This window comes from Pan paniscus, chromosome 21, assembly GCF_029289425.2.
Source record: "Pan paniscus chromosome 21, NHGRI_mPanPan1-v2.0_pri, whole genome shotgun sequence".
Taxonomy (NCBI): Eukaryota; Metazoa; Chordata; class Mammalia; order Primates; family Hominidae; genus Pan; species Pan paniscus.
Genome location: NC_073270.2, coordinates 38,383,674 through 38,504,824, shown reverse-complemented (window position 1 = coordinate 38,504,824; position 121,151 = coordinate 38,383,674). Strand labels below are relative to the sequence as shown.

Below are 121,151 nucleotides of genomic sequence, written 5' to 3'. Positions count from 1 at the left end.
AAGAGTTTGAGCAAGGCCAGGTGCGGTGGCTCATGCCTGTAATCCCAGCACTTTGGGAGGCCGAGGTGGGCGGATCACGAGGTCAAGAGTCTGAGACTAGCCTGACCAACGTGGTGAAACCCCGTCTCTACTAAAAATGCAAAAATTAGTTGGGCGTGGTGGCACGCGCCTGTAGTCCGTCTCTAATAAAAATAGAAAAATAGAAAAATTAGTCAGGCACGGTGGCAGTCACCTGTAATCCCAGCTAATTGGGAGGCTGAGGCAGGAGAATCGCTTGAATCCAGGAGGCAGAGGTTGCAGTGAGTCGAGATCAGAAAAATGGTATTAATATATAGAGAAGATGACAAAGGAAATGTGACAATATGTTAATATCTGGGGAATTTGGGTTATGAGTATTTAGGAATTCTTTCTACTATTCTTGCAAGTTTTCTGTAAGTCCAAAATTACCAATTTTTAGTAATTTTTTTAGAGACAGAGTCTTGCTCTGTCACCCAGGCTGGAGTCAATGGCAGGAATACAGCTCACTGCAGCCTCAAACTCATAAGCTCAAGTAATCCTCCCACCTCAGCCTCCCAAGTAGCCAGGACTACAGGCGTGTGCCACCACACTTGGCCTGCGTATTTTTTAATTAAAAGTTGTGGGTTTTTTTTTTTGTTTTTTTTTTGAGATGGAGTCTCGCTGTGTCACCCAGGCTGGAGTGCAGTGGCATGATCTCGGCTCACTGCAAGCTCCGCCTCCCAGGTTCATGCCATTCTCCTGCCTCAGCCTCCCCAGTAGCTGGGACTACAGGCGCCCGCCACCACACCCGGCTAATTTTTTGTATTTTTAGTAGAGACGGGGTTTCACCGTGTTAGCCAGGATGGTCTCGATCTCCTGACCTCGTGATCCGCCCGCCTTGGCCTCCCAAAGTGCTGGGATTACAGGTGTGAGCCACCGTGCCTGGCATAATTTAAAGTTTTAAAAAATCAATAAAGTTACGTGGCCGGGCGCGGTGGATCAGTGGCCAGGCGCGGTGGCTCACGCCTGTAATCCCAGTACTTTGGGAGGCCAAGGCGGGCAGATCACGAGGTTAGGAGATCGAGACCATCCTGGCTAACACGGTGAAACCCCGTCTCCACTAAAAAATAAAAAAAAATTAGCCGGGCGTGGTGGCGGGCGCCTATAGTTCCAGCTACTCAGGAGGCTGAGGCAGGAGAATGGCATGAACCCAGGAGGCAGAGCTTGCAGTGAGCCGACATCACGCCACTGCACTCCAGCCTGGGCGACAAGCGATACTCCGTCTCAAAAAAAAAAAAAAAATCAATAAAGATACACAAAAAGGAAAGAAAGAAAGGGGGGAAGTAGGCAGGATAAAAGGAAGGGAAGGAAGCTAGGAAGGAGGGCAAAATGCTACAAAGGGCAGCAGGTAATTTCAAGCTCCAGCAAAACAACAAACAAACAAGAACAAAGATGCAGGTGAGACCAAGGAGAAAAAGTAGACTGGCTTCCCAGAGCAGATTCCAATGCACAACTCCTTTTGCTGCTAGCTGGGTGACCTTGGGTATGTGATGAGACCTCCTTGGAGTCAGTTCTCTTACTTATAATCATGGTAATCAGGCCTCACAGGGTTGCCAGAATTCTCTAACAGTAATAAAAAAGCATTTTTGGGTCATTTGTCACTGTCATTTACTCAGCATTCAGTCCCCATCCCATGTGCCTCACATATACTGAATTGTTTGATCCGCGCATCAGCTCTGTGATGTTGATATTATCCCTATTTTATAGTTGGGTAAACAAGGCCCAAGCACGCCCAAGGTCACAAATTAGCAGGGAAGTGGAGACAGGATGGGAACCCTCGCAAGGAGCATTGGGATCTCTACAGGATGTGGGGGGTGGTGAGGGGCACAAGTTCCACACCCGATGCCACTGTTGCTACAGTTGACACCAGTCAGCCTAGCTGCTGACAACATCTGGGGAAATATTACCCTGCCTTTTAAAAAGTATTACTATTATTGTATGAGGCAGGGTCTCACTGTTGCCCAGGCTGGAATGCAGTGGCGCAATCTCGGCTCACTGCAACCTCCACCTCCTGAGGTCAAGTGGTCCTCTCACTTCAGCCTCCCGAGTAGCTGGACTACAGGGGCGTGCCACCATACCTGGCTAATTTTAAAATTTTTTTGTAGAGGGGGGTGTGAAACCCTCTCCGTGCTGCCCAGGCTGGTCTCAAATCCTGAAGTGATCTGCCTACTTCAGCCTCCCAAAGTGCTGGGATTGCAAGGTGTGTGCCAGCGTGCCTGGCCTATGGCTATTATTATTGATAAACATTGCGTGTTACTATCACTACGTGCATCCAGTCTTCATTGTCATTAGCACTGCATTGATTAATGGGTCTCATTTTTACAATAATGCCATCTCATATATGTGAAGTTTATTGCCTGCCAGGTGTCAGGCAAAGCACTTTACCTAGATCTGGCCTTTGAACTTCAGTAACCCTATGAAGTAGGTAGGATTTATTATTTCCACTTTATCACTTTTTTTGTTGTTGTTGAGACAGAGTCTCACTCTGTCGCCCAAGCTGGAGTGCAGTGGTGCGATCTCAGCTCACAGCGACAACCTCCATTTCCCGGGTTCAAGCCATTCTCCCACCTCAGCCACACCCAGTAGCTGGGATGACAGGTGCATGCCACCACGCCCAGCTAATTTTTGTCTTTTTTGGTAGAGATGGGGTTTCACCATGTTGACCGGGCTGGTATCTCCACCTTTTAGGTGAGAGATGAAAAACCCCAAGAGGTTAAGTCATCTGCTTGCTCCAAGTGACACAGAAACATGCCAGACCCCAGATACAAATCCAAGCAAACCCAAAGACTGCTTCAGCAAAGGCCCACATAGGATTCAAACTCCAACCTCTTTCCCCAGATCAGAACACTCACTGCATTCTCCCCCTGCCTCAGAACCTGGGATCACTCAGATACCGGCCTAACCTCATCTTGAGAAAACACAAGAATTACCCCCATACTCCCTCTGAGTCCCCCACCTCCAACAAGCAGGCCAGGACGCCAAGGACCCCTCATCTGGAGGGCTCGCCCATCTGTCTTAGGGTTTCGAGGCCAGGACTGTTTAGCTGGCTTCATCCTGTCCTGGTATTTGGTGCAGCATTGTACACAAGATGGCTTAATTGGGTGGCCCAGGTCCCTGGGGTCTCAATACCCGGGGAGGCAGGGGAGGTTGTGTGGGGCTAGCTTGCTAATTGCCAGTTATCTCACCATGGCAACCTGCACGTGGGCTGTTCTAGTCCTGAAGCACCTTTCTAATAACATGTTCATCCTTCCACTCTGGAAGCTTCTTCCCTCCCCAAACCCTGGGCCAGGCCCTTTAGAAATCTGACCTTATTTAAGAGATGGCCATGATTATAGCCCAACTCACACATGGCCTGGGAGGCTCAGAGGTGCTCGGTCTGACTGGTGTTCAGTGAGTGAACCCCAAGTACACCACCCTATTCCCTCTCTAAATGCGCTAGCTAACCAGCATTAACCTTTTTCCCTGACCAAAGGCTGGAGATGAGTGTGGCCCGATGGGCTCTGGCCTTGGGACTCCTGCCTGGGGAACCCCATGTAAAGTAAAATGGGATTACTGGTGTTGCAATATTAGGCTTAGAAGGGCAACCGACATCGTGAGTGCTCATTGAAGGCCAGGATTTTAGTTGGGGGCATGCTGAGAATCACACTCCAAAGGGTAGAGGACACGGGCTCGGCTGGGACCACAGGGCCACTCCCAATTAGCCCCCTCACGGAAGGTGGTTGACCTGCAACACATCAACTTGGGAGCTGTGGAATAAGGTATAGAATCCCACCGAAGCGCGACGAACTGTGAGAATCATCATTAGGATCTTTTGCTAGAGGTGATTATCACCTTGATCAGTTCCCCAAGATCTGTATGTCTGGAAACAGGTGTCCCACACACGGAGCTTTTAAATGAATTCAGACACTCAAGCCATATTTGGGAACCATGAGTTAGATACCCATTCACTAGTCCGGTGTGTTCCCTGGATAGTGGCATCAAATTCCTAGGGTCAGGCTGGGTGTGGTGGTGCATGCCTGTGGTACCAGCTACTTGGAGGCTGACAGAGGAGGATCACTTGAGTCCGGGAAGTCCAGGCTGCAATGAGCAGTAATTGTGCCACCGTGTGACTGAAAATTCCTAGGGTCCACTTGGAGTCAGAAACTCTGGAGGTTGGGCCAGCAACCACAGCCCTGACAAGCCCTCCAAGGGAAGCAGATGTGCTGGATTCTTTTTTTTTTTTTTTTTTCTGGAGACGGAGTCTCGCTCTGTCGCCCAGGCTGGAGTGCAGTGGCACGGTCTAGGTTCACTGCAAGCTCCGCCTCCTGGGTTCACGACATTCTTCTGCCTCAGCCTCCTGAGAGTAGCTGGGACTACCACGCCTGGCTAATTTGTATTTTTAGTAGAGACAGGGTTTCCAGGGTTAGCCAGAATGGTCTCGATCTCCTGACCTTGTGATCTGCCCGCCTTGGCCTCCCAAAGTGCTGAGATTACAGGCATGAGCCACCGTGCCCAGCCTGGATTCTTGGTTTTTTTTTTGTACGTACGGGGTTTTGCCATGTTGGCAAGGCTGGTCTCGAACTCCTGGGCTGAAAAGATCCGCCCACCCTGGCTAGGATTACAGGCGTGAGCCAATGGTGCAGAACCAGTGTATTACACTGTAAGTAAGCTCCAGTCAGCTTGGGGTCACATTGCGTTTGAATACATGAATGAATGAATCACCTACTTCCAAACTCCCACCCTGACATGTTAGCCAGGCCCTCCCCCATGTCCCATCCATCTGACCTGCAGAAGAAAAGGGACATCAGACAGTTATAGACAAATACTGATTTTAATTAAACATAAGGTAAACTCTAGGCATCCGTCATCTTTCAGCCTAAAAATTAGCAAAAACTGTTGAAACAAGGCACAGTTTTTTCCCCATATTTGTTACGTCGTGGCTCCAGTTACAAACAAATTTTAATGAAAACGTTAAACATAAAAATAGAAGTTTGAGATTTTAAAAAAAGTGTATAAAAAGCCCCACAAAACTTGTCAACGTTGTTCCTTATTCTACAAAATAGCACCAGTAAGAAGAGTAAAAGGTGTTAAAAACCATTATGACAGCATTTCTGAAATGCAGCTTGTCTGAACTCCCGTTCTCCCTAAAAACGACTTCTCATGGAATAAAAAAGGATTTAAAAATCTCCAAAGGGAGCACCGAGCTTTGCAGTTTTCCCTGTCATCTCTCAGATGTGGGGAAGGTATGAGAAATGTATGTCTGTCCCTGACTGCTGTCACTGCCTCTGAGTTTAGTAAAAAGATGAGAAATGAGGGTAGCAGACTTCTCATCTGGGGACCTGTGCCTGTGGAGGGTAGGTCTCTTGGAGAGGGAATGGGTTTGAGGGGGTGTCTTATCTAAGCTCCTTGCTTCACACTCCTCTCCTAGGGAAGAGGGAGATACGGAGGAGCCATACTTGTCTACAAAATATATGGCAGCTTATATTATAGAACTCAGCACACCCCTTCCTGAGCTCCCCAGAGGGTTCTATTGCAGTCACTGGGAGGGATTTAGCTAAGAGTGGCCCCTGCCCTTGGGTTTGTGGGGGAAAAAATAGCCCTGAATGTGATGATGACGTCATCCCTGCTGAAATCATCATCATTGTGGAAAATACTCTAATAGGTCCCGTGCAGACTCCAGCCCTTGTATTTAGGCAAGGGGAATGTGCCGGGTGAAAGACATATACAACATTTTCTCTTCTGCTTGCCCTGGGAAAAAACGATCCCGGGCCCTTAAAAATGTCCTGTAGCTACATGCCTACAACTGCACACATCTGTAAACACAGAGCAGTAGCCAGTTTTCAAAAATTAAACTCTTGCAATAACTGTCTTGGATGATTTTTCAGCATTAACCTGAGTATTGGAGAGCTGTCGGCACTGTGGTTTTGGTATCTTAGCCATTGTTTCTCTGAGTGGTAGACCCAGGAAGGGAAAAAAAAAAAGCCACGTTGCTACCTACTTCAAGTTTTAAAGTTTTAGGAGAAGAAAAAATGAGCACCGTGTTAGGCTGCTCCAAGCAGCCAGGTCTGAATTGTGCACAAGGAGGCGGCACCTCAGGCTACCCCTGCAAGAGTCAGGTGGCTCTGCCCCCACTGAGCAAGAGGGAACTGAGGTACACGGTATGACCCACACAGCTGAGGAAGAGCAGGGCCTGGGGATGCCTTCAGGAATCACACCTCCTGGGTCCTGGCTCTGCCACACACCCCAGTGGGCTTGGGGCCTGGCTGGAACTATTCACAGGCAAAGTAGTCCTTCAGAGGGGCGAAGAGGTGTCGGATGACAGGCACGCTCCAGGACCTTCCCAGCAGCTTCTGGCGGGCACCCCGGCCCATGTTGGACACGTCTGTGTAGTGCACAGGAAAGCCAAAGATCCTGGGGGTACCGGAGTGAAAAGACAGCGAGTCAGAAATGCCTCCAGGATGCTGACAGCCTCAACCAGCCAGGTCCCACTCTTTCTGCCCTCGCCATCCCTCAGTCCCATCAGTAAGGTCCCCAAGGACCTAAATTCAGAGCCCTTAATTCAGAACACTTGCTTACAAATTGCTCACAAATGAAAGTCCCCTGTTTTGTGCAGGCCTAGCACCATACTCTTGGCATAGAGTTGGTGCTCAGAGGACCTTCCTAGAATAAATGCATGCATACTAAATCAGCCAGCCAGCAATGTATCCATCTTCAAAACACTATGATGGGAGAAATTAAGCAATTTCCTTAATAAGGAACAAGGTCACTCAAAAACAGCCTAGATTTTCAGTCATCACAGGCTCAGGCAACCAGAGTTTTCCTTCCCTCTTCAAACCCAGCTGCCGGATGAAGGACCATGCTAGATGACTTCAGGCAGATGGCATCAAATATACCAAAAGCTTCCTCTATAGGATTCTACCAGGCCTGGAAAGAGGCTACAGAGGCTGAGCCTCAGTGTTATTCAGGTATACAATCCAATACTAAAAGTCATCCCAACAGGCCAATGGCTGCGTGGGTTATTCAGAAACATGCCAAAGATGTGATACCTCAGGCCTGTGTCTTGCTTGGTCTTAGCGTCTACACAATGTCAGCCATCTGCACCAACCATTTTAGGTTTAGGTCCATACAGAATACTCTGCAGCATAAATACTAATCAGAAGTTACTTTTATACTCAGAAAACTGTTGGTAAGTCAAAGAAGAAATTAAATGAGTTGTAGAAGTGAAATATCTGGAATGAAAATACTCTATATCAAAGCCTTCAGAATACAGAATACATGTAAAGAGGAATGTTCAAAGCCATAATCACTATAGCAAATAATGATTTTTAAAAAATAGTATAAGCAAAATGAACAAACAATAGAGGAGTGAAAGAAAACAGAACAGAACTGAAATCCAAGAGATGGTTATTTGCATCAAAACAGACAATCTTAGCCCAAAGAAAGGGAAGGAGAGGATAAACTGTGGCTAAGAAGGAATCATTTATAGAATGAGCAAACTGAAGTCTTCAAGAATGGCATGTCTGTGGGGTTTTCTTTCACTGGCTTCTCACACATCATAGTGTCCCAGCATGTTGGGACAGGCAGATGTCACGGCAGTGCAGCCAACAGACAGATGGTGTGGCCTAATGACCTCATGTCTCAGATTCCTCACCACCACCACACCCCCTCCGCCATTTTTGTCAGGAAATAAGGGCGAACTATGAAAAGGTATTATTACTCCTCGCCCCAGTAACACCAAAGGGCAGTGAGGCCATCAAGAATGAAGGTAAGCACCTGCCCATGTCTGCCCATTTGTGTTTTGATCTGCACAGTTTCCCTCTCCAAGTGCAGCCTTGCTCACCTTTCGAGCTCAGTGCACCACAAAACATCTTCTTTGCCATTCATGACAACAGGGAAAAGTTGGTTTTTCCCCTGTTTGATCGAGTTCGACTTGGTGGTTATTGTCTGTACTTTCTTTAACTGGAGAACAAAATGACATCATGGAGTGAGCACAGAATGAAGGGACCTGGGTGGAGTCAAGGCTCAAAAGTACCTGGGAAAGATGGAGGGGAAAGTGCAGGCGCGGCAGAAGAGTGGCAGGGCTGGGAGAGAAAAGTACCTGGGAAAGATGGAAGGGAGAGGGCAGGCGCGGGAGAGGAATGGCAGGGCAGGGAGCAAAAAGCAGAGTTGGAGGGACAAGAACATTTTGTGCTTCCCACAAATGCCAAGACGTTAACAGGAAGGACCAGCCTCAGAGAAAATGAGATAAACAAAAAAGTGACCATGAATGAGATCACGTGGGGGGCCAAGAAGACACCAGAGTTCCTGATCAAGCAAGATTAAGTAAAAAAGTAAAAACCACCCAGATACAGAGAATGCTCAACTGGAATTTAGAAAATGGATCTTAGCTTGATGCAAACATTGAGATTTAGGTTTATGGAGGTCTTCGTATTCTATGACTTGACAGCAAATTAATTTTTTGGCAAAAGGATTAATGATTCCTTTCTCCCTGAGAGGGCCAGCTGAAACTCTTTGTCTTTATGTATCCAGTACTAAAATTAGAAAGACTAGTTGCCTTTTCTCGTCGTGATTACTTATCACGAATGTCTCCTAATCTCTGTATTTGAGGATGGGACAGAACAATTATGTGGGAGAGAGAAGCCCACCACCAGGAAGTCACGTCGGGGGAGGAGTAGGAACCAATCAAACACCAAGGTCATCTCCCAAGTCCCCACTTGGAGGTCACCAAGTGCATTTTTCCAGAGGGCCACAGCTCGTCTTACCTTGGCTATCCTATTGTATTCCAAGCAGTCCTGCAGCTCGAGTTTATCATTCTTTGATGCTATCACGGGCCTGGGAACAGCCAAAACCCATTACTTCTTACTAGCTAGAGAGGGTCCTCTGCTAGGCACAAGGTGGGAGTGAGGGTCTATGTTGCAGAGATGTGCCCTGGCAGTGAACTTGGCTACAAATAAATGATGAAAATGATCCTGGCATGAGCACAAGCCTGTGTGCCAAAGCCAAGGATGGGCTAGAGGGGACAGCCCAGCATCCAGGAGGTAATGCTCCCCTGCCTGGACTTCAAAGTCAGGTTCCCATTGAGCAGGAACACTGCACGGGGTAGGGCAGGAGAAACCTCAGGTCCCAGCTCCACACTGCTCACTGACTGAGCTTGAGCGAGTCACACTACCCCTTTGGGCTTCCTGTCTATTTTAAAGTGAGGAGCTTGGAATAGATTTTTGTGGGTCTACCTGATACAATTATCACATCACACCCACAGTTTGGTGGCTCACTGCTGGGGATACAGCCTCAGGAGGCTTTAAAAGTGAATGGCAACCGCCTGCAGTGGTTCCTACCCTTAATCCCAGCAATTTGGGAGTTCAAAGCAGGAGGATCGCTTAAGCCTAGGAGTTGGAGGCTACAGTGAGTTATGATTACAATACTGCACTCCAGCCTGGGAGCCAGACGCTGTCTCTTAAGGTTCCAAAAAAAAAAAAAAAAAAAAAAGACTAAGCATGCTTTTAACTTTCACCCTTGAAAATTATTTTGCAAATGCAGAGAGAGGCAAACAGATGACTAAGAAGGGCAAGAGCTAGAACTGAAAGTAGTTGAGCAGCTCCAGAACAGAAACCGGTGCAAGAGGACTGGACACAGGGACGGCCATAGTAACCTGTGTTAGGAATGTCAAGGCCAAACAACTCAGACATGAGAACGGGAACCGTGCCTACAAGAGGGGCTGAGGAAATCACAACACATATTTCCCCTAGACTGATAGATTTCCTTGACCTCACCTGCCAGGCTTCAAATGCTACCTCTATCCCCATTCCTACCTCCGACATGGACCCAGGGGAGCTGAGGGCCCAGAAGAAAAGAACACTGCACAGCCCCGCCTTGTGCTGACTATAAGATTAAGCTCTAAACAAGCCAGATGACTTGGGTCTGTCCCCTACATGATGCCTGACACACCCATCCTATAAGCCTGCAGAGCTTAGTCACAGCATCAGATCTGCATCAGGTCTCACTGCTCTTTCCACCTCATAGCCTACACATCCAATGCATTAGCAAATGTCCTACCCTCCAGATATGTTGAATCTGATCCGTCCTTGCTAAGTCACAGGATTGCTGTGCTGCAAACCCCAGGGGCCACCACTCACACTGTGTTCTCTATGGATGGCACCTCCTGGGGCATAACATCATAATCAGTCATCTCTCCTTCTTTGAGCAGTCTAGTCCCTTCACTTGTCTCCCCATTCCCGCCTCCATCCTGTTATTGTCTATAATCCACCCAGAAACTACCATGAACCAAAGCACAATTCATCTCATCTGTAACTTCCCATGCCAAAGTGATTTCAGCGGTACCACATTAAGGCCCAAGTTACTTGGTCCTTCTCTCCCAGCTACCCCACCTAGGGTGCTCTGAGCTGGTCTGGGGATGTTTCCCATCATCCCAGACCCTCTTCCCACCTGGAGTACTCTAATAACTGCATGGGTCCATCCCTTCACTTAGGACCTTCGCTAGAATGAGAAGCCTTCCCCATCAACCCTTCCAATGTCCATCCACCAGCAATAAACCCCAAATCATTGTCTTCTCTCCCTCCCCCTTCGGCATGTCACTATCGACATGATGTGTTTAACCACAAAAATGGCAACAGCTTAACAGTGCCTGGCCTACTGGGAGTTCAAATGTTGAAAGCATTAACCCATTTAATTCCAGACACAGACATGGCACCCTAAGACTGGCTGCTTAGCCAAGTACATGGGCAAGGTGGCCAACAAAAATCCTCCAAGCTACCCCAGGACCCTCACCTCTGTCCACACTTCACTAAGTGGCAGAAGGTTATTATGTTTCCATGCCTCCTTCTACAGGAGAATGTTTTAAGCTCAACTCATTTGCAAGTCTGGGATGTCACATTACCATAACATTTTACATCTTAATTAGCAAGTTCTTCTCCTTGAAACCACATATAGAAGAAATAATTAATCCTCAGCAAAGCTGCTTTGTGGCTTTCAGAGTGTCTGAAGAAGACTGTTTTTAGTATACGATAACAAAATATGAAATGCTCCTGGTGATGAGAATCTGAGGGACATAGTCTTTGGGCTATTGTTTGTCATAGCAGCTCTGCCACCTGGTTGGTCACCATGAGCCTGGCCAAGATCACTTCATCTCCAGGGCAGGAGGAAAGGCACCGGTAACAACAATCTACTTCCATTTCCAGACGGCTGTCACTACATCAACGGGGAGGAGAGGTGAAGGGCAGGAGCATCAACAAGCTCAAGTCTTGAGAGATCCCTGGCAGGAAGGAGGTACACAGTCTGGCCACAGCTCATGAGACTTGTATTTTTCTTTATTTTTTTGTAGAGACGGGGTCTCACTTTGTTGCCCAGGCTAGTCTAGAACTCCTGGGCTCAAGCGATCCTCCAGCCTCGGCCTCCCAAAGTGCTGGGATTACAGGCGTGAGCCACCGCACCCAGCCACGTGGGACTTTTAGGATCCGGTCCATCGGCAGCTTACAACAGGTAAGAGTGGGACTCCTACAGAGATTCCCAGGTACTTGCTGAACATCTTAACAGAGATCAACCCGGACGACCACAGGTGGTCTGAAATCCAGGTATAACTATTTCTCAGCAGAGCCAGGTCTTTCTAGGAAGGCTTGAATGTCAGAGCTTGTTATCACATATTTAACTTGGCTGTTACCTGACCCACTAAGAGCCCTTTGTTACCTGTTCATCCCGGGTAGGTTGCCCCAGAAGTATCGGGCCCTGTGAGCAGCAGAAACTTTGATGGCATCAATCATCACTGGATTACACTGTGGGGAGAAAGAAGGTTGCTGTTAGGAGCCTATTATTAGAGTTTCAGTGTCAACCAGACCTTTGCAGGTGACAGGGCTATTCCCTGACTATGGATGAGGCACAGATCCTCCAAAACAGGAAAGACCTACTGCCATCAGGAGGCTGGCTAGAGGACATGGTAAATGCCCTCATACTATGCTAATGGTAGCTAAAGAGATAAGGTCAAACCTGCAGATTCTGAGACGGTATCCCCTGGGATACACCAAATTATTACAAAATATGATACACCGTGGGCTCAAGTGATCCTCCAACCTCAGCCTCCCAAAATGCTAGGACTGCAGACATGAGCCACTGTGCCTGGTCTAAAGCAGTTTTCATATCAAAAATGAGAAAACTCTCTAGAGTAAAAAAGTGAGTCAAATCTCATGAGTCCTTAACAGCAGATGATGGTTTGTTTCATCATTTCTGACTTCAAAGAGTTGGGCTGAGATTAGAGATCAATTATTTTCCCTGTACTGGCAGGGGATGGTGGCTCACATCTCTATCTCCAATCCCAACACGTTGGGAGGTGGGCGGATCACTTGAGCCCAGGAGTTCAAGACTAGGGTGTGCAACATACCAAGACGCTGTCTCTACCAAAAATACAAAAATTGGCTGGGCACGGTGGTGTGCCCCTGTAGTCCCAGCCACTTGGAAGGCTGAGGTAGGAGGATTGCCTGAGCCCAGCTGTTTGAGGCTCCAGTGAGCTGTAATAATGCCACTGTACTTCAGCCTGGGTGACAGAGCAAGACCCTGTCTCAAAAAAAATATTTTCCATGTACTAAGAGAACCCACTGAACCCCTCACTATTGGATCTAGCCAGACCAAGAACAGGAAAGTCATTCCCAATGTTGGCAACACCCACCAATCATCACTGCCAGCAGCGCTTTCCCTGCCCTGGCTGTCTGTGACAATCAGGTCCCCAGATTCCCTCACCTCCAGGAACCGTGAGATGTCCCTCTTGTCGCCAACCTTCATGGCTACAACATTCTCAAACATCCAGAAGAATGGCCGGTCATCACCCTCCTTGGGGCGTGAGTAATTCAGCAGGTGGTAAAATTCGAAGAAGAGCCGGCCTGTACCCTCTGTGCTCAGAAAAGATGACAGTGCAGGGTTCATTTGAAACCTCCAGCCCAACCCACCTTATTCCCTGAGACCAACAGGTTCCCAATGGCCTCCTGACAGTTCAGGGCGATGCCTACCAGTCTATGTCCACCTGAATGACAGCAGGGACACAGGCAGCAGCAGGGCACTATTTACTAGGGTATTTCCCTTGTGGGCTGAGGATTTACTATGGAGCGTAGGCAGCACCAACAGGCCCCTGATGCTGCCAGTAACTTGGCCAGAAGCAAGTGGCTCCTTCTCAGGCTGCTGCACCTGGGCCAGTGGTCAGGTGACATAGGCTCTCCAGGGACTGCCAGAGAGAAGGATGCTCACCATACAGGCCTTTCCTGGCTGGATTCACATTTGAGAGATCGTTGCATGGGCTTCCGCCAATTACCAAGTCAAATGGGCCCCATTCTTCAATCTGAGAGAGAGAGACAGAGTCAGGATGAGGGTGTGGACAGAGGGAAAGAGAGCTGGACCCACTTCTAGAATCTTGTGTGGGGCTGGACGAGGTGGCTCACACCTGTAATCCCAGGAAGGCTGACGGCGGGGGTGGATTACCTGAGGTCAGGAGTTCGAGACCAGCTTGGCCAACATGGAGAAACCCCAACTCTACTAGAAATATAAAAATTAGCCCAGCATGGTGGCAGGTGCCTGTAATCCCAGCACTTTGGGAGGCTGAGGCAGGAGAATCGCTTAAACCCGGGAGGCAGAGGTTACAGTGAGCTGAGATCATGCCACTGCACTCCAGAGGGAGACTGTCTCCAGAAAAAAATAGAATCTTGCCTGGTCACCAACTCCACTTCTGACCCTAACCTAATGCTTAAGATTCCCACAGGATTTCAATCCTTTTTTCTGGGGTCTCAGGGATGGGGCCTACATGTGGGTTTCAGGGTGTGGAGGACTGGGGAGACAGGAAGAGACGAGGCCCGCAAGGTACAGACTGCCCTCACATTTTTCTTTGTGATGTTCCTCACGTCGTTCACGTATTTGATATTCCCCTCGTGCTTCACGGTTCCAACAGCAATGGACTCCTCACACACTTCAGAGGCGACGTACTTTCCTACCTTTATGCCCAACTCTTTGAGGACTAGGTAGCCTGTGGGGGCCAGAGAGACACAGAAGCATAAATGATGCTGAGCACACAGCAGCTCATTTCCTCCACTCCCTGCTATGGTAAAATGAACAATTCCTCATGACTGTATCACATGCGTTCAATCCAGCAAAGGCTGTACACGCACCACACATATTGGCTGTGTAAACTCCATATAGGAGGAAAAGAAGGGAACCAAAACCAGAGGTAGCAGTAGTTGTTAACTAGTTTATCTCCAATTATACTTATGCATGTGGAATGAAAATCAAGTTCAAGATAACTGCACATAAAAAATAAAGTGTAACAGCTAAGATGTATGTCCTTTTAAAATGACCAAGACTGCCCAGGCACGGTGGTTCATGTCTCTAATCCCAGCGGTTTGGGATGCCAAGGTGGGCAGATCACTTGAGGTCAGGAATTCGAGACCAACCTGACCAACATGGAGAAACCCCGTCTCTACGAAAAATATAAAAATTAGCTGGGCGTGGTGGTGAGCACCTGTAATCCCAGCTACTTGGGAGGCTGAGGAGAGAATCACTTGAACCTCGGAGATGGGGGCTGCAGTGAGCACAGATCACGCCATTGCACTCTAACCTGGGTGAAAAAGGGAGACTCCATCTCGAAAAAATAAATAAATAAAACTCAATGACCAAGACTGCAAGGTGGTTGAGAAGGTGGAGAGAAACAAGGAGACAGGGTTTTTTTCAGAGCTGGTAATCCCCAGGGACCTTTCTTGCCACTGATGTCAGACACCTTAACCATGCCTTCTGACTCCCTGGCTACCCTGTTGTGACACGATAGCAGTGTCTCCAGGTGTTCCCCGAACTCACCTGTCGCGATGCCATCAAACAATGACAGGACTCGAATGGGCCGCCTTCGGGCTGCGGGAATGGCAGGGTACAGCTTGGGGGCTTCCTGCCAGGTAAGGAAGGAGGTCATGGTGGTGAAGGCACAGGGCAAAGACTCAAGCTCTGAGGGAGGGGCAGGCTGACCCTGCTCAGAGGGCTTCAAACCTTGCCGTAGCCACTGCAAAAAGCCCACTGAAGGCTTGATGGGGATTGGGGAGACAAGTGTGTACCACACGAGCCTGCATTTGGCAAGGAATGGTCAATTTATCCTTGGACATGAGCCAGATATGTATGCACAGAGGCGCACATGAAAAGGTATCACCCCAGACAGGAATGACCTAGGGCTTCCCTCTAAGAACTAGAAAATTCATTTCTACTGTTTCCTTCCCTCTCAGCTCTGCTAACTCAGAAGGCTACATACAACCATTTCTTCATCAGGCCCCTGAAAATCCATACGCTGAGAAGCCGGCAAGGAGGGAGTGAACCCTGGCACGGCTGAAAACCGTGCAGAGGAGCTGGCAATTCGCCAGGTCTCTCAGCCGCTGAGGCTCCAAGAGGTACAACGTGTCTTTACTTCTATTACTCTTTCTGAGAATTCCAGAGCCTTCCAACACCCTGTGCCCCTGGGATCTGTGGTGGTAGAGGCGGGAGCCTGTGGCTTACGTATTCAAGCCCCGTGTCACTGGTGAAGAAGGCCTGCAGGCGCACGTTCCAGTCCTTCCGGCGCCGCAGGACGCCATGACAGCGCTGCGGGAGACACATGTAGCAGCTCCAGGGCTCCTGAAGCTTGGCCTCGGCCGCTGTGCCTGTGCCCACCAGCACCTCCAGGCACTCCACACAGAAGCACCTGGACCCAGTGGCAGGGAGAAGGGATGCCTTTGTCAGAGCTGGTCTCCTGTGCCACCCCCTTACCACTTCCACAGGGAAATGCCAACCCCCTCCTGAAAGCTTACCTAGGATCGGCTGCTTAACAGCATAGCCTGCGGGGCCCTGTGCAGTACGGGCTTCCCTGACGTCTTCCTTGGATACCCCAACCCCCTTAATCCCACAGGCTCTCTGATCAGAAATGCTCTCCCAACAACCTACTTCATTCCATGGACGCTGTGGATTACAGGCCAACTGGCAAACCAGGGAATTAGCCTTCCCTGACACCCTACTCATCCCCTTCCCTCATGCTCTTGGCCTATTAAGAGCACCTCTAGCTGGGTGTGGTGGCTCACACCTACAACTCTGGGGCTTTGGGAGGCTGAGGTAGGAGAATGGCTTGACCCCAGGGATTTGAGACCAGCCGAGGCAGCATTTATTACACTTTTTATTTATTACAAAAAAATAGGCCAGGCACGGTGGATCATGACTGTAATCCCAGAACTTTGGGAGTGCTGGGATTTGAGAGGCTGGGGCAGGTGGATCACCTGAGGTCAGGAGTTCGAGACAAGCCTGGTCAACATGGTGAAACCCTGTCTGTACTAAAAACACAAAAATTATCTGGGCGTGGTGCTCCGCACTTATAATTCCAGCTACTTGGGAGGCTGAGGCACGAGAATTGCTTGTACCCTGGAGGCAGAGGTTGCAGTGAGCCAAGATTGTGCCACTGCATTCCAGCCTGGGTGACATAGCAAGACTCCACCTCAAAAAAAGAAAGAATAACTAGCTGGGTATGGTGGCATGTGCCTATAATCAAGCTGTTCAGGAGGCTGAGGTGGGAGGATTGCTTGAGCACAGGAATTGGAGGCTGCAGTGACCTATGATCATGTCACTGTACACCCTGGGCAACACAGCGAGACCCGGTCTCAAAAAAAAGAGCCGTTCCCTATACATGAGTTCTACTCCAATTATGCTACAACCACAACCACCACAAAATATAAACCCTGTGTGCTGCTTCCAGGGCAAATTAGCTCCCTATTCCCATACCTAGGATTCCATTCAACAGACAGCTGTCTGCAGACCGCAGGAACCTAGGAGCCTTGGGGGCCCACCCACATCCACCCCACAGGGCCCAGTGCTCACCGGCAGCAGCTCGTGTTGCTGCAAAGCAGCAGCTCTCGGCCCTCGCAGCACACAGTGCAGTAAGACTGATAGCCATCGTCATCATACATGTAAAACAGCTCAAGGAAGCGATCCTGGCAGCCAGAGAGAAACACCAGTGAAATCGGAGACCAGAGAAGGGCAGGCCCTGCCGGCTTGCTGGTGGAGGCCCTAGGATACAGCTGCAGAACACACTGCTGGTGGCTTGGTGTCCTTTAAAAGGACAACTGGCTGTGACCTGCGTGCCACTGGCCTCTGTGACAGCTGTCCCCCATCCTGCCCCAGAGGCAGAGTGCAAGGCAGCTGGGATGAGTGGGCTTCACTGAGTCTCCACACAGGTGCTGTTGGGAAGGAGAGGGGAGTTAGAGGAGGCAAGGGGAGGAAGGTCCAGGGCAGTAGTAGGAGGACTTACCCGGCATGTCTGACAGAGCCCCCCCTCAAAGAGAGGGTGGAAGGACACAGGGTTTTTCCTGCCACAAGACAAACAGCCATCTGTAAGAAAAACAGGGTTGTGGTTTTTGGCAGTTGAGGCCCTGACACCAGCTGCTGAAGCCTGGGGTCTCTCAGTTCCTAAGATTTCCCTCCAGGCCAGCAGCTTGCCAAGGACTCTTTGTACCTCAGGCCATGCCTCACAGCTTCTACCACTCAACAGTGCTTCCAGGTGGCATCCCTACTTCACAGATGGGGAACATCAAGATGGGCAAGGGGCTGCCCCAGTAGGATGATGTCAGGCAGAACGCTGAGCAGGGGGACCTCCCTGGTGTGACAATCCTTGAGAAGCTTTAAATACTGGGACACTAAGGATTTTGTGGTGACTCCAATTGGCTTGTTGTCTCATGATAGGACTTGCCCATGCCCACACCCTGTAAACAGCAAATGGCTGTAATTTCAGAATCCAGGTCCTTTAACCAGTAGGCAACCCTGCCTTCCCTTCATATCACCAGGTCAGCACGGAGTTGCATCCCTGGCTGGGTAGATAGGACCTTTATAAAACCCACAAACAAGCATCCCTACCTAGCTAGATGGGGGAGTGAGTCTTGGGGAATAGGATTTCTAAACCGAAGCTCTTCCCCGGGTTCTCTGGGTCAGGGATGTGGTGTTTTCCTATTCAACATTGAGTAACTAGGGGTTAAGGAAGCAAGGGAGACTTCATCCTCACACATTCTGTATTCCATGAGGTATATTCTGACCAGAGTATCCAATCCAGTGGAAATCCCCAGCCAGGGCAAGCAGACTATTTAGCCTGACAGTAGGCAAGTGACTAAAAGCTTGTTAGTTGCAGTTCTTCTTTGGGAAGGTTCATGATACCAGTAATCTTGGTTTTAGGTTATGGCTCTCCCGGCCAAAATGGCCCAGCTTCCCTTGTTCCTCACCATACCCTTCCTGTACCTTTCTCTTAAGGGGCACAATTGGCAACTCATTCCATAAACTAGCAACTAAGATGCAGGGTCCAGAAATAGGCCTTGGCCTGAGGTTAAGGAACAGAGCTCTGGGTTAAACCCTGACAGGGTGGATGAGCCAGGACAAGGCAGGCCTAGAGCCCTAGCCAGGGTGTGAAGGGGACGACTGGGAGGGAGAGAACGTTACCTTCCAGGCTGCTCTTGTTGTTGGCAACATCTGAAGCCATTTGTTCTATTGAGAAAAGAAGAAGGCATGAGATGAGGTCAGGGAGCCGGGTACAGATCAATTCCTGATCTGCAGCATCCTCCTCCCATCTGCCCCATGATCCCAGGTCCCCAACAATCACCTCGGCTCTGATCTTCATCCCCTCGGTCTTTGCCGTTGTTATAGCAATTTGTCTTGAGGCGCTTGGGTGCGGGGCAGTAGTCAGAGGTGGCTGAGTCGTCAGCTGTGCGTCTTCGAGTCTTGTTCTCTGTGAAAGGTAATTAGACTGCAGCCGTGGCTTGGTAGGAGGGTCCAGAGAGAATGCGGGCCCAGGACAAGACCATGCTATGCCTGGGTACCAGCTGCAATTGGGGCATGACAGGGGGTCCACACTGAATGTATATGGCCCCTTGATGGGCAACTCACAACAGGAGCTCATTCAAAACCCCTTGCACCCAGGATCCTTAACACATGTTTACAAGGTTTTAAATGGCTACAACTAGGATGTAAAAATGACTCAGCTCAGAGAGCAAAGCTCAATTCAAAGCTAAAAGCCTGGCATACCCATGTCTGTGATATCTGACATGCTGGGCAGTAGGCATAGGGGGTGGCTACTGAGAACTTGAAACTGTTGAGGAAATGAATTCTGCATTTAATGTTAATTAAAACACTGACAAGTAAGTCAACTAACTGGCTCATTAAGACTAGCCTAGACATATGAGTCTGCTTTCTCAAATGCACGTTTTATGAATTTAGTTAATTTGTGTTTAACCATCTACATCTGTATTTAGTTAAGAATCTGTATATAGTTAATACAGATCAAGTATTTTCATTGCAAATTTAGCATCAAAATTGAGATCTGTAAAATATGTAATATGTAAAATATATAAAATAAGTGAAATTTTGAAACCAGCACTATAAATGTAGACTATCTCAGTTTTTATAATAGCTGGATATTAAAATGCTAACATCTTGGAAATTTAGCGCTAAAAAAAAATCATGATTTGTATTAATTTCACCTGTTCCTTTCTTGTTGCCCAGGCTGGAGGGCAATGGCGTGGATCTTGGCTCACTGCAACCTCCGCCTCCTGGATTCAAGAAATTCTCCTGCCTCAGCCTGTTACAGGCATGCAGCACCACACCTGGCTAATTTTTGTATTTTAGTAGAGACGGGGTTTCATCATGCTGGCCAGGCTGGTGAACTCCCGACCACAAGGGATCTGCCTGCCTCAGCCTCCCAAAGTGCTGGGATTACAGGCATGAGCCACTGCACCTGGCCTCGTTTTTTTCTTTCTTTTTTGTTTCTGTTTTGGTTTTTTTTTTTTTTTTTTTTTTTGAGACAGGTTCTCAGTGTGTCACCCAGGCTGGAGTGCAGTGGCATGATCTTAGCAAACTGCAGCCTGACTTCCTGGGCTCAAGTGATCCTCCCACCTCAGCCTCCACAGGCACACACCACCTCACCCAGCTGATTTTGTATTTCTGGTAGAAACAGGGTTACATCCTGTTGCCCAGGCTGGTCTTGGAACTCCTGAGCTCAAGCAATCTGCCCACCTCAGCGTCCCAAAATGCTGGGATTATAAGCGTGAGCCACTGAGCCCAGCACTTTTTAATTTTACATAATATGGCTCCCATTCTATAAATGGGATTTTGTAAAACCCATTTGTATTTCTATTCCATCTACACAGAAAATCTTAATGGACACGGTTAAATTTGACTCTGACCCTAGGAAAGAAAATTGTACAGCCATTAAAAATCATAAGGACCCTTTAGTGACAAAATGACATCAGACAGTGCTTACAGTATTAATAAAGGGGAAAGCAGGAATCCAACTAGTGTTCAGAAAAATCTGGAAGGATGTGCAACCCAACGTTAACCTGGAGGGTATTTGTGAGGGTGGGATGTGAGGGGAGAGTGGGGAGGGAGTTCAGATTGACTTTTCAAGAAATTTGATTCTTTTCCAGTGACCATTTTATATGCAAAGAAATCAGAAGAAAGTGCATAGAAAACAGGGCACAGTCAAAAGACAGGAAGGAAATACCGTATTTCCTTGATTCTAATTTCCTACTGCCTGCACGACGCACCTTCGACTTATTAACCACTTTTGAGGGGAAAACAAAACAAAACAGAAAAAACATTACATTAAATGTATGGACTGTTTTCTTTTTTGAGACAAGGTCTTGCTCTGTCACCCAGGCTTAAATGCAGTGGTGCGATCTCAGCGCACTGCAACCTCTGCCTCCTGGGCTCAAGCCAATTCTCCCACCTCAGCCTCCCGGGTAGCTGGGACCACAGGCACCATGCCAAGCACACCAGGCTAATTTTTCTATTTTTCACCATGTTGTCCAGGTGATCGCCTCAAGTGATCCACTCGCCTCAGCCTCCCAGAGTGCTGCAATTACAGGCATGAGCCACTATGCCTGGCCTTTAAATGTATGGATTGTAAGACAAGTCCTGGATTTCTAGAAACCAGAGTTATCTTATAATGGGAGAAATATGGTACTGGTCAAAATGTTAGCAGGTGGCATATTCTTCTTTAACACTTTCCAATTTTCTCAAATGAGCATAGCTTAACTATTTTTTCCTTTAATAAAAAAGGTGCTAGTCAACACTGCATCCTGACTTCAAGACAGATGTCAGATTCAATACAAATTATATGCACATGACCATCAGCAAGAAAGTGGCCGGGGAAGCCAGATAGGGCTGGCACAGCCTTCGTATGCCTGCTCCTATTTTTCCAACATTCAGAGTTGAGACCAGCTGCTAGAAAGCTGGGTGGGGTGTGGGGCAGCAGGGGTGGCTGACTCTCCCAAGAAGTGGTCCCACCAGCAGAGGCAGCGGGTGCTGCCATGGGGACTCATTCCCACCTGGTTGCGTGTTGTTGGGTTTGAGGCCCTCGATCCCAGTGGGCTTGAAGCCCCCGTGGGCCCACTCCAACATGGGCTTCAGCTGGTCCTCCAATGAGTCTCCAGGGCTGCTGGGGAAGGTCTTGCCAGCTCGCACCCTAGCTTTCTGCAAAGGCAGAGTCTGTGATGAATGGGGGGGTGGGGAGGAGGTGCTCGCCAGGCCACACCCAGGGATTCCCCCAGCCAGGGCCTACATTCCCCTTCACACTGGGCCCTTTCATAGCCAGACAGCTGTCCTGGGCTGTGGTATGTGTCAGAGGAAGGAGGGGCCTGTGCAGGGAGAGGCCTCGGACGGGGGGTTGTGGTTAAATCTTTTCATGCAGGCACCAAATAGGATCTCTTCCCCCTAGGGAATGTCAGTGGTCACCTCCCACTCAAAAGGCAGACATATCAGAATTAACTCTACCACCAAGATATAGAAGCCCCAGCCAGCACTATCTCACCTCCTCTGTATCTTATATAAGAAGGCACTAGATTTCTTGTTTTATCTCCCTAAAGATGGGGACATTAACTTGTGTCCTACATGAAGGACCAAGAGGATTTCAGTGTCTAATGAAGCCTTTAGCAATGAGAAGAGGTTGGCTCTTAAATGCTGAACAAAGGTGGGGGGAAAAAAATCAAGGTGAAGGGAGAAACAGGGTATAATGGTTCATAGGGGATAAGACGGCCCACAGATAGAAGACAGCTGGCCTCCACTGCTGTCTTGCTGTGAACTCCAACCCTCATAAGAAGGCTCTGAGGTCTCTGGAAAAGCACATTCACTGATACGAATATTGCACCCCTAACTGCCCATGCTCTTTCCTTCTGATTCAGTTAGTGGTCCCAATAAGTGGCAGCTGGGATGTCTCAAATCCCTTTGTTGGGAGGCCCAATCCGGTGGCCATCATGTTATGTTGTCATTTACCTCCTCCCTGGCCACCCTGTCCCCTCCAAACCACCCTTGGCAACACTGAGCAAGGTTTCTGTGGGTCTCTTGCTTCATCCCTGCTCTCAGGGCTTAGCCCTCATTCCCTCATCCCATGTTACCTCCAGAGCATGGTACATGGCTTTTCGATAGGAGACGAGCTTATTGAAGGTGGCCAAATTAAAGTGCTGGCTGAACAGCCCCAGTGCCACCAGTTTGTCTGCAGAGACCTAAAAGAGAAAGACATCATCAACATCCACCTACAGGTGTGTCCCAGGTGCCATGTCTATCACAATGTTGTCCATCAGATGCAGAAGATTTTCACACACTTTAACCAAGAGACCATTCCTGGGGATAAAGTCCACAGACATCTATTTGAAAGGAAGGAAAGAAAAAAGCAGAAAAATAGAAATGGCAGAGTCTCAACACACAGATATCCAGAACCTTGTTAGTTACGACACTTCCACTGTGGAAAAGGAGGATACTCTGAATGAAGGCAATTAGGCGAACCCTGTGTTTGTATACATTTTCCAAGCAGGTGTCCCTGGTGTGGACCCCTGAGGCTCAGTCCTAATATTCTCTGTGGCTGCTCCAGCATTGAGGGTTTGCACATATTCCTTCTTTCCTAAGCATGATAATTGTTTACTCTTTACCCTTTTATTAAAATGAGTTCACCTAATGAATGTGTTTAGAAAACAGTGCTCGACACAGCACCTTTCACTTGTTGTGATTATTTAACTTTAGTTCTTGTGATTTAATCCATATTCCACAAGTCTCCTGATGTACCAAGTCCCCGGACCAAGCATGAACTGACTGAGTTGCCAGTGAGAGAGAAAATGGCCGTTCAGGGATGCTAATCAGAACTGAAAGGCCAGACGTAGTGGCTGAGGCCTATATTCCCAGCACTTTGGGAGTGGGAGTTGAGAGGATCGCTTGAGCCCAGGAGTTCGACTAGCCTGGACAACACAGCAAGACCCCATCTCTACAAAAACTTTTAAGAGCCAAACACAGTGGTGTGCACCTGCAGTCTCAGCTGCTCTGTTAAGGCAGAAGGATTGCTTGAGCCCAGGTGATTGAGGCTGCAGTGAGCCAAGACAGTGCCACTGCACTCCAGCCTGGGTGACAGTGAGGACCTCATCTCTTAAAAAAAAAAAAGGAACTGAAAGACACAGGGAATGTTCTAGTCTCCATAAAGAGTGCTCACACTCATGCAAACCTCCATTTTATCACGGAATGCCTGATTTCCTATATGGGGGTGTGACCACCACTGGGGAGAAAATACTGTGGCTCTGGTAGGGGGGAAAAAACCGCTCCAACACAAGTGCTGGTTCCAGCGCCCAATGGCTCCAATACAACCCAAACAGCGTACACATGCTGAGCAGGCACTTGCCCAGGCCAGACCCAGGTCCCATATTGTCATCTCATCCCCTAATGCTGACAGCCCCACACTGCATTGTATTAGCCTCAGACTCTGTCTTGCAAAGTGCATTTTATGTCTCAATGGGGCAAAGCAATTGCAAACAATCCATCTTCCTTCACTTGACAGGAAGTTACTGCTGTCCCATCCCTGGAAGCAGCCGCCTCACTGCCAGCATGGGCCCAGGACTTGTCCTCCCTCTGCTGGTCACAGCAGGCAACTGCATGCAGGGGCTCTCCTACAAAGGAGACTCCACACCCAATATATTATTGTAGCCCTTGGGAAACTTCAATTAGCTCATGGCAAATGGCCCCATGGTAGCTCAATTCCTGGGAAAAACAGAATCTCTGCTTGAGCTGAATCCCAGGAATGTACAGCCCTTCCTTCAATCCTGCCTGGCTTGCTTCTGCTGCAACTTGCCCAATGACCTTAGGCACCTAACTTAGCCTCTCTCAGGGCTCTGAGGGTAGGACTAACATTTACTTCTAAGAGACCATCACAGGATAGGTCTGTCTGATTAAAATCTTTGTTGAGGCCAGGCGTGGTGGCTCCCGCCTGTAATCCCAGCACTGGGAGGCCGAGGCGGGTGGATCATCTGAGGTCAGGAGTTGGAGACCAGCCTGGCCAACATGGTGAAACCCAGTCTGTACTAAAAATGCAAATATTAGCAGGGTGTGGTGGCAGGTGCCTGTAACCCCAGCCACTCAGGAGGCTGAGGCAGGAGAATTGTTTGAACCTGGGAGGCGGAGGTTGCAGTGAGCCAAGATCGCACCACTGCACTCCAGTCTGGGCAACAGAGTGAGACTCCATTCTCACTGCCCCCAAAAAAATCTTTGTTGAAAGAGTGTAAGAATCAAAACAGCCTAGTTATGCCCAACACGGCTCTTCCCCAGCTAAATGTCATTACCAAGAAAGATTTTAAAAGGCTAGAATCAATCATCAAGAGACTCTGAAATACCCAATTCTACTAAAAACCCTTTTCACAACTGATACCAGGTGACCCTAAACCCAACTCCATGCCTTTCTCTCCCCAGGGCTAAATGACAAGAGGCCACGGCCATGCTTCCGGTCTCTTCCAGGCTTCTCCACTGAACACTTTTGGGTACCTGCTCACGTGGCCACTCCTGGCCCCTCAGAGTCCACACTGATGATTCTGCCCCCAAAAGATAAATCTAAGAAATAACATAAAATCCAACTGCCCATGGATCCAGAACTTTCTAGCACTTTTGTCCCCTGTGTGAGTGCAATCTGCTGTAGCTGGTTAACACAGGAAGTTTTGTCCTTCCTCCCAGACAGTGTGAAGGCATAGGCTCACACATCTGCAGAATACAATCCCAGGCCTTTGTCTTCAAAGGAAGGCAGGCAGGCACAGCCTCAGGCCTGCAGAACCCCTTGCCCTTCCCCGGACTCACCTCGGAGAACTTGCCATCGCCAAACCACTGGACCCACCGCATGCCAGACATAGCCTGTCGCTTGGAGGTGGCCTTCCAAGACACCACCATGGCGGGCCACCAGGAGAAGCCCTTGATCTTTCCCCACACGAGGTCCCCTATTCCAAACTCCTTCCCATCCTGGAAGAAAACCCACATGAAGAAATCCCAGTGAGGAGAGGCCATCCTGGGCCAAGTCCTGTCCACTCCACTGTCCCTGAGGGCAACAAAAAGCTTGCCACAAAATGCAAGATGTAGCCAGACACCGTGGTTCATGCCTGTAATTCTCAGTACTTTGGGAGACCGAGGCGGGGGGATCGCTTGAGGCCAGGAGTTGGATACCAGCCCGGGCAACATAGCAAGACTCCATTTCCACAAAAGAATTTATAAAGTAGCTGGGCTTGGTGGTGCACGCCTGTAGTCCTAGCTACTCAGGAGGCTGAGATAGGAGGATCGCTTGAGGCCAGGAGTTTGAGACTAGCCTGGGCACCATAGTGAGATCCCTTCTATACAAAGTAAAATGTAATAATGGACGTAGAAAAAAGGGATCCTAACAACACATAAATACATACATGTGTAAGGAGTCTTCGTGCAACAATGCTTGAATAAAAGCATAAACAACCTGAATCAGTTAATTAAGCTATGACCCAGACCACTGGATTTATTATCCAGACATGAACCTCAGGCAACTCTAGCTCTTAATAGAAGAAAAAAAGCAAGTCTACAAAGGTATAATACGTACAATATATACAGTATGTACACTCTGATGAACAGAATCACAATATGTATTGTCAGGCCTCTGAGCCCAAGCCAAGCCATCGCATCCCCTGTGACTTGCACGCATCCCCTGTGACTTGCACGTTTAAGCCCAGATGGCCTGAAGTAACTGAAGAATCACAAAAGAAGTGAATATGCCCTGCCCCGCCTTACCGGATGACATTCCACCATAAAAGAAGTATAAATGGCCGGTCCTTGCCTTAAGTGATGACATTACCTTGTGAAATCCCTTTTCCTGGCTCCTCGTGGCTCAAAAAGCTCCCCCACGGAGCACCTTGAGACCCCCACTCCTGCCCGCCAGAGAACAAACCCCCTTTGACTATAATTTTCCTTTACCTACCCAAATCTTAGAAAATGGCCCCACCCCTATCTCCCTTCGCTGACTCTCTTTTGGACTCAGCCCACCTGCACTCAGGTGAAATAAACAGCTTTATTGCTCACACAAAGCCTGTTTGGTGGTCTCTTCACACGGGCGTACAGGAAATGTATAATGTACGCAGTTGCAGTCCTTACATAAATGTCATGTTGAGAAAAATCACAGTATTCACGTGGTAAATACTGGCATTTGACTTATGTCTGGGAGAGGATTAAGGTAAAGAAAGGTCCGTGGTGCATATGGAAGATACTTAGAATTCAAACATGTCAATTATTACAATTACGAAACTTCTAACAACCGTTGTCGCTCTGTTACCAACAGTAGCAGGTAACTGGTTTTTCCCCGTGTTCAGGGTCCTCAGTCACCCTGGGCAGGAGCCCCTCTCGGCCATACCTGATACTCTGAACTGTCTCCATCTCCACTGTCTGCCTCCACCTGCGGGGACTCCATGCCCCCCTGCTGGCTGTCCTGGGCTAGGCGGGCGTAGGGGGTACTGCTGCTCTGGGGCGTCCCATGTGTGTCCTCTGTGTCGTCTGTGAGGTCGATGGTAAGGTAAGAGCTGGGAGGGGACGGCCATGGCGTTCCCGCCGATGCTGTTGCCCGCCGTCTCAGGGACTGTGGACAGAAGGACACATAGTTTGGGCCAGAGCAAAGGATGTCGGTGACCAGAGACCAACGGCACCCCCATATGGCTCCTAGGCAAAAAGAAAGAGGAAGGACTGAAGTTAAAGAGAACAGAGACCGCTGAAGAAACTTTTCCAGGAATACGTATCCCTTAAGAGGTGGGAGAAAGTCATTGTAACTGTCCCAGAGACAGAAAGATGACAAAGGCACAAATGATGGGTAATGACGAGGGACTCTCAGAGAGTGAAATGTTGCCATACCCGCTAGGGTTGCCTCAAGACAGGTGAAGAAGACATGAGGGAGAAGACAGTTCTGGAAGTCAGTGTTTTCTACCTTGTTTCCAAGTTAGAGCAAGAACCAAGTCAACAGGGAAAGCTTCCATTCCCAACAGAGTGTCATCTGAGATCAGACCAGGAGAGAAGCCAACAGGCTTACGGGAAGCTTACCCAGGAGAGAAAAGAAAAAGCAAGAACCTGAAAAGCAGTGTGAAAAAAAGGACACAGATTATCCACCAGCCACAACCAGTAGTGCAGTGAGTGAGGCATATCTCCCAGTTAGAGACTGCGGGCAGGGGTCTGGGCATCTGGGGAACCAACCCTGGTAGCCGGGAACTCCACGGGGGACTCGTCCACATGGTTGCGGCCCTGCCGGCCTCGGGTGGAACGTGGGGAAGGCCTGTGCCTCTCCCGGCTGGAGACACTGTTGTTATTTCGAGTTCGGACCTGGAAGCAAGAGAGGACACTCACTGGGCCTTAGGTGACTGGAGGCCTGGGGTCTGGCGGGGCCAGAAGGATTAGGCCTTCAGGTGGCCAAGGAGACCTGGTAGCCAGCTTCAGGACAACTGGAAGTGAACAGGTGATGAGGTGGGACTCTGGACTGAGTCCAGCCAGAATTCCCCAGTTCTTGGAATAGAGGTGGTAGGGTGGCCAGCTAGGATGCCCGACAATTCCCAGCAGGTCCTGCTCTGCCTGTCACAGCAGACAGACATGGCCAGCTGAAATGGCACCTGCCAATTGGGATTGAAAAATAAAAATCTGGCCAAGCGCAGTGGCTCGCTCATGCCTGTAATCCCAGCACTTTGGGAGGCCAAGGCGGGCAGATCACTTGCAATCAGAAATTCAGGATCATCCTGGATAAAATGGTGAAACCCCATCTCTACTAAAAATGCAAAAATTAGCCAGGCATGGTGGTGGGTGCCTGTAGTCACAGCTACTCAGGAGGCTGAGGCAGGAGAATCACTTGGACCAGGGAGGCAGAGGTTGCAGTGTGCTGAGATCACGTCACTGCACTCCAGCCTGGGCAACACAGTGAGACTGCATCTCAAAAAAAAAAAGAAAAAAAAAAAACAAAGAAAGAAAGAAAGAAAAATTCGTGTTCACTCTAAAACAAACTTTTATGTCAAAGAAGCATAAGGCCAATTACTGGGTTCAGGAAGGCACCAGATCATCAAGATGGAATAGAATTCCTTAGGCTCTACGTTCATTGTCAAAAATGGCATGAATTTGGTTGTTGCAGAACCTGTGTCCAAATTATGCATAGAAGAGTTGATGTTTAACCTCAGTTAAGTTGCTGGAATCTTCTCTCATCTCCACAAAGGGGATGATACAGACCATATCCTGGGAAGGGAAGACTGTAACCCACACCTGGGAGAGTAACTGTCAGTCTGGTCTCTAAAGGGCTGGGTGACCATAAGCAATAACTGCCTTCCCATTGCCATACCTCAAAACTCTGAGGCACAAAATCCACCTACAGAAATGGTGGACTCCCTAGGTCATTAGCAGCTGAGCCATCCACCCTGCAAACTCTATCACCCTTAGGCACCTCCAAGAGTGTTACAAGAAAGAACTTAAAAACCACCTGAAAGAAATGGCACATACAGAAAACCTTCCAGCCGGGCGCAGTGGCTCACACCTGAAATCCCAGCACTTTAGGAGGCCAAGGTGGGTGGATCACCTGAGGTCAAGAGTTCGAGACCAGCCTGGCCAACATGGTAAAACTTCATCTCTACTAAAAATACAAAAACTGGCCGGGTGTGGTGGTAGGTGCGTGTAGTCCCAGCTACTTGGGAGGCTGAGGCAGGAGAATCACTTGGACCAAGGAGGCAGAGGTTGTTGCAGTGAGCTAAGATCACGCCATTGCACGCCAGCCTGGGCAACACAGTGAGACTCCGTCTCAGAAAAAACAAAAAAGAAAAAAGAAAACCCTCCAACAATAGTCCAAGAGCCTTGCTTATATTTTCTAGTTTCAAAACATTTTTTCATCACTTTCTCTCTTAAAAGCTCCCCTAAGGAGCTATGCTATGTATGTAGCATGCTATGTATGCTATGTAGAGTGGTGGCCACAAGTGCTTTGGCTCGAGGTGTGGCTACTTACAGCTGGGCTTTCTGAACGAGTCCTGGTTTCCCGGAAGAGCTTTGGCATCACTGGGGTGTCAGAGCCATCCCCATCTTCCCCGTCGCCATCGCCTGTCAAGTCCTTTATAAGGAAACATGATGAACATGATGAAGACCCCAGGGTATCAGCAAGTCAAAGAAACAAGGCACCTGCAATATGAAAGACTGATCGCCTGTGCCTGGCAGGGAGACCGGGTCACTCATCACAACACACTGCATATGGGTGCAGACACAGACCAACCACGACAGATGCCCCGGAAGCAATGGCATGAAACCTGCACCATGTCATCAGGGCTTCCTCGTGCAGGCCTCACACCTCACACCAAAACCCAGCATGAGCCAAACACAAAAGCTGAAGCAGCGAGCAGCTAGGTCTGGCTGGAGTGTTAAGCACTTGCCTTCACTCACCAACTGTGTGGCTTTGAGTCCATTTCCCTCATTTTAAAATTGGAATAACAGTACTTCCCTCATAGCACAACAGGGTTACATCAAGAATCAAATAATATGCAGGGTGTGGTGGCTCATACCTGTAATCCCAACACTTTGGGAGTCTGGGGCAGACTGAGGTCACCTGAGGTCACCAGACCAGCCTGGCCAAGATGGTGAAACCCCATCTCTACTAAGAATACAAAAATTAGGCCAGCCGTCTAATCCCAACACTTTGGGAGGCCGACGCGGGTGGATCACCTGAGGTCAGGAGTTCAAGACCAGCCTGGCCAATATGGCGAAACCCTGTCTCTACTAAAAATACAAAAATTAGCAGGGCATGGTGGCATGTGCCTGTAATTCCAGCTACTCATACTCAGGAGGCTGAGGCAGGAGTACCGCTTAAACCTGGGAGGTGGAGGTTACAGCGAGCCGAGATCGCGCCACCGCACTCTAGCTTGGGGAACAAGAGTAAGACTCCATCTCAAAAAAAAAAAAAAAAATACAAATACAAATACAAAAGTTAGCTGGGCATGGTGGTGCATGCCTGTAAGCCCAGCTACTTGGGAGGCTGAGGCAGGAAAATTACTTGAACCTGGGAGGCGGAGGTTGCAGTGAGCCGAGATCGTGCCATTGCACTCCAGCCTGGGCGACAGACTGGAGACTCTGTCTCAAAACAAAACAAACAAACAAAAAGAAACGTGTGGGCAAGAGATTTCATTACTGTTTCTGGTAACTAGCTACCAGAAACAAAACAGCAGTGCTGAGCCTCTGATCCTGCAGCTGCCCTAATTCCTCCCAGGGCTTAGGTTCCCCACCTTCTGAGTCCCCTAAGTAGGTTGGCCGCCACCAAGAGAATGGAAGCTGAGGGTGAGTTTTCATTGCCCAGGACTTTTATGACTGATACTGGCTCTGAGCAAAACCAACCCAATTGACAAACTCTACTAAGAATAATTAGGAAACAGACAGTGTCAGTAAAGGAAGGAACACAAAACAAGATGGGAAAGATCCAACCTTGGAAAAGTAAATGAAGTAGAAAGCTTGATAATGTAGCAAGTCTTAGAAGATATAATTGTTTGAAATTCATTAAAATAAGCTTAGACAAGTTTCTTCCAGCTTGTAAAAAAAATTCCTTGAGCCCACATAATCCTAACATCAAAACCATAGATATATTTAAAGAAATAAAATGGGCCAGGTATGGTGGCTCACACTTGTAATCCCAGCACTTTGGGAGGCCAGGACAGGTGGCTCACTTGAGGCCAGGAGTTCGAGACCAGCCTGGCCAACATGGTGAAACCCCATCTCTACTAAAAATACAAAAAAATTGGCTGGGTATGGTGGTCCATTGCCTGTAGTCCCAGCTACTCGGGAGCCTGAGGCAGGGGAATCGCTTGGGCCTGGGAGGCAGTAAGTTGCAGTGAGCAGAGATCATGCCATTGCACTCCAGCCTGGGCAACAGACTTCGTCTCAAAAATAAATGAATAAAAAAAAATACCCATTTCATTCATGAATACATGAATAAAATCAACTTCAAAATGCACCATAACCAAGTTGGACTCATTCCAGGAATGAAAAGACAGTTTGCTATACAGTAGTCTCCCCTTATCCAGGGGGGATACATGCAAGACCCCCCATGGCTGCCTGACACCTTGGAAGATGGAACCCTATATGTGCTGTTTTTGTCTATATCTACATACCTATGATAAAGTTTAATTTATAAATTAGGCACAGATTAAGAACTAATAATAAAATAGAGCAATTACAATATACTGTTAATAAAAGCCATATGAATGTGGTTTCTCTCTCAAAATATCTTCTTGTACTCTATTCAGGGTTAATCTGTCCTTCCATGGTTTATGACCTAGTGTCTTCCTCCTTTGCACTTTTATGAATGTAGGTTCTATTAGACATCATCTTCTGGAGGAGTCTGGTTTCACTGCAGTCTTAGTTTTGGATTGTTTCCTTTCTCAATCAACTTCAACTCTTCTGAAAATGTAGCAGCAGGTTTTTCATTGGCAAATGCAGCCTCTCCAGTCATTTTTATAGTTTTCAGTAGAAACCTATTCTTGAATCTATGTAACCATCCCTTACTTGAAGTAAATGGTTTGGTGTCAGGGGATCCCTTGCTATAGGCTCAATGCTCCCTGGCGCAAAGCACTGCTGTCAATCAGAACATATTTCTGTTCATGTCTTCCACCTACAAATTTAATGCCTTTCCCATCTTAACTACACACTTATCACACAACATGGCCATAACTTTTGCAGTTTGAGGTGCAACAGTAAAACTAGCATGCATTTATTTTCCCTTCTTCATGATTTCACGGCTGGAAGATTTGTTCTTACCACAGATCTAACAACTTCAGCATATGATTTCTTCTTTCCTTTTTGAGAACTTTCACTTTTTCACTTAAAGGAAACACTTCATGGCTTCTCTTTGGCATAACTGAATTGCCAGCGTCATCACTCCTGCACTTTGGAGCCGTTATTCAGTAAAACAAGCACTACTTGAACACAACCACTGTGATACTGCAACTGATCTGATCACGGAGACGGCTACAAGTGACTAACAGGCAGGTAGCACCTAAGCATAGAGATGTTGGACAAAGACAGGACTGATCCTAGGCAGGACGGAGCAGGACAGTGCAAGATTCCATCATGCTACCAGAATGGCACTCAAATTTAAAATGTATAAATTGTTTATTTCTGGGATTTACCATTTAATATTTTCCATTTAATACTTTCAGACGGCAGTTGACTGCAAGCAACTGAAATCGTGGAAAGCAAAATGACAGATAAGAGGGGACTACCATATTAGAGATTTAGCAATGTAACTGATCGTCCAGATTGAAAAAATAATGCCAAATATATGCAGAAAGCATCTAGCTCGGCAACCCTCCATACATTTGCAGATGCCAGTTTTTATGGGCCTCAGGTAGCCCACGTGATGAAAGCCAAAGACAAAGTCCCTGAGCCCTGAAAAAGGGAGAGCAGAGACCATACCTGCGTGTAGCTTAGCAGACTGGACACCTCCCTCTTGGAGAGTCGCGAGCTCGATCTTCGGCCTGTAGAGGAAACAGCCAGGAGTCTGTTTTGTGGGGGCAGGCACCAGCCTGGGGAACAGCCTTGCTAATAGGGGCTTTTCTCCGTGGCGTGGCCTGGGATCTCCCCTATGCTATTGTCAGCCACAGGGATTTGCTCTCAGTCCCTCAGTATCGCTCATCTTCTCCACTGATTTTATTCCTAAGACAACAGAGCCCTGGGCCAGGCACGTGACAGGACCCAAAACAACACTGAAGTTACCAAGGGGAGCCCTCCGATTCCTTCCAGCAGGGTGCTGCCCATCCAGGGACCACTAACTACATTTCCAGGAACAATTCACTGCCTGCTGTGTCAGCCGCTTCTCAAGTGCTCCCATGTAGAGTGTGGCTATTGTGGGGAACAATGCAGAAATAGAACCCTTTCACGCTCGCAGGAAGTTCCATGGGATGGCACAGCTGAGAGGACAATGCAGGGCTTTCCAACCCAGCTGGGGCGGGATCCCAAGTGAGCTGGCTGGAGCTGCTCAGGGCAGGGTGGAAAGGAAGCACACTCCAGACCTCCCCCTCCCAACCCCAGCCCAGCTCTGAGTGGGGAGAGGGTCCCACTGCAGAAGGGCTCTCCGAGGGCCCATGCTGAGACCACCCCTGTCATGACTGGCAGAGGACAGGGAACCATCACCCTTGTGTCACGCTCAGAGTCCCAGCTGAGATGAGAGTCCCAAAGGGGAGGCCAAGGGCTGCAGGCAGGCGTGAAGGGCTCGACCCTGCATCCCTCCTTGCTAGAGCTCTCTTCCCTCCCGGGGAATTGTGGTGGAGGTTGTCAGAGACTCTCCCCAAAGCCTCCAGTTGTCTGCAGTGACCGCTCACTGTGTCAGCGCCTGACACCACCCCAGTCCCCACTGCCCAGCCACCTCTGATCTCCGGGGTGCGGATAGCCTCCAGGATTGGGGGCGAGTCGGAGGACTGGTCGCTGCAGGCCCCGTTGACGAGGATCGAGTCTTCCCTCCCGCCGGCGTCCTCCTCTCCATTGAGATGCCTGGTGTCTCCCTTCATGCTTTCCTGTGGGAGAAGCCAGAATGGGTGGGGTGAAAGGGAAGCAGGGACACGAGAGGGACAGTGTTCCCCCGCCATGGGCTCTGTGTTCTCAGGCCAAGGCCCCAGGATGCATTCTTGGGGTGATGCTCTTGCCCAAGTACCCCACCCAGGCTGCCCCCCATAGCCTCCCCCTCACCAAGCTTGGAGGCTCAGGACTTGGTTCCATGTGGACAGGCTGTCCCGAAGGCTCAGACGCCAGCACCCAGGACAGAGTGGGGAGGCCAGGGCTGGGGTCTCAGGCTCAGACTGCTCTGTGCAATTAGCCGGCCCCTTCAAACAATGCCATTTAGGACCTGCCTGTCCCGGCCCGTCTGCCGCCAGCCTCTGTCCCCTCTGGCCCTGGCCCCCTCTCCCTGCTCAGCCTCTGCAGGGGCTCAGGAAGCCAGTGCATTATTTTCCCTCCTGACCCCTTTGTTTGCTCTCTCCCTTCCCCTCAATCTCCAGGTCCTCTTCCCACCCACCCCCTCCTCCCCCACAGAACCGCTTCTCTCCTCTCCATGGCAGCACAAGCCCCGCCTCACCCCATCCTCCAGGGCCCATTGGTCTGCTGGCCTGTCGCTCACTCCCCTCCTCCCTCACCAGCTGGGGCTCAGAGTCCCAAGTTCCCAAGGAGGGAAGGATGGAGGCACAGGCAGAAAGCCTGGGGGCAGTTACCAGGAGGGGGACTCCCCAGATCCACTGTAGCCTCACCCTCACCTCTGGGACTTGGCCTCCCCACTGCTGCCCCTCCTGGTCAGGTAAATCAGCTAACACACAGGGCCAGGGCCATACTGATGGGTTGGCAGGCTATAACCTCTGGGCTGGCCCATTGCCTGCAACATTATGGGCACACAGATTTTGTTGGATGCAACAACCTGTATCTCCCCCTAGGGAGACTGGGGAGCTCACCTTCTAGAAAAAGAAAACTGACATCCAGACTAGGTTATTCTCCAAGGTCATATAGCCCATCTAAGAGGTAGGGCCAGGATTAGATAGAGAACGAGTAAAAAACTTCAGGGCATAAATCCCAGCTGAAACCGAGTTTTCCAAGTCACTTGCCTTTGCTTTTTGTTCCACCTTTGGTTGGCAAAAATATTATAAAAGCCTAGGCATAATGAGACCTCCAGGCCCCCATCCCTGAGCCACAAACAGCTCCAGGTCACTCACACCACACCCTTGTGTCCTGGAACCGTGCCTGGGAAAAGCTTCCCCAATAAGCTGCTGCCATATGCACCGGGCCTCCCTGCCTCTGGGCTCCATCGTGGAGACATACCAGCCCCTGCCAGACAACCCGTGCTAGCCTCGCAGTTTATCTTCTATCTGTCCATCCATCCATCCATCCATCCATCCATCTATCTTAGAGACAGGGTCTCACTTGGTCACCCAGGCTGGAGGGCAGTGGCGTGATCACGGCTCCCTGTAGGCTTCAACTCCCAGGGCTTCAGTGATCCTCCAGCTGGGCCCACAGGTGTGTGCCACCAGGTGTGGCTAATTTTTTGTAGAGACAGAGTCTGGCTATGTTGCCCAGGCTGGCCTCAAACTCCTGGCCTCAAGGGATCCTCCCACCTCAGCATCTCAAACCAGGGTACCTTCTAGAAGCCACACCTTGTATTGCGGGCTCCAAGCTGCACTGGCGCCACTGGCATAGCCCACCAGGGGGCGCCGTGAGCTCAGTCTGATGAGCCCAGTGGCGCCCCCAGGCAGAGGTGCAATCTGTGGTGAGAGCTCCCAATTCCAGACCCTGCACCTGCCCATGGCATGGGGCAACTGGACCTCTGCTGCTACTCCCTGTGTGGCCCAGGAGCCACGCAGGCTACAGTACCATCAACTCAGAGCTGGTTGGAAGAACTGTTGGAAGTGGGAGCTGACTGGAGAAATCCCCACCACTAAGCTAGATGTCCTGAAGCAGGATTTTCATTTTTTTTTTTTTTTTTGAGACGGAGTCTCCCTCTGTCGCCAGGCTGCAGTGCAGTGGTGCGACCTCCGCCAGGCTGGAATGCAATGGCACGATCTCAGCTCACCGCAACCTCTGCCTCCCAGGTTCAAGCGATTCTCCTGCCTCAGCCTCCTGAGTAGCTGGGATTACAGGCATGCGCCACCACGCCCAGCTGATTTTTGTATTTTTAGTAGAGACGGGTTTCACCATGTTGGCCAGGATGGTCTCGATCTCTTGTCCTCGTGATCTGCCCACCTCAGCCTACCAAAGTGCTGGGATTACAGGCATGAGCCACCGCACCCGGCCTGAAGCAGGATTTTCACAAGACATTTTAACACACACAAGTCATGCCTAGGTGATTAATATGCATGTTAAAGCAGCATTGTTCACATTATAAACATGTGCGCTGATACATAGTACATAGGCTTTCTGTGCTTCACATGATCCAGGGTGTGTATCAGCACCTGTTAAGGAATTTCCCCTACCAAGGACAAGGGACATGCCTGAATCAGACCAATCAGCTGCTTCTCAGCCCTTTTTTCCCAAGCCCTGACCCGGAAGAACAGGCTGGCTGACCTATGGCCAGTTCCTATGAGACAAAGCGGCCAGAATCCCAGGAAAGCTGCTGGAGTGTCGGTTCAGAATAATCATTAATTTCAAGCGTTTCACCTCAGGCCAAATCAGTGAACTAAGTAACCTAGTGGGCCTGGCATAGAGTGGGAGGTGGGGCTACCTGGTGCACCTGGTGTCTCCAGGAGGGTCCACCTCCCCAAAGTGCTCTGGGGGGAGGACACACAGGGTTTGTTTGTGGCCAGGAGCTGGTAGCAGACCAGAGGCCTGGACTGAACGATGTGACCTCCTTCGCCTTCATCCAGGGCCTGGGGTTCTAATGTGTGCTGGGTTTCGCAGGCAACATTGAACCCCATTCCTCAGACAGCCCCTAACTGGGTCAACAAGAAGCCAGACAGGAGTCTCACCTCCTAGACAGACCCAGGCTGACAATGATTAACCACCCTGGGCCTTCCCCCAGGGCCTCAGCAGTGCCAACTGGCCACCAGCCTACCCAACGTGTGGGCAGCACACCTTCCAAAACCCATATCTCAACATTCAGGAAAAGCCTCAAGCCCCTAGAACAAGACCTGTGGGTACTGGAGAGACAGTCCAGGAAGAAAACCCGCAATAAATGGTACTAGCTACCTGGGTGTCCCCCAGGAGCAAGCTGAGCACTTATATATGCTTTCTTCTCGTTGCATAATTCAATGTGATTTCATTTAAAATTCCTTCTGTTTTTATCACGACCCTACGTTTGTAGTGAAATTAACTACCCTCATTGCCTTATAGCCACAGCTGTGTAGACAGTGCACACCAACTTCAGAACCTGCACCTATGACTAAAGATGCCCAGCTCAGTTCCTCCCCCACCCCGCCTCAGTCTACACGCAGGCCAAGACAATCTAGCCTCGAGGCATGTGCTGCTGTGTTCTCTCAGCCTGGAAGCCCTCCCCAACTCCCTACACCTCCTGCTTCCTTTCTCAGACCTCAAAACCCACAGCTCAAAATCCAGGAATAAAAGCTTCTCTCCTAGGCCTTTCTTCCCACGTATATAAATATATAAAAATCCCCCAATAAGGTCATCTTTTTTTCAGTGCTTACTATGTGTCAGGCACTGTTTTGGCTTTACTTATCTTAACTCATTTAACCTTTAAATGTGGTAAGTACTGTTATTCCTGTTTTGCAGATGGAGAAACCGAGACAGAGACTGACATACTACCTCCTTGATCAATATATAGGGAAAGTAAATAACATACAAATTTAACTACATGTTCTTAGAATCAGGACAAGAGAAATTAAATTAGCATCAGGTGTGTACCGGTGGCTACAACTCTCCCCCACCTCTTTTCTATGTATCTCACTGACTTCATGATTCAAGGCTGGCATTTCCAGATAACATGGCCCCCATCACAAGCCAACTGCTTTATCTAATATGACCTATCCAGAGCGGCAGACATCCTGGATTTAGAACTGCATCATCCCACACTGCCACTGTAACATCAAGTAGCTAACAGTTCCCAGGGCCCTACTTACTGTAGGCTGAACACTGTCTACCACCATGGATTTTTTTTTTTTCTTTTTTTAAGATCAAGTCTCTGTCACCTGGGCTGGAGTGCAGTGGCGCGATCTCGGCTCACTGCAACCTCCACCTCCCGGGTTCAAGCGATTCTCCTGCCTCAGCCTCCCGAGTAGCTGGGATTACAGGCTTGCACCACCATGCCTGGCTGATTTTTGTATTTTTAGAAGAGACGTGGTTTCACCATGTTGGCCAGGCTGGTCTCAAACTCCTAACCTCAGGTGATCTACTCGCCTTGGCCTGGGATTACAGGTGTAAGCCACTGCACCCAGCCTGTCTGCCACCTCTTTTAACCCCCACCCCATCCTGGGGCAGGTCTTATTATCCCCCTGCCTTCAACAGACTCAGATGAGTTAAGTCGCCCAGAGAAGTGGCAGTGCCAAATCTCATGCCCAGGCAATCCAGGGCACGTGCCTGGAATTGCCATAACTGAGACAAGACAGACAAGAATTACAGAAGTTATGAACAATGAATGCATCACCCATCCCAGGGATGAAGGGAGCTTCGTGGCTGGGACATGATATACCAGCTGAGCATTTCCCTTCACAGGAGGTGGCTGCCTAACCTTGTGATGAGAGGTGAACTCTGACCCTTTCCCAGAGGCTGGGGTCCAGTGTGTGATTCAGGGTGGGCAGCAGTGCTGGGTGGGCCCACCCACAAGCTTCTCCCCGAGGGGCCTTCCTCATTAGTGCAGCAGGGTGCCTGTGCCCCAACTGAACCAGGTCAGATGTACTCAAATGCAATGTGGCAGACAGAGGGGTAAGTGGCACCCCCAATTAGACTCAGAGGAGGCTCAGGGACTCGCCCCAACCCAGCAGTAATGCTGAGAACTGATGTCACTCATTTCCTCCAGGCTGATACCAGCAGCAGAGCTGTTTCAGAGCACTTCGTAAATGTTAATTGCATTAATTAAACCTCACAATGCAGGAAGGGGGGTCACTTTGGTATCTGCCCCAACCCCTGGGGTGCAGTAAAAAATTAAAAACTAAAATCCTACATTCAGTGGGGAGTATTGATTTAAAGAAAAAATAAATAAAAATTCCACCTCCACAGCCTATGTTAGAGAAATCTAGGGCCAGGTGCAGTGGCTCAAGCCTGTAATCCCAGCACTTCAGGAGGCTGAGGCAGGTGGACCACCCGAGGTCAGGAGTTCAAGACCAGCCTGGCCAACATGGTGAAACCCCATCTCTACTAAAAATAAAAAAATTAGGCCAGGCGCGGTGGCTCAGGCTTGTAATCCCAGCACTTTGGGAGGCCGAAGCGGGTTGATCACTTCAGGCCAGGAGTTCGAGACCAGCCTGACCAACATGGTGTAACCGGTCTCTACTAAAAATACAAAAAAAAAATTAGTCGGTCGTGGTGGTAGGCGCATGTAATCCCAGCTACTCAGGAGGCTGGGCAGGATAATCACTTGAACCCGGGAGGTGGGGGTTACAGTGAGGTTGAGATCGTGCCACTGTACTCCAGCCTGGGCGACAAGGGGGAGACTCCATCTCAAAATAGAAAAGAAAAAAGACAAGACAAGGCAAGACAAGACCCGGGAGACTCCAAAAAGACGGGAGGATGGGAAGGAGCAAGGGTTGAAAAATCACCTATCAGGTACAACGTTCACTCTTTCGGTAATGGATACACCAGAAGCCCAATCCCCACCAGTAAGTAATAAACCCATGCAACAAACAAGCACATGTACTCCTTGAATCTAAAAAAAAAAAAAAAAAAAAAAGGCCAGGCGCGGTGGCTCAGGTCTGTAATCCCAGCACTTTGGGAGGCCAATGTGGGCAGATCACGAGGTCAGGAGCTCGAGACCATCCTGGCTAACATGATGAAACCCGGTCTCTACTAAAAACACAAAAAATTAGCCGGGCATGGTGGTGAGCACCTGTAGTCCCAGCTACTCCGGAGGCTGAGGCAGGAGAATGGTGTGAACCTGGGAGGCAGAGCTTGCAGTGAGCGGAGATTGCGCCACTGCACTCCAGCCTGGGTGACAGAGCGAGACTCCGTCTCAAAAAAAAAAAAAGGAAAAAATATACACCATAAAACAATGCAGTAAGTAAGCCCAGGGAGGGACACCACACCTAGGTGAAGTAGAGCGCGGGAAGGATCCAGGCAGCAGGGACAGCACATCCAAAGGAAAGGGGGCCAGACTCAGGCTGTCCACACTGGCGGCAGCAGCAGAACACGTGACAGAACACAAGGTCCCAGTACTGTGCTTTTGCTCTGTCTGATAAGGAACTTACCCTAAATTCCAGAAAACATCAGATTTACAGGAAAGCAGTAAAAAAAAAAAAAAAAAAAAAAACCGCTGCCGGGCGCAGTGGCTCATGCCTGTAATCCCACAACTTTAGAAGGCCAAGGCTTGAGCTTGGGCTCAGGAGTTCAACGCCAGCCTGGGCAACACAGCAAGACCTCTTCTCTATTAAAATATTTCTTAAAATTAGCTGAATGTGTTGGCCTGCCCCTGTAGTCCTAGCTACTCGCCTGTAGTCCCACCTCCTCGGAGGCTGATGGGGAATGATCACCTAAGCCTCGGAGGTTGAGGCTGCAGTAAGCTATCGTCATGCCACTGCACTCTAGGCCCAGTGACAGCACAAGACCCTGTTATAAAAAAAAAAAAAGCCCAATATTTCTCTCAAACCCGTTTTATAATCTGTGAAATAAAGTAACTCACCCAATTCACTGGGAAGTTGGTACCAAGGACCCCTACATAGATGACACAGTCATGATACCTGAAGTCACTTATTCTCATGTGCCATCTGGCTACCCACCACAGCACCATGCCACAAGGCCAATCAAGAAGTATCCACCCCATCACCCTCCACAATTCAGAATGTGTTTGGGGAATTGCTCAGTGCCTCTAGGTCATGAGTACATGTACCACTGTCATCGTACAGTAGAAGCTGGGCCCTTGGCATAGTAAGCAGAATTATCAGAAGAGTGTGTCCATACAAAAAATAAACTGGGCGTGGTGGCACACACCTATAGTCCCAGCTACTCGGGAGGCTGAGGCAGGAGAATCGCTTGAACCCGGGAGGCGGACGTTGCAGTGAGCCACTGCACTCCAGCCTGGGCAACAGTACAGGCTCAGGCTCCCTCTCAAAAAAAAAAAAAAGCCAGGCACAGTGGCTCACGTCTGTGATCTCAGCACTTTGGGAGGCCGAGGAGGGCAGATTACATGAGGTCGGGAGTTCAAGACCAGCCTGACCAACATGGAGAAACCCCCCCTCTACTAAAAATACAAAATTAGCCGGGGTGGTGGCACATGCCTGTAATCCCAGCTACTCGGGATCGTGCCATTGCACTCTAGCCTGGGCAACAAGAGCGAAACTCCATCTCAAAAAAAAAAAAAAAAAAAAAATGTGTGTCCAAACAGGGAAAAACCAGACAAGTGGCTATCTGCAGACTGTGCATGACACCAAAATATACTCAGATGTTTGTCAGCGCACTGGAATAAAATCATGTCATTACCTTTTAGATAAGTAACAGGAAAAAAAAAAACTAGGACCATAAAGATCTGAAAAGATATGACAGTAACTTTAGAGTCTAAACTTTTTGCCCTTTATACAGAATTCACAAACACCCAGCCCCTTCCCCTATATCCACTTTGAGAACCCCTTGAAGGGTGTGGCAGCCCCAAGGAGTGGTCAATGGTAACTCAGAGAATGAGGGGCAGCATTGGAGCAGAATCCTAGGGACTGCTATGCCCAATTCCTGTGGCCACCTACCCCTTGGCAAAATCAGAGCCAACGGCCCTGTCCCCTCCCAAGGGGGCAAAGGAGGTCAATATTCTGGAAAGAGACCCCCTCAACCTTGGCCCCTCCCTCACAGAAGGCTGCACCTGTGGCTTCAACTAAGAACGCCTTAAATCTCAAGTCTACCTATCTACACAGTATTTAGTCATCTTAACCCTAAATACCTACACAGCAGGGATACTGGTTCAGTCTTTGGGATAGTAATCTTCACTGTGTCATCTAAAATGCCTAATGTCTATATCCTGTTACACAGGATTCTACTGCTCAGAAACCACCCAGTTCAAAGCTCTTGCCAAGGCCTCTGTGCAAGGGGGTTGCTGCAGTCCCATTTGTCATAGCAAACACTGCAATCAAATCACGGTCAAGAGGACTGGTTGACTAAATTACCTGCTTCCACAATAGGGGGCAAAGAGTGCAGTACTTATTGTTAGACAAAGTTATGTAAAGTGAAAACAAGAAACCTGCATAATACAACATCAATTATTGATGTTTAAGCCATTTCTCTGCAGCATTTCTTCTCTAACTATAAGAATTCATACTCAGAAGGAAGGTTTGGGGGGTAACTACCTTAAGCCCATGTAACTTTTACAATCAGAAAACATAACTCGCCTGTCTAAGAAACATTTATTTGAATTAGGCCACTCAGGTTTAATCAACATAATTATTTGATTATTTGTATATGGTATGAGGTAGGGACCTAATATTTTTCCCCGTAAGTAAAGCCAGACACCTATGAACACATCCCAACTGTATCTCTTATTTGAACTTCCCATATATATGTAATATGTTTTGAGGCTCAGTTTTGTTTGGTATTTATCCTTTACCACTCCTTTTTTTTTTTTGAGATGGGGTCTTGCTCTGTTGCCCAGGCTGGAGTGCAATGGCATGATCTCGGGTCACTGTAACCCCTCCACCTCCTGGGTTCAAGCAATTCTCCTGCCTCAGCTTCCTTGGGATTACAGGCGTGTGCCACCACGCCTGGCTAATTTTTGTATTTTTAGTAGAGATAGGGTTTCAGTATGCTGGCCAGGCTGGTCTCGAACTCCTGACCTCAGGCGATCCGCCCACCTCGGCCTCCCAAAGTGCTGGGATTACAGGCGTGAGCCACTGCACCCAGCCATTGCCACTACTTTTAATCACTACAACTGCTAGAGCAAGCCTGCAAGCCTTATTGAAAAGTTCATTTTCTCCCTTTAGTCTGTGGTCTCTCATTTCCTGTTCTCTTCTGCTCTCTAGATTTCATTAAGGGAGCTTAGTTCTTCTACCAACAGATAAAGTCACAGCATTTTTAGTTGTTTCAACATGGATAGACTTTCAAATAAATTATTTCTATCGTAACCAGAAAATATGTCCTTGCACACTATGTATTGAAAAGGTAAAAATCACAACACAAAGAAAAGCTAGAAATGTTATATTCACAGCAAAAAAAAAAAAAAAAAAAAAGATGCCAGGGACAGTGGCTCATGCCTGTAACCCCAGCAATGTGGGAGGCCTAGGCAGGAGGATTGCTTGAGCCCAGGAGTTCAAGATCAGCCTGGACAACAAAGTGAGACCCCAACACTACAAAAAAAAAAATTTAGGCCGGGCACGGTGGCTCATGCCTGTAATCCCAGCACTTTGGGGGGCTGAGGCAGGCGGATCACCTGAGGTCAGGGGTTCAAGACCAGCCTGACCAACACGGAGAAACCCCGTTTCCACTAAAAATACAAAATTAGCCGGGCATGGTGGCACATGCCTGTAATCCCAGCTACTCAGGAGGCTGAGACAAGAGAATCACTTGAACCCGGGAGGCGGAGGTTATGGTGAACCAAGATCATGCCATTGCACTCCAGCCTGGGCAAAGAGCGAAACTCTGTCTCAAAAGAAAAAAAAAAAAAAAAAAATGTAAGGCGGAGCATGGTGGCTCAAGCCTATAATTCCAGCACTTTGGGAGGCCAAGGTGGGCGGCTCACCTGAGGTCGGGAGTTCGAGACCAGCCTGATCAACATGGAGAAACCCCATCTCTACTAAAACAACAACAACAACAACAACAAACAAACAAACAAAAATTAGCTGGGGGTGGTGGCACATGCCTGTAATCCCAGCTACTTGGGAGGCTGAGGCAGGAGAATCGCTTGAAACTGGGAGGCAGAGGTTGCAGTGAGCTGAGATCACACCATTGCATTCCAGCCTAAGCAACAAGAGTGAAAAACTCTGTCTCAGAAAAAAAAAAAAAAAAATTACAAAAACTAGCCTGATGAGGTGGCGGGCACCTGTAATTCCAGCTACTCAGGAGGCTGATGCAGAAGAATCGTTTGAACCCAGGAGGTGGAGGTTGCAGTGAACTGAGATCATGCCATTGCACTCTAGCCTGAGTGACAGAGCAAGACCCTGTCTCAAAAATAATTTTTTTTTTTAAATTAACTGAGCATAGTGGTGCACAAGTGCCTGTAGTTGAAGCTACTGGGCAGTGGGGGCTGCAGTGGGAGGACCGCTGGAGCACTGGAGTTGAGGCTACAGTGAGCTGTGATTGTAGTACTGAACTCCAGAGACCTGCCTTAAAAAAATGTTTAAAAAGTAAGAAATAACTGCTAGTACGTGTCATAAAACAAATAAATCTCAAATATCTCACAATAAGTAAAAGAACCCAGACTCAAAGGGCTATATAATGTATGGTTCCTGCTTGAATTCAGGAGGCGGAAGTTGCAATGTGCCAAACCGTGCCACTGCACTCCAGCCTGGGCAACAGAGTGAGATGCTGTCTCAAAAATAATAATAATGTATGATTCCATTTATATGACATTCTGGAAAAAGCAGTACTGCAGGGACAGAAAACAAATCTCGAGAAGGAAAACAGAAATGTCAAAATTAAGGCCTGCAGATAAGGGAACTGCATATATACAAATGGCTTTAAAAGAAGCCCATGATCTCACATAAAAACCACCTTTCAAAAACTGTCCACAATTACCTAGTGGGGGCTCAGATCTGCCTGTCTCAACGGTCAAGAAGCAGGCCTGCAAAACAGTCAGCTGCACCCACAGAGAGCACCAAAGCATCTTAACCCAGTGCATCTTGTGTGTCCTGCCAGTTCTGTGGATTCAGCCATGTGCCGGCAGAGGTTTTGGAAAGAAATTTGCAACAGTGGGCCCGGCATGGTGGCTCACGCCTGTAATCCCAGTACTTTGGGAGGCCGAGGCAGGCAGATCACGAGGTCAGGAGATCAAGACCATCCTGGCGAACATGGTGAAACCCCATCTCTACTAAAAATACAAAAAATTAGCCGGGCAAGGTGGCAGGCGCCTGTAGTCCCAGCTACTCGGGAGGCTGAGGCAGGAGAATGGCGTGAACCCGGGAGGCAGAGCTTGCAGTGAGCCGAGATCTCGCCACTGCACTCCAGCCTGGGCGACAGAGCGAGACTCCGTCTCAAAAAATAAAAAAATTTGCAACAGTGTTTTAATGCAGTTCTACTCCTTGCTAGTTTTGTGGTTGTAGTAACAATCATATTTAGTACTGAGCAATTCCCCTAATTCAGCATCCTGCTTACAGCTCAGCATGTAACATCCTAGGGCAACATGAGGACACAGGTGAGGTTTGCAAATTCACCCAAGGACTTGGGAAAGCCAGTGCCTAAGCTTAAGGCTCTTCCTCCAGTGCCATTGTTGGGGTAGGGCATCCTTACCCATGGTGCCAAACAACTCCCAGAGTCAGAGAAAATGGCTTGCCTGGAATATAATGAAAACTTAAGTCTTCATCACAACCATCTTTTCACAGAAGAGCGGGGGCCTGTAGCTGGCTCAGTGGGACCCTAGTTAGTGCCTCCCCATTCCCATCTCCAGAGCCTCCTGTATCCATTCAGATGAGCTCTACTAGGCTTCAGGAACCATGATAGTAATTAGGAATCAAAGGCAGGCAAGGGACCAGGCATGGTGGCTCACACCTGTAATCCCAGCACTTTGGGATTACACTTGAGCCTAGGAATTTGAGACCAGCCTGGGCAACACAGCGAGAGCCTATCTCTATAAAAAATTTTAAAATTAGCCAGGCACAGAGGCTCATGCCTGTAATCCCAGCACTTTGGGAGGCCGAGGCGGGTGGATCACCTGAGGTGGGGAATTCGAGACCAGCCTGACCAACATGGAGAAACACCATCTCTACTAAAAATACAAAATTAGCCGGGAATGGTGGTGCATGCCTGTAATCCCAGCTACTCGGGAGGCTGAGTCAGGAGAATTGCTTGAACCTGGGAAGCGGGGGTTGTGGTGAGCCGAGATCCCGCCATTGCACTCCAGCCTGGGCGACAAGAGCGAAACTCCATCTCCCCCACAAAAAAAGAAAATTAAAATTAGCCAAGCCTGGTGGCTCTCACCTGTAGTCCTAGCTACTCAGGAGGTGACTGAGGTGAGAGACTTGACCCAGGAGTTCAAGGCTGCAGTAAGCTGTGATCGCACCACTGCACTCCAGCCTAAGCAACAGAGTGAGCCATGTTGCCATGCTGCCAGGGCCCATCACTGTTCTGGCTGCAGCGAATGCCCTACAAAGGTATCAGCACTTCTGCAGGAGCTGGGGCCCAGTGGCAGCCTGGGTTCCAGCCCCAGCTCTGGCCCCAGAACACACACATACAACAGGACATAAATGCTGCTGGAATCCAGAAAAGCCTACTAAGAGAGAGGCCTTCTTCCAAAGGAAGAGTTAGACCCTTGACTCCCAAGTCCCCTCCCTCAGCCTGCTGCTCTGGAGACAACCACTCTTCTTCAGACATGCAGGCTGAGGCTCTGGACAAGAACACGAGACAGCTGGGTGCACAGGCTCACACCTGTAGTCCCAGCACTTTCGGAGACTGAGGCAGGATTGCTTGAGCCGAGGAGTTTGAGACCAGCTGGGGCAACATAGTGAGACTTTAATGTTTCTACAAACAATTTTAAAAATTAGATGGGCGTGGTGGCACGTGACTAAGGTCCCAGCTACTTTGGAGACTGAAGTGGGAGGATACTGGAATGAGCCCAGGAGTTCAAGGCTGCAGTGAGCTATCATCGCACCACTGCACTCCAGCCTGGGTGACAATGCGAGACTTGTCTCAAAAGAAATAATTAAAAAAAAAACACACACACAAGAGCTTACAGACTGGGACAAGTGGAGGAACAGATACCAGACTGAGACCTCGCCAGTCTCCTGGCCCTGCAGCCAGACCTACAGGGCAAGGTACTGGAAAATTGAGTATCCCTTAATATTGGCGGGAACACAAGGGAACACTAAACCCTACAATATTCTCAGGCAGATAAATGATGTTGTACCCATAAAACAAGACAAGGACGCCATTAAAAATTGAATTTGGGCCAGGCACGGTGGCTCACGCCTGTAATCCCAGCACTTTGGGAGGGAGGCTGAGGTGGGCAGATCGCCTGAGGTTGGGAGTTCGAGACCAGCCTGACCAACATGGAGAAACCCCATCTCTACTAAAAAAAATACAGAATTAGCTGGGCATGCACCACCACGCCCGTAGTCCCAGGTACTCAGGAGGCTGACGCAGGAGAATCACTTGAACTCGGGAAGCAGAGGTTGCAGTGAGCCGAGATCACGCCATTGCACTCCAACCTGGGCGACAAGAGCGAAACTCCGTCTCAAAAAATAAAAATAATTTTTAAAAAAAATTGAATTTGGGTGTGTTGGCTCATGTCTATAATCCCAGCACTTTGAGAGGATGAGGAGGATAGATTGCTTGAGCCCAGGAGACTAGCTTGGGCAATGAGGTGAAACCCCATCTTTACAAAACAAAAATTGGCCAGGCATGGTGGTGCATGCCTGTAGTCTCAGCTACTCGGGAAGTTGAGGCATGAGAATTGCTTGAACCCGGGAGGCAGAGGTTGCAGTGAGCAACCACCACTGCGCTCCAACCTGGGCAACAGAGCGAGACTGTCTCAAAATATAAATAAATAAGTAAATAAAAAATAAACTACAGCAGAGGTCATACCTATACTATTTTGTTTGAATGAATGAAAAAATCTGAGTGAAAAGTGACCTAGAGGCCATGTGTGGTAGCTCACACCTGTAATCCCAAGCCTTTGGAAGGCTGAGGCAGAAGGATCGTTGGACCCAAGCTTTCAAGGTTAGCCTTGGCAACACAGCAAGACCTTGTCCTTATAAAAAAAAAAATTTAAGCATATCTATATCTACGTAGATATATACACATAGAGACAGGGTCTCGCTCTGTCGCCCAAGCTGGAGAACAGTGGCAGGATCTCAGCTCACTGCAACCTCCACCTCCTAGGTTCAAGCAATTCTCGTGCCTCAGCCTCCCAGTAGCACGGATTACAGGCATGCGCAAACACGCCTGGCTACTTTTTGTATTTTTTGTAGAGTCACGGTTTTATCACGTTGGCCAGGCTGGCCTTGAACTCCTGGCCTTAAGTGATCCTCCAGCCTCAGTCTCCCATGTGCTGGGATTATGGGTGTGAGGCAGTACCCATATAAAAGCATGGCCAGGCACAGTGGCTCACGCCTGTAATCCCAGCACTTTGGGAGGCCGAGGCGGGTGGATCAGGAGGTCAGGAGATCGAGACCATCCTGGCGAACACGGTGAAACCTCGTCTCTACTAAAAATACAAAAAAAATTAGCCAGGCATGGTGGCCAGCGCCTGTAGTCCCAGCTACTTGGGAGGCTGAGGCAGGAGAATGGCATGAACCCGAGGGGCGGAGCTTGCAGTAAGCAGAGATCGTGCCACTGCACTCCAGCCTGGGAGACAGAGCGAGACTCCGTCTCAAAAAAAATAAAATAAAATAAAATAAAAATAAATAAATAAATAAATAAAAAGCAGCCGGGTGTAACAGCCACGCCTACAATCCCAACACTTTGGGAAGCCGAGGCGGGTGAATCACTTGAGGTCAGGAGTTTGAGACCGGCCTTGCCAACATGATGAAACCCCGTCTCAACTAAAAATACAAAAATTAGCCAGGCGTGGTGGTGTGCGCATGTAATCCCAGCTACTCGGAAGGTTGAGGCAGGAGAATTGCTTGAACCCGGGAGGCAGAGGTTGCAGTGAGCTGAGATCACACCACTGCACTCCAGCCTGGGTGACAAAGCAAAACTGTCTCAAAAAAAAAAAAAAAAAGAAAAAGAAAAAAAGAGAAAGAAAATGCTCCCCACCAAGACGTAATAGTACCTGTATCTTCCAGAGCCTCAGTTCTATCACCTGTAAAAGGGTCCCAGTGAGAACATGAGCCCCCCAACAAAGGGGAGACATGTCTGCTCAGTCTCTTTTTACAAGAGTGGCCTGCACATGAAATGAATTCCATACTTCACCAGCCCTGGTCCTCCGTGAAACTGGAAATCATCCTGAAAATTCATGATTTAAAAGAAAAAACTCCACTCAATTAGTAGTATGTGCCTGGGCTAAGGACTGGTGTGTGGGGAAGAGCGCACAACCTCATACCTCTGAAAAGTTTCACATTTAGCTGAAACTGGAAAAGGCGTCTGAGCCTGGAGGTGAGGCAGCCGGCATAAGAGCTGGTCTAGGAAAAGGAATCCCAAGGTAAGTTTTCCTTGAAGAACTTGCCCAAGCCCCCACTGGCAGCAGGTCCATGGGGCTGCAATAATGAGGGGCGACAGGCGCCTCTGGATCACAGGCCCCACGTGGCTGGAGGAAGGGAAGGAAGCAGCCTCTCAACCCCACCTCCCTTGCTCCTCCCTTAGACCCCTGCAGCTCCCAGCTACCGTCTTCCCCTCCCCCCATCCTTTGCAAGGGGTGGGGGTTATGTCTACGACTTTAAGAGCAGGATGCCACTGGACCCAGTCCTTGTCCCTTTGTCTCAGCACTCTCCATCCCAATGGGAAAAGGTAAGGGATCTCACTTAGTTCTGCAATTACACCTTTGCAGTAGGCCCCCATGCGTGGCCGGGAGGGCTTTAAAAACGGCCCCAACCCTTATAAAACAAAACCAAGACTCCGTTCGAAAGGGAACAAAGGCGGTTCTTCCTGCCAACTCCCTAATCGTGGACAATGATTGAGAAAAGCTTTCAGAGCTGCCTTCGTGAAGGCAGGAAAAGGAGAGGCTGGCAGGGGTGCCTCCCTCCATCCCCAAATCTCAGGAATGGCCACCCTAAAATGAGGGGCTATTCGTTATTAAGTACAGACATCAACACTCACCATGTGCTGACCCTACACAGGCACTATCCCACTGCCTCTTTACCCAGGCCCAATGTGGTAGAGGCTATTATGCCTAAACATCTGAGGAAGATCAAGGGCTGAAGAGGTTAATTCACGCATAAGACTGGTTTCATCCTTACACAACCCTATTAGTAGGACTATTGCTAATTCACAGATGTAATAATTAAGGCACGGAGAGCAATGAACTTGGCGAGACAGGGTTTAAACACATGATGAACTAAGAACTATGCTTCCTTAAGGAAGGAAGCTTGCTTAGCCCGTGTGCTAGCTAGTGATTCCAACAATGGCAAACATGTATTGAGTGCTTACTGTATACCAACCCTATAAACTAAGTACCATCATCTCAACTCTGGAAAAATCAAGTCCGCACCTGGCGTTTCCAAGGTGGGTGAACAAGAAGCCCCAGCGGCCTGGTAAAGGAGATAACAGCTGTTTCCCAAAAACTGCCACCCGTCTGCCACAACCCACCGCATCCAGAACTCAGGAGGCAACTCAAAGTTCATACTCTGCCCTTAATTCCCTTTAATTCAAACACTTCCCAACTTCGGGGGAGGGTGGAAACACGGAGGCCCAGCGAGCCTCTCCTAGACCAGGGGAGGAAAAGGGAGCAGGGAAGCTGGAGGCGCGGGCAAGACCTGGGCTCGGAACTCCATCCACAGGTGAGATCCTCCAGCGGGAAGCCTGGGCCCAAGGGCAGCGCAGTCTTACAAGTTGTTAGGTCTTTCTCCGCTTCCACTTTCTCCCCGATAAAGTGGAGCTCAATACACCCTCCCCATGCAACCACGAGCCGGGAAGCTTATCTTCCAGGAGCTGGTGCTAGAGGTTTTGTGGCCTTAGTGTGCGAGTCTGGGAAGTGGGGCCAGCCGCACACGGGAGTTAGGCTAAGAATGGAAAGTAAGACCCCAGGGTAGGCGGCGTGGCCGGGACAGGGAGGCGCCGCCCCTCCGCCCGGCTCCTCCCGGGCCAGGTGTGCACAGGCAGAGGGCAGCCCCGCTGCTCCCCGCGCTTGATGGCTCAGCTCGAGAGCACCCCGGGAGGTCGCCCTCTGCCTCACGCCCTCCACGCGCGCACGCCCCAGCCCGCGCGAGTCTAAGCCCACACTCACGAGCTCTTTCCTAAAGCTGGGATTGGGGGAAGGGACAGCGCCTCGCCTGAAGACCCCACATCCCAGTTGCAAGGGGCGGACGCCCACCTGCATGGCAGAAACCCCTCCTCACCTCCTCCGCCCCTTAACTTTTCCCAAGGCAGAGGCCAGGTAATTACACCCCCTGCCCATGAGCAAAGCCCCTGTTCATGCTCTCGACGGGCACCTCCTCCTCCTCGAGTCTGGACCCCGGGAAGCCAGCGCGTCCCCCTCCCTGAGAGCAAGCTTCTCTCCTCTTCGGGCTCCTGGAGGCAGCAGACGCGTCCCTTCCTCTAGTATCTCCGGTCCCCGTCAGACGTATGTCCCCCGCGTCCCACCCGCTGTCCCCGTTCCACCCCAAGCAGGGTCCGTGGACGTTTCCTCACCCCCCAAACCCAGCCGGGTCTCCAGCCCGGCGGGAGCCCCTCCTCGGGAGGTCCCTGGAGAGGGTCTCTCCCCGGCAGCTTCGGGAGCCCCCGCCGTCCCCTCCCCTAGCAGCCCTCGAAGCAGCTGGCGGCCGAGCCTCCCCGGGGCCCCGGGGCGCTCACCTGCCGCAGGGCTGGCTCGGGCGCGGCTGGGCGGCGGAGCCGCGGGTCGGGGCTGGCTGGCGGGAGGCCGGCTGGCGGCCGTGCAGGGCGCTGGGCTCGCGAATCTCCGGCGCCGATCGCCGAGCTAGGTTTACTTGGGCCACTTAACCCCAGCGCTGCCGGCCGGGCAGCGTTGCCGCCCGCTCGCCCGACCGCCAGGGAGCCGGTCCCGTCCGTCGGGGGGCGCTCGGAGCGTCCACGCGGGCTGCGGCCGCGGAGCCGGGAGCAGCTGCTGCGAGGAAGCGGCGCGAGCCGGACGGGGCAGCGGGAGTGGGTGGGGAGGGGGCGGTGCCGACTCCCCTTGTAGCCCCGGCCCGGCTCTTGCCCCGCCCCCGCCCGGGGGCGCCCCCGCCGCAGCCACTCAGATCCCCGCCCGGGCGCGGGGGGAACGGGGGGGCGGGGACGAGGGAAATTTGAAATCGCTCGGAGCCTCCCCTCCGCCCCTCTCCGCGGGCTCCGCCCCGTGGCCCCCTGCCCTCCCAACCCCGGGCCAGTGAAATCACCCTGGGGGATCAGAAGCCCTAAGCGGGAGGGGTGGGGTCAGACGTCCAAAACCAGACTCCTTCTGGGGCCCTTTTTCCCGGGCTCCTTTCAACCCGAACGGAGACACACACAGGCCTGGAGGCGGGGGCTCAGAGAGGGCAGGGCCCCCACTGTAGTCACACAGCACCAGAGTCTCCGCTTTAACCCCCACCTCCAGCCGCAGTGCCACCGGGGCGCCGCGGTGCCCCTGCCTGTCATCCTGCTTTGGACCCTCTGCCTCGCCCTTCCTCCCTTCCTTCCACCCAGCCCGGCCTTTGTCAGCCATCTTGAAGGGAGGGGAGGGCAGGGGAGGGGAAAGAAGACCAGCGGGTCTGTGGCTACCTGGATTCCAGACCCTGCAGGCATGGACTGACTGAGGGAGAAGCCGCCCTCAGCAGGTCTCCCCACCTCTGCCCTGGGATGACCATTGAACCACTGGAAAACAGCACTTCCTAAAATTTATCTGACCTGGGACTTACATATTTGCTTGTTTACCTGCTTGTGGTCTGTCTCCACGCAGTAAACTAAGGACAGGATCTCAGTAGATGCTCAATAAATATGTGTTGAATGAATGAATGATTTATGTCGTCCGTAAGCCCCTATAGGAGCCTCCCCTTTCAAGGTATATACTACCTTAACCCCTCTCTGCCTTCACTCCGACTTCTCTGCTGCTCCTCAATACACCAAGCGTTTCCTTGTGATGGTGACTTTGACCTCACTGTTCCCTACACCTGGACATTTCTTGCCCAGATCTTTGCAGGACCAGATTCTTACCCCTCGGTTTTCTCCCAAAAGGTCACTTTCTGAAGAGGCTTTTCCCGATGACTCCACCTGAAGTCTCCCCTGTCCATCACTCCTATCCTATTTCATTCTGTTCCTAGCACTTACCGCGATCTGAAATTGTTTTGCATATCTGTTTTCCTGTTTACATCCCCCTACACACACACACACACACACACACACACACACACACACACACACACACACACACTATGGGAGCAGAAACCACATCTGTGTGCGTCTCCAAGTGCTTATAGTGGATGGGGGATGCATCAAAAAGGAGCTCAATACAAGTTTGTTGAATGAATGGGCATGGGTTTCCTGCCTTATGGGCTCCAGCTCCCTGAGTTACTCCACAGCTTTCTCCCTGTATCTCTTACCAGGTGAGTAAATGAGTGAAGGGTTAATTCTTTGGATGCTGCAAAAGTGTCTATACTTACTGGATCTTATTCTACCTAAGAGCTTGGGGAGAGGCTAGGGAGATACCAGAGAGAAATGGGCTCAGCTCAGCGCCCTGCCTGGCGCCCAGCAGGGCCTCTTGTGAATGAACAGCAGGACTCCTGGCTTTCTGGCACAAACATACAAATTGGTGTCCAGTCCATTGGTGGAGGAAGAAGGGGGTCTCTCTGGAGAGGGCCTGTAGTTGTCTCCACCATCTGGGGCACATCTTTTGTTTTGTTTTGTTTTGTTTTGAGACAGAGTCTCGATCTGTCACCCAGGCTGAGTGCAATGGTGCGATCTCGGCTCACTGCAACCTCTGCCTCCTGGTTTCAGTCTCCTGCCTCAGCCTCCCAAGTAGCTCGGATTACAAGCGCCTGCCACCATGCCCGGCTAATTTTTTGTATTTTTAGTAGAGACGGGGTTTCGCCATGTTGGCCAGGCTGGTCTGGAACTCCTGACCTCAGGTGATCTACCCACCTCAGCCTCCCAAAGTGCTGGGATTACAAGCATGAGCCACCATGCCCAGCCTGGGGCATATTGTTGTTGGAAAGAAAACAGCATATATAAACAGGACTGAAGCTGGGCGTGGTGGCCCACGCCTGTAATCCCAGCACTTTGGGAGGCTGAGGCAGGCAAATCACAAGGTCGGGAGTTCGAGACCAGCCTGGCCAACATGGTGAAACCCCGTCTCTACTAAAAATACAAAAAATTAGCCGGGCGTAGTGGCGGGTGCCTGTAATCTCAGCTACTCGAGAGGCTGAGGCAGGAGAATAGCTTGAACCTGGGATGTGGAGGTTGCAGTGAGCCGAGATCACTCCACTGCACTCCAGCCTGGGCAACAGAGGGAGACTCCATCTCATAAAAATAAAAATAAAAATAAAATAAATAAACAGGTCTATGGGGAGGGCTCCTGGGCCTCTGTGTCTGAACCCTAAGCTAGGAACCCACAGCTAAACCCTGTGTCCTGAATTCTGGCAGAGGATGCCTGTGCCACCAGTGGGAACTCGGGGGAGGCCCAGTTCAGATGCCAAAGGGCTGGATTTTCTGGGACAACCTAAACCCAGGAAGAAAAAGCAGAAGGTTGGGTGAGCAGGTTGTCTCAGTTCCATCACTTGGGAAGGAGCAGGAATGTTGGGAGAATGGGTAGAAAAATGGCCTGATATCTCCCCAGGGCATAGAACTTCTTTTTTTTTTTTTGAAACAGAGTCTCATTCTGTTGCCCAGGCTGGTGTGCAATGGCTCAATTTTGGCTCACTGCAAGCTCCGCCTCCCAGGTTCACACCATTCTCCTGCCTCAGCCTCCCGATTAGGTGGGACCTCAGGCGCCCACCACCACGCCTGGCTAATTTTTTTGTATTTTTAGTAGAGACAGGGTTTCACCGTGTTAGCCAGGATGGTCTCGATCTCCTGACCTCGTGATCCGCCCGCCTCGGCCTCCCAAAGTGCTGGGATTACAGGCATGAGCCACCACGCCCGGCCCCCACAGAACTTCTTTACAGTTCTTCTTTTGAGACAGAGTCTTGCTCTGCCACCCAGGCTGGAGTGCAGTGGTGTGATCTCAGCTCACTGCAACTTCCACCTCCCAAGTTCAAGCAATTCTCCTGCCTCATCCTCGTGAGTAGCTGGGATTACAGGCATGTGCCACCATGCCTGGCTAAATTTTGTTTGTTTGTTTGTTTGTTTTTGACTAGAGACAGGTTTTCACCACATTGGCCAGGCTGGTCTGGAACTCCTGACCTCATGATCCACCCGCCTTGGCCTCCCAAAGTGATGGGATTACAGGCCACTGCCGTCCAGCCTTTCTTTACAATTTTAAAAGTGCATTGATCAAATTCATCATCTCACCTAAGCCTCACTGCCACCCATGAGGATGTGAGGCAAGGAGAACTGGGGGCCCCATTTCAGATGAGACTGAGGCCCAGAGAAGGAAGGGATTACACAGAGTGAGTCAGCTGTGTAATCAAACCTTGACTGAGCACCTACTGTGTGGTCACCTTGCAGTGTTTACTTAAAATTGTATTTTAGGCTGGGTGTGGTGGCTCACACCTGTAATCCCAGCACTCTGGGAGGCCAATGTGGGCAGATCACGAGGTCAGGAGATTGAGACCATCCTGGCTAACACGGTGAAACACCGTCTCTACTAAAAAATACAAAAAATTAGCCGGGCATAGTGGCGGGTGCCTGTAGTCCCAGCTACTCAGGAAGCTGAGGCAGGAGAATGGCGTGAACCCAGGAGGCAGAGCTTGCAGTGAGCCGATATCGTGCCACTGCACTCCAGCACTCCAGCCTGGGCGACAGAGCGAGACTCCGTCTCAAAAAAAAAAAAAATTGTGTTTTAACAGATCACAATCATTATAATCATGAAGGTGAGGAATATTCATTAAGGGGATACAAATTCTGTGATTACAGACCATTTGTTTCATCACCCAAAGCAACAACACATAGATAAGAGAGTGTCCTTGCTCTTAGGAGATGAACACCAAATTATTTAGAAGAGGCAGCCGGGCATTGTGGCTCACGCCTGTAATTCCAGAACTTTGAGAGGCCAAGGCAGGAGGACCCTTTGAGTTAAGTTCAAAGGCAGCCTGGGCAACAAAGTGTTGCCTGTCTTTACTAAAGATCAAAAAAATTAGCCAGGCATGGTAGCCTGTGCCTGTAGTCCCAGCTACTCAGGAGGCTAAGGTGGGAGGATCCCTTGAGCCTGGGAGATAGAGGCTACAAGTGAACCATGATCCTGCCACTGCACTCCAGCCTGGGCGACAGAGCAAGGCCCTGTGTCAAAGAAAAAAAATAAAAAAAGACACAGTATCACCAATTTACTCTTAAATAATTCAGAAAAATAATATGCATATGTATGGGTCAGGGAGGTTGTTAAAGCAAAGAGGACAAAATATGAACCAAATAGAGAATGTGGTTTAAAAGACATCCAGGAGGTCCTTGAACTAGACTTACAACTCTTCTATAAATTAGATATTATATTAAATAAAAATTTATTCTTCAAAAAATTAAGGGCCAGGCACGGTGACTCCTGCCTGGAATCCTAGCACTTTGAGAGGCCAACGTAGGAGTATCGCTTGAGCCCAAGCGTTTGAGACCAGACTGGGCAACACAGTGTGACCCCCATCTCTAAAATAAAATAACATTATAAAGAAAAGCCACATGTACATATATAGATCCTAGACACTCTTATGCTAATAAATCAACACACTGATGGGCTGACACACGTTATAGTTAACTTACACTTCTGTTAAATTATACCATGACCTTTCAGTTCTTAGAGCAGCTACAGGTTTTTAATAACAAATGTAAAGTGCTTAGCACAGTGCCTGCTGCATACTAGACACTTAATATATGACAGAAATTTTTGTGAGCATGTGTTATTACCTCTTTATGCCACAATTTCTTCATCTTTATTTTTATTTTATTTTATTATTTTTTTGAGACAGAGTCTCACTCTGTTGCCCAGGCTGGAGTTCAGTGGCACGACCTTGACTCACTGCAAACTCTGCCTCCCAGGTTCAAGTGATTCTTCTTCCTCAGCCTCCCGCGTAGCTGGAATTACAGGCGCGGGCCACCACACTGGGCTAATTTTCGTCTTTTTAGTGGAGACAGGGTTTCACCATGTTGGCCAGGCTGGTCTCAAACTCCTGACCCTAAGTGATCCTCCCACCTCAGACTACCAAAGCGCATCTTTAAAATAGAGATCATTTTTCCTACTTCCTAGGGGTTTCCTGAGAATTATGAGTTAATACATGTAAGGCATTTTGAACAGTGCCTACCACATGGAAAATACCATAAAAATGCTTGTTAAATTATATATATACATTTTTTCTGTTTTGAGACAGAGTCTCACTCCGTCACCAGAGCTGGAGTGCAGTGGTGCGATCTCGGCTCACTGCAACCTCCGCCTCCCCGTTTCAAGAGATTCCCCTGCCTCAGCCTCCCGAGTAGCTGGGATTACAGGTGGGTGCCACTACGCCGAGCTAATTTTTTTTTTTGTACTTTAGTAGAGACGGGGTTTCACCATGTTGGCCAGGATAGTCTCGATCTCCTGACCTCATGATCCGCCCGCCTCGGCTTCCCAAAGTGCTGGGATTACAGGTGTGAGCCACTGCGCCTGGCCTACGTATTATTATTAATGAGTATATGCTGCACTGCTTTCCTGGCTGCCTCAGCTCTTGGCAGGTGCAGGGATAAATGTTCTCCTTCCATCCTCAGTGTCTGCCAAATAGTCCTGTCTGTCCCTTGGTCTCCCAGCCTCTCAGGCAAGCCCAGTCCACCTCTAGTATCTAGTATCTAGTGCCTCTCCTTACAGTCAAGGAAAATGAGGTTCAGAAAAGTGAAGTGGTTTGCCTGGGGGCTACAGCTGGCAGAGCTGGGACTAGATCCTCCACTCGACCCCCATCTCCCCGTGACCCCCACTCTGTGTGTGCTATGCTAAGGAGTTCGAGCCTCAAGCATCTCCCTTGTCTAACTGGAGTAATAATAATAATAATAGCCATGCCTACTTCCCAGAATGACTGTGGGGATTCGCAGAGCCCATGTATGTGAAAGAACCCCATTGTAAGGTATTCAGTCCTAATGGTAGTGCCATTAGAGGCCACGTTCATTTGCAAAGTGGGTTCCTCACCTTTCACTTTCAACAGGAACACCCAGACTCCTATTCTCCTTTTTTTTAACCCCAAAACGGGTCATTGAAATATTTTCCTTAAATGTACCTAGCTAGACAAGTACACAGAGCCTGGCCAGGTCATATTCATTATTTATTATTGTTATTATTATTATTATTATTATTGAGACAGTCTTGCTCTGTCACCCAGGCTGGAGTGCAGTGGTGCGATCTCAGCTCATTGCAACCTCCGCCTCCCAGGTTCAAGCGATTCTCCTGCCTCAGCCTCCCAAGTAGCTGGGACTACAGGCACCCGCCACCATTCCTGGCTAATTTTTGTATTTTTTAATAGAGACGAGATTTCACCATGTTGGCCCGGCTGGATCCATGCGCTTCGGCCTCCCAAAGTGCTGGGATTAGAGGCGTGAGCCACCGCACCCAGCCATTCATTAGTTATTATTAAATAAGCAATTTCATAATAGCTGCTGAGAGCCTACCATGTGCTCAGGCACTTGAGCTAAACATTTTATGTGTATTACACTTTGACTCTCACAACACCCTTGTGAAGTAGGAAGGAGTCTAATCTCCATTTCACACGTGGGAAAAACAAGGCCCAAACGGGATTGGGATGGAGGGAGGTCATCCATCTCTCTCTATCCCCTGCAGAACCAGCACGGAATTTCCTTCCCTGTTTCTGTCATTGGTGGAGGAGGGGTGTGCATATTTCTTTAATTTTTTTTGAGACAGAGTTTCGCTCTGGTTGCCCAGACTGGAGTGCAATGGCACGATCTCAGCTCACCTCAACCTCTGCCTCCCGGATTCAAGTGATTCTCCTGCCTCAGCCTCCCCAGTAGCTGGGATTACAGGCATGAGCCACCAAGCATGGCTAACTTTGTATTTTTAGCAGAGACAACATTTCTCTATGTTGGTCAGGCTGGTCTCAAACTCCCAACCTCAGGTGATCCACCCACCTTTGCCTCCCAAAGTGTTGGGATTATAGGCGTGAGCCACCACGCCTGGCCAGGGTGTGCATATTTATTGAATTATTGAATTCACTGAACTCTGTGCCAGGCACTGTGGTAAGGAATAAAGCTGAGAAGAAAAATGCAAAGTCCTTTTACTGCCCTCCTGGAACTTACAACTGAGTAGAGGAAACAGACATTCATCAAATTTATCTCACTAATAGTTGTAAGATTACAATTTTCCTTTTTTTTTTTTTTTTTTTTTTTTGGAGACAGAGTCTTGTTCTATCCCCTAGGCTGGAGTGCAGTGGCTTGATCTTGGCTCACCGCAACCTCTGCCTCCCGGGTTCAAGTGATTCTCCTGCCTCAGCCTCCCAAGTAGCTGGGATTACAGGCATGTGCCACCACTCCTGGCTAATTTTGTATTTTTGGTAGAGATGGGGTTTCTCCATGTTGATCAGGCTGGTCTCAAACTCCTGACCTTGTGATCCACCCGCCTTGGCCTCCCAAAGTGCTGGGATTACAGGTGTGAGCCACCACACCTGGCCGGCCTACAATTGTATTAAATGCTATGACGAGTACAGGGTATTATAAAATGAAAATTAATTAGGTCATAGTGCCTGAGAAAACTTTCCTGAAGAAGTAAGTCACGTTTTGGGAGGCTGAGGCAGCAGATCACTTGAGGTCAGGAGTTCAAGACAAGACTGGCCAACATGGTGAAACCCCATCTCTACACAAATACAAAAATTAGCTGGGCATGATGGTGGGTGCCTGTAATCCCAGCTACTTGGGAGGCTGAGGTGTGAGAATTGCTTGAACTCGGGAAGCGGAGGTTGCAGTGAGCCAAGATCATGCCACTGCACTCCAGCCTGGGTGACAGCGAGACTCCATCTCAAAAAAAAAAAAAAAAAATCAGCAGGACGTGGTGGCATGCTCCTGTAATCTCAGCTACTCGGGAGGCTGAAGCAGGAGAATCACTTGAACCTGGGAGGCAGAGTTTGCAGTGAGTCAAGATCCTGCCACTGCACTCCAGCCTGGGTGACACAGCGAGACAGTCTCAAAAAAAAAAAAAAAAAAAGGAAAGAAGCAATGCTCATGCAGGGATCTGAGGGGATGCAATGATTAAGTAAGCAGCAGGCTAAGGGGTGAGGGAAACGTGTTCTGGGATTTGGGAACAGCACTTGCTAAGCTCCTGAGGCACAAGGAGCATGGCTTGGGCAAGGAACAGAGGGGAGGCCCACATGGCTAGAGCACACAGCTGAAGAGGAAGGCAGACTCAGGTGAAGAAGACAGGAATCAGAGCATCCACGCTTTCAGCAATTGGAGCCTTTGCAGGGTTTTCAGTGACATGATCAGGTCAGAGTGAAATATTCTGCACCATGCCTAGCACAGTGGTAGTTAATAGAAGACAGGATGCCAGGCATGGTGACTCAGGCCTGTAATCCTAGAAATTTTGGAAGCCGAGGCAGGAATATCATTTGAGCCCAGGGGTTCAAGACCAGCCTGAGCAACATAGTGAGACCCCATCAGAAAAAAAAAGAAAAGAAAACAGGAAAGCCCTCCCTTCATTCTGCAACAGTCTCTATGTCTGTGGATAATGTTTTATCCCGTTTCTCCAGACAAGACATCAAATGAATGAATGCTTGTTATTTATCATAATAGTAGCAGTTATTATTATTGGATGCCGTACAGTGGCTCTCGTGAGAAGAGGCTTAACTGCAAATCAAAATCTGTGATTTGTCTTTGTGGCTTTTGACTTGGGGTCCAGAGCTGAATCCACTGATTTCTTTCTCCATCCTGGCCCTTGAAAGAGATGCCATGCCTCACTCTGTTGGACAGCACCTGTTTTTGCCCCTTGGAGAATACCCCATGGCCCCCTCCAAATTTGATGTTGTTCATGAAATGAAGTAACATTGACTTTATTTTGTTGTTGTTGTTTGTGTTGTTTTATTTATTTATTTTTTTGAGATGAAGTCTCACTCTGTAGCCCAAGCTGGAGTGCAGTGGCGCGATCTCAGCTCACTGCAACTTCTGCCTTCTGGATTCAAGCGATTCTCCTGCCTCAGCCTCCTGAGTAGCTGGGATTACAGGCGCCCACCACCACACCTGGCTAATTTTTGTATTTTTAGTAGAGACGGGGTTTCACCATGTTCACCAGGCTGGTCTTGAACTCCTGACCTCAGGTGATCTGCCTGCCTCGGCCTCCCAAAGTGCTGGGATTTTAGGCATGAGCCACCGCGCCTGGTCACATTGACTTTAATTCATTCACACTTTGAGCTTTCTGAGAGCAGGGACCACATCTACCCCCACATTAGGTAATCAGTAAATGTTCGTTTCCCTGAAGCCCTGACTCATCATTATCTCATCCCTCACCCTCAGACAAAACAGAAAGTTTCCCTGGACCTGGGTTCCTTCATTTTTGGAAGCTCAGGCTTGACTTCTGAGGAGGATAAGATGGTTAAGGGGAAAAGTTCAGCAGTCTAGGTTCTGTTCTCATTCTCCTATTAACCCACTGTGTGACCTCAGACAGGTGTCTTCCCTTCTCTGGGCGTCTGCTTCCTTCACTGTCAAATGGGGCAGATAGTGTAGCATGGAATGAAGCCCAAAACCTTAGTGTCATTCTTGATTCATCTCTCTGCTTCTTGGATTCTACTTCCTGGATTTGTTCTGGGTCCAGACTCAGCCTGCTCTACCGTTTTGAGATAAACATAGAGGGGATGGATTCTTCTTGTCCAAACCTGTTCTTATCTCCTCTGGTCAGGGCCCTCAGCCTCCAATCTTCACGAAGTCCATATACACAGCATGCTGATAACCCTGGCTGCAGGCCAGGAAATGATTACCAAGTTATGCTGACCTGCAGAGTAGAGGGAGAAGGTAGGGGTGACATGCCCAAGACCCCAGGGCTTCCCCCTCAATTGCTCCTTTCCTAAGGCCTCACAGAGGCTAACTGCTCCGTCTGCTTACCTTCCCTCCACCAGACAGGTTTACCCCCATTACCCCTGTTGACAGCCCCCCACTCTCCTTCCTAGCATTTTTCTCCTTTGCAATGTCTTTCCATGACTCTTCATATAAGGTGTGCCTCCCTTATTAGATTTTGAGCAGTGTAGAGGCAGAGCAGTCATCTGTCTTATTCACTGCTGTGTTCCTGACACCGAACACAGGACCTGGAACATAGTAGGTGCTCAATAAATACCTACTACTGGAATGAATGAAGCGACTCCTCCATCTTTCAGATGATAAAAATAGTCCAGAAAAGAAAGTTCTAGAGGTCAGTCCCCCAAGATTACACCCCGGATTGTGTTCACAGCACCCAGCAGTGATATGCATTGCTGGCCTAAAGCAGGGCAGGCCAGGCATTCACTTTATAATGGTTCTGCAGAGAAAAACAAAGCGGACAATAGAGATCCAGGCCTCATTTTCTCAGGCAAAGTGATTCCTACCATGAATTTGAAATGAGGGGTGAGATTCCCAAAAGGTAGAGACATTGTCACCCACACCCTCAAAGTAGGAACTGCCAAAGGGCTCTTTAAAAAGCAAATTTCTAGAGGGACAGCTTAAACATCCATTGGAGCTTAGGCCAGAGGATCTTAAAAAGGCTAAAACTTTACCCCAGAAATCCTGCCATTTGAAGGAAGATTTTTGAACAGGTAAACAAATTCATCACCATGTCCTAGATAAAAATTGGAGAATTGGAACTGTCCTGTAAGTCCAACAAGAGAAATTTATCTACATTAATTTACCTGTGTAAGGATGAAAAACTAGAGGTGAAATTGACTTATCTCCCTCTGGCTTCCAGCATGCTCAGAGCCAATTTAGAAATTAATCAGTGATCTCTACATTACCACATGTGTTGGCTCATTTTTTTCCCTGAACCATTTTATACACTTTTACCTTGAGTACTTTGAGCATGCATTTCTTAAGAACAAAGACATTTTCCCATAACCAAATTACATTTATCAAGTTCAGGAAATTGAACATTGATACAATATTATTATCTAATCTACAGTGGGTGTTCAGACTTCAATTGTCACAATAATGTATTTTTTTAATTGTGGTTTTAAAAAAGCACATAAAATTTACCATTTTAACTATCTATTCTTATTTATTTGAGGACAAGGTCTCACTATGTTGCCCAGGCCTAGAACTCATAGACGCAAGGGATCCTCCTACTTCAGCCTATCAGATAGCTGGGACTACAGGCAAGAGCCACCATCTTAACTATTTCTAAGTGCAGAGTTCAGTAGTGTTAAGTACATTTATTTTGTGCCAATGTCTTTTATAGCAATTGTTTACCTCCATCCAGAATTACACATTGCATTGTTATCTTGTCTTTTTTATTTATTTTAATCTAGAGCAATTCTCCAGCCTTCCTTTGTCAATGACTTTCATGACATAGATGTCAGGAGTCTAGGTCAACTGTATTTTTACATTTTTGTTACGTGCTTTTTTTTTTTTTCTTTTTTTTTGAGACAGAATTTCGCTCTTGTTGTCCAGGCTGGAGTGCAATGGCGTGATCTCGGCTCACTGCAACCTCCACCTCCCGGGTGCAAGCGATTCTCCTGCCTCAGCCTCTGGAGTAGGTGGGATTACAGACATGTGCCACCACGACTGGGTAATTTTTGTACTTATAGTAGAGACGGGTTTTCGCCATGTTGGCTAGGCTGGTCTCGAACTCCTGACCTCAGGTGATCTGCCGGCCTCGGCCTCCCAAAGTACTGGGATTACAGGCATGTGCCACTATGCCCGGCCCAGTTTTTTTTTTTTTAACCTGAAAATGTTCATAGTATTTTCTTCTAGTTTTTGTTAGAGGATCTAGCACTTGTCCCTTCTGTTAAAATGCCCTTGGGCAACATGGGAGATCCTTGCTGCCATGGAAATATTCTGCATCTTGACTGTATCAATGTCAATATCCTGGTGATGACACTGTAGGATCTGTGCATCGAGGGAAACCGGGTAAAGGCCACAAGGAATGTCTCTGTATCATTTCTTAAAACTGTATGTGAGTCTACAATGATCTCAAAATTAAAAGTTTAATTTAAAAAAAATGCCCTTTGGCATTTCAGAGTGTGAAGGGTTAGACCTTTCTCCTAGGGAAAACCTGGCCCCTTGGTGAAACTCCCAGCAGGAATCCTCCCTGCCTGAGAAACTACTTCTTAATGAACTCCTTTCACTTGCAGGGGCGGGGGAGGGGAGAGGGAGTGAGGACTTTCGTTGCCCTCCACAGGGACATTTTAAAGTGAATAAAGGGAGTAGGGTCCCTCATTAAGGCTGAAATGGGGGCAGGAGGTTCTCTAGAAGAGAGTCCTGGCTCCGGCCTGCATTTCCTGCTGCAAAGTTATCACATTAACAGTAATCACTGCTCCTTCCTTCCTCTAAGAGTGGATTGTGAAGGAGAACATTGGAAAGACTTTTCTATCTATTGCCTTTGTTAGTTACTTTTTTATCTATTGCCTTTGTTAGTTACAAAGTTCTTAATGAGAAAGAAAAGTCAGAGAGATCTAAATAGGCAACCACAAGGATTAGTTATGAGCATTTAATTTTTGCTCCGTAGAATATTATGCAGCATTTTTGGACGATGTTTAGGTAGCATTTTATCATTGAAGCCAAAAATGAGATTTGGAGGCTCCTTTTAGAGGACTTGGATGTCTCCTCTTTGGGATGTAGGGGATGTGGGTTGGAAGGTGGGCAGGGCCTGGACCCGGAGCCTCATCAGGGAACTGCACCAGGTGCCTGTTCAGGCAGAAATGCTAATTTCTGGGTGTTTTCAGAGAGATGGTTCATGGGTAATGGTTTAGTTTCTGCTTACCTTGAAAATTCATCCGTCCTTGTGATATTAAAAAAATATATTGATACATAATATTTGTACATAGTTATGGGGTATATGTGATATTTTGTTGCTTTCATAGAATGTGTAATAATCAAGTCAGGGAATTTAGGGTATCCTTCACCTGAAGTATTTATCATTTCTTTTCTTCTTTTTTTTTTTTTTAATTGAAATGGAGTCTCACTCTGTCACCCAAGCTGGAGTGCAGTGGCCCAATCTCAGCTCACTGCAACCTCTGCCTCCCGGGTTCAAGCAATTCTCCTGCCTCAGCCTCCTGAGTAGCTGGGATTACAGGTGCCTACCAGCAAGCCTGGCTAATTTTTGTATTTTTAGTAAGGACAGCGTTTCACCATGTTGATCAGGCTGGTCTCGAACTCCTGACCTTGTGATCTGCCTGCCTCAGCCTCCCAAAGTGCTGGGATTGCAGGCATGAGCCTCCTTGGCTGGCCTTTTTTTTTTTTTGAGATAGAGTTTTGCTCTTATTGCCCAGGCTGGAGTGCAATGGCACAATCTTGGCTCACTGCAACCTCCTTCTCTTGGGTTCAAGCTATTCTCCTGCCTCAACCTCCCAAGTAGCTGGGATTACAGGCACCTGCCACCATGCCCAGCTAATTTTTGTATTTTTAGTAGAGATGGAGGTTCACCATGTTGGCCAGGCTGGTCTTGAACTCCTGACCTCAAGTGATCCACTTGCCTCGGCCTCCCAAAGTGCTAGGATTACAGATGTGAGCCACCGCCCCCGGCCCTTGTTCATTCATTCTCTCTCTCTCTCTTTGTTTTTTTTTTTTTTTTTGAGATGGAGTTTCACTCTTGTTGCCAAGGCTGGAGTGCAATGGCGTGATCTCGGCTCACCACAACCTCTGCTTCCTGGGTTCAAGCAACTCTTCTGCCTCAGCCTCCTGAGTAACTGGGATTACAGGCATGCACCACCAGGCCCGGCTAATTTTTTGTATTTTTAGTAGAGACAGTGTTTTTCCATATTGGTCAGGCTGGTCTAGAACTCCTGACCTCAGGTGATCTGCCCGCCTTGGCCTCCCAAAGTGCTGGGATTACAGGTGTGAGCCACCGCGCCCAGCCTATTCATTCTTTATAACTACTTTTTGTGGTATCCATTAGACATCCTCATCTCTACCCCATCCCCATGACATTTAGAGCCCAGAAGGACTGAACATAATATTCCTTGCCTTCCTAGAAATTTTTCCTAAAGAAATAACCAGATGTGGAAAAGGATTGTGTACAGGAATGTTTATTGCCATATTCTTTTTATAAGATTGAAAAATTGAAATAATAATAATACCAAGCAGTTACTGAGCTCTTACCATGGTCCAGTTGCTGTGCTAAATGCTTTATAAGCATTGTCTTGTTTCATCTTTTCAAGAAGGTTATATTATCATTGCCATTTTATAAATAAAAACAGAAATAGAAGCACTGAAAGGTTAGTAATTTGCCTGAGACAAAATAATTAGTAAGTGGAGGAGACAGATGTATAAACGACAGCAATAACACATTGTGGTAAACATTAAAATAGAAATAATGGTTCATTCCTGGGTTTCAGCACACACAAAAAAGAAAAAGTAATATGAGCGACAATCAGTAGACAATGCAAAGTATTATTATCATTATACACGGTGTGTATTCGAATGCTTAAAATAAAGTCCTGCACAAAGTGAGCACTTAAAATGGTTGTGATTATTTGCACTTCAAACTTTAATGTGCCCACAGATCACTTGGGAATCTTGTTAAAATTCAGATCCTGAATCAGCAGGTCTAGTAGACCTGAGATTCGGTATTTATTTTATTTATTCATTTGTTTTTGAGACAAAGTCTCACTCTGTCACCCAAGCTTGTGTGCAGTGGAGTGATCTAAGCTCACTGCAACCTCCACCTCCCAAATTCAAGCGATTCTCCTGCCTCAACCTGCGGAATAGCTGGGATTGCAGGCATGTGCCACCACACCTGGCTAATTTTTGTATTTTTAGTAGAGACAGGATTTCTCCACGTTGGCCAGGCTGGTCTCGAACTCCCGACCTCAGGTGATCTGCCTGCTTCAGCCTCCCAAAGGGCTGGAATGAGATTCAGCATTTCTTTTTCTTTCTTTCTTTTCTTTTTTTCTTTTTTTTTTTTTTTTTGTGAGATATAGTCTCACTCTGTCACCAGGCTAGAGTGCAGTGGCCCGATCTCGGCCCACTGCAACTTCTGCCTCCCAGGTTCAAGCTCTTCTCCTGCCTCAGCCTCCCTAGTAGCTGGGACTACAGGCGCTTGCCACCACGCCCGGCCAATTTTTGTATTTTTAGTAGAGACGGGGTTTCACCATGTTGGCCAGGATGGTCTCAATCTCTTGACCTTGTGATCCGCCCGCCTCGAGCCTCCCAAAGTGCTGGGATTACAGGCGAGAGCCACCGCACCCAGCCTGAGATTCAGCATTTCTAACAAGCTTCCAGGTAACGCCTGCACTGCTGGTCCAAGGAACCACACGTGGAGTATGAGGGATTATTAAATAACTTGGTGAAATGCGAGAGTCCTGTGTATGTAAAACGAAAACAAATCACACAACCCCAGTGACCTGCGATGTGGAAAAAGACTGAAAAAAGGCCGGGCGCGGTGGCTCACGCCCGTAATCCCAGCACTTTGGGAGGCCGAGGCGGGTGGATCACGAGGTCAGGAGATGGAGACCATCCTGGCTAACACGGTGAAACCCCGTCTCTACTAAAAATACAAAAAATTAGCCAGGCGTGATGGCGGGCACCTGTAGTCCCAGCTACTCGGGAGGCTGAGGCAGGAGAATGGCGTGAACCCGGGAGGCGGAGCTTGCAGTGAGCCGAGATAGCACCACTGCACTCCAGCCTGGGCGAGAGAGAGAGACTCCGTCTCAAAAAAAAAAAAAAAAAAAAAAGACTGGAAAAGAAGAGTCACCATATTCCTATAGTATTGGGTGTCAGTTTCAAGTGAATTCCTTTCCTTTTCTGTATTTTCTGTCACATGAGCTAATTCCGTTCCACAAATACAGTATTTATCAAGTGACTCAGCACCAGTCACTGTGGAAGCAGAAATGAAAAGAAATCCAGTGGTTTTCTCCAGGATGTTAAAAACAAAACAAAACTTAAAACGGGTTCATTTTATTTTTTATACCTAAACAGTTGATTTAACACTTAAAGATATGAAGAAATGTAATGCCCTGATGGGGATCTTCTTTTTTTTTTCTCCCCCAACTATTTATTTATTTATTTTTGAACAGAGTCTTGCTCTGTCGCTCAGGCTGGAGAGCAGTGGTGGGATTTCGGCTCACTGCAATCTCTGCCTACTGGGTTCAAGCGATTTTCCTGCCTCAGCCTCTAGAGTAGCCGGGATTACAGGCATGAACCACCATGCCCGGCTAATTTTTGTATTTTTAGTAGAACCAGGGTTTCACTATGTTGGCTAGGCTGGTCTTGAACTCTGGACCTCAGGTGATCCACCGGCCTCGGCCTCCCAGAGTGCTAGGATTACAGGCATGCGTCACTGCGCCCAGCCCAGATCTTCTTTTTTAACAAGGTTAAAAATATTTAAAAATAAAAATTCCGGGCCAGGTGCAGTGGCTCACGCCTGTAATGCCAGCACTTTGGGAGGCTGACGCAGGTGGATCACTTGAGGTCAGGAGTTTGAGACCAGCCTGGCCAATGCGGTGAAAACCCATCTCTAGTAAGAAGACAAAAGTTGGGCCGGGTGCGGTGGCTCGTGCCTGTAATCCCAGCACTTTGGGAGGCCGAGGCAGGCGGATCACCTGAGGTGGGGAGTTCAAGACCAGCCTGACCAACATGGAGAAACCCGTCTCTACTAAAAATACAAAATTAGCCGGGGTGGTGGCACATGCCTGTAATCCCAGCTACTTGGGAGGCTGAGACAGGAGAATCACTTGAACCCGGGAGGCGGAGGTTGCAGTGAGCCGAGATCTCGCCATTGCACTCCAGCCTGGACAAAAAAAGCAAAACTCCGTTTCCAAAAAAAAAAAAAAAAAGACAAAAGTTAGCTGGGTTTGGTGGTGGCCACCTGTATTCCCAGCTATTCGGGAGGCTGAGGCTGGAGAATCAACAGAACCCGGGAAGCAGAAATTGCAGTGAGCCGAGATTGTGCCACTGCACTCCAGCCTGGGTGACAGAGCCAGAATCTGTCTCAAAAAAAAAAAAAAAAAAAAAAAAATTCTTGCACGGTGAGTGAGTTCCTGTCTGTTTGTAACCCGAAGGTTTATTCTCTTCCAGGTACTCCAAACTCGGACTGTGTCCTGTACACATTCTCAAAGCACCTCCTACTTTTTGGCATCCCTTAATACTTTCACACACACTTGCGTCTGCCCCCTGGGTCAATTCTGACTTCTCAGAGGCCAGGCACTGCATCTGGTTCATCTGGTTGTGTCACTGTGGAATCCCCACCCCCTATCATGTCATGGTATCTGCCTCACAGCAGACCTTTTTTTTTTGGAGATGTGGTCTTGCTGTGTCGCCCAGGCTGGAGTGCAGTGGCGCCATCTGGGTTCACTGCAGTCTCGATCTCAAGATCTCAAGTGATCCTCTTGCCTCAGCCTCCGAGTAGCTGGGACCACAGGCATGTGCCACTCAATATTTGTTGAATGAATGTATGAATGATATAATGACTGAAGGGGATGGGCTTGGCCTTTGGGTAGAAGATTTTTTGTTTTTTCTTTGAGACGGAGTTTCGCTCTTGTTGCCCAGGCTGGAGTGCAATGGCGCGATCTCGGCTTACCGCAACCTACGCCTGCCGGGTTCAAGGAATTCTCCTGCCTCAGCCTCCCGAGTAGCTGAGATTACAGGCATGCACCACTACGCCCGGCTAATTTTGTATTTTTAGTAGAGACGGAGTTTCTCCATGTTGAGGCTTGTCTCAAACTCCTGACCTCAAGTGATCCGCCCGCCTCAGCCTCCCAAAGTGCTGGGATTACAGGAGTGAGCCACCGCGCCGGGCCAGGTAGAAGACATTTTGTTTATACTTTTACAGAAGGGATTTTCAGGAAAGGGTAGAAGAGAGGAGGAGGGCTGGTGAGGAAGGCCAGCCAAACCCCCCACATTTCCCTGCTCCAGGTTTCTCGGCATTACCTCCTTACCCTCAAGGCTGGACTTAGGGGCTAGGTGAAGCCCTTAGGCTTGGCGTTCAGTTCCTAGATTCTGGGTAGCATGTCTCTATTTTCTCATGTTTCCAGTGGGGATTAGGGTAATATTTACCTGGGAACTGTGAGGAGCCCCTGGGAAGAGAGGGCATGGGGGTTAGAGTGTTTGAGGGGCTGCAGTGATGATCACGGTCTCAGTAACCTCCCCTCACCCACCTCACCACCACCCTCCCTGCCCCGCACAGTCAAAGCCCTCGCACTATTTTGAGGAAACTTTGGTAAGTCAGTTTCTTTCACTCCAGAAGGTCTCAAAGTGTAGTCCCTGGGTGCTTATTGGAAATGCAAATTCTCAGGCTCCACCCTGGCCCTTCGAATCAGATCCTCTGGGGGCGGGGCCCGGCAATACCAGGTGATGCTGGGGTGATGCTGATGCCCTTCCAAGGTTGAGACCTAGTGCTCTACTCTGATGTCAGGTCTCCGAGAGACACTCTGGCCTGCTTTGTTCCCTTCCCTGTCCCCAGTGTCTGGCATCGAGTAGGCGTGCCATAAATATCTCTGGAGTGCATAGTAACAGTGATGATGATAATAGCAGCTAGCCATTGATTGAAGACCTCTTGTGTGCCGGTCTCTGCGTTAAACATTTCTGGAGGCTTAACTCATTTAAGGAGCTACCCCAGCCATCATTTTCTCAGATGGTGAAACTGAGGTTCAGAGAGGCCAAGCGCCGTACCCAAAGGTCACTCAGCGGGAGAGCTGGCAGGAAACCTCGCGTCTGCCGGTGCCGGCGCCGCCCCCGCCCCTCCCCGGAGCCCGGCGGCCGCGCGTGTCCGCGGCCCTGCGAGGGCTACCCGGCTCCGGACAGCCCAGGGCGGCCGGGGGAGGAGCGCGCTGCGACGGCTGTGGCGAAAGTGCGGTTGTGGATGCGCGGAGAGGCCGGCAGCGGTGGCAGCGGCAGCGGAGGAGGAAGCTGAGCAGGGCGGCGGCGGCGGTGGAACCTGCGGGGCTGGGGCGCGCGCCATGGGCCGCCTGCACTGCACTGAGGACCCGGTGCCGGAGGCCGTGGGCGGCGACATGCAGCAGCTGAACCAGCTGGGCGCGCAGGTGGGCCCGGCGGCGGGGCGTGGGGCGTGGGGCGTGGGGCGCGGGGCCCAGGGCCCAGGTGATTCCAGGAGCCGGGCCTGGGGGAGGGGGGACGTCCGGGGGTGCGCGGAAGTTGGGACAGACTAGACAGAGCGGCGTCTGGTGGGCGTTTGGGGTGTGTGAGGTGGGTTCGGGGCGAGGCTAAGGTGAGCTGGGGTCTGAGGAGAGTGTGGGGAGCCAAGGGATCTCCGGAGGCCTAAGGGCCACCTGAGGGGTCCGAAAGGCTTTGTGGGGTCTCAGAGATGGGACTACGGGACCTCTGCGGGGTCCTGGGGCCGAGGAGAGCTTTTGGGGTCCTAGAAGAGGGACGGAGGGGAGTCTAGATGAGGCTGAAGGAGTTTGGGGAACTGAAGGAACAGACTAAGGGCGTGGGGAGTTTTGGGGAGCAGTGGGGTCCAAAGGGAGATAGATGTTTGGCAGGGAGGCCGAGGAAGCCTGAGGGGAGGGCCCGAGAATCTGAGGGGGCCCGGGGAAGCTCGGCCTGGGCTGCCGTCTTACATCTCAGTGTGACATGAGTGTCAGTAATAGCCAGGCCCCACTGGGGCTCTGTGGGCCTGAGGGGCTCGATCTGGGACAAGGCTGATGACACCTTCCACCTCCACCCAGTTAAGGAGAGTCACTGGGATTCACATGGAAAGAAACCTTATACACTGTGTACAGTGGGGGTCTTCATCCTTGATGGTAGGGGAGCTAGCAAAGCCTTTTTCTCCCCCTTCAGGCTGCAGGTGCCAACCAAGGCAGTCTTGGAGGCATCCTGCTTCTGTGCTGGTTGGGATGCCTTTTCATACCACCAAGGCTGCTGAAATAGGTGAGAATGACACTTCTCACCCCCACTGGGAAGATACATCTATTTCCCCCGCTAGGTCGTCACTTCCCAGGAGGTAGCGCCCCTCTTCTTTCATCTCCATACCCCCCACAACTTCCCACACAGTAGTGCTGCTTGCGAGATAAAAACCAAACTTAGAACTTGTAACGACAGGAAGGTTCTAAGCTTGAGCTATGCAATAGAAAAATTTGCAAGCCACATTTCTAACTTTGCATTTTGTAGTAGCCACATTTAAAAATTAAATAGAAATGGAAATTAATTTTTTTTTTTTTTTGAGACGTAGTCTCATTCTGTCACCCAGGCTGGAGTGCAGTGGCGCGATCTCGGGTCACTGCAACCTCCGCCTCCCAGGTTCAACCAGTTCTCTGTCTCAGTCTCCCGAGTAACTGGGACTACAGGCACACGCCACCATGCCCAGCTAATTTTTGTATTTTTAGTAGAGATGGGGTTTGACCATGTTGGCCAGGCTGGTCTTGAACACCTGACCTCAGGTGATCTGCCCACCTCAGCCTCCCAGAGTGTTGGGATTACAGGCGTGAGCCACTGTGCCCAGCCCTGAGTTCATCTTATGCAAGCATCCTAGAGTTTATTTACACAAACCTACTGCACCCTAGGATATATGGTATAGCACATTGCTCCTAGGCTACAAACCTATACAGCATGTGACTGTACTGAATACCATAGGCAACTGGACTATAATGGTAAATATTTGTGTGTTTAGACAAATCTAAATAGAAAAGGTACAGTACAAATACAGTATAAAAGATAAAAAATAGGCCGGGCACGGTGGCTCACACCTACCCTAGGACTTTGGGAGGCCAAGGTGGGCGGATCACAAGGTCAGGAGATCGAGACCATCCTGGCCAACATGATGAAACCCTGTCTCTACTAAAAATACAAAAATTAGCTGGGTGTAGTGGCAGGCACTTGTAGTCCCGGCTACTCTGGAGGCTAAGGCAGGAGAATCGCCTGAACCTGAGAGGTGGAGGTTGCAGTAAGCTGCGATTGCACCACTGCATTCCAGCCTGGGCAATAGAGTGAGACTTCATCTCAAAAAAAAAAAACAACTTTCTAGTTGGGTACGGTGGCACAGCTACCACAGTAGTCCCAGCTACTTGGGAGGCTGAGACAGGAGGATCACTTGAGCTCAGGATTTCAAGGCTGTAGTGCATGGTGATTCCACCTGTGAATAGCCATTGCACTCCAGCCTGGGCAGCATAGTGAGACCCCCATCCCAAAAAAAAAAATTTTTTTTTTCTGTTTTTGATAAGTTGACCTTAGCCTACTGTCAGTTTTTTTTGTTTGTTTGTTTGTTTGTTTTAGACGGAGTCTTCCTCTGTCACCCAGGCTGTAGTGCAGTGGCGTGATCTTGGCTCACTGCAAACTTCACCTCCTGGGCTCAAGTGATTCTTTTGCCTCAGGCTCCCAAGTAGCTGGGACTACAGGCGTGCACCACCATGCCTGGCTAATTTTTGTATTTTTAGTAGAGACAGGGTTTCACCATGTTGGCCAGGCTGGTCACGAACTCCTGACCTCAAGTGATCTGCCTGCCTCAACCTCCCAAAGTGCTGGGATTACAGGCGTAAGCCATGCACCCTGCCAACTGTAACTTTTTACTTCATGAATGCTTACCTTTTTTTTTTTTTTTTTTTTTTGAGGCAGGGTCTCGCTCTGTCACCCATTGCTCACTGTAGCCTTGATCTCCTGGGTTCAAGCAATCCTTCCACCTCAGCCTCCCAAATAGCTGGGACTATAGGCACGCGCCACCATACCTGGCTAATTTTTGTATTTTTTGTAAAGACAGAGTTTTGCCATGTTGCCCAGGCTGGTTTTGTTAAACTTTTTGGCACTTTTGTAGTAACACATAGCTTAAAACACAAACATGGCTGGGCGCGGATTTCTGTGACAATCACTAGGTAACAGGGATCTTTTACCTCCATTATAATGTTATGGGACCATCATTTTATATATGGTCCATCATTGATCAAAATGCCATGCATGCTTAAATCCACAATATCAAAATATTTTTCAATATCTTACCCATATACAAATATCAATGACATTTTACTTTTTGGTACAAAGTTTTCTAAATCTGGTGTTTTACACTTATGGCACATCTTAAAGTAGTTTAGCCCTTTTCTTTTTTTTTTTGAGACAGTGTCTGGCCCTGTTGCCCAGGCTGGAGTGCAGTGGCGTGATCTCGGCTCACTGCAAGCTCCGCCTCCCGGGTTCACGCCATTTTCCTGCCTCAGCCTCCCAAGTAGCTGGGACTACAGGTGCCTGCGACCATGCCCGGCTGATTTTTTGTATTTTTAATAGAGATGGGGTTTCACCGTGTTAGCCAGGATGGTCTCGATCTCCTGACTTCATGATCTGCCCACCTCGGCCTCCCAAAGTTTTGGGATTACAGGTGTGAGCCACCGCATCCGGCCAGCCCTTTTCTTTTTAAAGACAGTCTCGCTTTGTTGCCCAGGCTAGAGTGCAGGGATGTGATCTCGGCTCACTGAAACCTCCGCCTACAGGGTTCAAGTGAGTCTCATGCTGCAGCCACTCAAGTAGCTGAGATTACAGGTGTTCACCACCATGCCCGTCTAATTTTTTCTTGTATTTTTAGTAGAGATGGGATTTTGCCATGTTGGTCAGGGTAGTCTCGAACTCCTGACCTCAAGTGATCCACCCACCTTGGCCCCCCAAAGTGCTGGGATTACAGGAGTGAGCCACCACCCCTGGTCAGATTAGCCCTTTTCAAGCGCTTACGTGGCAAGTGGCCACTGGACAATAGGGATCTAAGTGCTTTTATGTATGTTTTTTTTTGTTTTGTTTTGTTTTTTTTTGATACAGAGCCTTGCTCTGTCACCGAGGCTGGAGTACAGTGGTGCAATCTCGGCTCACTGCAAGCTCCACCTCCCGGGTTCACGCCATTCTCCTGCCTCAGCCTTCCAAGTAGCTGGGACTACAGGCACCCGCCACTACTCCCTGCTAATTTTTTGTATTTTTAGTAGAGATGGGGTTTCACCGCTTCAGTGAGGATGGTCTTTATCTCCTGACCTCGTGATCCGCCCGCCTCAGCCTCCCAAAGTGCTGGGATTACAGGCGTGAGACACCACGCCCAGCTTATGTATGTTAACTAATTGAGTCCTTGCAATCACTTTTATAGGTAGTTGCTGTTATTATTTTAAATTGAGACAGGGTCTCCCTATGTTGTCTAGGCTTGTCTTGAACTCATGGTCTCTGGTGATCCATCTTGGCCTCCCAAGGTGATGGAATTACAGGCATGAGCCACTGCACCCAGCCTCTTATTATTATTCACATTTTACAGACGAAGAAACTGAATCACAGAGCAGTGAAATGAACATAGTTATTATACGATATTAACATATTGAGCATGCACCATGTGGCCAGGCACCATTTTAAATGTATGCATAACAACTCTAAAAGGAAGGCACTATTATTATTCCCATTTTACAGTTAAGAAAGATGGCTCAGAGAAATAAATTGACCTGTTTAAAGTCATGTAGACAGGAGTTCAAGACTAGCCTAAGCAACGTAGCAAGACTCCATCTCTACAATAAGATAAAAAATTAGCCAGGCATGGTGGCACACACCTGTAGTCCCAGCTACTCCAGAGGCTTAGGTGGGAGGATCACTTGAGTCAGAAATTGGAGGCTGCGGCTAGCTATGATTATGCCACTGCACTCCAGCCCAGAGAACAGACCAGACCCTGTTTCAAATAAATAAGTAAATAAAATCATGCAGAAAGCCAGGCAAGGTGGCCCATGCCTGTAATCAAGCACTTTGGGAGGTAGAGGTAGGGGGATCACTTGAGGCCAGGAGTTCAAGACTAGCCTGAGCAACATAGCAAGACCCCATCTCTAGGAAAACATTTTTTTTCCTTTGAGATAGTCTCAATATTGCCCAGGCTGTAGTGCAATGGCATGATCTTGGCTTACTGCAACCTCCGCCTCCCAGGTTCAAGTGATTCTCCTGCCTCAGCCTCCCAAGTAGCTGGGACTACAGGCGTGCACCACCATGCCCGGCTCATGTTTGTATTCTTAATAGAGATGAGGTTTCACCATGTTGGCTAAGCTGGTCTCCAACTCCTGACCTTGTAACCCGCCCACCTCGGCCTCCCAAAGTGTTGGGATTACAGGCGTGAGCCACCGTACCTGGCCAACAGTTTTAAAAATTAGCTGAGAGTGGTGGTATGTGCCTGTAGTTCTAGCTACTTAAGTGGCTGAGGCAGGAGAATCCCTTAAGCCCAGAAGTTTGAGGCTGCAGTGAGCTATGACCATGGCATTGCACTCCAGCCTGGGTCAGAAAATGTGACCCTGTCTCAAGAAAATAAATAAATAATGTCAGGCAGCCAGGAAGTGATGGAGCCAGGAATTTAGGATCACGTGTTTGGCTTCAAAGCCTATGGTGGTAGCTTAGCTTTTACTTGTTAATGTATCAGTGTTCTCTGGAAGATATCCATTTGGAGAATAAAAAAAGATTCTGCTACTAACAAAGTTTTTTTCTTTTTTTTTTTTTTTTTAAGATACTGGATTGTATGATCTGTAAAATTACCTCCAGCTTGGTATTCGTAGAAAATACAAACCACTTCCTTTGAGATCAGCACTTGACTCATTTTCTTTTTTTTTTTTTTAAGACAGGATCTCACTCTGTTGCCAAGGCTGGAGAGCAGTGTTACAATAATGGCTCACTGCAGTCTTGAACTCCTGGGCTCAAGGAGTCCTCCTGCCTCAGCCTCTTGAGTAGCTGGAACCACAGGCATGTGCCACCACACCAGGCTAATTTTTTATTTTTTAATTTTTTTTTAGCAACACGGTCACTGTTTGTTGCCTAGGTTGGTCTGGGCCTCCTGGCCTTAAGGGATCCTCCCACCTCAGCCTCCCAAAGTGCTGGGATTATAGGTGTGAGCCACTACACCCAGAGTTGACTCATTTTCTTTTCTTTCTTTCGTTTTTTTAAATTTGAGACAGGGTCTCATTCTATCACCCAGGCTGGAGTGCAGCCTCGACCTCCTAGGCTCAAGTGATCCTCCTACCTCAGCCTTTCTAGTAGCTGGGACTATAGGCATGTACCACCGTGCCTGGCTTATCTTTTTTTTTTTTTTTGAGACGGAGTCTTGCTCTGTTGCCCAGGCTGGAGTGCAATGGCACGATCTCGGCTCACTGCAACCTCTGTCTCCCAGGTTCAAGCAATTCTCCTGCCTCAGCCTCCCGAGTAGCTGAGATTACAGGTGCCCTCCCTCACACCCAGCTAAACTTTATATATATGTATATGTATATATTTCTTTTTTTTTGAGATGGAGTCTCGCTCTGTCACCCAGGCTGGAATGCAGTGGCGCGATCTCGGCTCACTGCAAGCTCTGCCTCCTGGGTTCACACCATTCTCCTGCCTCAGCCTCCAGAGTGGCTGGGACTACAGGTGCCCGCCACTACGCCTGGCTAATTTTTTGTATTTTTAGTAGAGACGGGGTTTCACCATGTTGGTCAGGCTGCTCTCAAACTCCTGACCTTAGGTGATCCACCTGCCTCAGCCTCCTAAAGTGCTGGGATTATAGGCATGAGCCATGGTGCCCAGCTCTGGCTAATTTTTGTATTTTTTGAAGAAATGGGGTTGTGCCATGTTGCCCAGGCTGGTCTAGAACTTCGGGCTCAAGTGATATACCCACTGTGGCTTCCCAAATTGCTGGGATTACAGGTGTGAGCCATCACCCCCAGGAACTGACTCATTTTCTAACCTTGAAACATACTGTAAACCTTTACCTTTATTGTTTTTTTTTGTTGTTGTTGTTTGTTTGTTTGTTTGAGTCAGAGTCTCGCTGTATCACCCAGGCTGGAGTGCAGTGGTGTGATCTCAGCTCACTGCAACCTCTGCCTCCTGGGTTCAAGCGATTCTCCTGCCTCAGGCTCCTGAGTAGCTGGGATTACAGGCATGTGCCACCATGCCTGGCTAATTTTTTGTATTTTTAGTAGAGACGGGGTTTCACCATGTTAGCCAGGATGGTCTCAATCGCCTGACCTTGTGATCTGCCCGCCTCAGCCTCCCAAAGTGCTGGGATTACAGGTGTGAGCCACCAGGCCCAGCTACCTTTATTGTTAATACAGAAACCTTAAACCTTTCTCCTAATAAGCAACTTACCTGAGTCGTTTGGCCCATTTCTCTGTCTTTTGTTGGATAATCAGACTTCTCCAAGTACCCACTCTGTTAGCTGAATTTATTTTGAATTCTAAGGTGTAGGCCTCAAGGAGTAAACGAATCATTGTGTGAACCTTGTCTTTAACATTTATTGCTCATTCGGTGGGTGTTTACCTGAATGCCTACATAAACCAAATAGCCACTAAACCTGGTAGGACTTAGGAAGATTTGATGGTCAAGGCCTTTTGTCCTGGGTAAGTTGTGATCTTCTACAGCAGGTCATAAAATGAAGAAGCAGATAGTACCAAATTGCACATAGATGTGCCCTTTGATGCCCGTGGCCAGTCCTAGGCAATGTGGAGTCTGAGAATAGGCAGGATTTTAAGTTAATCATTTTAGAATGAGAGTAAACTCAGAAAAATATAAAGGATAATACAAGCAAGTGGCCCACAGTCCTCTTACCAAGCTGGAAATGAAAGTAATAGACAGGAAATTCAAACAGTATACAAAGATATCAAAGTGAAATAAGCTAGGTATGGTACAGCATGTCTGTAATCCCAGAGCAACCCAGGAGGCTGAGGCAGGAGCCTAGGAGTTGGAAGCTGCAGTGAGCTATGATGATCACCCCACTGTACTCCAGCCTGAAAGAGTGAGACCCCCATCTCTTAAAAATAAAATGTTTATTTTTCTTATCTCCAGAAATCATTTTAATAGTTTCTTATAGCTGGTCACAGTGGCTCACGCCTGTAATCCAACCACTTTGGGAAGCCGAGGCAGGTGGATCACTTCAGGCCAGCAGTCTAAGACCAGTCTGGCCAACATGGTGAAACCCTGTCTCCACTAAAAATACAAAAATTAGCCGGGCATGGTAGTGCACACTTATAATCCCAGCTACTCAGGAGGCTGAGGAGGATAATCACTTGTACCCAGGAGGCAGAGGTTGCAGTGAGCCATGATCGCACCACTGCACTCCAGCCTGGGTGACACAGAGAGACTCTGTCTCAAAAAACAAACAAAAAATAGTTTCTTACTTATTTTTATAGAAATAAAAGTCTTAATTTGCCAGCATATATATGAGTATCCTTTAAAAAAAAATTTTTTTTTTTGAGTCTCGCGCTGTTGCCCAGGCTGGAGTGCAATGGCGCAATCTTGGCTCACTGCAACCTCTGCCTCCCGGGTTCAAGCAGTTCTCCTGCCTCAGCCTCCCAAGTAGCTGGGATTACAGGTGCTCACCACGATGCCCAGCTAATTTTTTATGTTTTTAGTAGAATGGGGTTTCACCATGTTTGCCAGTCTGGTCTTGAACTCCTGACCAAAGGTGATCCACCTTCCTCAGACTCCCAAAGTGCTAGGATTACAGGCGTGAGCCACCGTGCCTGGGCATGTTTTCTTATTTTTTTTTTTTTATTTTTTTTGAGACGGAGTCTCGCTCTGTCGCCCAGGCTGGAGTGCAGTGGCGCGATCTCGGCTCACTGCAAGCTCCGCCTCCCAGGTTCATGCCATTCTCCTGCCTCAGCCTCCGGAGTAGCTGGGACTACAGGTGCCCGCTACCACGCCCGGCTAATTTTTTTTGTATTTTTAGTAGAGACGGGGTTTCACCGTGTTAGCCAGGATGGTCTCGATCTCCTGACCTCGTGATCCGCCCGCCTCGGCCTCCCAAAGTGCTGGGATTACAGGCGTGAGCCACCGCGCCCGGCCTCTTATTTTTATTTTATTTTATTTTTGAGATGGAGTCTCACTGTGTTGCCCAAGCTGGATTGCAATGGTACAATCTTGGCTCACTGCAACCTTTGCCTCCTGGGTTTAAGCCATCCTCCTGCCTCAGCCTCCCGAGTAGCTGGGACTACAGCTACCACCACACCTGGCTAATTTTTGTATTTTTAGTAGACATGGGGTTTCACTATGTTGGCCAGGATGGTCTTGAACTCCTGACCTTAGGTGATCTGCCATCCTCGGCCTCCCGAAGTGCTGGGATTACAGGCGTGAGCCGCTGTGCCTGGCCTTATTTTTATTTTTTAGAGATGAGGTCTTACTATGCTGCCTATGGTGATCTTGAACATCTAGGCTCAAGTGATCCTCCCATTTCTGGCTTTGAATTTTTATATATATATAGAAAATGGTTCATTCTGTATATATTTTTTCTTCATCTTGCTGGGGTTTTTTTTTTGGTTGGTTTTGAGACGGAGTCAAGCTCTGTCACCCAGGCTGGAGTGCAGTGGCATGATCTGGGCTCACTGCAACCTCCACCTCCCGGGTTCAAGCAATTCTCTGCCTCAGCCTCCCGAGTAGCTGGGATTACAGGCGCATGCCACCATGCCCAGCTAATTTTTGTATTTTTAGTAGAGACGGGGTTTCACCATCTTGGCCAGGCTGGTCTTGAACTCCTGACCTTGTGATCCACCCACCTTGGCCTCCCAAAGTGCTGGGATTACAAGCGTGAGGCACGGCACTTTTTTTTTTTTTTGTGACGGAGTCTCGCTCTGTTGCCCAGGCTGGAGTGCAGTGGTGTGATCTGGGCTCACCACAAGCTCCGCCTTCCAGGTTCACACCATTCTCCTGCCTCAGCCTCCCCTGTAGCTGGGACTATAGGCGCCCCCTACCACGCTTGGCTAATTTTTTTATTTTTTATTTTTAGTAGAGATGGGGTTTCACCGTAGCCAGGATGGTCTCTGTCTCCTGACCTCGTGATCTGCGCGCCTCGGCCTCCTTAAGTATTGGGATTACAGGCGTGAGCCACCGCACCCAGCCTTCTTTTTTTTTTTTGAGAAGGAGTTCCACTCATCGCCCAGGCTGGAGTGCAATCGTGCGATCTCGGCTCACTGCAACCTCTGCCTCCCAGGTTCAAGTGATTCTCCTGCCTCAGCCTCCTGAGTAGCTGGGATTATAGACGCACACCACCACGCCTGGCTAATTTTTTTTTTTTTTTTTTGAGATGGAGTCTTGCCCTGTCACCCAGGTTGGAGTGCAATGGTGCAATCTCGGCTCACTGCAACCTCCACCTCCCAGGTTCAAGCAATTCTCCTGCCTCAGCCTCCCAAGTAGCTGGGATTATGGGCATGTGCCACCACACTCGGCTAATTTTTTGTTTCTTTAGTCGAGATTGGGTTTCACCATGTTAGCGAGGCTGGTCTCAAACTCCTGACCTCAGGTGATCTGCCCGCCTCAGCCTCCCAAAGTGCTGGGATTACAGGCGTGAGCCACCTCTCCAGGCCATTTTTGAATTTTTAGTAGAGACGGGGTTTGGCCAAGTTGGCCAGGCTGGTCTCAAACTCCTGACCTCTGGTTATCCCCCCGCCTCAACCTCCCAAAGTGCTGGGATTACAGGCGTGAGCCACCGCGCGTGGCCTGTTTTGTTGTTGTTTTTTAAACTGAGCAATGTATCCTATTTTCTCCCTTCAATACAAACAGATCTACTGCATTCTTTTTTTTTGAGATGGAGTCTTACTCTGTTGCCCAGGCTGGAGTGCAGTGGCACAATCTCAGCTTGCTGTAGCCTCCGCCTCCTGGGTTCAAGTAATTCTGCTGGGATTACAGGCGCCCGCCACCATGCCCAGCTAATTTTTGTATTTTTAGTAGAGACGGGGTTTCGCCATGTTGGCCAGGCTGGTCTCAAACTCCTGACCTCAGGTGATCTGCCCGCCTCAGCCTCCAAAGTGCTGGGATTACAGATGTGAGCCACCGTGTCCGACCTTCTTTTTTCTTTTTTTTTTGAGACAGAATCTCACTCTGTCGCCCAGGCTGGAGTGCAGTGGCGCGATCTCGGCTCACTGCAAGCTCCACCTCCCAGGTTCATGCCATTCTCCTGCCTCAGCCTCCCGAGTAGCTGGGACTACAGGCGCCCACTTCCAAGACCGGCTAATTTTTTTGTATTTTTAGTAGAGGGTTTAGAGACAGGGTTTCACCGTGTTAGCCAGGATGGTCTAGATCTCATGACCTCGTGATCCGCCCGCCTCGGCCTCCCAAAGTGCTGGGATTACAGGCGTGAGCCACCGCGCCCGGCCTCTTATTTTTATTTTATTTTATTTTTGAGATGGAGTCTCACTGTGTTGCCCAAGCTGGATTGCAATGGTACAATCTTGGCTCACTGCAACCTTTGCCTCCTGGGTTTAAGCCATCCTCCTGCCTCAGCCTCCCGAGTAGCTGGGACTACAGCTACCACCACACCTGGCTAATTTTTGTATTTTTAGTAGACATGGGGTTTCACTATGTTGGCCAGGATGGTCTTGAACTCCTGACCTTAGGTGATCTGCCATCCTCGGCCTCCCGAAGTGCTGGGATTACAGGCGTGAGCCGCTGTGCCTGGCCTTATTTTTATTTTTTAGAGATGAGGTCTTACTATGCTGCCTATGGTGATCTTGAACATCTAGGCTCAAGTGATCCTCCCATTTCTGGCTTTGAATTTTTATATATATATAGAAAATGGTTCATTCTGTATATATTTTTTCTTCATCTTGCTGGGGTTTTTTTTTTGGTTGGTTTTGAGACGGAGTCAAGCTCTGTCACCCAGGCTGGAGTGCAGTGGCATGATCTGGGCTCACTGCAACCTCCACCTCCCGGGTTCAAGCAATTCTCTGCCTCAGCCTCCCGAGTAGCTGGGATTACAGGCGCATGCCACCATGCCCAGCTAATTTTTGTATTTTTAGTAGAGACGGGGTTTCACCATCTTGGCCAGGCTGGTCTTGAACTCCTGACCTTGTGATCCACCCACCTTGGCCTCCCAAAGTGCTGGGATTACAAGCGTGAGGCACGGCACTTTTTTTTTTTTTTGTGACGGAGTCTCGCTCTGTTGCCCAGGCTGGAGTGCAGTGGTGTGATCTGGGCTCACCACAAGCTCCGCCTTCCAGGTTCACACCATTCTCCTGCCTCAGCCTCCCCTGTAGCTGGGACTATAGGCGCCCCCTACCACGCTTGGCTAATTTTTTTATTTTTTATTTTTAGTAGAGATGGGGTTTCACCGTAGCCAGGATGGTCTCTGTCTCCTGACCTCGTGATCTGCGCGCCTCGGCCTCCTTAAGTATTGGGATTACAGGCGTGAGCCACCGCACCCAGCCTTCTTTTTTTTTTTTGAGAAGGAGTTCCACTCATCGCCCAGGCTGGAGTGCAATCGTGCGATCTCGGCTCACTGCAACCTCTGCCTCCCAGGTTCAAGTGATTCTCCTGCCTCAGCCTCCTGAGTAGCTGGGATTATAGACGCACACCACCACGCCTGGCTAATTTTTTTTTTTTTTTTTGAGATGGAGTCTTGCCCTGTCACCCAGGTTGGAGTGCAATGGTGCAATCTCGGCTCACTGCAACCTCCACCTCCCAGGTTCAAGCAATTCTCCTGCCTCAGCCTCCCAAGTAGCTGGGATTATGGGCACGTGCCACCACACTCGGCTAATTTTTTGTTTCTTTAGTCGAGATTGGGTTTCACCATGTTAGCGAGGCTGGTCTCAAACTCCTGACCTCAGGTGATCTGCCCGCCTCAGCCTCCCAAAGTGCTGGGATTACAGGCGTGAGCCACCTCTCCAGGCCATTTTTGAATTTTTAGTAGAGACGGGGTTTGGCCAAGTTGGCCAGGCTGGTCTCAAACTCCTGACCTCTGGTTATCCCCCCGCCTCAACCTCCCAAAGTGCTGGGATTACAGGCGTGAGCCACCGCGCGTGGCCTGTTTTGTTGTTGTTTTTTAAACTGAGCAATGTATCCTATTTTCTCCCTTCAATACAAACAGATCTACTGCATTCTTTTTTTTTGAGATGGAGTCTTACTCTGTTGCCCAGGCTGGAGTGCAGTGGCACAATCTCAGCTTGCTGTAGCCTCCGCCTCCTGGGTTCAAGTAATTCTGCTGGGATTACAGGCGCCCGCCACCATGCCCAGCTAATTTTTGTATTTTTAGTAGAGACGGGGTTTCGCCATGTTGGCCAGGCTGGTCTCAAACTCCTGACCTCAGGTGATCTGCCCGCCTCAGCCTCCAAAGTGCTGGGATTACAGATGTGAGCCACCGTGTCCGACCTTCTTTTTTCTTTTTTTTTTGAGACAGAATCTCACTCTGTCGCCCAGGCTGGAGTGCAGTGGCGCGATCTCGGCTCACTGCAAGCTCCACCTCCCAGGTTCATGCCATTCTCCTGCCTCAGCCTCCCGAGTAGCTGGGACTACAGGCGCCCACTTCCAAGACCGGCTAATTTTTTTGTATTTTTAGTAGAGGGTTTAGAGACAGGGTTTCACCGTGTTAGCCAGGATGGTCTAGATCTCATGACCTCGTGATCCACCCACCTCAGCCTCCCAAAGTGCTGGGATTACAGGCTTGAGCCATGGTGCCAGGCCTCTTTTTTTCTTTTTAAATTTAAATGTATTATTATGATTTGTAGAGATGGGCTCTCACTATGTTGCCTGAACATAATGCTTGTCTCCTGGGATCAAGGGGTCCTCCTGCCTCAGCCTCCCAAAGTGCTGGCATTACAGGCATGAGCCACTGTGACTTGCCAAAACATTTACTTTTTGGAACATACCTAAAGGATATACTTCATGGAATGGAATTACTAGGTCGAGGGGTATAATCACTTTAAAAATTTGATGCCGGTTGGGTGTGGTTGGTCAAACCTATAATCCCAGTTCTTAGGGAGGGTGAGGCAGGAGGATTGCTTGAGCCCAGGAGTTCCAGATGAGCTGGGGCAACATTATGAGACCCTGTCTCTACAAAATATAAAAAAATTAGCCCGATGTGGATGTGGTGGCATGTGCCTGTAATCTCAGCTACTCAGGAGACTGAGGTGGGAGGATTGCTTTGAACCCAAGAGGTTGGAGGCTCCAGTGAGCCGTGATTGCGCCACTGCACTCCAGTCTGGGCGACAGAGCCAGACTCTGCCTCAAAAAAATACAAGTTAGATGCACATTGTGAAATTGCCCCTAGAAAGGTCACCCCAGTGTATCCTATCATCAGTCATGCAGGAACCTGTCTGCTTCCTTGTACTTTCACCAGCACTGGTGTCCTAGTCAAACTTTTGGGTTTGCAGATCTGATAAGTGAAAAATAGTATATTCTGGTTTTACTGATTTGCATTTTTCTAGTCTGGAATGACCTTGTGCATCTCTTCCTAAGTTTACTGGGGAGAATCCTTAAGATTTTGAGATGCATGCATAGATAGCCATGGGTGGGTGAGCATTCCAGAGGGAAGCACCTATGCAATTGCAAAGGCAAAGCATTGCGGGGAGTGTTTAGGAAAGATTTATTCAGCAAATACTGTGCACTTACAGTATTTAAGTTGCTGTGAAGCTGCAAAGCCATATAAGGAAACTTCTCTTCTAAGACATGTTTGTGTTCCTTATCAGAGTTGAAAATTGTAGGTGGCCCCAGGGAGCCTCAGAAGTTGAGAATCTGGGTAGGTCCCTTTCTTGTTGGGAGTGTCATGGTTTCTTGGCAGGGCTTTGGAGGATAAGGAGGGCTTGGGAAGGGAGAGATAGGGACGAGGGATCAATAACACATTCTTGCACTGTCGCTCAGGCTGGATTGCAGTGGCGCAATCATAGTTTGCTGCAGCCTCAAGCTCCTGGGCTCAAGCAATCCTTCCACCTCAGCCTCCAGAGTAGCTAGAACTACAGGTGCATACCACCATGCTTGACTAATTTAGTTTTATTTTTTATTTTTATTTTTTGAGCTAGGATCTTGTTCTGTCACGCAGGCTGGAGTTCGGTGGTGTGATCATGACTCACTGCAGCTTGGAATGCCTGGGCTGAAGCAATCCTCCTGCCTCAGCCTCCTGAGTAGCTAGGACTACAGGAGCATGCCACCTTGCCTGGCAAATTTTTTAATTTTTTTATGCAGATTGCCCAAGCTGGTCTCGAACTCCTGGCCTCAAGCAATCCTCTCACTTTGGCCTCCCAGAGTGCTGGGATTACAGGCATGAGCCACCACACCCAGTTTCGTTTTCTTTTAAAATAGAATACATTTTTGAATAAAATAATACAGAGTCCTGACAGATGTGTAGAGTTTAATGTGTCATAGCAGAAGGGATAGGTGCATTTAACATACTACACATAAAACTTTGGGGGTTTTAAGCTGAAGTATCTGCCTATAATCTTTTTCTTTTTTTATATATTGCTTCTAGAAGGTGGATCAAATGGTATAGTGACTCTAATTATGGCTCTAACTGTAGCTACCATTTGTTTAGCGTCCAGCCTGGCTCTGTGCTAGAGGCTCTGCATGTGTTACTGTTAGTATTGGAAGCTGTGTATTCTTACCTTTGTTTTCCTCGTGGGGACTGGGACACAGATGCTAAATGGCTTGACCAAATTCACAAGAGTAGTCAACGGAGAACACTGATTGAACTGGGTCTTTTAAACCCTGGCAACCTGGTTTTCCCCACTATGCCATACACAGTGGGCTTTTTGTTGTTGTTGTTGTTGTTGTTTGAAACGGAGTCTCGCTCTGTCACCTAGGCTGGAGTGCAGTGGCATGATTTCCACTCACTGCAACCTCCGCCTCCCAGGTTCAAGCAATTCTTCTGCCTCAGCCTCCCGAGTAGCTAGGATTACAGGCACGCACCACCACACCTGGCTAATTTTTGTATTCTTAGTAGAGACGGGGTTTCACCATGTTGGTCAGGCTGGTCTTGAACTCCCGACCTCAAATGATCCGCCAACCTCAACCTCTCAAAGTGCTGGGATTACATGCGTGAGCCACCGCGTCCAGCCCATACACACTGTTCACAGGGAGGGACATGAGAAAGTAATGATCTGTGTCTCAGTCAGCTCAGGCCAGGGAGGGACATGAGAAAGTAATGATCTATGTCTCAGTCAGCTCAGGCTGCCATAACAAAATACCTGGGCAGCTGGTATTTTGTTAAGGCAAAATATCATAGACTGGTTGGCTCCAACAGCAGACATTTCTTTCTTTCTTTTTTTTGACACAGAGTCTCAATCTGTCATCCAGGCTGGTGTACAGTGGCATGATCACAGCTCACTGCAACCCCTGCCTCCTGGATTCAAGTGAGTCTCCTGCCACAGCCTCCCAAGTAGCTGGGATTACAAGTACACGCCACCACGCCTGGCTAATTTTTTTTTGTTTTTTGTTTTTTGTTTTAGTAGAGACGGGGTTTCTTCACTATGCTGGCCAGGCTGGTCTCAAACTCCTGACCTCGTGATCCACTCACTTCAGCCTCCCAAAGTGCTGGGATTACAGGCGTGAGCCACTATGCCCAGCCCAGACATTTATTTCTAACAGTTCTGCTTGCTTGGAAGTACAAGATCAAGTGCCAGCCAGTGTGATTCCTGGCTTGTAGATGACTCCCTCCTTCCTTTTTTTTTTTTTTTTAAGAGGTGGGGTCTTGCTGTGTTGCCCAGGCAGATCTCAAACTCACAGCCTCAAGCAATCCTCCCATCTTGGTCTCCCAAAATGCTGGGATTACAGGCGTGAGCCACTGCACCTGGCCTCTTCCTCTTCTTATAAGGGCCCCAGCCCTAGGCTAGGCACGGTGGGTCATACCTATAATCCCAGCACTTTGGGAGGCTGAGGCAGGTGGATCACTTGAGGTGAGGAGTTCGAGACCAGCCTGGCCAATATGGTGAAACCCGTCTCTACTAAAAATACAAAAATTATCCAGGTGTGGTGGCAGGCACCTGTAATCCCAGCTGCTCGGGAGGCTGAGGCAGGAGAATTGCTTGAACTCGGAAGGTGGAGGTTGCAGTGAGCCAACATCATACCACTGCACTCCAGCCTGGGCAACAGAGTGAGACTCCATCTAAAAAAAAAAAAAAAAAAAATCAAAATAAGGGCCCCCAGCCCTATGGGGCCAGCGTCTCACTCTTATGACCTCATTTAACCTTTATCATCTAACAGGCCCTGTCTTCAAATATTGTCACAATGGAAGTTAGGGCTTCAATATATGAATTTTGGGGAGACGCAAACATTCAGTTCCTAACAACACATTACCAATAAAGAGAAAAGATTAAGACACACAAAACTGTAAGCGTCTGTTCTAGGTGCATAATAAAGTGTTACAGTTTATTGTTGTCTTACACAAGTAACGAGATGTTTATGGGTGGTGGGAACCCAAGAAAATATGAGGCCAGGTGCATGGCTTATGCCTGTAATTCCAGCACTTTGGGAGGCTGACGTGGGTAGATCACTTGAGCCCAGGAGTTTGAGACCATCCTGGGCAACAAAGTGAGACCCTGTCTCTACATTAAAAAAAAAATTAGTCGGGTATGGTGGCATGTGCCTGTAGTCCCAGCTACTCTGGAGGCTGAGGTGGGAGGATCGCTTGAGCCCAGGAGGCAGAGGTTGCAGTGAGCCGAGATTGCATCACTGCATTCCAGCCTGGGTGACAGAGAGACCCTGTCTCAGGGAAAGAAAAAAAAAAAAGAAAGAAAATATGGATAGGTAAAACAGAAGAAAATAAAAATCATCGAAAGTGGTAACTGCTTTTAATTTTCTGATGATTTCCCCTTTGTGCGTGCATGTGTGTGTGTGTGTATGTCTGTCTGTGTGTGTCTGTGTCCTGGAGATATATGTGTGCATCTGAGTGCATATGCTTACAGTCTCTCAATACATGTCTGCTAAGTATCCCAATAAACGTGTTTTTCAGATGATGTAGTGACACAGGTATATTGACACTGGTGGTGGGTATTGTGAATATTTGTAACTATAGGATGATCAGAACAGGCATAACACCTGGCTGTTACTGTTCTTCCCTCTCAAGGCTATGCAGTTGCCTGGGGTGGGGCATGCTGACCCAGTAGTAGAAATTGTACTGATGTTCTGTGTTGTTTTCTTCACAGCAGTTCTCAGCCCTGACAGAGGTGCTTTTCCACTTCCTAACTGAGCCAAAAGAGGTAAATAAAACATTCTGTGTTAGGGAGTGGGTCCGTGCTCCCTGAGATGCTTAGAAAGTGAAGGCCCGGGTTTTCACTGTTCTCTCTCTGCAGGTGGAAAGATTTCTGGCTCAGCTCTCTGAATTTGCCACCACCAATCAGATCAGTCTTGGCTCCCTCAGAAGCATCGTGAAAAGCCTCCTTCTGGTTCCAAATGGTGAGTAACCTCTCTTAGCAGCTGTGGCCAGAGACATTAACTTGAACATTCCTTTAGTCCATGGAGTCATTGAAGCATGCTCCGTGGACCAAGCCAGAGCGTTTGGTAATGAGCCAGACATGGGTGGGACTCTGTCTCTGGAGGGAGCCCACGTAACAGGTGAACATAGTATAGTTGAATAGTAGTGTGCTGTGGTGCAGCACAGCTGAAAAGTTCAGTGTGCATCTTGGGTTATGTCCTCAGAATGTCCTCTTGTCCTCCCTATAATAAGGACAGAAATTGAGAATAAGCATTTGGAACCTTTTATAGCAATTTGACAATGTCCCTTGAATCTAATACTTTTTTTTTTTTCTTTTTGAGACAGAATCTTTCTCTGTCGCCAGGCTGAAGTGCAGTGGTGCAATCTTAGCTCACTGTAACCTCTGCCATCCGAGTTCAAGTGATTCTCCTACTCAGCCTCCCGAGTAGCTGGGATTACAGGCATGCACCACCACGCCCAGCTAATTTTTTTATTTTTAGTAGAGACCATGTTGGCCAAGATGGTCGGGTCGTGATCCCTTGACCTCATGATCTGTCTGCCTCGGCCTCCCATAGTGCTGGGATTACAGGCGTGAGCCACCGCGCCCGGCCTGAATCTAATAATTTTTTTAAATGGAGCATTTTTTTTTTTTGACAGAGTCTTGCTCTGTTGCCCAAGCTGGAATACAGTGGTGCAATCATAGCACACTTCAGCCTCAAACTCCTAGGCTCAAGTGATCCTCCTGCCTCAACCCCCCAAGTAGCTGGGACCACAGGTGTGCACCACCCTGCCTGGCTAATGTCTTTTGTGTGTAGAGATAGAGTCTCTCTATGTTACCCAGGCTAGTCTCAAACTCCTAGCTCAAGCTGTCCTCCTGCCTTGGCCTCCCAAAGTGCTGGGATTACAGGTATAAGCCACCATGCCCAGCTTCAGTTCAAGTGTATTAGAAGTTGGGGGTTTAATTTGTTTGCTTCTGTTCGGCACTTTCCTATATCTTAGTGAAGATTCTTTCCTTTGCCCTGTATTGTGCTCCTGAGGTTCTGGGGGCTTGAACCAGAACATTCCAGAGATTTTCAACTGAAATTTTCTGAGCCTCGTGTTTTTGTGATTCTTGCCTTCTTTGCTGTCATGACTTGATAAGAATTTGAGGGTTTTTTTGTTTTGTTTTGCTTTTGAGACAGAGTTTCAATCTTTTTGCCCAGGCTGGAGTGCAATGGCGTGGTCTTGGCTCACCGCAACCTCCACTTCCTGGGTTCAAGTGATACTCCTGCCTCAGCCTCCCAAGTAACTGGGATTACAGGTGCCCGCCACCACACCCAGCTAATTTTTTGTATTTTTAGTAGAGACAGGGTTTCACCATGTTGGACAGGCTGGTCTCAAACTCCTGACCTTAGGTGATCCACCCACCTCAGCCTCCCAAAGTGTTAGGATTACAGGAGTGAGTCCCTGCGCCTGGCCTTGAAGTCTTTTGTTTGTTTTTTTGAGACGGAGTCTCACTCTGTCACCTAGGCTGGAATGCAGTGCAGAATCTTGGCTCACTGCAACCTCCGCCTCCCAGGTTCAAGCGATTCTCCTGCCTCAGCCTCCCGAGTAGCTGGGATTACAGGCACAGGCAAGTGCCACCATGCCTGGCTAATTTTTGTATTTTTAGTAGAGATGGGGTTTCACTATGTTGGCCAGGCTGGTGGTCTTGAACTCCTGACCTCGTGATCCACCCGCCTTGGCTCCCCAAAGTGCTGGATTACAGACATGAGCCACTGTACTCAGCCAAAGTCTTTTTATATAGGAATACTTTTTTTTTTTTTTTTTTTTTGAGACAGGCTTTTGCTCTGTTGCCCACACTGGAGTGCAGTGGCATGATCTCAGCTTACTGCAACCTCCGCCTCCCGGGCTTAAGTGATCCTCCCGTATCAGCCTCCGGAGTAGCTGGGACTACAGGCATGCACCACCATGCCTGGCTATTTTTTGTATTATTATTATTATTATTTGTAGAGATGGGGTTTTGCCATGCTGGCCAGGCTGGTTTCAAATTCCCGAGCTCAAGCGATCTGCCCGCCTCAGCCTCCCAGAGTGTTAGGATTACAGGTGTGAGCCATTTCACCAGCAGGAATAAATTTTCATTTTAAACTTTCAAAAACAGTACAGAGCGGCCAGGTGTGGTGGCTCACGCCTGTAATCCCAGCACTTTGGGAGGCCAAGATGGGTGGATCACGAGGTCAGGACATCGAGACCATCCTGGCTAACACGGTGAAACCCTGTCTCTACTAAAAATACAAAAAATTAGCCGGGTGTGGTGGCGGGCACCTGTAGTCCCAGCTACTCAGGAGGCTGAGGCAGGAGAATGGCGTGATCCCGGGAGGCGGAGTTTGCAGTGAGCTGAGATCGCGCCACTGCACTCCAGCCTGGGCGACAGAGCGACACTCCGTCTCAAAAAAAAAAAAAAAAAAACACAGTATAGAGCTATAGAGAGTCAAAAGTAAAAATCCTCTTTTACTTTCCTCCTACTTTTGTCCCTAGAGATAATCACAATATAATTTTGGACTATGGCCTTTTATATTTTTATGTACACTAATGAACATATTCATGTAGCTTTGTTTTTCATAAATGGTAGCAAACCATAAAAAGTGTCCTGGAACTCACATTTTTTCATCATACCTGGTATATCATGGAGCTCTTTCCACATCACCTTCATTCTTTAGATGGATGTAATATCCCATAGACTGAATATATCTCCTTTTAGTTAATCTATATCCTGTTGTTGGATATTTCTGTTGTTCCCATATCTCACCCTTACAAACAATGCCACAGTGAACATCCTTACAACCTCTTCTTACTCACAAATGTGAGTATTTTGAGACCAGCCTGACCAACATGGTGCCTAAAGTGCAGAACCACAAGTCTTTATTATTATTATTATTTTATTTTTTTTTGAGATGGAGTCGTGCTCTGTCACCCAGGCTGGAGTGCAGTGGCGTGATCTCAGCTCACTGCAAGCTCTGCCTACCAGGTTCATGCCATTCTGCCTCAGCCTCCCGAGTAACTGGGACTACAGGTGCCCACCACCACGCCCGGCTAATTTTTTGTATTTTTTAGTAGAGATGGGGTTTCACCGTGTTAGCCAGGATGGTCTCGATCTCTTGACCTCGTGATCCACCTGCCTCAGCCTCCCAAAGTGCTGGGATTACAGGTGTGAGCCACTGGGCCTGGCCAAGTCTTTTTTTTTTTTTTTCCTGAGTCTCACTCTGTCACCCAGGCTGGAGTGCAGTGGCGCGATCTCGGCTCACTGCAACCTCCACCTCCCGGGTTCAAGTGATTCTTCTGACTCAGCCTTCTGAGTAGCTGGGATTACAGGCGCCCACCACCATGCCTGGCTAATTTTTGTATTTTTAGTAGAGACCAAGTTTCACCATGTTGGCCAGGCTGGTCTTGAACTCCTGACCTCAGGTGATCTGCCGGCCACGCCTCCCACAGCTCTGGGATTACAGGCATGAGCCATCACACCCGGCCAGAATGATAAATCATTATTCTCATTCTCTGGCCTTCATCTTTGGAAATGGGTTTATCTGAGGGCTGAGACCTGTCTACCAAACACCTGTTACGGGCACTAATTTTCAGGAGACCTCTGTCTAGTGTCCCTGTCCCCAGTCTTCCCTGTCTTCCTCACCCCACCACACTGTATCTTTTTTTTTTTTTTTTTTTTTTCCGAGACAGAGTTTTGCTCTTGTCACCCAGGCTGGAGTACAGGGGCAAGATCTCGGCTCACTGCAAATTCCGTCGACAAGGTTCAAGCAATTCTCCTTCCTCAGCCTCCCAAGTAGCTGGAACTACCGGCATGCACCACCACACCTGGCTAATTTTTTGTAGTTGTATTTTTATTTTTATTATTTATGAGATGGATTCTCACTCCGTTGCCCAGGCTGGAGTGCAGTGACGTGATCTCGGCTCACTGCAACCTCCACCTTCTGGGTTCAAGCGATTCTCCTGCCTCAGCCTCCCAAATAGCTGGGACTACAGATGCATGCCACCACACTCGGCTAATTTTTTTTTTTTTTTTTTTTTTTTGAGACAACGTCTTGCTCTGTCGCCCAGGCTGGAGCGCAGTAGCATGATTTCGGCTCACTGCAAACCTCCATCTCCCGGGTTCAAGCAATTCTCCTGCCTTAGCCTCCCGAGTAGCTGGCATTACAGGCGCCCACCACCACACCCGCCTACTTTTTTGTTTGTTTGTTTTTTGTATTTTTAGTAGAGATGATGTTTCTCCATGTTGGTCAGGCTGGTCTCGAACTCCTGACCTCAGGTTATCTGCCTGCCTTGGCCTCCCAAAGTGCTGGGATTACAGGCATGAGCCACTGTGCCCAGCTGATTTTTTTATTTTTAGTAGAGATGGAGTTTTGCCATGTTGGCCAGGCTGGTCTTGAACTTTTGATCCCAAGTGATCTGCCCACCTCAGCCTCCCAAAGTGCTGGGATTACAGGCGTAAGCCGTCCTGCCCAGCAATTTTTTGTACTTTTAGTAGAGATGGGGTTTCACCATGCTGGCCTGGCTGGTCTCGAACTCCTGACCTCAGGTGATCCGCCTGCCTTGGCCTCCCAAAGTCCTGAGATTATAGATGTGAGCCACTGTGCCCGGCCTATTATTTTAAAAATAAATAGAGTCAGGGTCTTCCTATGTTGCCCAGGCTGGTCTCCAGCGATCCTGGGCCCAAGCGGTCCTCCTGCCTTGGAGTTTGAAAGTGCTGGGATTACAGGCATGAGCCACCGCACCTGGCCCCCCACTGTATCCTGTTAGATTGCCTTCAGCCTTGAGCTGCAACCCTGTGCTGCCTCAGAAAGCCTTCCCAAATCGCTTGAGTTCACAGTGACCTCCCCTTCCAGCATCTGAGATATGTTTTTTATCTGTAACTATCATTTTGGTCAGTACTAATTTACAGGTTTCTGTTGTTCCTGCTGATTTGTTTGTATCTGATGTATCTGTCTCATGGCTCTAATAGATAGTTCCTCAAACTCAGGGACGAGTCTTGTTCTTTCCTAAGCCATGGTTAGAAGCAAGGTAATGGCATAAAGCAGGTGCTCAGTACATGCAGAGCGAATTGAATAGAATTTAGGAGATGCTGTGACCCTCCCAGGGGACGTTGAGTCTATAGTTTCCTTCTTGTTATTTATTTATTTATTTATTTTGGGACAAGGTCTCATCCAGACTGATCATCATAGCTCACTGCAACCTCCAACTCCGGGGCTTAAGTGATTCTTCTGCTTCAGCCTCCTGAGTAGCTGGGACTACGGTGCACCAACACACCTGGCTAATTTTTGTATTTTTGGTAGAGACGAGGTTTTACCATGTTGCCCTGGCTGGTTTTGATTCTTGGGCTCAAGCGATCTGTCTGCCTTGGCCTCCCAAAATGCTGGGATTACAGGCATGAACCACCATGCCCGGCCTAGTCTATATTTTTCTTTCTTTTTCTTTTTCTGAGACGGAGTTTCACTCTTGTCTCCCAGGCTGGAGTGCAATGGCTCGATCTCGGCTCACTGCAATCTCTGCTTCCCGAGTTCAAGCGATTCTCCTGCCTCAGCCTCCTGAGTAGCTGGGATTACAGGCATGTGCCACCATGCCCGGCTAATTTTTGTATTTTTAGTACAGACAGGGTTTCACCATGTTGGCCAGGCTGGTCTCGAACTCCTGATCTCAATTGATCTGCCCACCTCAGCCTCCCAAAGTGCCGGGATTACAGGCGGGAGCCACTGTGCCTGGCCTATAGCAGATCATTTTCTATAGATACAGAGAAAATTGAGGAACTCAGCATACCAGTGAAGAGATGGGCTTTTCAGGCTCACTCTGATTTGAGTTTTGGTCCCATCACTGAATGTAGCCATTTGGTTCTGGACAAATCAGCCTTGTAGAACCTCAGTTTCTTTTCTGAAAAGTAGAATAATAATAGCAGCTTATTGCGGTGTTAGGAATGAAGAGATGAGTGCCTGTAAAGTACTTAACACAGTGCTTGCTCAACTGTAACCTTTGTTTTGTTGAGGCTTTTGTTGAGCCAGGGTCTTGCTATGTTGCCCAGGCTGGTCTGGAAGTCCTTGGCTGAAATGATTCTCCTGTCTTAACCTCCCAAGTAGCTGGGATTATAGGCATGTTACTGTGCCAGGCTGTTATGGCCTTTATTTATTGATAGAGCTGCTAGTGTTCAGTCCTATTCCTTTATGTCAAATTATGGGATAAAACTTTTACCTAATAATGAGTATGTGAATGTATGTCTGGGCTAGTTAATGTCCCAAAGCCTCCTAAGTTTTATTATTTTATTATATATTTTTTGAGATGGAGTTTTGCTCTTGTTGCCCAGGCTGGAGTGCAAAGGTGCCATCTTGGCTCACTGCCAGCTCTGCCTCCCGGGTTCAAGCAATTCTCCTGCCTCAGCCTCCTGAGTAGCTGGGATTACAGGTACCCGCCACCATGCCTGGCTAATTTTTTGTATTTTTATTAGAGACGGGGTTTCACCTTGTTGACCAGGCTGGTCTCGAACTCCTGACCTCAGGTGATCCACCCCACCTTGGCCTCCCAAAGTGCTGGGATTACAGGTGTGAGCCACTGCTCCCGGCCTTCCTGTCCCCTTCTTATCCTTTGTCCTTGTGCATCCCTTCTTTCTAGTCCCAAAGGCTGCCATCCCAGAACAGTTTCTTAGCCCTACATGCCTAGTTATGGCAGTTACATCTCCACCTCCATTCTCCCATCCAGACTCCAGTTTGCCCTGGAGCACACTTACTACAGCACAACTTGGATCATGCTGCTCCTCTTAACTGTTTACCTTGCGTAATGAAGTCTGTAGGCCTCAGTTTGGCATTCAAGGCCTTTCCTAATCTAATCTGCAATGTAAGAGCCTCCAGGCCCTCATCAGTGTCCTCTTCCTTTGACCTGGTCCTGCCTGTGCAAGAAGCTCTTATTGTAGAAGTACAGTTTGTTAGAGCTGACGTGGCCTCAAGAAACCACCAGATCAGTCTTCCTCAAATTGGTGTGTCCAGAGTCAGAAATACTCTCCCCCCAACCCCAGCCTTGGAACCCTGGAGATTCAAGCACACATTGACACATCTCAGGTTCTGAAAAGTCCTACAGTAAAGAAACTTGCTTAACCAGTATCTGTGAAGCACAGTTAATGATGGAACTTTTTGGTTTCTTTTTTTCTTTTTGGCAGGGGGAGAGTCAAGTAAAAGCTTTGTAAAGTACTGATCTTTTTTGGCATTTTATTTTATTTTATTAATGTATTTATTTGAGACAGAGTCTCGCTCTGTCACCCAGGCTGGAGTGCAATGGCACAGTCTCTGCTCACTGCAACCTCCGCCTCCTGAGTTCAAGCGATTCTCCTGTCTCAGCCTCCCAAGTAGCTGGGATTACAGGCCCATGCCGTCACGCCCAGCTGATTTTTTGTATTTTAGTAGAAACGGGGTTTCACTGTGTTGACCAGGCTGGTCTCGAATTCCTGAGATCAGGCAGTCCACCCACCTTGGCCTCTCAAAGTGCTGTGATTACAGGTGTGTGCCACTGCGTCCGGCCCCCCCTTTTTTTTTTAGATGGAGTTTCGCTCTGTAGCCCAGGCTGGAGTGCAGTGGCACAAACTCGGTTCACTGCAAGCTCTGCCTCCCGGGTTCACGCCATTCTCCTGGCTCAACCTCCCAAGTAGCTGGGACCACAGGCGCCTGCCACCATGCCCGGCTAATTTTTTGTATTTTTAGTAGAGACGGGTTTTCACCGTGTTAGCCAGGATGGTCTCGATCTCCTGACCTTGTGATCCGCCCGTCTCGGCCTCCCAAAGTGCTGGGATTACAGGCGTGAGCCACCGCACCCGGCTCCCCTTTTTATTTTATTGATTTATTTTATTTTTTTGAGAGGCAGTCTCTCTCTGTCGCCGAGACTCGAATGCAGTGGCACGATCTCGGCTCACTGCAACCTCCACCTCCTGGGTTCAAGTGATTCTCCTGCCTCAGCCTCCTGAGTAGCTGGGATTACAGGCACACAGTACCACGCCAGGCTCTTTTTTTTTTTTTTTTTTTTTTTTTTTGTCAAGAGGGGGTTTTACCATTGCGGCCAGGGTGGTCTCAAACTCCTGACAAAGTGCTTACAAGCATGACAAAGAGATTACAAGCATGAGCCACTGTGCCCGGCCTTTTTTGCCTTTTTTAAAAAATGTTTTTCTTGTACTATTTAGTATGTAATTCTTTGAAACACCTGACTTCAGCCAGGCACAATGACTCATGCCTGTAATCCCAGCACTTTGGGAAGTCAAAGGGGGAGAATCTCTTGAGGCCAGGAGTTGAAGAACAGCCTGGGCAACATAGTGAGACACCACCTCTACAAAAAATAAAAAAAATTGGCCAGGTATGGTGGCTCATACCTGTAATCCCAGCACTTTGGGAGGCTGAGGTGGGCGGATCACTTGAGGTCAAGAGTTTGAGACCAGCCTGGCCAACATGGCAAAACCCTGTCTCTACTAAAAATACAAAAATGAACTGGGCGTGGTGGCACATGCCTGTAATCCCAGCTACTTGGGAGGATGAGGCATGAAAATCACTTGAACCTGGGAGGCAGAGGTTGCAGTGAGCTGAGATTACACCACTGCACTCCAGCCTGGGTGACAGAGTGAGACTCTGTCTTTAAAAAAAAAAAAAAAATTAACTGGGCATGGTGGTGCACACCTGTAGTATCAACTACTTCAGAGGCTGAGACAGGAAGATACCTTGAGCCCAGGAGTCCAGGCTGCAGTGAGCCATGATTACACCACTGCCCTCCAGTTTGCACAACGGAGGAAGACCCTGTCTCTAAAAAACAAACCAAAGAAAATCCTTCAAAAGTTATTAACCCGGGCTGGGCACAGTGGCTCACACCTGTAATCCCAGCACTTTGGGAGGCCGAGGCGTGTGGATCACGAGGTCAGGAGATCAAGACCATTCTGGCTGATACGGTGAAACCACGTCTCTACTAAAAATACAAAAAATTAGTCGAGCATGTTGGTGGGCACCTGTAGTCCCAGCTACATTGGAGGCTGAACCCGGGAGGCGGGGAGCAGAGTTCCCGACACTGCACTCTGGCCTGGACAACAGAGCTAGAGTCCATATTATGAAAAAAAAAAAAAGTTACTAACCCATGGCCAGATTGATTCATGTGGACCCCACCCATGGCTCCTTACTGCTCTCTGAACTGGATTAATTTAGTTTAGTTTAGTTTTAGAGATGTGGGGGTCTTGCTTTGTTGCTTGGCCTCAAGCAGTCCTGGCCTCAAGCAGTCCTCCCACCTCAGTCTGCTGAGTAGCTGGGATTACAGGTGTGGGCAACATGCCCAGTGCAAACTGGATTATGTTTTGTTTTTTTTGTTTTTGAGACGGAGTCTCGCTCTGTCACCCAGGCTGGAGTGCAGTGGCAAGATCTTGGCTCACTGCAAGCTCCGCCTCCCGGGTTCACGCCATTCTCCTGCCTCAGCCTCCTGAGTAGCTGGGACTACAGGCACCTGCCACCACGCCTGGCTAATTTTTTGTATTTTTAGTAGAGACAGGGTTTCACCGTGTTAGCCAGGATGGTCTAGATCTCCTGACCTCGTGATCCGCCCGCCTCGGCCTCCCAAAGTGCTGGGATTACAGGTGTGAGCCACTGCGCCCGGCCCAAACTGGATTATGTTAAAGGCAATATCAGATATACTTTATTCCTGAATACCTAGTTGTCTATCTCTAAAAGAAAAAAAGGAATTTCCCCCTTATCAAACTACAATGCCATTATCATATCTAAAGGGAAAATACAAGGTCAGTATTAATTTCCCCATTGTCTCCTGTATTTTGTTTGTTTGGAATGGGTTCCCATCAGGATCTAGATAGGACTCCAGTCCAGCACGTGGCTGCTGGGTGGCCCTTCTGTGCTTGCTTACTCACCAGGGATTTAACAGCTCTGAGACCCAATGGTACCTGAGAACTAATAGTAGACTCATACTTTTATTATAAGGATAAAGATAATAAATGTAATAAGGTGCTCACTTCACTAAGTGGTAGCACACTGCTGCTAATATTATGATTGTCATTATTATTATGTGTTATCTCCTAGCTGAGATTACAGATAACTTGGCAGTAGGGCCACTATTTAAGTCTGTTTTTAATTAATTTATTAATTTATTTATTTTTGATTAATTTATTTTTTTCGAGACAGAATCTCGCTCTGTCACCCAGGTTGGAGTGCAGTGGCGTGATCACAGTTCACTGCAGCCTTGTCTACCTGAGCTCCAGTAAGCCTCCGACCTCAGCCTCCCGAGTAGCTGGGACCACAGGTGCATGCCACCACTCCTGGCTGATTTTTGTATTTTTGGTAGAGACAGGGTTTCGCCATGTTTCCTAGGCTGGTCTTGAACTCCTGAGTTCAAGCAGTCCACCTGCCTCAGCCTCCCAAAGTGCTGAGATATAGGCATGAGCCATCACGCCTGGCCGCCTGTTTTTTTATTTTATTTTATTCTTTTTGTTTGTTTGTTTTTTTGAGACTGGGTCCGGCTGTGTTGCCCAGGCTGGAGTGCAGTGGCGCAGTCTCGGCTCACTGCAACTACTGCCTCCTGGGTTCAAGCGATTCTCCTGCCCCTCAACCTCCTGAGTAGCTGGGATTACAGGCATGCACCACTACACCTGGCTAATTTTTGTCGTTGTTGTTGTTGTTTTTATTTTTTGAGATGGAGTCTGACTCTGTTGCCCAGGCTGGAGTGCAGTGGTACGATCTCGGCTCACTACAACCTCCACCTCCCGGGTTCAAGCCATTATTCTACCTCAGCCGCCTGAGTAGCTGGGACTACAGCCATGCACCACCGTGCCCGGCTAATGTTTGTATTTTTAGTAGAGACGAGGTTTCACCATATTGGCCAGGCTGGCCTCGAACTCCTGCCCTCGTGATCTGCCCACCTCAGCCTCCCAAGGTGCTGGGACTACAGGTATGAGCCACCGTGCCTGGCCTTAATTTTTTGTATTATTAGTAGAGACGGGGTTTCACCATATTGGCCAGGCTGGTCTCGAACTCCTGACCTCAGGTGATCCGCTTGCCTCGGCCTCCCAAAGTGCTGGGATTACAACCACCGTGCCCGGCCCTATTTTTATTTTAATACTTAGCAAGATATCTGGCCCCTGTGGGTGATCCGTAACTGATTTTTATTTTATTTTATTTTTTTATGAAAAGGAGGTAACTCCCCTTCCCCACTCCCCAACGAGTTCTTTCTAGCAACATACACACAAAAAAGAATAATCAGCAATGAAATGTAGTCATAAGTGGCATTTAATCAAACATTGAACTAAATTCCCCAGGACCGCCAGCCTCATGCACCACCCTACTATTTTCTCCATGGCACTTCCCCCTTCTTTTTGGGGTTTTGTTTTTGTTTTTGTTTTTAAGACAGAGTCACACTCTGTTGCCCAGGCTGGAGTGCAGTGGCATGATCTCGGCTCACTGCAGCCTCCACCTCCCGGGTTCAAGCGATTCTCCTGCCTCAGCCTCCCAAGTAGCTGCGATTACAGGCGCTCACCACCACGCTCAGCTAATTTTTGTATTTTAGTAGAGATGGGGTTTCACCATGTTGGCCAGGCTGGTCTTGAACTCCTGACCTTGACATCCACCTGCCTCGGCCTCCCAAAGTGCTGGGATTACAGGCCTGAGCCACCATGCCCAGCTTCCCCCTTCTTATACCCTGTATGGCTTATGTTTTACATTATTGCTGTGGTCTTTCTCCTGCCAGTAGAATGGAAGCCTCATAAGGGCAGAGATTGTTGTCTGTTCAGTTCATTGATGTTTCCCAGCACCTAGCACAGTGCGGGCACATGGCAGTGCTCAGTAAATGTGCATGTGTGACTACGGACCTCTGTTCTCTGTGAGCCTCACAGGGTGGCTTCAGCTGGTCAGCCTTCGGGGTCAGTATTGACTGGATGAAAGCAGCTCTCCATCCTCTCCCATCTGCTTCCAGGAGTTTTCACCAAGCCTGTGTCCATTCCTTGGGCTCCCATTTGTACACTGAATAAGAACAATGTTTGCTGTTTTTCCAACCGTCTTGGCAAAACTGAAATCGTCACCCTCACTTCCCTTTGTTTTGTCCTTCATATTGTTTGACAGCTTTGAGGCAAAGTTTGGCTAAGGCAGCAGTTCTGGTGAAAATTGGTGCCTGTTGCCAGGCGCATTGGCGCACGCCTGTAGTCCCAGCACTTTAGGAAGCCGAGGCGGGTGGATCACCTGAGGTCAGGAGTTCACAACCAGCCTGACTAACGTGGTGAAAGCCCGTCTCTACTAAATACAAAAAAAAATAGCCGGGCATGGTGGCGCATGCCTGTAATCCCAGCTACTTGGGAGGCTGAGACAGGAGAATCTCTTGCACCTGGGAGGTGGAGGTTGCAGTGAGCTGAGATTGCACCATTGCGCTCCAGCCTGGGCAACAAAAGTGAAACTCTGTCTCAAAAAAAAAAAAAAAAAAGAAATTAAAAAAGAGGACGGGCACAGTGGCTCACGCCTGTAATCCCAGCACTTTGGGAAGCCAAGGCAGGCAGATCACGAGGTCAGGAGATCGAGACCATCCTGGTCTCTACTAAAAATACAAAAAATTAGCTGGGCGTGGTGGTGCGTGCCTATAGTCCCAGCTGCTTGGGAGGGTGAGGCAGGAGAATCGCTTGAACCTGGGAGGCGGAGGTTGCAGTGAGCCAAGATTGCACCACTGCATTCCAGTCTGGGGGACAGAGTGAGACTCTGTCTCAAAAAAAAAAGGATCCGTGTCAAAAAAAAAAACGGGACCATCTCAAAGTTATCTGTGTTTGAAGAAGGATATTCTTAAATTTCCCCACGTGTCATGTTCTGCTGACTGCAGCTGTTGGAGTTTACACAATTTTCTTTTTTTTTTTTTTTAAAAGTCTGGGGTACATGTGCAGGGTGTGCAGGTTTGTTTCATAGTATGCCATGGTGGTTTGCTGCACCTGTCAACCCATCACCTAGGTTGTTTTTTTTTAAATTTGAGACGGAATCTTGCTCTGTCGCCAGGCTAGAGTGCAGTGGCGCGATCTTGGCTCACTTCAACCTCTGCCTCCTGGATTCAAGCAATTCTCCTGCCTCAGCCTCCTAAGTAGCTGGGACTACAGATGCATGCCACCATGCCCAGCTAATTTTTATACTTTTTAGTAGATACGGAGTTTCACTACATTGTCCAGGATGGTCTCTATCTCTTTTTTTTTTTTTTTTTGAGACGGAGTCTTGCTGTGTTGCCCAGGCTGGAGTGCAATGGCACGATCCCAGCTCACTGCAACCTCTGCCTCCCGGGTTCAAGCGATTCTCCTGTCTCAGCCTCCTGAGTAGCTGGGATTACAGGCGCCTGCCACCACACCTGGCTAATTTTTGTATTTTTAGTAGAGATGGGGTTTCATCATGTTGGTCAGGCTGGTCTCGAACTCCTGACCTCATGATCTGCCCGCCTCGGACTCCCAAAGTGCTGGGATTACAGGCATGAGCCATCGTGCCCAGCCCTCAGTCTCGATCTCTTGACCTCATGATCCACCCGCCTCAGCCTCCGAAAGTGCTGGGATTACAGGCATGAGCCACCACGCCCAGCCCATCACCTAAGTATTAAGCCCAGCATGGATTAACTATTTCTCCTAATGCTATCCCTCCCCCCACCCCACCCTCCAAGAGGCCCCACACAATTTTCATTCTGTCTGACATAAGGTCAAATGTTGCAGGTCTGTCTTGTGGCTGGCATTTGCTTAGGACAAAGGAATCACCACAGGAAAAAGCTGAAAAAGAAGTTAAGAGCTTGAGGCCTAGCATGATGCCAATCCATGTTTCAAGTGTGGCCTCTGCCCTCCAGAGGTAACTTCAGGATGGAGAGCTTGCTCTTCCATCCCTGCAGCTTTGTTGACTTCATTGTCAGCAACTGTCAAGGCATTGCCTGATACCGCAGCACCAAGATAGCGTCTGAGAATGACCTGGTGTAGAAAGAACTTGGTGTGGGGACCCTCTGGCCTATAAGCCACTTGGCTCTGTCAGTTGCTGACTGTTGTGGCCTTGTTCCTTTAACTGTTTCCTTTTTTTTTTTTTTTAAGTAACAATTTTTTTTTTTTAGACAGAGTCTCACTCTGTCATCCAGGCTGGAGTGCAGTGGTGTGATCTCGGCTCACTGCAACCTCTGCCTCCCAGGTTTAAGCGATTCTCCTACCTCAGCCTCCCAAGTAGCTGGGACTACAGGCGTGTGCCACCACGCCCAGCTAATTTTTGTATTTTTAGTGGAGACAGGGTTTCACCATGTTGAGCAGGCTGGTCTCAAACTCCTGACCTCAAGTGATCCACCCGCCTCAGCCTCCCAAAGTGCTGGGATTACGGGTGTGAGCCACCACGCCCGGCCAAAGTAACACTTATTTTTATTTATTTATTTTTAGAGATAGAGTCTTGCTCTGTCACCCAGGCTGGAGTGAAGTGGTGCCATCATGGCTCACTGCATCCTCAAACTTCTGGGCTCAAGCATTCCTCCTATTTTAGCCTCCTGAGCAGCTGGATTACAGGTGTGCACCTCCACACCCAAGTAATTTTTTTTTTTTTTTTTTTTTTTTTTTTGTAGAGGCAGGGTTTTGCTATGATGCCCAGGCTAGTCTCAAATTCCTAGCCTCAAGCAATCCTCTCACCTCAGCTTCCCAAAGTGCTGGGATTATAGGTGCCTTTCCTTTTTTTCTTGACATTATATTATGCAGATTGGTCCATCAAGAGCTACTGAGCTACATCTTTTTTTTTTTTTTTTTTTTTTTTGAGATGAGGTCTCACCCTGTTACATAGGCTGGAGTGCAGTGATGCAATTATGGTTCACTGTAGCCTCAACCTCCTGGGCTCAAGCCATCCTCCCACCTCAGCCTCCTGAGTAGCTGGGACCACAGGCCTGTGCCACTATACCTTGCTAATTTTTTTATTTTGTAGAGATGGGGTCTCCCTGTATTGCCCAGACTGGTCTTGAACCCCTGGGCTCAGGTATCCTCCCACCTCAGCCTCCCAAAGTGCTGGGATGACAGCACTTGGCCTTACATAATTTTTTTAAAGCCTGGATAGCAATCCATTGTAAGGATTCTTGCATTCAACGTGCTTTTATTGAGTGCCAACCAATAAAGTTTGCCAGGCATTTCTCTCACAACTTGGGACACAGCAGTAGGCAAAATGAGCCTAGTCTTTGTTCTTATCAAGCTGGTGTTCTAGTGGAAAAATTGATAATAAATATATAACATAAAGTTGGGTAGTTATAAATGCAATGCAGAATATCCCACAGCATTATACGAGTATGAGTAAAGGGCAGTGCTATTTAAATTAGAATGAGGCTGGGATTGGCAGCTCATGCCTGTAATCCCAGCATTTTGAGAGGCCAAGGTGGGAGTATTGCTTGAGTGCAGGAGTTTGAGACTGGCAAGATAGTGAGACTCTATCTCTAGAAAAAAAAATTAAAAATTAGTCAAGCATTGTGGAGCATGCCTGTAGTCCCAGCTACTTAGGAGCCTGAGGTGGGAGGATCCATTAAGCCCAGGAGGTCAAGGCTGTAATGAGCCGTGATTACACCACCGCACTCCAGCCTGGGTGACAGAATGAGATTAAAAAAAAAAAAAAAAAGTAAAAAAAGAAAAAATGTGAAATAGAATGGTCGGGGATCCTTTCTGAGGAGGTAAGAGTCAGGCAGAACCCTGAATGAAGCGAAGGGATCAGCTATGTGCAGAGAACCGCAAGGGCAAATGGCCAGGGGTAGAAAGCTGTCTGGCATATTCTAAAAGTAGCACAGTAAGCAAGGGAGAGAGCCTAGGGGTTCTAAGAGGAGGCCAGAGCATGCAGGGTATTGTACAACCTTTGGATTTTACTGTGAGCGAAATAGGAGATAGTAGAGGGTTTTGAGCAGAAAAAAAAGCGTGGTCTGACCTGAGGTTTTTGTTTGTTGTTTTTGTCATCGTTTGTTTTTGAGACGGAGTCTCGCTCTGTCGCCCAGGCTTGAGTGCAGTGGCAGATCTCGGCTCACGGCAACCTCCACCTCCCAGGCTCAGATGATTCTCCTGCCTCACCCTCCTGGCTAATTTTGTAACAGGCGCCCAGCCTGTTGTTGTTGTTTTTTTTTTTTTGAGACAGAGTTGCTCTGTCGCCAGGCTGTAATGCAGTGGCGCCGTCTCTGCTCACTGCACCCTCAGCCTCCCAAGTAGCTGGGACTACAGGCGCATGCCACCACACCCGGCTAATTTTTGTACTTTTAGTAGAGACGGGGTTTTGCCACGTTGGCCAGGCTGGTCTCGAACTACTGACCTCAAGTGATCCACCCCCTCAGCCTCCCAAAGTGCTGGCATTACAGGCGTGAGCCACCGTGCCTGGTCTCTCCATGACCTTTCATCCCTACTATCCACATTGCTAAAGAGCTTCCCCTGTATATCTCAGTGTGCTTTTGGGTGCAGCTTGGTTGGGTGAATTCTCGGCAGTGCAATTCTTGACTATCTGCATTTGCCAAATTTTCTCCCAAAAATGCTTAATGTTTCCTGGTAAACTAAGTTAAAATAATAGCTGGGCATGGTGGCTCATGTCTGTAATCCCAGCACTTTGGGGGGCCAAGGTGGGTGGATTGCTTGAGGTCAGGAGTTTGAGACCAGCCTGGGCAACATGGCAAGACCCTGTCCCTACAAAAATTCAAAAAATTAGCTGGGCGTCATGGCACACGCCTGTAGTCCCAGCTATGTGGGAGGCTGAGGTGGGAGGATTGCTTGAGCCCCACCCACCCACCCCGGGGTGGTAGGAGGTGAGCTGAGATTGCCCAACTGCACTCCAGCCTGGGCGATAGAGTGAAACCCTGTCTCACTGTCTCAAAAAAAAAAAAAAAAAGTTACAATAATAAAGCCCAGTGTTTGGGGATTGTCAAATAAAGCATTGGGTTTGAATTGGATATAAACTAAGACACTGTATTCATGGTAGTTAGGAGTTAATTGGATTGGCTGGGAAGTAGCCACCTTCTCAGAGGGCCTTTATGGCTAAGGTTTCCCGGGGTCTTGCCTTTTTTATTCCGTGTGGCTTCCTTGCTCAGTCTGATTTTGGAGATAAAAGATTTCCTCCCTTTGTTTATATGGTTGATTTTACCGGTACAACAGCCTTTAGGATTGTTTTTCTGGAGTGAGGTGGGGGTGGGGACTTGGGTTTAGGGTATAGGTTCAGGGCCTTCCCTTGATGGTGGTGGGCATCTTCCTATTCTTTAATTCGTCATTTTCTGGTGAACTAAAAAGTGGAAAATTTGAGAGTGGTTGCCAAATTGTGACTGGGGATGTAGCCTGCAGGTTAAACATTGAGAAGCCCAGATTGCTGGCTTTGTTTTCAGGAATTGGAGCCTAGCAAAACAAGGTGACCACCACAGGGGAGTGTTCCTAGGGCTTCTAAGAAGTTTTGACAGCCCCTCTGGAAGTGACTTGTGAATTGTAGAGGTTAGTCTGTTTAGTCCATCTTGGCGTACTGTGTGAAAGCTAATTTCTTAGGACAATGCCATCCAATAGAACTTTCTTTGCAGATGTAAATGGTCTATAATCTTCAGTGTTCAGTATAATGGTCGCTGGCCTTGTGTGACTGTTTGACACAGGAAATAGCTAGTGAGACTAAGGAATGGAATTTTAAATTTTATTTAATTAAAATTTGCATAACCACATGCAATAGCGGCTACATAATGCATTGTGGAGCTCTAGGTGGTTGCCCCCTGTGCCCAACCTGACATTACACTCCCCTGCCTCTTGCTCCAGGAATTCGTATCCTTACTCATTCCTCAGACCAGTTGCTCCATCCCCAAGTCCGTGAAGTCTTTTCTGTTGTCTCTGACTTCTCTTACACTGGTTGGAGGGATAAATAATTGTGTTGTACAATTAAAAAAAAAAATGTGCCAGGCATGGTGGCTCTCACCCCTTTAATCCTAGCACTTTGGGAGGCCAAGGTGAGCAGATCACTTGAGGTCAATAGTTCAAGACCAGCCTGGTCAACATGGTAAAACCCAGTCTCTACTAAAAATACAAAAATTGGTTGGGTGTGGTGGCAAGCGCCTGTAGTCCCAGCTGTTCAGGAGGCTGAGGCATGAAAATCACTTGAACCCAGGAGGTGTAGGTTGCAGTGAGCCGAGATCGCGCCACTGCACTCCAGCCTGGGCGACAGAGCGAGACTCCGTCTCAAAAAATATATATATATTTTGAGATAAATATATATATATTTTGAGGTAAGTATATATATATATATATATATATATATATTTTTTTTTTTTTTTTTTTTTTTTGAGACGGAGTCTCACTCTGTCGCCCGGGCTGGAGTGCAGTGGCACGATCTCGGCTCACTGCAAGCTCCACCTCCCGGGTTCACGCCATTCTCCTGCCTCAGCCTCCCGAGTAGCTGGGACTATAGGTGCCTGCCACCACGCCTGGCTAATTTTTTTTTTTTTTTTTTTTTGTATTTTTAATAGAGACAGGGTTTCACCGTGTTAGCCAGGATGGTCTCGATCTCCTGATGTCGTGATCCACCTGCCTCGGCCTCCCAAAGTGCTGGGATTACAGGCTTGAGCTACCGTGCCCGGCAAAAATAAATATATTTTTTAAATAAAATAAATAAATTTTAAAATGTACTGTCTTTCTTGTTTTCTGGTCATTTCGGATGCTATTTCCCCATGGCTGGATTGAGATCTTGGAGCTGGCCAGTCTTTGGGTGTTCCTTTTGTCCTTTAGGTCACATAGGTTGTGCCCATTAAATACTTATTGCCGACTAATTCACTGGTCTGCCTTTCTAACTGATTTCTCCCCTGCCTCCCAGGTGCTTTGAAGAAGAGTCTCACAGCCAAGCAGGTCCAGGCAGATTTCATAACTCTGGGTAGGTCATTGGCCAAGGTTGCTCAGGGTGACTGGCTTCTGAGGCTTTTTATTATGTTAATATCTCCTTCTGTTCTCTTATAGGTCTTAGTGAGGAGAAAGCCACTTACTTTTCTGAAAAGGTATAATTCCTCTTAATCAAGGTTAATGGCTGATTAAGATCCCTTGCTTTTCTTTCTTTTTTTTTTTTTTGAGATGGAGTCGCATTCTGTCCAGGCTGGAGTGCAGTGGCAGTGTGTGATCTCGGCTCACCACAACCTCTGCCTCTCGGGTTCAAGTGATTCTTCTGCCTCAGCCTCCCGAGTAGCTGGGACTACAGGCACATGCCACCATGCCCAGCTAATTTTTTGTATTTTTAGTAGAGACGGGGTTTCGCTGTGTTAGCCAGGCTGGTCTCGAACTCCTGACCTTGTGATCCACCCACCTTGGCCTCCCAAAGTGCTGGGATTACAGGCGTGAGCTGTGCTCGACCTCTTTCTTTCTTTTTTTTTTTTTTTTTTGAGACAGAGTTTCGCTCTCGTTGCCCAGGCTAGAGTGCAACGGCACAATCTCGGCTCACTGCAACCTCCACCTCCTTGGTTCAAGCAATTCTCCTGCCCCAGCCTTCCAAGTAGCTGGGATTACAGGCATGTGCCACCATGCCTGGCTAATTTTGCATTTTTAGTAGAGACGGGGTTTCACCATGTTGGTCAGGCTGGTCTTGAATTCCCGACCTCAGGTGATCCACCTGCCTCAGCCTCTGAAAGTGCTGGGATTACAGTCGTGAACCACCACCGCCAGCCCCTTGCTTTTATATCATGAGGAGAGAAAACAATGAGAAATGCCAAGTAAGGCCAAACCACCTATCAGTATCATCATTTCCCCAGCCTAAGGTTTTCATTTGGCTTCAAGCTCATGTCATACACACAGCTTTAACCAGCACTATTCAGTGTATCTCTAATCATTTCTCCTGATTTGACCCAGTCAAAAATCTGCCCATTTTCACGGATCAGGAGAGGACTTACTTGTAAAAATATACCTCCTACTGGCCAGGCCCGGTGGCTCACGCCTGTAATCCCAACACTTTGGGAGGCCAAGGCGGGCGGATCACGAGGTCAGGAGATCGAGATCATCCTGCCTAACACGGTGAAACCCCATCTCTACTAAAAATATAAAAAATTAGCTGGGCATGGTGGTGGGCGCCTGTGGTCCCAGCTACTTGGGAGGCTGAGGCAGGAGAGTGGTGTGAACCCAGGAGGTGGAGCTTGCAGTGAGCCGAGATCATGCCACTGCACTCTAGCCTGGGCAACAGAGCGAGACTCCATCTCAAAGAAAAAAAAAAAAAAAAAATATATATATATATATATATATATATATATATATATATATATGCCTCCTACTTTCTCCAATTCACTGCTCTCAGATGTCACTGTGACAAAAATAGAGAAAAATAACAAGTGACTGATTGAGAACTTACCCTGAAGACCCCAATCTTGCAATTGTCTAGTAGAAGCCATGTAGGGGCCAGTATGATGGCAGCACTGTTTTTTTTCCAAGATGGATTAAATCTTGGAATGAAAAATACAACATTAATGTTGTGGTCTGCCAGTCTGTGCCCTCCTCCATCCCTAGGTATGTGCATATAGACTGAGCCCTTCGTTCTGCACCCTCCCCCCTATCTTCTGCACCCTCCCCACTATCTGTGTCAATGCTAAATATTGCAATGTTTAGGGCAGGATGGAGACGGGGAGATTTTCCTATTGTAATTGACTTTGTCTTTTGCTTTTGTTCCAGTGGAAGCAGAATGCTCCCACCCTTGCTCGATGGGCCATAGGTCAGACTCTGATGATTAACCAGCTCATAGATATGGAGTGGAAATTTGGAGGTAACTAGTTACAACCAGTCCTGGGTTATTTGGGTGGTACAGGGTTGGGGTGCAGAGGCTGTGACACAGCCACTATGGGGAAGGCATGACCTAGTCCCTAGCACTGTTGGGGCAGCAGCTGCTGTTTTGTATTCTGTCCACATTCAGTAGCTGTTTCATGGCTCTGGATAAGTTGACTTTCCAAAAGCACACCTTGCTGCCCTCATACTTGCCCCCACATGGCTTCTGCTGGACAACTGCAAAACTGGGGTCTTCAGGGTCAGTCCTCAATCAGTCACTTGTTATTTCTCTCTCTTTTTTTTTTGTCACAGTGACATCTGGGAGCAGCGAATTGGAGAAAGTGGGAAGTATATTTTTACAAGTAAGTCTTCTCCTGATCCTTGAAAATGGGTAGATTTTTGACTTGGTTAAAAATTATCAAATCTACATTGGGTTAAATGGATATTTAAATGGATGTTTTACTGAAGTACCTTATATATCTCAGAGCAGTGTGGCCAGCTAAAGATGTGGTCACTAAGATGCCTACTTTTAGATGAATAGATCCTAGTGTTATTCACTGATGCGTGATTGTTCGTGTAATCATGGGAATTGTTAGAATTTTCGGTGGTGGATGATCCAGACTGCTCCTGTATGACTCTCAGGTTGGAAGTTTAATTAAGTCAAAGGGTTTTAAGAATTTCTTTGCCCAGTTGTCATCATTTTAATTTAAATTATTTCTTTTTCTTTCATCAGCTAAAGTTGGTGGTTAAGAAAGGAAATCAAACCGAAAATGTGTATATAGGTGAGTCTGAATTCCCACTTGAGCCTCTTCACCTTTTTTGTGTTCTCTGCAGTCAGGGGCTGGTGACGCTCACCACAAATCATGTCTTCTATAAAAACAGTCATTGCCAGCTGTGGAGTAGCTGTTCCACTGCCTTTCCTCTTCTGAAAGATGGCACAAGGAGTGTTAGAAAGCCATTGGCAGGTTGGAGCCCCCACAGTTGAAGAGCCGTTTTGAAAAAGGGAAAGGGTGGGAACGGAATGGCTGGGATTGAAGAAGAAGGTTGACGAGCAAGAAGCTCTTGCCATAGAAGTCACATTGAACATCCCGAATGATACCCTTTCATCTCTTTGTGCCATTGAGCTGTGCCATTTGAACACTCACTCCCCTTTTTTTTTCCTTTGGAGCAGAGAACCTTCTGCATTCAAGTCTCTCAGTTCTTTATTATGATCAATTACCCATCAAGAGCTGCTTAGATGTATTAAGCCAAAAAAGAAAAAAAAATCCTCTTGGGTGGAAATTAATTTTCTTGGATGATTCTGTGGAGTTGGAAACATTTATCTGAAGCTGAATTTTCTCTCCCCAGAATTAACCTTGCCTCAGTTCTACAGCTTCCTGCACGAGATGGAGCGAGTCAGAACCAGCATGGAGTGTTTCTGCTGATTTCTGTCCCTGCATCTCCCCTGGCCCCGTTCCCTGCCCTCCTCCCTTCCCTGGGTGACTGCTCTGAGAGGCACTTCACTCACAGGCCTGTGGGATGCTCCATGGGGCCCTGCTAGCTCCATGGGGCCCAGGTGCAAAGGGTTTCTGAAAAACAGCAGGATTAAGTACTGAAAGAGCCCAACACAATTACCCTGTAAACTCTCTGTTAGGGCAACCACCACCACCTGTCTTCCAGGACACATTTTAGATACTCTTGACAGGCCACTGCATCTCAGATTCAGGGGAGAAAATAAGTTGTCACCTCCCCTTCAAAGTTCCAGAGTAAACAAATGGTGCCATCATTCAAGATAACATGCTGATCACCCTCCTCCCGAAAAGCAAGAGCTTGTTTATGGCTGAGGAATCCGCAGATTGTCTGAATGACACATGTACAGAGCCCCCACGGATTTCTGCACACTCTGGGTCTGTGCTGGTGGAACATTGCCAATCAGTTCTCAATAAGGCACCTGTGTGTAAATACATGCTTGGTCTTCTCTGCAGAGAACTGAGGCTAAACTCTGTCCCTACTTCTGGTTTTGCCCTGTCATGTCGTAACGAGGCGGGCCTTTTGAGGCCATTTTAGTTTGAGTTCGAGCCAACCACCTCTGTTGGTTAGATGATGAATAAAAAGGTTCTGAAGAAAAGGTCTGGATCCAGTTGTCTTTCTGCATGGATTAAAGAGTTGTGTACCTTGCAGAGAGCTAGTGCTTGCTCTTGTCTTTAAAAATTATCTTCCTGGTTTTGTGACGATCCTGGGTCTCCAGTGAAATTGGGTCTGTTCCAAAGTTGGAATTTGTAAGAGCAATTCCGGGGAAACTCAGGTTAAAAGCCACAGGAAAAAGCATAACATGTGAAATGCTTTGTGTACAGATGGCTTTAGCCCCCACCCTAGCACCCTAGCACCCTAGCATGTGACTTTTCCTGCTCCTCCTCCTCCACTACCCCTCCTCCTCAGAATTTTTTTTTTTTTTTTTTTTTTTTTTTGAGTTGGAGTCTCACTCTGTCACCCAGGCTGGAGTGCAATGGCGGCATCTCGGCTCACTGCAAGCTCCGCCTCCCGGGTTCACGCCATTCTCCTGCCTCAGCCTCCTGAGTAGTTGGGACTACAGGCGCCCGCCACCACACCCAGCTAATTTTTTGTATTTTTAGTAGAAAGCGGGTTTCACCATGTTAGCCAGGATGATCTCGATTTCTTGACCTCGTGATCTGCCCGCCTTGGCCTCCCAAAGTGCTGGGATCAGAGGCGTGAGCCACCACGCCTGGCAAATACCTCCTCAGAAATTTTATAAAGTTTTGAATAGCTAAAAGATGCCCATGATTAAAAGGTACAGTGTAAGGTAATAACCCCTCCCCACCACCGTTTCCCAGTTACCCAGTTCTCTTCCCCAGAGGTAGCCACTGTTATTAGTTTATTCTGTGTTCTGAAGACATTAACTGCGTTTGCAAACGGATATGCATATAGTTTCACATTTCTTCCCACACAAATGGTAGCATTATGTACACACCATCCTGCACCTTTCTTTTTTCCATTCAACTTGGAAATCGTTCCATATCAGAACACAGAGAACTGTGTCATTCTTGGTAACAAATGCACCGTTTTACTTCAAATGGATGATTTATTTAATCAGTTTCTTGCTGATGGGTGTCTAGGTTGTTCCCATTCTTTTTCTCTTACAAATAATGCCACAACAGAATATCCTTGTATATATGTCATTTTGCACATATGGAAGTATGTTTATAAGGTAATTACATGGGTATGGAACTGCTGGGTGATAGAATATGTACATTTATCAAAGAGTATAAAAAAGAGTAAAACAAAAGGTTTCTTCTCCCTTGTCTCCCATTTACTTAATTCTCCCACTGGCCTGTTCCAATAGATAACCTCTGTTGTTAGTTTCTTAGGTACCCTTCCACAGGTTTTTATTTTTCCCCACATAGAAACAATAGGGTCAGTCATGGTGGCTCACACCTGTAATCCCAGCATTTTTGGAGGCCAAGGCAGGAGGATTGCTTGAGGCCAGGAGTTTGAAACCAGCCTGGGCAACATGGGGAGACCCTGTCTCTACAAAAAATTTAAAAGTTTGCTGAACGTGGCTGGGCACAGTGGCTCACACCTGTAATCCCAGCACTTTGGCAGGCTGAGGCAGGCGGATCACGAGGTCAGGAGTTCAAGACCAGCCTGGCCAACATGGCGAAACCCCATCTCTACTAAAAATATGAAAATTAGCCAGTTGTGGTGGCAGGCACCTGTAATCCCACCTACTCAGGAGTCTGAGATAGGAGAATTGCTTGAACCTGGGAGGCAGAAGTAGCAGTGAGCCGAGATCGTACCACTGCACTCCAGCCTGGGCAACAGGCAAAACTCCATATCGGGAAAAAAAAAATAATTGCTGAACTTGATGGTGTATGTCTGTTGTCCCAGCCACTTGAGAGGCTGGGGCAGAAGGATTAGTTGATCCTAGGAGTTAGAGGCTGCAGTGAGCTGTGATCAGTCATACCACTGCACTGCAGCCTGGGCGACAGAGTGAGACCCTGTCTCAAAAAATGAAAAAATAAACAACGTGAATTTTTATTTTTACACCCTTTTTTGTTTACACAAGATAATTGCACACTCTACATACTTTTGTTAATACATCTAGGAGATCTTTCCATATCATTACATAAAGAGTCTGCATCCCCTCCTTGTGGCTGTAGCATATTCAGTTTTGTGGATGGATCGTAACCAGCACGAGCAGTGTTTTTTTTTTGTTGTTGTTGTTTTTGTTGTTTTTTTAGATGGAGTCTCGCTCTGTTACCCAGGCTGGAGTGAAGCAGTGCAATCTTGGCTCACTGCAGCCTCTGCCTCTTGGGTTCAGGCGATTCTCCTGCTTCAGCCTTCTGAGTAGCTGGGATTACAGGTGCATGCCAACACACCTGGCTAATTTTTTTGTATTTTTAGTAGAGACGGGGTTTTGCCATGTTGGCCAGGCTGGTCTCGAACTCCTGACCTCAGGTGATCCACCCGCCTCGGCCTCCCAAAGTGCTGGGATTACAGGCATGAGCCACTGCGCCTGGTCCAGTATGAGCAGTTTTGATAAATGGTGCCAGTGTTCATCACAGTTCTCAGAGAACAAAATCAACAGGATGTACGTGTACATATGTATATGTATATATATTGGGGAGAGAGATTTTTATTTTAAAAGATTGGCTCACATGATTACAGTGACATGGTCAGTCTTCAGAGTAGACCAGCAGGCTGCAGATGCAGGAAGAGTTGCAGTTCAAAGGGTATCTACTAGCCAGGCACTGTGGCGCACACCTGTACTCCCAGCTTCTTGGGAGGCCAAGGCAGGAGGATCACTTGAGCCCAGGAGTTCAAGACCAGTCTGAGCAATGGCGTGAGACCTTGTCTCTAAAAAAAATAGGAAAATAAAGGCTGTCTGCTGTCAGAATTCCTTGCTGGGGAGGAAGGGATAGGATGCCAGGCTTTTTTTTTTTTTTTTTTTAAGGCTTTAACTGATTGGATGAGGCCCACCCACATTATGGAGAAGAATTTGCTATACAATAGGTCCCCCTGTATCCATGTTTTCATTTTCCCTGGTTTCATTTACTCACAGTCCGAAAATATTAAGTGGAAAATTCCAGAAATAATTTATAAGCTTTCAATTGCCTACCATCCTGAGTAGCATGATGAAATCTCGTGCTGGCCCACTCCATCCTGGACACGAATTCATGTTGTGGTATGGGAATCAATCCTTTCTCCAGGGTACCCATGCTATATATGCTGTTAATCATTTAGTAGCAGGTACTGTTGTCAGATCGAGAAAAACATATGTATAGGGCTCGGGACTATCTGTGGGTTTAGGAATCTGCTAGGGGTCTTGGAACATATCCCACATGGATAAGGGGGGACTGCTGTACTTAAAAGTCCACTGATTTTTTTTTTTTTTTTTGAGATGGAGTCCCACTCTGTCGCCCAGGCTGGAGTGCAATGGCACAGTCTCAGCTCAATGCAACCTCCGCCTCCCAGGTTCAAGCGATTCTCCTGCCTCAGCCTCCTGAGTAGCTGGGATTACAGATGTGTACTACCACGCCCGGCTAATTTTTGTATTTTTTTTTTTTTTAGTAGAGATGGGGTTTCACCATGTTGGTCAGGCTGGTCTCGAACTCCTGACCTCGTGATCTGCCCACCTCAGCTTCCCAAAGTACTGGGATTACAGGCGTGAGCCATCGCACCTGGCAAAAGTCCACTGATTTAAATGTTAGTGTCAGCTGGGCAAGGTGGCTCAAGTCTGTAATCCCAGCCCTTTGGGAGGCTGAGACAGGTGGATCACGAGGTCAGGAGTTCAAGACCAGCCTGGCCAAGATGGTGAAACCCTGTCTCTACTAAAAATACAAAAATTAGCCGGGCGCCGTGGCAGGTGCCTATAATCCCAGCTACTTGGGAGGCTGAGGCAAGAGAATCTAATTGCTTGAACCCGGGGGGCAGAGGTTGCAGTGAGCCGAGATTGTGCCACTGCACTTCAGCCTGGGTGACAGTGAGACTCCATCTCAAAAAAAAAAAAAAAAAATTTAGTGTCATCCATAAACACCTTCAGAAAAACATCTAGAATCGTGTTCGACCAACTCTCTCTAAGCACTGTGGTCCAGCCAAGTTGACACAAAATTAATCCTCACAGTGCCAAGTTGATCTCTACCTTCTTTCAATTTCTGCTTCCACCAGCAAGTTTACTGTCCAAAAGTTCCAAAGAGGAACAGATGAGTGCCTTTGAACAGTGTCCAGATATATTCATGAGTTTTCAGAGAGCCTCATGTAGCTTGAGACCATGAGAATCTAATGTATTAATAAAAAGAATTCACAAAAAAAGAAGTAAAAATAAAAAATTAGAAAAAAAGGTTCACAGAAAGTCAGAACGGGAAGGTACCTAAAATACAATCAATTTATTTATTATTATTATTTTTTGAGATGGGGTCTTGCTCTGTTGCCCAGGCTAGAGTGCAGTGGTGTGATCTTGGCTCACTGCAACCTCTGCTTCCTGGGTTTAAGTGATTCGCCTGCCTCAGCCTCCCGAGTAGCTGGGACTACAGGCGCATTCCACCATGCCCGGCTAGATTTGTATTTTTAGTAGAGACAGGGTTTTGCTATATTGGCCAGGCTGGTCTTGAACTCCTGACCTTAGGTGATCTGCCTGCCTCGGCCTCCCAAAGTGCTGGGATTACAGGTGTGAGCCACTATGCCCGGCCAATACAATCTGTTTAAAACTCACTCATATTACAGATGGGGAAACTGAGGCCTGGAGACTAAAGCTGTGGTCACTGGCCAGGGGTCAGACAGTGCTGTCCTGTGATCCATGGGGTCCTGCTTGATTCAGAAATGGGCTCCTGAGACTAGAAGGGCTTCCAGCACGCCAAGCCATCTGGTGCAGGTCCAAGTCCGGGTGCTGTGTAAGAGTTGCACCCAGCTGGCCACCGGACAGATTCTGACCAGGGAGCTCCTTGCCCTGCCCAATTCAGCCGCTGCTGCCCCACCTGGATCACAACATTGGCTTCCTGATGGCCCCCCTGGAGTCTTCAGCCTCACAGCTTCCACAGTCCAGCCCATTTCCTGTGTGACCATTCTTATGCACAAGTCTCATGTCACCCAACAGATCCACTGCTCAGGGTTCTGCCAGGTGTCCAGAGGAAAGTCAGAACTCCTTAGAACACCCAGCCCTGACAACCTGGCCCTGCTGACCTCCTCCAATGCTCCATCTCCACTGCCTCCTGGCAGGCATCCTACTGGAGCATCTAGACTACCAGGCTGCTCACAGCCACCAAGCCATGGTGCCATCTGCCTCTTCTCCCCTTGGGCTCACAGCGCTGCCCCACATTTCTAAAGGCCTCTCCTGATAGTTCTTGGCCATAATAAACACACCTTGGGCCCTCATTCCTCTGCTTCAGGGGTTAGGAGTGCAAGCTCTGAAGTCAGACTGCCTGGGGTTTCTTTTTTCGCTTTGTAGAGAGCCAGGGGGCGGTCTCACTGTATTGCCCAGGCTGGTCTCAAACTCTTTGACTCAAGTGATTCTCCCGCCTCGGGCCTCCCAAAGCATCAAGATTACAGGTGTGAGCCACCGCACCCAGCCCTGCTTGGGTTTCAGTACTGGCCTTTCTGCTTATTAACTGTGTGACCTTGGGCAAACTCCTTAACATCTGAGAACCTTAGTTTCCCCGTTTGTAACAGGGTTATAATTCTCAGCTCACAAGGTTATTGGGGTAGATCGCTTCACACAGAGCATGCTTAACTAACCAGTGAGCTACTTATTATCAAATCATTGTAATTATTTGTTCCCAGGATTCTCTTTCCCACCAGCCCCTGAGTTTCTTTCTTTCTTTTGTGCGTGTGTGTGTGTGTGTGTGTGTGTGTGTGTTGTGTTTTGTCTTGTTTTTGAGACAGAGTCTTGCTCTCTTGCCCAGACTGGAGTCCAGTGGCACCATCTTGGCTCACTGCAACCCCCACCTTCGGGGTTCAAGCCATTCTTGTGCCTCAGCCACCTAAGTAGCTGGGATTACAGGCACCTGTCACCACACCCAACTAATTTTCATATTTTTAGTAGAGAAGGGTTTTGCCATGTTGGCCAGGCTGTTCTCAAACTCCTGTGCTCAAGCGATCTGCCTGACTCGGCCTCCCAAAGTGCTAGAATTACAGGCGTGAGCCACCATGCCCAGCCCATGAGCTTCGTGATAGGAGACTTGCTTTTCAGCTCAATCACCCCTACAATCAGCATCATTCAGCCCCGCTCCTCCTCCCCAAGCCAGCCTTGGAACAGGTCCTGCCCTTTGTTGAAATGAAATGAGGCTGAGTGTAGAGCCTCCATGGAAGCAATGTTAACAAACCTCCCTGGCTTTAGAAGAAGAAATCCAGGCCAGGTGTGGTGGCTCACACCCATAATCCCTGCACTTTGGGAGGCCGAGGCAGGCGGATCACCTGAGGTCAGGAGTTCGAGACCAGCCTGGCCAACATGGTGAAACCCCATCTCTACTAAAAATACAAAAACTTAGCCAGGTATGGTGGCTCGTGCCTGTAGTCCCAGCTACTCCAGAGGCTGAGACACAAGAATTGCTTGAACCCGGGAGGCGAAGGTTGCAGTGAATTGAGATCCCGCCACTGCACTCCAGCCTGGGCGACAGAGTGAGGCTCTGCCTGAAAAAAAAAAGGCCAGGGAAGTTGTTTTCATTGTGGGTCAGTTTTAACATAGATCACAGATAGCTCCACAGTGTAAGGGGGCCCTCTTCCCAGAGCAGTTGACTATCCTGCTCCATGACTCCACCAACATTCTTGGAGCGCCTCCTATGGGCAAAGGCTTTGCTAGACCCTGGGGGAGGGAGTGATAAGCCCTGAACACAGATAACTGACAAGTTGTTTTTTCTTTTTTTCTTTCTTTCTTTTTTCTTTTTTTTTTTTTTTTTGAGACAGAGTCTTCCTCTGTCACCAGGCTGATGTGGCGCAATCTCGGCTCACTGCAACCTCTGACTCCCTGATTCAAGCGATTCTCCTGCCTCAGCCTCCCCAGTAGCTGGGATTACAGGCATGCGTCACACCACACCCAGCTAATTTTTGTATTTTTAGTAGAGGTGGAGTTTCACCGTGTTGTCCAGGATGGTCTCAATCTCCTGACCTCGTGATCCGCCTGCCTGGGCCTCCCAAAGTGCTGGGATTACAGGCGTGAGCCACCGCACCTGGCCAAGTTGTTTTTTCTATGTAAGAGTAGATCATATCCTCACTCCCATTTACAATAGTTCAGAGCCCATTATGAACTCCAGAACTACTACAGTTCCTTTGCTGGATTGGAATTTTGTCACGAATATACTCTGTTGAATAAGGGGCATTGATCAGGCTCTGCAGACTGTCAAGGGGGATTTTGCTGCAATGCTGGGGGATTTGGGCAGGATTTTTCTTACTGTTAGCACTGCACCTTTGCATTGATTCACTGTTCTTCCAATTCTGTTTAGAAATCTGCTGTCTGGTAATCTCACTTTTGATTGCAGTTTATTTGCTTTTGGAGTATAGTGTTCATTAGGATGGTAATAGTCTGGCCCAAGAGGAGATGAGCCAGAAATACCTGTATTCTTTCCCTGGAGGGAAGAGGACTGGCTTGGCTGGGATGGGAAGATCAAGTGGGGGGAGGGGGTGTTGATTGTTCAGTTCTTTTTTTTTTCTTTCATTTTTTCACTTTTTGGCCTATCATTCTTGTTTCCTATAACTGTTCAGTTCTGACACTATTGTTTATTTTTACTATAGTGGCATTAAAAAAAGAACCTGGGGGCCGGGCACGGTGGCTTACGCTTGTAATCCCAGCACTTTGGGAGGCCAAGGCAGGTGGATCACAAGGCAGGAGATCGAGAGCATCCTGGCTAACACAGGTGAAACCCTGTCTCTACTAAAAATATAAAAAATTAGATGGGCGTGGTGGCAGGCACCTGTAGTCCCAGCTACTTGGGAGGCTGAGGCAGGAGAATGGCGTGAACCCAGGAGGCGGAGCTTGCAGTGAGCAGAGATCGCGCCACTGTGCTGCAGCCTGGGCGACAGAGCTAGACTTCGTCTCAAAAAAAAAAAAAAAAAAAAAAGAAGCTGGGCCTGGCACAGTGGCTCACATCTGTAATCTCAGCCCTTTAGGAGGCCAAGGCAGGAGGATCATGTGAGGCCAGGAGTTCCAGACCAGCCTGGTCAACATAGCAAAACCCTGTCTCTACAAAAAACTTAAAAATTAGCCAGGTGTGGTGGCATGTGACTGTAGTCCCAGTTGCTCTGGAGGCTGAAGTGGGAGGATTGCTTGAGCCGGAGTTAGAGGCTGCAGTGAGCCATGATCTGTGCCACTACACTCCAGCCTCATATTTTAAAAATAAAAATAAAAAAGCCGATGATGTTGTGGAAAGTCCTCAAATAGCCCAAGTGGTCAACTGCTCTCTTGTGGGACCAGCAACCTCACACATGAGCATTTGCCAGAGTGGAAAATGGCCTTTCTGAAAGACGGAACACTCAACAACAAATATTTTTCTAAAGGATACTTGGTCTTTTCCAAGTTGCTTTTTTTTTTTTTTTGAGACAGAGTCTCATTCTATTGCCCGGGCTGGAGTGCAGTGGTGTGACCACGACCCACCGCAGCCTCGACCTCCTGGGCTCAGGTAATCCTCCCTGGTAGCTGGGATTACAGGCATGCGCCACTATGCCCAGCTAATTTTTTTTTTTTTTTTTGTATTTTTTGTAGAGACAGGGTCTCACTCTGTTGCCAGGGTTGGTCTCAAACTCCTGGGCTCAAGGGATCCTCCTGCCTTGGTCTCCCAAAATGTTGAGATTATAGGCATGAGCCACCACGCCTGGCTGGGGTTTTGTTTTTGTTTTTTTAACATTTGTCACATTTCACAAAGGTATTTCAGAATCTCTGAGAAAAGTGCTATAATGTCTAATGATACTTTATATTTGGACAGCACTTTCCTTTGTTTTTTTTGGCGGAGGGGGTGGGAGAAGTCAAGTAACTTACATATAGTGAAATTTACCCTTCTTGAGTATGCAGTTCAGTGAGTTTTGATAAATGTGTAATGGTAGTGTAATCACTACCACAGTCAAGACATGGACGATTTTCATTACCCCACGAAGTGCCCTCATGTGTGGTTAGAGTCAGCCCTCCCATCAGCACAGTCCTGGCAGCCAGTGACCTGGTTTCTGTCCCTACTGTCTTGCCTTTTCCAGAATGTCATTTAAGTGACATCATTCATTATGGAGACTTGTTTTATTTTTTATTTTTTGAGAAGGAGTCTCGCTCTTGTGGCCCAGGCTAGAGTGCAATGCTGTGATTTTGGCTCACTGCAACCTCCGCCTCCCGGGTTCAAGTGATTCTCCTGCCTCAGCCTCCCAAGTAGTTGGGACCACAGGCGTACACCACCATGCCCAGCTAATTTTTTTTTTTTTGAGATGGAGTCTCGCCCTGTCACCCAGGCTAGAGTGCAGTGGCATGATCTCGGCTCACTGCAAGCTCCGCCTCCCAGGTTCACGCCATTCCCCTGCCTCAGCCTCCTGAGTATGCCCGGCTAATTT

At 48.3% G+C, this 121,151-nt stretch overlaps 2 protein-coding genes across 10 annotated transcripts; one reads left to right on the top strand and one right to left on the bottom strand.

The window, feature by feature from the left end:
* Positions 1-4,848: 4,848 nt before the first annotated feature.
* On the bottom strand, positions 4,849-51,822 carry DNMT3B (DNA methyltransferase 3 beta). 8 transcript variants are annotated; one of them, XM_008967485.5, is made up of 23 exons: positions 51,508-51,822; positions 33,722-33,869; positions 32,773-32,834; positions 29,327-29,428; positions 27,550-27,675; positions 26,723-26,944; positions 25,159-25,317; positions 22,452-22,559; positions 21,387-21,531; positions 20,561-20,620; positions 18,665-18,790; positions 18,505-18,549; positions 17,330-17,409; positions 16,900-17,012; positions 15,556-15,739; positions 14,875-14,959; positions 13,905-14,050; positions 13,282-13,372; positions 12,781-12,929; positions 11,737-11,822; positions 8,799-8,868; positions 7,877-7,995; positions 4,849-6,447 (listed from the first exon to the last, which is right to left on the bottom strand). In XM_008967485.5, exons 2-23 carry the CDS (start codon positions 33,861-33,863, stop codon positions 6,306-6,308), a joined length of 2,562 nt encoding a protein of 853 aa, XP_008965733.1. In that variant the 5' UTR covers positions 33,864-33,869; positions 51,508-51,822; the 3' UTR covers positions 4,849-6,305. The 8 variants fall into 8 exon arrangements, with proteins under 8 accessions (XP_008965733.1, XP_008965732.1, XP_063457154.1 ...); XM_008967484.6 differs by lacking the exon at positions 51,508-51,822 and adding an exon at positions 34,042-34,086; XM_063601084.1 differs by lacking the exon at positions 20,561-20,620.
* Positions 51,823-70,438: 18,616 nt separating this feature from the next.
* Positions 70,439-111,744, top strand: COMMD7 (COMM domain containing 7). 2 transcript variants are annotated; one of them, XM_034947057.3, is made up of 9 exons: positions 70,439-70,883; positions 88,647-88,700; positions 88,794-88,896; positions 107,719-107,775; positions 107,859-107,896; positions 109,548-109,638; positions 109,950-109,999; positions 110,371-110,419; positions 110,985-111,744. In XM_034947057.3, the coding sequence occupies exons 1-9, from the start codon at positions 70,800-70,802 to the stop codon at positions 111,059-111,061; spliced, it is 603 nt and encodes a 200-aa protein (XP_034802948.1). In that variant the 5' UTR covers positions 70,439-70,799; the 3' UTR covers positions 111,062-111,744. The 2 variants fall into 2 exon arrangements, with proteins under 2 accessions (XP_034802948.1, XP_034802949.1); XM_034947058.3 differs by having other exon boundaries at positions 70,583-70,883; positions 88,650-88,700.
* The last annotated feature ends 9,407 nt before the right edge of the window (positions 111,745-121,151 follow it).

Bases quoted from the DNA above. Each gene is read 5' to 3' on its own strand.
- DNMT3B (XM_008967484.6), bottom strand. From the start codon at position 34,071: ATGGAACCAAGTCCTGAGCCTCCAAGCTTG. The intron at 21,532-22,451 runs GTAACATGGGAT...CTGCCTTTGCAG, and splicing joins CCATGTACCATGCTCTGGAG to AAAGCTAGGGTGCGAGCTGG. The intron at 14,960-15,555 runs GTAAGCCACAGG...CTTACCTGGCAG, and splicing joins GTGACACGGGGCTTGAATAC to GAAGCCCCCAAGCTGTACCC.
- COMMD7 (XM_034947057.3), top strand. From the start codon at position 70,800: ATGGGCCGCCTGCACTGCACTGAGGACCCGGTGCCGGAGGCCGTGGGC. The intron at 70,884-88,646 runs GTGGGCCCGGCG...TTTTCTTCACAG, and splicing joins TGAACCAGCTGGGCGCGCAG to CAGTTCTCAGCCCTGACAGA. The intron at 88,897-107,718 runs GTGAGTAACCTC...CCTGCCTCCCAG, and splicing joins CCTCCTTCTGGTTCCAAATG to GTGCTTTGAAGAAGAGTCTC.